The sequence below is a fragment of the Mus musculus genome, chromosome 12 (assembly GCF_000001635.26).
Source record: "Mus musculus strain C57BL/6J chromosome 12, GRCm38.p6 C57BL/6J".
Lineage (NCBI taxonomy): Eukaryota > Metazoa > Chordata > Mammalia > Rodentia > Muridae > Mus > Mus musculus.
The window spans coordinates 11779624-11907500 of record NC_000078.6 but is presented as its reverse complement, the minus strand read 5'-3'; the positions used below and the strand labels follow the sequence as shown (position 1 = coordinate 11907500).

Here is a 127877-nt window from a genome sequence, read left to right as displayed (position 1 = left end):
GTGTATCATTTTTCAGGCTCTGATTCAAGTTATACCATCTGACACCTCAGGTTGAGCCAGGTCTTCTAATAAATCCCTCAGATCAATAGATGATAGTTTGGGTTAGATAAATAGATAGATAATAAGTACATAGGAAATTCTATTTATAACACTGAACATTCTATTTGTTTGAATGAAAATTCTATTTGAATGAAATTCTATTTGTTCTGGCTCTTGGGAAAACGTAACTAGTACATCACACACACACACACACACACATACACACACACACACACACACACACACACACACACACACGCACACGGCTCAGACATACCTTACCTAATTGTAAGGGATACTCAAGAGTTTTATTAGAAGAGACACAGCATGATAAACAATGCTCTAGTATAATCTCAAGGCTAAATAAAATCATCTATGTAAAAGCTGACATAATATCCAAGTATTGACTCTTTCGCTGAGATAAGGAAATTTTGATTTTTCTTGCTGATGGCTTACTTCATGCTGTTAAAATAATTTTTAAAGGATACACAATAACACATGAGTGTGTATGTGTGATGCAAAGAAACAAACTTGTATACATTAAACAGACGAGCAAATGTGGCATTTTATCTGCGGGCTAGCCATGATTGTGCTGAAGGGCATCCTATAGCACAGGCAGATGCTCACTCAGAGAAGTCTTAGACTTACATCATCGGCGTTTGCTCATAAGCATGGACTGCATACAAATGACTTCACCTCTGCAGCACAGAATTTAAATGAAGCAAGCATAACACCAGCTTGTCACCCAAATGCATGTTAATCTGCCTGGAGAACAAGCCCAGAGGCTGACTCAATATTTTGGTTACATCAGATTTCTACCATATCAAGCATAACTTCAAATAATGGACCTGCTAAAAGTCACTGGTTTTTATTGAGCTCCTCCTGCATTTTTGATAAGGACTTATGCTGATTATCTCCTATTTATGCTTTCACTAAAGATTAATTAATACTAAAATGTGTATATTTAAAGTGTTCAATAGGATAAATTTTCACATAAATGAAACCCTTGCCTCAACAAAAGCAAATGAATGTAGTTATCATTTCCAAGTGCTTGTTCACATTCCTGTGCTCTGGTCCTCCCATCTCCTATTCCCAAGTCAGATAGGTTGGTATTCGCCAGAATAGATTATTTTGCATTTTGTAGAGCATCTTATAATAATATTCATCTGTACTATTTATGTCTGACCTCTTATACTTAGCAGTCATGTCATTACACACACTATCATAGTCATATTACATGTATCAACAATTCACTCACTTATATTTGGAAGTATGCCACACTCTATGGGTACAGCACATTATACATTTTATTATATATTTTCTTTATTTACATTTCAAATGTTATTCCCTTTCCTGGTTTCCCCTCTGAAAAGCTCCTATCCCCTGCCCCTGCTCACCAACCTACCAACTCCTGCTTCCTGACCCTGGCATTCCCCTATACTGGAGCATAGAACCTTCACAGGACCTAGGGCCTCTCCTCCCATTGATGACTGACTAGGCCGTCCTCTGCTACATATGCAGCTAGAGCCATGAGTCCCACCATGTGTTTTTTTTGATTGGTGGTTTAGTCCCAGGGAGCTCTGGGGGTACTGGTTAGTTCATATTGTTGTTCCTCCTATGGGGCTGCAGACCCCTTCAGCCTCAGCACATTATTCATAAAGGCTTTTGTAATTGAATATTTCTTCTTGAGGTTGACTTCTCCAGAAAACTCCTATAAACATCTGTGTATGAATCCTTCTCTGGGCATATGTTGACTTTTCCTTTTGGCAAATTAGGGGAAGACGGGTGGTGGATTGAATGCTACATGCTGTGCAACTTTGAAATGAAATGGCTGTCAAATTGCTTCCCACAGGACTCCTAACATTTTGTATTCCCTGTAGCAATGTGGCTACATACCCTCGCAAACACTTTTCAGAGCTTCTACATTTTTGCCTCTTCTACTAGGAGCATAGGGAATATAATTCTTTTAGCTATGTTCCTCCAGTAACTAATGATGTCAATGCATTTTATATGCTTATTTTTGCATTCTTATTTCATCTTAGTAAACTGGCTATTCAAGCTTTGCATGTACGTGCATGTACATGGCCCTCAGTATGTTGGTTATATATTTTTCCTCTTAAAATTAATTTTCTTTTATGAACAGATGTTTTGGTTTCAATGAATAACAATTTGTCTATTTATTCTTTTATAGATCTGACTTGTGGTAGAAGTCTTTGTGTAACCCAAGAGAGAAACTGATTTTCTACTGGGTTGTGTTAGACCTTAATCAAAACTCAGTTGTTCATGTGTAGGTGAGTCTGAATCTGGAATTTCTTTTTCTGTGGCACTAAACTACTTATGTTGAAACTAAATGATTTGAATAAAAAGGTCATCCATAGACTCACATTTTTGTAACACTTTGATTCCAGTTGCTATTTCAGGACATTTAGAAGGTATGGACTTGCTGAACAAAGTGTGTCACTGGGGTTGGGCTTTGAGAATTTAAAGACTCAAGCCATTTCCAGTGTATTCTCTCTGCTTCTTGCTTGAGATTGAAGATGTGAGTCTTCAGTTTGTTTTCCCAGTCACATGCCTTTTGCCATGTCTGCTGTGGTTACAGGTTCCACCTCTCCTTTTGGGGTATCCAGATGCCTCTGGTACATCTACTTGGGGAGGGCTGGGCAAAGTCCAGAACAGATGGGACCTGCAGTCTGTATCTTCCATTCAGATTGTCAGACAATGCTACCTGCCAGTCCAGGAGGGGTGAAAGGGACTCCAGGATGAGTGTTGTGGTTCTGCATCCTCTTCTTTTTCCCCCTCAGGGCGTCCAGACACTGCTGCAAACTGGGCTCGAAGAATGAATCATAATCCAAATGGGAAAGATCCTGGTCTGGTTGGTAGCAAGTGCTAGACAGGTGGGGAGTGGGAAGCCATTCTCCAAGGATCTCAGGGTTGTGGCTTTTAGACGAAGGGCTTCCCCAATGATCATTACTGAGACAATCATAGCACGAGTATATATATTCATGGTGTGTTTGAACACACACATTTCATTTGGAGTAAACCCAGGGTTATATAGTCTGGGGAATGGTGTGGGGATATCCAGGGAGGGAAAAGATCTCTGCCTGAAAGCTAAGGTGCTGAGACACCTCATTAGCATGGAATGGTGTTCCATTTGCTGGGCTATATGAATGACTATCTGTGACCATGGCGTTCCATGTGCCGGGCTATATGAATGACTATCTGTGACCATGGTTTTCCATGTGCCGGGCTATATGAATGACTATCTGTGACCATGGTGTTCCATGTGCCGGGCTATATGAATGATTATCTGTGACCACCTGGTTGGGGGTTACACTGCTCTGAGGCAGGCACAGAAACAGAGCTAGATCCACTTCTGCTGGTCTCAGGATGAGATCTGAAATCTCACATTTTGAGATTTCTAGGGTTTGAACATGCTCCATCTCTGCAGTTATCCTTGTGGCACAGTCCCTGTGCCCTTCAACCTGCTACTTCCCCACAATGTGAGGAACTCGTATGGCTCTGTAACTGTAAACCAAAATAAATTTTTCCTCCTATAAATTCCCTTGGCTGTGGTATTTTTATGATAGCAATAGAAAAGTAATTACAACGGCCACCCATTGCATGACTGTCTTATATATGCCTGGTACCCAGCTTCCAAAACCCAGTGATTCAGCACAATTCAGGAGTGCCCCAACTATCTATACCTGACCCAAGATTCCTGCTCCAAATGTTCTTAAATGGTCTTGTTTCTCCTTGTGTCACCATGGACTGATGCTTACAGACCAGCACCACCCAGTCTGCAATCATGCTGGAGGCCACACAGCTTCAGAGGCTATGCATCAAGTGTTATCTATGACTATCCCTGTGAACTCAGTTCCTGGTATTCATCAGTGCGGCAGCTTTCATGTCTAAATACTGATCATGCAGGGTCTATAATGTTTAGAGCTTGGTTTACTGATAACTCAGGGAGGAAGAATAATGCAAGACAGAATGAGACAAACCAAGAGAAAATAATACCCTTGAGGGCAAGTGACCCACTAGGTCAAATTCTGTTGCTAAACCAAGAGGAGTAAGACACAGGTAAAATGCAGCACAGGCATCAATAATCTAATAGGAAGTTGTATATGATGACTTGATATTTCAAAGGAAGAGACCACCTACCATATCAACCACTTGATAAGTATTTGCATGAACTAGAGCCCTTTCTTTCTTGACAATGATGGGATAAAAGCTTTTGGCAGAGACACAGATGTCTTACTTAGATTTACTTCTCTACTCTATATCTGACTCATTACTATGCTGAGGTTTTGCTGCCTGCAACTGCACTGGACACCTGGATGTGTTGTTGGTTGATGTCTATAATTGCATAGTGCATCTGGATTCTTTGCAGCCCAGCATCATAAACCCATTTTTATGTTACTTTATTGGCCTCAGTCTGAGCCTATACAAAGGTGGCCCTCCTTCTGTGGGTAGGATAGACTGTGCTACCGAGCACAAATCTAAGCTCCATCAAAAGAAAAATATGTATGCTTTATGAGTTTATCTATGTGAGGATGTGTATGTGAGCACATGTGTATAAGCATATGTGAAAGTGTATATATGAATATTTGTACATACATGTGTATATGTGAATATTTGTTTATGTATGTTTGTATGTGTATGAATGTGTGTGTGTATGTGTGTGTGTGTGCATACACACATGCACATTGCATTTGGCTTAGCTTTTAAAAAGTAGGAAGACAGAAACTCTGTTGAAAAGAAAATAATTAGAAAATTACTTCTGTGGAAGAGAAATGGCTGGGAGATTAATTTGTTCTTCAGGTAAAGAGGGTTAGAACCTCTCTCCAATGTGCAGGAAAGGGTCTGTGTTCCAATTCTTACTGTTGCTTTATGCCTTGCAAAATTTCAGTTGCTACTTCTGCTATGCTAAGAAGCAAATCAAAACATTATCTCATGGTGGAGTCAAGTCCCAGTCCTTTGGAAAGACAAGAAAAAAACTTTTTTGAGGAAGCTTCTTTTCTCTGTCATCTATTTCCTCCTGGGCTTTAGAAATCCATGTGATATTTGCCATCACCTAGAGAAAACAGAAGTAAGAATGGCTGGCTTTTCAGGATACAGTGAGCATGGGAATATTTCTTTGAGACTTAGGGTCCCTCTCCTTTTTTGTCCTATGAACAGGAGGAAATGAAAAGTAATTTCACTAGAAAGGTGAGCCATCTGATATAAAGGAGATATCAGGAGAGATGGAGGGAGCTGCTATGGGTGATGGTGATGGCCAGCTCTTTCTCTCCTCTGCTCTTTTTCTCAGATAGAGTGGGCTCGAATTATGGCCCTTAAGGATTCTGGTAGCCTGGAAACTGGAGCTGCCTCATGTCTGTCCTTTACATAAATTATTTATGGAGGTGTAGTCTCAGTCATCTTGACATTTAAACGCTGAGTAATTTGCAGCAAGCATTCCCACTCTCTGGGGATGAATGTCTCTGCACTGTGCCATAGAACAGTGGAAGTAAGGCAAAAGGGGCTTAGGATGGCTTAGGTTTTAAGAATTCAGATGATAAAGGTCAAAAGTTTCTCATTAAACTTGAACGTTTTGTAAAGCCTGAAGTACAGTTCAAAGCTGGAGACATACATTGGCTGAATCTGAAGGAAATTTTATTAGTTAATTTTATACTTTATTATTTTATTTATTATTTACATGTATAATGAATTATGATCAAATCAATGCCTCATTTCACTCCTTCAACTCTTCTTGCTGTTTCTGTAGTCCCTCGCCAATCCTCCTTCCTATTTCAACTCTTCTTTGTTGTTGTTGTTGTTGTTTTTGATAATCCACTAAGTCTACTTAGTGTTGTTTATAGATGTGTGGGTGTCACATCATTCACTGAAGCATGAGAAACCTACAAGTGGCCATACTGTGAAATAAAAATGAGTCTCCTTTCTTTAGCAGCTATCTGCTGCCAATAAATTCCCACTGAAAACTGGGAGCTGAAGAGTATCTCTTGGCAGGCTAGTCTTGTGTAGATACAAACAGCTATTGTGAGTGCATGGCGCAGCCGCCCTATCATAACAAGAAGAATCATAAACGCAGTGTTCTTATCCATCTTTGGGCTCTTATGCTATTTCTACCTCTTCTATGATATTTCTTGAGCCCTAGTAAGAGAGATAGTTGGTAAAGATGTCCCATTTGAGACCAAACACAGATGATTTCTTATTTTCAACACATTGATTGGTTGGTTACCTTCATTGACTTTTACCTACAAAAAGAAGCTTATCTGACCAAAGTTGATAATAGCCCAGGTCTCTGGGTATAAACATACACATTTAGATAGTGATTTGACAACATTTAGAGACAAGGGAGAGCCCTAGTAATTACCTACTATACCCTGAAATAGGGGGAAAGAAGAAATACACAGACTTTCTCAATGCTAGATACTGACATTTAAACACATATCTCGCCTACTTTTACATCTGATCTATGTATTCAAAAAACAGTGTTGCCTCTTGCATAGAAAATTGGAAGCAATTTTACTACTAAGAAAGAGGAGGAAATGAGTCTCTTCATCAGTACCAACTTGAACTCACCATCCTTTCAAAGTCAGTCCTGAGATGTGCTGCTAGAAGCTGACTCCTGAAAGAGCAGGTGTGCCAGAGGAAATTTAGACTACAGACAGGAAGTTGTTCTTGGAGTAGGGCTAGGCAAGACGATTTGATGCTAGGACTTGTTATCTCCACCATAACTACTATGACTCTTACCACCATCATTATTACTAGCACCACCACCTTCACCATCACAATCATCATCACTACTACCACTATCACCACCACCACAATCACCATTATCATCACCATTATCTCCAAGCTTGTGAGTGAAGAATTTCAGTGACATGTATGGTTGGAATAGTGTAGTGTCTGTGACCAGCTGACATCTGAAAAATTGGAAGACACTTAACAGAACCTGAGTTCCAGCAAATTGGCCTGGTGGGAATGGAGCAGACACAGAGGGCATTCTGCTGGCAATGGCCTGGAGAATTTCTTGTCTAAGTTTGAGAACACCCCTCATAGAGGACAGTGACCAGGTTCAGAGTTCATTATCAGATCTGTGCTTTAAAAATAAGACTGGACTCTAATAGAATCTTCTAGAAGTTCCTTCTAATTATCCATGCAAACTTGACTGAGAAATTTTTTTTCTGGGAGATTTTTACAACTACTCTCTGGTGATTTCAAAGATTGTTTCATATTCTAAAGCTTTGAGAGTCTATAAATGGCCTTATAAATAATGGAAACAATGGGACTAATAAGTTCTATTATTTTCCCTAAGGAGCTATAGCTGACTTATTTGATGAAGATTTAGTGAGCAATTACCTAACACAAGACTAAACTCTGAAATCACAGCAGTGACCAAGCTTCTGACAACCTGTATAGACTTTAGACAAGTGTAAGAGAATAAAACCACATAGCTCCAAGGTGCTATAGTTTTTCAAATAGTATCAGGAGGATATATACTATACTGTGTAAGCTGGAGAAGATGAAGTGAATTGTCTTTGAAAAGGATACATGGGAGGAGAAATTGATTGCACAGAGGAGAGAATCTGTAAGCCAGATCTGGATCTCAGAGATTTAATCAGGTACTGACTTGGAAGGAAAAAGTCTGGGACTCAGTAGAAATTCTACACATTGAGACTGAATAGACAAAATAAAATAAAATAAACTTAAACACTAATATTTATGTAAGCAAGTTGATAGGGAATGATCACCACAGATATGTACTGGCCAGGGAATGTGTGTGAAACCAGATGAGACAAAAGAACACATGCATTGGCACTTGCTGGGTTCTGAGTCTATAGCTCACTTGTTTAAGCTCTGCTAATTTTCCAGTCTCTGAATTACATTTTTGAGCAGCATCAAGAACAGCAGAGAAAAGAAAAGCACAAGCACATCATATGTAGAACCCGATTACATTTCAGATGATCACACTTGTTATTTTGCTTTTGCAAATGTGTTAGACGAAAATGGAACTCTTATGGACTAAAGAGTTGGGAATGAGATAAAACCAAATGAGATTTGTATTCTTTCAAGTCGCATAACTATGGCTGAAAGCAGAGGGTCTAGCAGGAAATGAAGTTGGAAATACAAGCAGAAGCCAGATTAAGGTTGTACAATCTATGCCAGGGAACCCAGAGTTAACTCTGCATGCCTGAACGCTTTTGATGGGATTTAAGCAGAAGACTGGCATCAGCGCTGCATTTGTGTTGTTGCCTTGGCTTCAGTGCAGGGAGGTGGATATGAGGGCAAAGAAGGCTGGAATCAGTGAAATGAGACTGCCAGCACTTTTCTACAGACCAGAGATAGTAGCTAAAAGTGAACCACAAGGACATTTGGAAGGTATTTTGAGGCTTGGTTGGCTATTTGTGGTGAGTATGAAGAGGTCATAGGGGATGAAATTTCAGAGCTGAGCTGTGTCAGTGACAGTAGGTGCCATTTTCTGAGTTAGGGGACACAGGAGGAATGCAGATCTGGGAAAGATGATGTGAGAACGGCTCAGAGATTGATGACAAGAGACGTCTGTGTGTTTTCCATGTCTAGTGAAGTGAATGGTGCTCAGAAGAGAAACAGGATCTGAAAGAATGAATCCAGAAAACACCAGACAAAAATGGTAGAAGGGAGGGACTTCATTTCAGTAAGAATGGAAACGATGAACTCATTGGAGGTGGTCCTGGAAACCGAATGAAAGGGTGGTTTGCAGTTGTGCATATGGTCCATTTACTGAGGACAGCAGCAAAGGAAACGATATCCATGTACACCCGTGAATGAGTTCAACAGAGTATAAGATAAAGACCTGATTCTTTCCACTTTCTAAACACATTAAAAAGCTCACCACAAAACCTAGGCCTCCCTGCTCATATGTAGTAGATGTTCAGCTTGACCTTCATGTGAGTTTTGAATGACTGGAGTGGGGGCTACCCTAAAAACTACCATATTATCCAAATACTATCTTAGAGGATGCTGTGAAAGTTGAAGGCCCTTATTGCATTGTAAAGACTCATCTTCAGTCAGAGGGCAGAAACTGCTAGAAATCAAGATAAATTAAACCACGAGGATGGCAGAAGAGAGGAACCCAGCATGGCTGTCCTCTGAGAGGCTCTACCAGAAGCTAACTTAGACAGATGAAGATACTTACAGCAAACCATTGGAATGAGATCAGGGACCCCTGTGGAAGAGTTATAGAAAGGATTGAAGGAGCTGAAGGGAATGGTATCTCCATAGGAAGACCAACAGCATTGACTAATATGGACCCTTCAGAGCTTCCAGAGACTAAGATACCAACCAAAGAGCAGATAGGAGCTTGTCTGTGACCTTTGGCACATATATAGCAGAGGACTGCCTTGTATAGCCTCAGTGGGCAAGGATGTACCTAATTCTGTAGAGACTTGATGTCTCAAGGTAGGGAGTTGTGGGCAGCATGAGGGTGATGGGGGTGAGTAGGTGAGCACCCTCTCAAAGACAAAGGGGATGGGGAAAGGGTGAATAACTCCTGGAGTGGAAAATAGGAAGGGAGCAAAATTTGGAATATAAATAAATAAAACATTTTTAAAAAATGCCTTCTATTTCCATGTTTTCTTTTAAACATTTAATAACAACTTATTTTAATTTAAAAATCATACTTTATTTTATATATGGCAATGTAATTTACATATGAGCAATGCTTTAATAGCATGTTCAATATATTTTTAAGCATAAGGGTAAAGGGACATTTATTTTGGGGTTACAAAACTCTTACCTCTAGAAAATATTTTATAAAATGCTAATTTGTTTGCTTTACTGTAGTAAGGAGACTTCAGGAATGCCAGGCAGATGAGGATAAATAAATACTTAAACAGGACATGGAAGAATCAAGATGGACCAGAGCTGGAAGCTTCGTCTCTACTACATAGCTTTCACGGTGCTAAAAAGATGCTTCGCGTGGCACCTGGGAAGAAAAATAATCATCTGGTGTGATTTCTGAAACTATAATGACAACTAGACTGGCAATACACTGCCACTTGTTAAATAGTGGCATGGACATTAGAGCAGTCAACGTCTACTTTATGGTTGGCTTTAATTAATAGTGCTCTCCAAGATGGAATTCATGGCTGGTATGGTTACCTAGTCTCAGAATCCATGGCCAGCTAGGTCACAAAGAAAGAACCTAATAATATCATTGTGAACAATAAACATAGTAAAAAACTATCACCTAAGTTCTTCTTATTATGTAGCCACAGATTAATTTATCTCAATCTTTGTTGAACAAGCCTTTTTTTTTTTTAACAGTAGAGGGCAACTAATACAAAGACCCACTAGTGGTCAGCAGGCAGAGAATAAGATGTACAGTATAAAACTCTAATTATTACAGATATGGTGTACCACCAATTCCCAAGGATTCTCTTAGAAAAGAGAGATGGAAAATTTGTAAGAGCTAAAAGAAATGGACATATGAAGTAAAACATTATTTGCTGGACCTACAGTGTCATAGCACATATGAATTCATCACAGCTATGGCTGCAAGCAGAAAACCTGCACAAGATCAAGCCAGCCAGGAGCCTCACATGAACTGGGGAGGGGCTACTTATGTTCTACCACCTGCTGAGGAGCTGTTGGTAAATGATGACTTCTGGGAAAAGAGAGTAAGTTTTCCTCAGGGATGCAGCCCTTGAGATGCTACCCATGCTGAGTAGATTAGCCTGCGCTCATGCAGAGTAAATGGACTCTGATTTGTTTGCTTGTTTTTAAACATATGAAGTGGGAAACAAAGAGTGGTAAAATAACAGGGGAGAAATTGGAAGGGAGAAAAAAAGGGATCTATTTGATCAAAATTTAGTATGTGCATGTATTATATTCTCAAATAACAAAGTAAGAAAAAAAGAAACATTTCAGATGTTAGGTGAAATAAAATAAGGAAAAAATAACTGTGAGAAAATAAAAAGAAACATTTCAAATATTAGGTAAAAGCAAATCTCTCCATATAACCTTGTATAAAACACCAATACAAATATTACAAACTAAGCATGTCCACTGTTCATACACACAGAACTTGTTCATAACTCCCAGACAATATGAGAAACTACTATAAAATCATACTGAAAATTTGAGAATAAATACCTTTATTGAAAAAATGGATAATAATATTGATTTTTGATAAAGCACTTGACTAGTATGCGTGAGGCCCAGAGAGAAAGAAAGGAACTAGAGGAAGAAAGGGAGGAATGACAGGAGAAGGAAGAAAGGGTGAGGAGGAAAAGAAGAAAGGGACACAAGAAAGAAAATTATTAAGTTGATTAAACCAAAACAGCACCTAACCTGGCTGAAACTTAGCTTATAAGTTTCTCCAAAACCTTTCTCTTGATAACCAAACAATGATAACTAAATGCCTTCACCAAACAACAGGGAAACAACAACACCAACAATGACACAATACTAGGGTTTCCCCCACCCAGGGAAATTGTGGCAAGCTCTGATAAGGTCTATATGAGTGTAAACATAGTTACAAATTTCAGAAGCCAGACCTGGGGCAAATTTACAGGAACTATTTATCTTACTGGCACAGGTCAGATGAGAAGGTGAGATTATCACAACTCATATAATTTCAGTCGGTATGCAATAGCTTTGTTCAATGTTGAGTGAATGGGCCCTTTGTGTGCCTAGACCATTCTAAGGGAGCTTTAGGGCCATGAATGTGCATGTAATATCAGATATGATCATTCAGGAGCTTAATTTAGTCATTTCTGCCAGAAAGTCTCATCAAAAGGTAATCTCAATGATATTGCTTGAAGATAACACAAGGCAGGCATTTCTTTCAAAGAATAAAAGAAGCTGCTTATTCTTAACATTGGGTTTAGTTTAAGTATACTTCAAACAGTTAAATAAAAGCCAGTTTTCATTATATTCTAGGTTAGTTACCCATGTTTCTGAACAAGATGTATTTGCATGCTTTACTTTTGGTTCCTGTTGCCGTGACTAAATAGCTCGACAAAAGTCACTAAGGAAGAAAGGATTTATTTGTCTTAGAATTCCAGATTGCATTCCATCATTGCAGAGAAGCCAGGATGGCAGGAACCTCATTTAGTCACATCCACAGAGAAGAATGAGAGAGAATGAAATACATGTATGTCTATACACACCTCACATTGTTCATCTGATATAGTCCAGGACATAAGTCCATGGAATGGTGCCACCCACTGTAGGCTGAGCATTAGATAAATTAGCATAAGCAAGGTAAACCTTTCTCCACAGATATGTCCACAGGCCAGCATGATCTAGACAATCTGTCACTGAGACTCTATAAATCTTTTCCCAGATGACACTAGATTGTGTCCAGTTGACAATCCAAACTTAAAACTAACCATCACACGATGAAATTATTTTTGTACTTAGAATGAAAAATTCTTTTTAACTATTCTTATTTATTTATGTATTATTTTAATCATTAAATAGGAATTTGTATATCCATGTATTATGTACATATATTATAAATAGTAATTAGTTTGTATGTATATACAATTATGCATACATGTCATGCACAGTGTTATACAAACACACATATATATGTATAGATATATTTATTTGTTTGTTTACATATCTACCTATAACTTATGTTTTAGTTTTCTGTGTCTTCCCATACAATTTCAAAGTCATGGAACAGAGACTCTGTTAGATGGACTGCACTCCTATCTGTCTTTTATTGAAGATTTATCAGATGTGAATCCATGAATGAATGAAATCATATTTTCCTCTTTGCCAGTGTGGGGTCTCCCACTTTCTTTCTATGTCCTTGCTGAAAATCAGATTGTATGATTTTACTACACAGTAACTCACATCCTTAACATTGTTATGTAGTGATTACACTTAAAATTCCACTCCTAGTTTAATACTTACAGTGATACAAAATTGAGAATGTGGACAGTTTTTATGATATTCTCTTTTAGGGTATGACCAAAGATCCTATTTCTCCTAGGACTTAAGTGGGCTCTGTACAGTCTGGTCACACAGAAAATCTCATCCCCATGACTAAGTTTGGTGTACCTGTGCCTAGATATTGAACCCAATCTGGACAGAGTTCAGTAATTTTCTAGATATGTAGAGTCATGTCCAGAGGTTCTGACTCTGGTGTGGTTTGGTTTCTGGAAGTAGATGCTGTGTAAGCTCAGAGAAATGAAGCTGCTGCCTCTATGGAAAACTGGTCATCAAAGTGAGAAAGTGCTGGTAGAAGCATGCATGGAAGCAAGGCATTCCCCAGCTTTCACTATAGCTTTCCTGGTTCTATCAGATTACATCCTGTTTATCTATTAGGCTTCTGTCAAGTACTGCAGCAACTCAAAATACACACAAAGTACCTTTAGCTTCACTTGGTGCTCCACATGTGACATCCCAGTGCCTGACACATACACTCCTTAGCCTTGGCAGACACTTCATTAAACTCATTCCTTCATGATAGATGCAATAGTAACCCAAATTAACCATATTACCCAAATAGTTTCACTTTGACAGAGAAAAAAAGCCCTAGAATTTCTAACAGAATGTATTTTGAAAATAAAATTTTCTGAGATATTTGACAGAATCCATTTGTGGAATGGATGTTTGGCAGAGTTTCAGTCATTTCCTTTTATTTTTGTATGGATTTTAGTATATGCAACAGGCTTCTCACTTACCTAAATGCTCACCTTTAATATGAGAAAGAAAAAAAAATAACTTAGTCAATAGACATAGTTGTAGAAAGAAGCCTGCCAACCTCCTGTTACTGCTCAGCATATCAGTAAAATTGATGCTTCTTTAGCTTGTAGGATAAATATTCCAGCTGGACAGAATCCAGCTTAGGATCTGCCATAGTCAATTCAGACTGCTATGACAGAAAACTGTTGGCTGGCTAAATGACTTGTAGATCCTAGAAATTTATTTCTTACTGTTCTAGAATCTGAAAGACTCCATGTCTAGTGAGGGTCCCTTCACAACCCAAAAAGACACCCTTTTCCTGTGACCTTACATGAAAGAAAGGCTTTAATACGGATACTAACCCCATTTATGTGGGTTCCACCTCCATAACTCAGTAAACTATCAAACTCTCCACCTATAGATACACTTTACTGGCATCCGGTGCCATATAATGTCATTCTGGGGAATGACTTTCAACATATAGCATCAGGGGTGATGTATCCATTTGGTATAAAGCATGATACCTGTTACACTCAAATGTATGTTTTGTACTGCTCACAAAACGTGAAGAAGTGGCCACCAGCACCAGGCCACCTTGGGTGCAAACTTGGTCAACAGTCCCATGGTCCACAGAGGACTGACTCTCCACTCCCCAGGCACTCCAGTATGCCCAAGATCTTAGGATGACTGGTGAGTAGAACACAACATCTGATCCAACACCACAGAGAGTGACTGGGATGAGCAGGATTCAGGGACGCAGGAACCCTGCCCAACCAGTGGTTTGAGGTCCTTCCAGTCAGCAGTGGTCTACCTTGGTTGCAGTCTCAGTGGAGAACCCCACGGCCCCCAGAGGAGGCACTTCTTCCAGGTGTTCTAACATGCCCAGGATCTTAAGATCCCAAGATCCCAGGAGCTTGGTCACACCAGGATCTCAGGGTCTCAGAGGAAGCTTGACTTCTGGGAACTCTGACATACCTGTGATTCACAGTATCCCGGAATCATAGGATCATAGAGAAAGCTGGACTGTGAAGAGTTCTGACTCAACTGGTATTCGAGGAAGGACAGGCTCCAATATGATATAGCAAGGGCATGGAACACTTGAGATAATCAGATAACAGGAGTCAAGCATAAGAACAGAAGTGGCAGAGCAGCTGGGAAGGATCCTACAGACCTATATCAGCACCCAGGAGGTGGGGCAGTTGCACAGCCCTCTGTGCACTAGTCTTGCCAGGAGAGAACTGGTCTCCCAGGAGTGCAGACACAGGCTTACAGACTCACAGGAGGAAAAAGTTCTGGCCAGAGACGGCAAGAACATCTAACCCCAGAGATTACCAATGCACTTTTCCCTTACTACTTTTAATATTATTCTTTATTTAGTGCATTTGTTGTTCTGATTATTGTGTGTCGGGAGGAATTTCTTTTCTGGTCCAGGCTATTTGGAGTTCTGTAGGCATCTTGTATGTTCATGGGCATCTCTTTCTTTAGGTTAGGGAAGTTTTCTTCTATAATTTTGTTGAAGATATTTGCTGGCCCTTTAAGTTGAAAATCTTCATTCTCATCTACTCCTATTATCCTGTATTTCCTGGATGTTTTGACTTAGGATCTTTTTGCATTTTGCATGTTCTTTGATTATTGTGTCCATATTCCCTATGGAATCTTCTGCACCTGAGATTCTCTCTTCTACCTGTTGTATTCTGTTGCTGATGTTTGCATCTATGGTTCCTGATTTCTTTCCTAGGATTTCTATCTCCAGAGTTTCTGTCTCCCTTTGGGTTTTCTTTATTGTTTCTACTCCCATTTTTAGATCTTGGATGGTTTTATTTAATTCCATCACCTGTTTGATTGTGTTTTCCTGTAATTCTTTAAGGGATTTTTGTGTTTCCTCTTTAAGGACTTCTACCTATTTAGCAGTGTTTTCCTGCAATTCTTTAAGGGATTTTTGTGCTTCCTCTTAAAGGACTTCTACCTGTTTAGCAGTGTTCTCCTATATTTCTTTAATTGAGTTACTAATGTCCATCTTGAAATTCTCTACCAGCATCATGAGATATGATTTTAAATCTGAATCTTGCTTTTCAGGTGTGTTGGGGTATCCAGAACTTGCTGTGGTGGGAGTACTGGGTTCTGATGATGCCGAGTGGTCTTGGTTTCTGTTAGTAAGATTCTTACATTTGCCAGAAAGAGCAATTTTCAAATTCATCTGGAATAACAGAAGAACCCAGGATACTGAAAGCTGTTCTCAACAATAAAAGAACTTCTGGTGGAATCACCATCCGTGACCTCAAGTTGTACTACAGAGCAATTATGATTAAAAAAAAAACTATATGGTAGTGGTACAGTGAAAAATGGGGAAATCAATAAAGTAGAATTGAAGACCCGGAAATGAACACACACACACACATATGGTAACTTGGTCTTTGACAAAGGAGTTAAAAAGATCTAGTGGAAAAAGGATAGCATTTTCAACAAATGGTGCCTGCTCAACTGGGAGTTACCATTTAGAATTTGAATCCATCCATTCTTATCTTCTTGGGAAAAGTTCAAGTCTAAGTGGATCAAGGACTTACACTTAAAACCAGAGACACTGAAATTTATACAGGAGGAAGTGGTGAAGAACCTCAAACATATGAACACAGGGGAAAAATTCCTGAACAGAACACCAATGTCTTGTGCTGTAAGATCAAGAATCGACAAATAGGACCTCATAAAATTGCAAAGCTTCTGTAGGGCAAAGGACACTGTCAAAAAGACAAAAAGGCAACCAATAGATTGGTAAAAGATCTTTACCAATCCTAAATCTGATAGAGGGATAATATCCAATATATACCAAGAACTCAAGAAGTTAGACTCTAGAGAGGCAAATAACCCTATTAAAATGGGTACCAAGTTAAACAAAGAACTCTCAACTGAGGAATACAGAATGGCTGAGAAGCACCAAAAGAAATGTTCAACATCGTTAATCATCAGGGAAATGCAAATCAGAACAACCCTGAGATTCTACCTCACACCAGTCACAATGGCTAAGATAAAAAACTCAGATGATAGCAGATGCTGGTATGGATGTTGAGTAAGAGGAACACTGCTTCCATTGCTGGTGGGATTGCTAGCTAGTACTACCACTCTGGAAATCAGTTGGGGAGTTCCTCAAGAAATTGGACCTAGTACTACTGGCATATCCAGCAATACCACTCCTGGTCATATACTCACAATATGCTCCAACATGTAATAAGGACACATGTTCTACTATGTTCATAGCAGCCTTATTTATAATAGCCAGAAGCTGGAAAGAACCCAGATATCCCTCAACAGAGGAATGGTTACAGAAAATGTGGTACATTTATACAATGGAGTACTACACACAGCTATTAAGAATAATGAATTTATGAAATTCTTAGGCAAATGGATAGATATGGAGGATATCATCCTGAATGAGATAACCCAATCACAAAAGAACAAACTTGATATGCACTCACTGATAAGTGGATATTAGCCCAGAAGCTTGGAATACCCAAGATTCAATTCACAAACCACATGAAACTCAAGAATAAGTAAGACCAAAGTGTGGATACTTTGATCCTTCTTAGAAGATGGAACAAAATATCCATGAAGGAGTTACAAAGTGCGGATCAGTGACTGAAGGAATGACCATCCAGAGACTGCCCTGCCTGGGAATCTATCCCATATACATTGATGGGACTGAAAACACATTAAGCTCCTTGGGTCCTTTCTCTAGCTCCTTCACTGGGGACCCTGTCCTCAGTCCAATGGTAGGCTGTAAGGATCAACCTCTGTATTTGTCAGTCACTGGTGGAGCCTCTCCAGAGACAGCTATAACAGGCTCCTGGCAGTAAGCACTTGTTGGCATCCACAAAAGTGTCCGCATTTAGTGATTGTATATGGTTAGCAGCCCCATAAGAGGAACAACAATATGAATTAACCAGTACCCCCAATGCTAATGAAAGACCCACAATGTGAGGACTCCCCCACGTTCTGACTCAGGAGAGGTGACACCCCAAAATCACCCATAAGAAATGGTCTTGCTGCGAACTGCAAGAGGATTTTTATTCAAGAGCGCTCTGGGGCCCACGGTCATACACCACGCAGGGGTAGAGGACCGCGGCGCCCCGATTAGCTGGATAAGGGGGTATTTAAAGGAAGAAACCACAACTCAAGGAAGTGGGGAGGGCGTTGTTGGAAAAAATACCAAAGATACCAGTTAAGAGTCACAAGGAAGTACAAAGTCACAAGTGTCACAAGGAATACCTGGTAATTGTTAACTCTCAAGACAGTTTCTAAGAGCCCCTAACAATAGTACATTTGCATTGCAGGTTCCGGTAATGGTCAGGGTGACTTTCTTTGAATGAACACTCTTTGAACCCAGGAAGCGGGTGGGTGGAGGAATGTCGCTATCTGTTTTATGATCACAAAGGCCACATTCCCAAGCCTGGCCTAAAGGCCTAGAATTTTGTTTTTACGTTTTACGCTTTCACTACCAGGGACTTAATCACCAATCTAAGAGTACACATGGTGAATCTCATGGCTCCAGCTGCATATGTAGCAGAGGATGGCCTATTCGGTCATCAATGGGAGAAGAGGCCCTTGGTCCTGTGAAGGCTGTATGCCCCAGTGTAGGGGAATACCAGGGCTAGGAAGCAGATATGGATGGGTTGGTGAGCAGGGGGAGGGAAGAGGTAATAGGGGGTTTTCAGAGTGGAAACCAAGAAAGGGGGCAACATTTGAAATGGAAATAAAGTAAATATCTAATAAAAACATTTAAAAAAATGTGAAGTGTTAATACCCATGGAATCAGCATGAACCATTTGGAAATGTAACTATGTTAACCTCATCATATAGCTCATTTCTTTATGGGAATCAACATTCTACTTTCCAATAACATCTTTTAATAAATGTATGTAGAAATACTATATGAAGATCATGGGTTGTTTCAAATTTATGATTGAATATACCACCAAAGATATTTCTTGAGTAAAGCAAAAGAAAACAACAATTCAAACTGCATAATTTGGGATTACTCTATGTGTTAATTTGTTGTACCTGCTCCATGAAATTGCATTCCAGATATGCACACTCCAGTGAAGTCTGCTTGGCAGGCCCAGAGGCCTGGAAGCACTCACGAGGCAGAGAATTTCAAGGAAACTCAACCTCCTGGAATCTTGGCATTCTCATAACCCATATACTCATATCCTATCTCCGAGTTAGTCTGGTGTATGGATCCACGTGCTCTCTTTCAGTATTGTTTTATTATAAGTGCCTTTAAAGATTGAATTCTGACATAGGTAAGCGTCCACCAGTGTTCCAAAGCCCTAGAAAATCCTTGAAACTGACGAGCTTAGAATTCAGTAGAAATTCAGTGAGGTTACCTATCCAGTAACATTCAAATTTACTTCTAGTAGAGACAGTGAAACTAATTAGGCATTACAAAGAATGGAGCTAGAATAGCTCAGGGCTGGTCTGCAGAGTGATTACTTAGTACAGTGGCCAGTCTCACCTAAACAAGGTAATACACAGTGGCCTAGTTAATAGGTGGGTTTACCATGTAAGAGTTAGGGAATCCCCCTGAGACAGGTTTCTTCACTAGGCCCAAAGAAACAGCATAATCAGGCATTTACTAAGAACCCCTCGTGCTAGCTTTCACAAGGCTCAAAGGAGTAGCACAAATTGTGACTAGGGTGTGAAATCCTTACCTGTCATTAGCTGACTCTAAGCAGAGCTGTTTTATCTTTACTGTAAATATTACCTGGTTCCTGTAAGTCCTTTTGAAGTCATTCCTCTGTTTTGTGCCAGGTAACTTCAATGTACTTTGCCTGCTGTGACATCCTACCCCTTTGTTTTCTGTATTATATAAGACTGGTGTTCACTTTGTGACAATACATTCAGATTCTACACAATCTCTTCTGTCGCTTCTGTTTGTCATTCATTCGCTGACTCCTTGTCCCCCTGCAACTAGAGACCCATTCCATGCAGACAGGGATCAAAAAGGGTCTGCAGCACATTCCCATGGAACAAAGGCTCTATGTGTTAGCTGGAGTGCGTTCATGTCTTTCATTGAGAATTTAGTTCATAGTAAATGCATGAATGAATGAAATCATATTTTTATCTTTACTAGTATGGGTTCTTCCCACTTTCTGTTTTCTAGCTGAAAATCAGACTACCTTGACATGCTTGTGACCAGCCATCTGCAAGCTATTTCCAGTAGGTTTGAACACAAGTTGGGACCTTGAACATTGTCAGCCACAGATAAAAATGTTTTATGTTGTTGCTCAAAACAGTGAATGAATTTGGCCTCTTCCCTGGCCCTGAGCCCACATTCCTTAGACTGTCTCTTCCCAGATCTCTGCCTACAGACAGAGCTACACAGAGCATCACTTTTGTCTTAATGCCCAACCAGAGACAACACTGACATGCCCTCCATGACAACCTCCTTAAGATATGCTTTGACCTGATCTTTCTGTTATTTAGAGCTTCCATTTTAGAATCCAATCCAGCTCCATCTCAGGATAGAAGTGAAGCACTGCCTAGTGGGAAACTCTTTGCCTCTACTTTTACGGTGATTTAAACTGAAACTGTAAGTTCAGTCAGTTTCTAAGTTTATACAAACGAATGGACTGGTTCCTTGTCTCAGAACTCCAGAAGAAATTAGAGTATCTGTCCAAAGACTTGAGTCTGGGACTCTATGCTGGGCAGGAGTATAGAGCTTGAAGCATTAGGTCAGTATGCTCAGGAGATGCACAGCAGAGTGTAAGCCCTTCTCTTGATAGGATATTTAGTTTCACTGAAATCAAAATTCCAGCTCCATAAGCACTACCTGAACCATCACCTCATTCAATTTTCAGCAATGTTAACAGGTGTTACTTTTTCCATGTTACAGATATAAAACAAAGGTTAGAAGTTAGATACTTCTCATATTAACTGATTTTAATGGTTATTTTATTTATTTACATTTATAATGTTGACCCCCTTCAAGATTTCCCCTCCACATAACCACATCCCTTCGCCCGTCCCCTTTCCATCTATGAGAGTGCTTCCCCATAACCCCCATTCCCACCTCACCACTCTAGCATCCCCTTACACTGGGATATCAAGCCTCCATAGGACCAAGGGCTCCCCTCCCATTGATGCAACCCTCTGCTACATATGTAGCTAGAGCCATGGTCTCTCCATGTGTACTCTTTGGTTGGTGGTTTAGTTCTTAGGAGCTCTGGGTGGTCATGTCAGTTGATATTGTTGTTCTGCCTATGGGGTTGCAAACCCCTTTCTCTCAGATCTTATAAGAATGGGATATTTTTTCTCTAAAAGCCATCATCTTTCAACATGTCCTAATAATGCTTTCCTTGTATTTAAATAATTTATAGGCTTAGAAATATCAGTCAATAGAAATTAAGTGATGTGCAGTGTAAGAAAAGAGAGATAGTGTTTAGGTAGACATTCAATTGATCTTTCATGAACTATATAAACCTGCCTAATCAGGCTTATAGGTGTTTTCCCAGCTAGAGTTTTCATTTCTGTTACCACCAGAGCTCATTAGTCTCCCCCACATAACTGGCCTCAACTGTTTTGTTCAAGTAGGATACAGAGTGTCTAATGGGCATTGGTTCCATGAGAGACTTGTGTTGGGGGAGCCAAGGTAGATAAAGTTGACTGTCTCTGAAAAGCAGGTAGAGAATATCTCCCAGAGGAATGGAAGGAGGAAGAAAGAAATATACCAAAGAATATTTATTTAATCTATGTTTTTACCACATCAAGAGGGAACCTCTCATATTGTTGTTCCTCCTATAAGGTTGAAGACCCCTTTAGCTCCTTGGGTGCTTTCTCTAGCTCCTTCATTGGGAGCCCTGTGTTCCATCCAATAGATGACTGTGAGCATCCACTTCTGAATTTTCCAGGCACTGGCATAGCCTCACAAGAGATAGCTATATCAGGGTTCTGTCAGCAAAATCTTGCTAGCATATTGCAATAGTGTCTGGGTTTGGTGGCTGTTTATGGGATGGATCCCCAGGTGGGGCAGTCTCTGGATGCCTCCCCAGAGCTTGGGTCTCTAGTTGCATATGTAGCAGAGGATGGCCTAGTTGCCCATCTATGGGAAGAAAGGCCCTTGGTCTTGCGAAGATTATATGCCCCAGGACAGGTGAATGTCAGGTCCAGGAGCTGGAAGTGGGTTGGGGAGCAGGCTTCGGGGAGGGTATAGTGGACTTTTGGGATAGCATTTGAAATGTAAATGAAGAAAATATCTAATAAAAGAAAGAGGGAACCTCTCTTTCACAGTCACTCTCCAGCAATGCATCAAATGAAGACTAAGGCTAGGTAACTTCATTGTATCATACATATCAAGCATCTTGGTTTAAGATTTGTTATTCAAAATAAGAATATAATTTTCATTAACATAACAGGATCATTTCTAATTTAGTCTAATACACATATTTCTCAATTGTAACTGATTTTTCTCCCAGGGGAAGAGCATAGTGTCTAGAGATAATTTTGAATGCCACAATTTGGGTTGATAAAAGGGGTTCAATAGCCACCTGGTAGCCAGAGATAATAAAAGTTTCTAAATATCCTAAAATATAAAACCATCTCCAGCCACAAAAGAGCATTCAGATAAAAATGAGGATAGCATCACTGTTGCAAAATGGGTCTTTCTCAGTTAAGAAATACAGGATAAGAATGAAAAAAAAAATTCAGATTTTTACTTAAATCCCAGCTACTAAAAATCCATGCAGCCCTAACTTTCTCCTAGACCCTGGGGTTAGAGAATGTTAGACATAGCTTGAGAAGGAACTGTCCCAGCAATTTGATAATGGCCTAAACCCTAAAGCATGTTGCAAGATAAAAATATGAAAATCCTCACCGTACAGTTGAAATTCTCTTATGAAGGATGAATGAGTCTATAAGGGAAAAAAGAAAAGAGGAGTTTATGATACAGGCAAGAAATCAAAACACTAAAACTAGAGAGACAGGCATACAATGAATCACCTCTCATCTTTGGAAGCAGTGGAATTCTGTAGACTGAAGCTTCAAAGTGGGGAAAATAGATAACAAAATTTGAGCAACAGATGAAAATCTAATGTGTAAAATTTCTGTGCTGTGTGCTAGTGTGTGTATATGTAAAGCTATAAGTGTATGTGTATGTGTGTGCATGCCTATGCATGTATGTATGTATGTGTGCATATGTATAAGAGACAGGCAGACAGACAGACTGGGGTATTTAAATAATAAAACAGACAATAGATAATTTTTCTCTTCCCTCCTGCATTTAGCTGTTTTGGGTCTTTCTGCTAACTGCATGAGTGCGTCTACTCTGAAGATTTCCTGTGAGTACTGCCTTGGGCTATAGCATGAATTTTTCAGTGGATCTTGTTTGTGAAGAAGCCTTAACAAAAACATTTAGCAAAACAACAGACTGATAATTTAAATGACAACATAAACAAATGTAATAATTTTCTGACTGTTCAGCTAAGCAGCTCTTTACAGCCATCTGCATTTCTTGTACCATATACATATAGATTAAAAATCCAATAATGATTATAAGGACTCTCTTCCACCACTAGCTATCACACAACCTTCATGTGGTCTCTACCTACCTTCTGTACTCTGTGCTTTAGAATTGATAGCTCACTAGCTTGCACACCTTTCCCACTCGGGGCTGTCTTGGAGCAGAACCAGGCTTGAGCAGTGTTTCTGCTTCTGCTTGTCTCCTGCATTGGGCATCGTATCCTTAATTATCTTGACATTAGATCTTGCCTTGCTTTGAAGATTTTCTGTAAGACTCTGCATTTCCTGGTGATTTAACCCTGACTATATATCTCAGGTGTTTAAGAATAAAGTTCTGGGGCCAGAGAGATGGCTAAATCATTCAGAGGACTGGCTGTTCTACTGGAGATGGAGGTTCAGATCCCAGAAACCACAGCGTAGTTGATAACAATCTGTAATTCCAGATCCAGGGGATTCCCCCCCTCTTTTCTGGCCCCTAAAGGTACCAGGCAAATATGTGATACCAAGACATACATACATATAGACAAAACACCCATACTCATAAAAATAAATAAACGAATACAAAAAGAACCAGAATAAAACTCACTGATTTCAAACTCATCAAGACATCTAACTAGCCTTTGTTCCTTTAACCAGTGGCGGCTCCTAATACCTTTGACTAGATCATATTTTAAAACTACTACATTAATGATACTTGTATCAAATGTGAGTAATATATTGATAGACTTCTTTGTGAAGTATTCTTATATACCAGTAGTAAAATCACTAAAGTTGGAATAAAATTGTGATAAATCCTTTATAGAGATCTTCCTATGGCAAAAACAATGCAATTTGTGGGTGCATTTTGAATATCTCTCTGATTAATATTACTGAGATATCCTTAGGTAATGGTTCAATAGAAAACAGAATAGATATTTTGAGGTTTTATCTGTATTCCAAATACTTTCTTGAAAGGTTTTACCCTATTTCAACAACAATAATTAAATACAACTTATCCAATTCTTATTAAACCGTCGACCTTTTCTTGTTTCTTCCCACTATTAAATAAAAATGGTATCATTTCATTAAATGCATCGGTAATAGTTAAAAATGCATTCATTAACAGTGCTTATTCTCTATAAATTATTTATCAAAATTTTATTTCAACTTTAGTGCTTTTACTATTGGTATATGAGAATACTTCCCAAAGAAATATTTCAATATATTATTCACGTTTGATACAAGTATCATTAATGTAGTAGTTTTAAAATATGATCTAGTCAAAGGTATTAGTGTTGGCTGGTCATCTTCTTATTTATATAGTTGGTCTCCTCACAAGATTCATTGTATAATATATGTTTTATAATTTATACTTTTCCTTTTCAAATATTTTAATATCAAAAATGCATTTTGATGCCTTAGAAGTTTATTTTTGGAGTATTTTCCTTTAAATATGATTGTATTAATATATTTTGAGAGTGATTTTCAGAAGACTCATAAGTTGATAATTTGTGACTCAAAATAGATCATACAAGAAAAGTTTAATGTACACTATTTCACTCTGTATATTAGAAAACATAGTTGGGCACTGACACAGACCCAAGGCAGCAAGAAGCTAACCAGGCACCATGCGAGAGATCGTGCACATTCAGGCAGACCAGTGCGGCAACCAGATCGGTGCCAAGTTTTGGGAGGTCATCAGTGATGAGCATGGTATAGACCCCACTGGAAGTTACCATGGAGACAGTGATTTGCAACTGGAAAGAATCAATGTATACTACAATGAAGCAATTGGTAATAAATATGTGCCTAGGGCCATCCTGGTGGACCTGGAGCCAGGCACAATGGACTCAGTCAGGTCTGGATCATTTGGGCAGATCTTCAGGCCAGACAACTTCGTGTTCGGCCAGAGTGGTGCAGGAAATAACTGGGCAAAGGGCCACTACACAGATGGTGCCAAGCTGGTGGACTCTGTCCTGGACGTGGTGAGGAACGAGTCAGAAAGCTGTGACTGTCTTCAGTGTTTCCAGCTGACCCACTCACTGGGGGGGAGGCACTGACTCAGGCATGGGGACCCTGCTCATCAGCAAGATCAGAGAGGAGTACCCAGACCACATCATGAACACCTTCAGCGTCATGCCCTCACCCAAGGTCTCTGATACTGTGGTGGAGCCCTATAATGCCACCCTCTCAGTGCACCAGCTGGTAGAGAACACAGATGAAACCTACTGCACCGACAATGAGGCTCTCTGTATGACACCTGCTTCCGCACCCTGAAGCTGACCACACCCACCTATGGCGATCTCAACCACCTGGTGTCAGCCACCATGAGTGGAGTGACCACCTGCCTACGCTTCCCAGGCCAGCTGAACGCAGACCTGCGCAAGCTGGCCGTGAACATGGTGCCATTCCCACGCCTGCACTTCTTCAGGCCAGGCTTTGCACCTCTGACCAGCCGGGGCAGCCAGCACTACCGAGCCCTGACAGTGCCCGAGCTGACCCAGCAGATGTTCGACTCCAAGAACATGATGGCTGCCTGCGACCCTCGCCATGGCCGCTACCTGACCGTGGCCGCCATTTTCCGTGGCCGCATGTCCATGAAGGAGGTGGATGAGCAGATGCTCAACGTGCAGAACAAGACCAGCAGCTACTTCGTGGAGTGGATCCCCAACAACGTCAAGACGGCTGTGTGACATCCCTCCTCGTGGCCTCAAGATGTCAGCCACCTTCACTGGCAACAGCACTGCCATCCAGGAGTGTTCAAGCGCATCTCGGAGCAGTTCACTGCCATGTTCCGTCGCAAGGCTTTCCTGCACTGGTACACGGGTGAGGGCATGGACGAGATGGAGTTCACCGAGGTGGAGAGCAACATGAATGACCTGGTGTCTGAGTACCAGCAGTACCAGGATGCCACGGCTGATGAGCAGGGCGAGTTCGAGGAGGAGGAGGGCGAAGATGAGGCTTGAGTTCCCCAGGCCAAGCAGGTTAGGGAAAGTTGAGATGAAAGGGGGGGGGGGGTGGGGGCTTAATTTGTGAAAATACCTTGGCAGTTGAAGGAAGGAGAATGGTCTTAGGTTTGTACTGGGTCTCTGGTGCTCTTCACTGTTGCCTGTCACTTTTTTTCTCTTTTTGTAATACCGATAACATCAATGTAACACTCGAGATCTTTCTGAACTCCTGTTGTAATGGCTAAAATCACATAAACCTTTGTGTCCTAACAGTGTCCTCTTTTCTTTCTCTTCCTTTCTCCCTATCAAGCTCTTTGTTATCAACTTAAATCCACCTTTCTGAACACAGAAAATTTTCTTCCTTTAGAAAAGACTGAAAGCTCAGGTGTTTGTTTCTTCTTTGGGTATGCTATCAATATAAGTTGAACCAAAAATGGCCTTACTCAATCCAACAATGAGTAAGAAACAATGGATTTTAAAATGTCCCTTGGTACAAAAAAAAAAGAAAGAAAGAAAGAAAGAAAGAAAGAAAGAAAGAAAGAAAGAAAGAAAACATAGTTGGATGCTGTATATATATATATATATATATATATATATATATATATATATATATATATATAGAGAGAGAGAGAGAGAGAGAGAGAGAGAGAGAGAGAGTATGGTCTCTCCTGAGGCTTACTTTCACTGTTATTTCTAAAGTTCTATACTCTAGAAACAAGAACTACTTGCTTCTAAAGCCCCGTTTTCCATTCTAATCAGAAAAAAAGAAATTTTAGAAGGCTGAGTCATCCTTCTAACTACCTAAAACTACCTTTAAAACTGAGAATGTGAACAATATTTCTTGAATTTTTCTTTCCCCTTTCTCCCCCTTAAGATATTGTGTATTACTTAAACTTTTATTATAAAAGACATTACAAATAAAATAAGATCTTTCCTTTTATAAACTTGGAATGTTAAATGCCTAAATGAGATTTCTTATAACTTTGTACTATCTCTAGAGGAACAAGATGCCCATGAATTCATTGGGATAGTATAACAACTTACATACATAGAAGCTAGATAGTCCTAGACTGTCTGTCTACATGTCTGAGCATTACTGAGGGTCGTTAACTATTTAGAGTAAGTGTATGCAAGCCTCAGAACAAGGAACTCTAAAGATGCTGTCTTTGTCTAAGGCTTGAAGGTCTCTGGAGAGAAGGTTGGTAAGTTTCCACAAGGTAGGCTCAGATATCTATGGCTGACAACAACAAAAATAAGTGGAATCATGTAGAAAAGACAGAACTTAAACACCCAGAATTGCTCTCTCCTTCTTCCACCTTTGTTCCATGCAAGCTCTCAGTATATTGGACGGTTCTGTCCATATCCCAGACTGATCTTCCCATTCAGTGGCTGTCCTATCTGCCAGTAACAATGGAAACACCATTACAAACACTAAGAAGTGTGCATTATCAAACTCCCAGGCATCTCTCAGTCCAGTCAAGACACTTGCTATTAAGAACCACAATGCATTTATGACTTTAGCTTCTCTACAATTTTATTCATATAAGCAGGTGGTGATTTCTCCCTTTGTAGTTGACAATTTGTAGTTCACAACAATGAACTTTGTATGTTTTTAGGATTTCTTCCCCCAAACCCTCCTCTGCTCTACCTTCTGGACAACAGCATATGTTACCAAAAGATCCAAACAATGATACAACCTAAACTACATGATAAACTCCAAATCTCTGATTTATTATCAGAAAACTTGACCATGATTTTTAAGTATATATTTTAAATAAAGTTTTACAGATATGAAATATTAAGTATATGTAGTAAAATTTTACAAATAATCTGAAGTAAACTATAAATGAATACTCATTCTAGATTAAATTCTCTACTTTCTTCTAATTGCTAAGATTGACAGAACATATTTAGACGAAGTCCATTTGCTACAAAAACATGATGAAGCTGGTTTATTTAAAAATATCTCTTACTGACTTATATAATAGTCAGAAATTATAGCTCTAAATCAAGCTTCATTTTACCAGCAAGTCTGCATATCTACATTATTCTTTCATGACATGGTAACACATGCACTTATGAACATTCACAGGCCTCTAGTTTTACATGAAAAATGTTGGAAGGGAAAATTTACACTCATAAGGACGTATATCCCACCATTTAATAATGACATCCTATGGGTTTTTGAGAGAACAAATATAATTATAGGCTTTAAGATAGTTACTTTTACATTTCACTTGCTTTCCTGCTGTCATGGTCAAAGCTTCACAGTAGACACTGCCACTGGCCTGTTATGTTTGTAGTCTGATGAATTGTTTAGTTGTTTGTTTCTTGTTTTCAAGTCTCAGAAAGCAGAAGGCATCTCTCACACACCACACTCCCTGACATGATGAAGCATCAGTGCTCACACCAACAAAATCATCGCTCCACTGTTGATAATTCTTTTCATCTTACAGAAAAGCCATACAGTAAAAATGTGTGTTATGTAAAACTAGAATAATTTCAAAGAACAGCTCAAAGCTCTGGATCCTAGAGATTAAGAACCCACTGATAGGGAGAATGTGTGGTCATAGGCTAGTCTTTCTCTCAGTGAATGCCAAAACAGAAGGAAGAAACTCGTGTTGGCCTGAGTTTTGTATAATTTACATCTCTCCACATATAGAATGAGTCTGTGTTCCCGGTCCTTCACTCAGCTCCTCTGTTTCATAACAGCCTGTGTCCTGATCTATAAATCTAAAGAGAACTGGTAACTTGCTTCACTTCTAGATCACAATCTTCACTGCAATCAGGGTTCCAACTTATCTACCCCTGCCCTGGACTCTCTTTGTACTATGTGACAAATCTTTGCAGGATAATTCAAAGGCATTGAATTCAAGTGGGAATTTTTTCTCCAACAGAATGTGTTATGAGCAATAAAACAGATGAAGAGATTGAGTTCACCCTGCTTCTTTGGCTTATACCTGAATGGAAAAAAGGTAGGTAACAGGGTGTAGAAAAGACATAGAAAATTTCTGTCATTTCTTCAACTTGTGTGTCCAAATCACAGAATTTAGAAGTATAAACCTAGAAGAGAAAGTTGACTTGACTCCAACATCATTCACAGATCATAATTGATCCTTTGCTCTCCCAACAAATTCCTTAGAAAATGAAGCCATTCCTTTATTTGGTCAACTATGTAAGACAAACTTCCCTTGTCAAGTCACTGGTCTGGGCACCAAAGAACTGTCTGTCACTTTAGAGCTTACTGTCAGTGTGACTTTGGGCAAAGGCATTTGATCCTGAGCTGCAAACACACAGGCTAACACTCATTTCTATCTCATAATTTTACTTGGAAACTGGATGGAAAATACACCTGGAATGTTTGACAGAGTACCTCATGTGTAAAAGTTTCAGATCATGTGCTTGAGATAATTAGGGAAATATATGGCTAAGAAAAAGTTGAGGACCAGGTTAGGCTGTCAATATCACTAGCAGAAAGGCATAATAAGGCTGTGTCATTGGAAGAGAGAATTAGAGAATGATTCAAGAGAAACTGTCTGTCACTAACCTACCCACAAAACGTTCCTCCTTAAATTTGTTCTGTCTACCAGAAGAAAGGGACAAATATGGAACAGTGACTGAGGGAATGATCATCCAATGAATGGCCCAAACTGAGACCCATCCCATGGGCAAGAACCAATCCTTGACAGAATAAATAATACTCTATTATGCTTACAAATAAGAGCCTAACATTTCTGTCCTCTGATAGGCTCCACCCAGCAGATGATCAATACAGACTCAGACACCCACAGCCAAACATTGGATAAAGCTTGGAGAGTCTTATAGAAGAGTTGGGGGAAGGATTGAGGGGCCCAGAGGGAAAATGGACTTCATGGGAAGACAGAGAAAGTTAGCTAAACTGGACCCTTTGGGGCTTCTAGAGAATGAACCACCAACCAAAGAACATACATAGGTTAGACCTATTTGTGTAACAGATGGTCTTGATGTGGGTCCTCCAACAACTGAAAACTGTCCCTGACTCTGTTGCCTGCCTATGGCTCTTGTTCCACTAACGGCTACTTTGTCTGGCCTCAGTGGGAGAGAATATGCCTAGTCGAGCAGTGACTTGATGTGCTAGGATGGGTTGGTAGGGGTGAGTGGGGAAGCTCTGTGTTTTCAGAGGAAAAGAGGGGGCATGGAGGCAGGGAATATGTACAGGAGGACCGGGAAGAGAGGGGAGGATTGCATTTGGGATATAAAGTGAATAAATAAATTAATGGAAAAAAAAAGAGAGAAACTGTCCTCACAATCTAGAGGAAAAATATCAAATATAAAGAATGGACTTAATCCTAATAACAGAGGTTATGATTTCTGGATACTGTGAAACTCCAAGTGATGGGGGCAGGGAATCAACAAATCTGTGTTGTAGTGTAAGAAAAGGCTTCCTAGGGAAAGTGACACGTGGATAAGGGCTGTAACAATGAATGAGATCTGGACGTAGGGAACTTTGATAAAAACAGAAGTAAAACAATGGGTGGAAGAAAGATTTAGCAGAGTGTAAGTGGGTGTCTGAATATATTACATGGGTGTTGGAAAGGCACACATTACCCATAAGGCAAAAGAAAATGGGAACATTGTTCTGGGGAAGAACAGGTCTTCAGGGGAAATTATTAGCAGCCAGAATCCTGCAATAGCATGGGTGCACTGGGTGTTCTAAGTCCAGAGAATCCCACAATAAGAATCCCTCCATAGAAGAAAGTTAAATGATTAAGCCATGAGTATGGGCCACTCAAACAGCTGTTCTGAAAATAAAGGAAGGACAAGCTATAGTCCCTTGAGTTCATTAGGTCATATGCACACTCAAGAAGTTTCCAAATAAGAAGCCATGTATGGTAATACATTGCTGACTTCCTGATGCTATCTATGATTAAGACAAATTTCTAGGTCTAACATCCAACGCATATGAGTCATGTCCTCTGTGAGCTGGATAGGAAGATGGAAAGTGTTCCCGAAGTTTCTTCAGGGAAAAGATGCTGCATAGGTATGCCTTGGAAAGACTTCTAAGAAGTCAAGGATCAATAGTTAGATGCTAGAGCAGGTGGCACATAGAAAATGATTCTTCCGGGGCACAACAGTAGAACAAACTCTCCTTGCCAACATAAAACTGAGCATAATTTCCAAATTCATATCATAACAAAATATTTTAAATATATGATAAACTTGAATTTGAGCAAATATGCTGTATAGCTCTTGTGACAAAGAGATGTGAGACAGTCTTTCTCCATGTGCAAAATAGTGATAAGTGTGACTCACACTCAGTGCTAGCTCATTCCTCTTCTCCATGGCCACTGAACCAGAGACCACTTTACACCAAACTTATTTGTCTTGGTAGCTTTCTTCCTTTTCCCTGCAATGACAGTAAGTATTGGAGAAGCTGTTGAGACATCCAGCAAAGATAACTACTAATCTTGCTCTGGTTTTCAACCCCACAATGTGTATTATGTTCTACATAATAAGCCTCATGTCATAATGAATTGTTAATCCCAATGCTCTGATTAAGAGGAGCTGATAGAAAGGACTCCTGGGTCTTCCAAAGCCAAGTTTTTCATTAACTCCTATGGGATCTTTGTTTATTGTTATTCTCTATACCATTGGAAGAGAAGGTGGAAGCTACTATAGTGCAAGCATTTTCTGAAAATAATTTCCTTCCATGGGGCTCATTTTTGTATTGCTTTAAAGGACCAAGAACACAGTATAGATTTAAAAATAACACATTGAATAGTTTATTCAAAAAATGAAGGCACTTGGTTACTACTGTCTTTGTCTGCTATGTTCTTGAAGGCAGGTTCAAACAAGTGCATAAATTAATTTGTTTTAGTCAACTGGAATTAGGAAATTAAAGCATTACTCAAAATTCATTGGAAAACTAAAATTCACTGTTATCTTTTCTGAGCTCCAAATGATATTAGTAATAAAAGATGACTAATTCTCTACCCTCCTCTATATCTTGATTTTTTTTCATCAGCTTACTAGTGCTGGATGATAAAAAATTCTGAGCATCTGAATATTGAAAGTTTATATTATACTCTAAAACACAGACTTAAAACTTCATGAAGAACTGTAAATTTTTAAAACTAAGTGCTACTCATGGCTTGATCTGCTCACAGAATATATAAAAGAGAGCTTTCTTCATTACTAAGAGTACTAAAATTAGACAGTATGAGCTAGTTAAGGTTTAAGTGAATCTGTATTAGCTTCTCTGAGATCTCAAGCAGGTCACCTTATCTTGTTTTGTCTCAGTTGAGCCAAATATATATATATATATATATATATATATATATATATATATATATATATATATATATATATATGGTATGGTATTCTTTCTGGCCTGGAAAATACAGTTTTTTTTTATGTTAACTGAAAAGCAGAATACATAATTTGAAAGTCTACTGAAATGCTGGCATTGGGGAAAGTATGGCCTGTGCTGCATTTTAAGCTCTCAGATCATGAAAGACTAGTGTTTCAGCACTTGCGTCATTAATTCCTGAATTTTTCTAAAAATAATCACCAATTTCAGTAAAATGTACAAGATCATTTTCTCAGCTTCCTTTCAGTAATGACCATGAATGAGCTTAAAAGAAATACCATTTAGATATGTCTAACATAAACCAGGAGATTCTCTATAATAAGCCTTGCATATCAAAGAGAAAATCTCCATAGAAACGCACTATGTTGATGTGATCTCCCTGGGACATGAAAGGCCTTTGTTCTAACAGGTGAATTTATTTGAAAAAAAAATGTATAAATCTTTCTGTAATTTTAAAACTTTCTAAAATGCAAGTTATTAGCTCTTTATAGTTTATAACAAATGCTGTAGTAATGATTACTCAAACCATTCCCCGAGTCCTGATAACTGTTCTGAAATTAAGTAACATCATTTGGCTAACATGAATCTATGCCTAAAGTTATCAGCATCTATGCCCAAACTGGTCCTCTTATAAAAGCCCAAAATCTCCTCCATAAATGATGCAAGCACATATTATGAAAGGTCTGAAAGTCTTTGAACAGGAAACATTTATTTGCTGTCTTCCTTGTGAACCTCCTGACCTTGTTCCTGTTAAGCTTGAGCCAAATCCAAGCCATCACTTCCACACTTCACTAACTACAGAGAAAGGACAGTTGATTGAATTTGATCCTACTCCTAAGAATTTATGTCAGACATGAACAGAAGTCATGAATTTGGTTTTGGTGGGGTTGAAGGAGAGATTCAACAGTCTAAGAGCTGGAGAAAATAATTTGGTATATCTGGCCTCGTTTTCTTCATTTGTGATATAAATGTAATAATAACTACTAGTCCTCCTTACATAGTTGTGAAGGGGCTAAAAAGAAAAGAAGATGAAAGATATACAAATACACATACACACATATGCACACACACACATACACACACACACACACACACACACACATACACACACACACACACACACACACACACAAGATAGAATGAATGCCACAAGCCTTCCATCAAAATTCCATTTTGCCATTCATGTTTATACCTATATCCATCTGTTCTATGTGTATCAGACATACACATGGTATACAGTTATACAAGCAGGCAAAACACCCATATTAATAATATAAATCTGAAAAATAATGTACTGTTCTACAGATTTAACAAATGCACAGGGTCTTACCACTATCAATATGACCAAACCAACATGATACAATTTCATCTCTGTAAAGAACTTTTGTGTCCACTGCTGGCATATCCTCCCTCGTCCCTAACTCTGAGGAACCACTGCTCTACTTTTTATATCTGGAGTTTTTCCTTTCCTATAATGCCAAATAGGTGTAGCAGTGTTACATTTAGTGTATTAGTGACTTTCTTTGTTACTGTTGTCAAATACTTGACAAGCAGTAACTTAGGGGAAGAAAGGTTTATTTTGGTTCACAGTTCAAACGAACAGAGTTCATCATGGCAGAAAAGGCTTGGAGACAAGAACTTGAAGTAGCTTGTCACACTGTATCTCATTAGGAAGCAGTCAAGAAGCATGAAGTGGGGCCAATCTATAAAACCTCATGCCCAAGTTCAACATCCTACTCCCCCCCCCCCGAGTCTCTGCCTTCAGATAGTTCCAGTATTACAAAACAGCACCACAGTCTGGGGGAAAGTTTTCAGAAATATAAACAATATGACACACACAGAGAGATGGAGAGACAGAGAGGGAGGGAGGGAAGGAGAGAGGGAGAGGGAGAGTGAAAGAAGAAGAAGAAGAAGAAGAAGAAGAAGAAGAAGAAGAAGAAGAAGAAGAAGAAGAAGAAGAAGAAGAAGAAGAAGAAGAAGAAGAAGAAGAAGAAGAAGGAGCCAGAAATCAACTGTAGCCTCCACAAACATTTTCTCTAGGAAGGCCCCCATCTCAAGAAATATCTAGGATCTCATGAGAATGGTGTCAAATAAATCTTTTGAAAGACTAATGTATTGATAAAGGTGGCATCTTCATGGTTCAGTTACCTTCTCTTTCTCAGTGATTGGTCCCACCAACTATGTATGGCATTCTAACGTATGAGTCTGTGAGTAACATTTTATTCACAAATCATAAGCCACTAGTACATGTAGAGGTCACATTTTATTGTGAATTTTTTTCCATTTTTTTATTAGGTATTTAGCTCATTTACATTTCCAATGCTATACCAAAAGTCCCCCATACCCACCCACCCCCACTCCCCTACCCACCCACTCCCCCTTTTTGGCCCTGGCGTTCCCCTGTACTGGGGCATATAAAGTTTGCGTGTCCAATGGGCCTCTCTTTCCAGTGTCCCTTAACTGAAAGTGCTGGAGGAGTGTTTATGTATACATTGAATTAATATGAAATTACAAAAAGGAAAATTTTCCTAAAGTGAATGACCTCATGGTTTTGTATTTTCACATACATAAGAATCCCAATTGTCGTAAGTCTTCATAAGCACTTGGTAGTGACAGGGAATTTTTCAGTCATTGACTTTATTCTAAGGATAACTTGGTTTAAATGAAGGGTAAAGTATCTATTCTTCAACGTCATTGTTGTTCTCCCCTTCCTCCTCCTCCTCTTCTTTTTTTTTATATTTAGCAAATTTGAATTAAGTCATTTATTTCATTAGTATTAAATTTAAAATGTGTATTTATTTGGGACTTTTACTCCCTACTGTTGTGACTATTAACACTAATGTCATGACTTGCAGCAATTTCCATTTATTATCACAGTTTGTGTGTCAGAAGTCTGGCCTCAACATCCCTGAATTCCCCTCACAGGGTTCTAGAAGATTAATCTGCTATGTCACCAAGTCACACTCTCATCTGGCCTCACCTGGAGCTCAGTGATCACTTCTAAACTTCTGCAGGTTGTTGGCCGAACTCAGCTTCTTGTTGTCACAGAAAAAATGAGGCCAATTTTTCTAGTGGTCTCTTGAACAGAGATTGGTCTTCATTCCTAGGGGCCACACTCAGGTTCCAAATAGATGCCTCTCTCACAATAGCGCCACGTCCCCCTGCAAAGGAGAAGGATCAGTCTCTAGTCTAAGATGGATTGTTAACAAACCAGTGACTTACAGCCATATTTTTTATGGAATGAATCCTCATCAACGAAGTTATTGTCCTATAAATGCCAGAAAGCTCTTTTCAGCATTCAGTGAGAAAAGATTATATATGGTTTATGTGCCAACACTTTTTTAAAACAATTTTTATTAGATATTTTCTTCATTTACATTTCTAATGCTATCCTGAAAATCTCCTATACCCTCCCCGACCCCGCTTCCCAACCCACCCACTCCTGCTTCCTGGCCCTGGCATTCCTTGGTACTGGGACATATAATCTGTACAAGACCAAGGGCCTCTCCTCCCAATGATGGCCAGCTAGGCCATCTTCTGCTACATAGTGCTAACACTTAAAAACTCTAAGTACCACCTTAGAATTCTGCACCACATGCAAGTTCAATGCCCAAAAGAAGTTTTATGAAAGCTTTCCTGTAGTCTCTTATTTTTCAAACTCTTAGGTGGTCAATTCAAAGAATATAAATATTTGAAGTATGTTTTCTCCTTCAGGTCATGTTTTGGGTATTATATCTAAAAACTTTTAGAAAAACCAAAGAGTACAAAGATTTTTCTTTCACGTTCATAGTTTTAGGTTAATGAGTGATAATCTATTTTAAATTAAGTTGAGCCTATGATGCATGAGTGGTGGAGGTTTTGTGTTTGCTCGTTGGTTATAAGAACATTCTCATTATTGCATTTGTTTATTGTTTTTTCCTTTGTACTTACTTCTAACTTTGTCAAATATTCATATATATGGAGAGAGGGAGAGAGAGAGAGAGAGAGAGAGAGAGAGAGAGAGAGAGAGAGAGAGAGATTTCTGAGTGTTGAATTCTGCTCATTTGAGCTGTGTGTTCATTCTATTGGTACTACTCTAATGCCCACAATCTTATATGATAATTTTATGTTATATTTTCATTTCAAAAACATTCAAAAATATATGTTTATATGAGGTTGTCAACTTCAACAATAATTTTTCCTAAGCTGTGGACCTGGCTTGTATTGAATCTAAAGACAAATTTTAGGAGACTTGATATATTAACAACAATAAACTCTCTGATCTATAAAGATGATAGAGCAGGCCACATAGTTTCAATTTTTGGGGGGTGACTTAGTTAACAAGTTACACTTCATGCACATACCATAACGTTTTACCCATATATATAATATTTTTCATGCCATTGTAAATGATCCTTTCAGCTCAATATCCACTTGTTCATTGCTAGCATATAGAAGTACTATTAATGTTTATATATTTTGTTGAGTTTATAAATTTTTCATCATGCAAAAATCCTATAGACTTTAAAGATTCTTTAGAATTTTCCTACATAAATAATCATGGTATTTGAAAACAAGAATAGCTTTATCACTAGATTGTGTTCTGTGTGCTTTGCAATTCTTTTTTCTTTTTAACCCCTCTTTTAACTGTCCAAAGCTTTCTATTAGTTAGGTCTCTTTGCTCTAACAAAATACTCAACAGCATCAATTTATGGAGAGAAGAGCTCATTTCCCTTTACAGTTTCAGGGTACAGAAAATTATGGGAGAGAGAAGACATACAGGCAGGAGACAGAACAGCTGGTCACATTACATCCATGGCCAGGAAGCATGGGGGGATGCATTCTCCTATGGTAGACCTTCTCACCACATAATCTAATATAGAAGAAATTCCATTTCAGATGTGCCCAGGTGTTTCTAAGATGATTGTCAAGGTGATCAGTATTTGAAACCATCACAGACCTCTACTAAATTGTTTAACACAATAAGAGTTTTTAACATTTTATCCTAATTACAGTAATGCATTCATACCATCAGCTCTGGTACCATATTAGCTTTGGTACTGTACAGATGGTTTACTAGACTAAGTTCTCTTCAATTTTTAGATTGCTTAGTAGATTTTATAATGAAAGGATATTGGTTAGTGACCAATAGTCTTTGTGCCTATGCTAAGAGGATTGCAAGGCTTCTCATTATTGTTCTGGTGTTGTGATGAATTAAAATTGATTGTTTTTGAATAGTTAATCACCTAATATTTTTGGGATAAACTCAAGAAAGCTTATTGTAATTAATACATTATTTTCATTGACAGGCTGAAATCTTAAGAAATTTGCCTCTTCTGGAAGCTTGTTTAGCTTGTTTAACAAGGGTTTTCTCATGATGCTTTATTTGTTTTGCATTTAAGTTAATCTTGATACTATGAGTAGAGAAGTGTTCTGTCTAATGTTTTTATGAGAAGAAAATAAAAGAATTAATGTTTTTTTCTGCTTCAAATTCTAGCCCAGTTGACCAGTGATACCACCCAGCTCAGGAATGTCCCTCTAGGCTGTGATCTACTTCTCATCACAAATGGGGAATCCTAGTCACTCAAAAGTTCTACAGCAATCTCTCTCTCCTGTTAGTGACCTTTAAAACGTACTTTTCATGGAATTTCCTGGTATCTACATTTCATGGACACGTAACTATTTAAAGCACACTACCTACCACGACCTACCTCGTCTCTCATCCCTGATGATGGTCATATGTCCTTTTCTCCGTTTTCTGATCTAGTGAATTTACTAAGTTTTTCTTAATAGTTTCCAACATCATTGTTTTGAGATTTTTTTGTTTGTTTGTTTGTTTGGTTGGAATTTTTGTTTTGTTTTGTTTTGTTTTTTGGTAATTTTCCTGTTTTCAATTTCATTAAAGTTTGTGTAAAATGTCATATGTTCCCTTTTAATTGGTATGACTGTATTTTTTTTCTGATTCTTTAGAAAAATCTTAAAGGAGATATTTCTTCTCTTCTAGTATAACATATGTTTGCATTTTTCCTAGGCATTGTTTTAATCTAATAACAGAAATTTTGATGTTTTATTTCTATTTAAATCCAAATATTTTAATTTTTCTTACTTCCTTTTACTTTATAGGATGTTTAGAAATTTTTAAAAAATTTACAATATTTAAAGATTTCCCCATATAACTGGTATTAATGGTTTGTACATAAATCTACATATGTGGTCAAATTTTAAAAACACATTGTTTCAATTCTATTAAATGTGTTATCATTTAGTTTACAATTCATTTGGTGAATATTACTTTTTCAGATGAGAAAATGAGTCTCCTGATGATGTTTGAATACTGAATTTTTCATATGTCTTTTAGACCATGTTGATTGATAGTGTCATACAAGTGTACTGAACTGTAAGTAATTTTCTTTCCACTTGGTTTGCAGAGAAATGACAACTGACATCTTTAATTTATATGGCGGGCTTTTCTGTCAGTTTTTATTTTTTGCACTCTCTACTTCAGGCTCTAAGTCTGGATAAGTCTACACTCAGAGTATGCCTTCCAGATCAACTGACTTCTTTATCATGACGTGACTTTCTAGCCCAGGTGTCATGCAAGTGTGTGTATATGTGTAAATGTGTGTATGTTTGTGTGCATGTATGTGAGTGTGTGTGTGTGAGTGTGCATGGGAGGATGTGAGTATGCATGTCGTGTGTGTTTATGTGTATAAGTGTGTGTGTGTGTGTGTGTGTGTGTGTGAGTGTGTGTGTGTGTGTGAGTGTGCATGGGAGGATGTGAGTATGCACGTGTGTGTTTATGTGTATGAGTGTGTGTGTGTGTGTGTGTGTGTGTGAGTGTGCATGGGAGGATGTGAGTATGCACGTGTGTGTTTATGTGTATAAGTGTGTGTGTGTGTGTGTGTGTGTGTGTGTGAGTGTGTGTGTGTGTGTGAGTGTGCATGGGAGGATGTGAGTATGCACGTGTGTGTTTATGTGTATAAGTGTGTGTGTGTGTGTGTGTGTGTGTGTGCGTGTGTGTGTGTGCGTGTGTGTGTGTGTAAGAGGGGGCAGGGAGAACACTCTGAACCCAGGGCCTTTAAGCACACTAGAGAAGTGCTCTACCATTGAGTGATATCTCTAACCTAAACTATCTTCCTTCTTTATTTGATATGAGTTAAGTTATTTCTTCTTTATATTTTTGAATTTTATCCTACCTCTGTATTTATATTTAAAATAAGATTTTTTTTAAAAAAATCTTATTTTAAATATAAATACACACATGAAACTCAAGAAGAACAAAGACCAAAGTGTGGACACTTTGCCTCTTCTTAGAATTGGGAACAAAACACCTATGGAAGGAGTTACAGAGACAAAGTTTGGAGCTGAGATGAAAGGATGGACCATCTAGAGACTGCCATACCCGGGGATCCATCCCATAATCTGCATCCAAATACTGACACCATTGCATACACTAGCAAGATTTTGCTGAAAGGACCCTGATACAGCTGTCTCTTGTGAGACTATGCTGGGGCCTAGCAAACACATAAGTGGATGCTCACAGTCAGCTATTGGATGGATCACAGGGCCCCCAATGGAGGAGCTAGAGAAAGTACCCAAGGAGCTAAAGGGAACTGCAACCCTATAGGTGGAACAACAATATGAACTAACCAGTAGCCCCAGAACTTGTGTCTCTAGCTGCATATGTATCAGAAGATGGCCTAGTTGGCCTTCAGTGGAAAGAGAGACCCATTGGTCGTGCAAACTTTATATGCCTCAGTACAGGGGAACGCCAGGGGCAAGAAGTGGGAGTGGGTGGATAGGGGAGTGGGGGGGGGAGATGGGGGACTTTTGGGATAGCGCTGGAAATGTAAATGAAGAAAATACCTAATAAAAATAAAAAAAAATGATTTTTTTAAACAAACATCAAAAGTTGTTCTTATTTTTGTTATTCTACCGTCCAGTTTCTGTATTTTAGTTGTAAGTTTTGGCCATTTCTACAAAAAGGGGAAACTGCCATATTTTAATAAACATCGCCAACTTGCCTTTGCATCTGCTCTTTTTTCCCATTAGTTTCCTGACTTCTCTCAGATTAGGCATCCATTTTTGATAAGTCTGTATAATCTCTACTACTCTTCACATCTCATCTGTGCTATTCATCTTTGCATTCCTGCAATAAGACAGTTAAAGCATCTAACATCCTAGAGGAGACCCTTGTTCTGTGCACAATTTGAGACTTAAAGTTCAAGATGTAAAGAAGTGAAAGAGTTGAGGGACATTCGACTTTGGCCTCTGGTGACAACCACAAATGGAGACACATCATGACAGAGAAATCTGTGTTGAAACCATGCATCACCACAGGAAGTCAGAAAGGAAGCAGGTTGACCATGGTCTCTGCATATGTGTACATGCATGTCTATGCATATGTACATGTGTTGAATATTTTTATCTTCTAGCAGTCTCTGATTTGTTTCTATGTGTGGGTTTATACCACTTGTCATTTTGGAAAATTAGCAGTCCTTATCTCTCTGAATACTCTAAGGATCCATTATTATTTTTTTTCTTTCTGAGAGCAATCACACAAAGCACAGAAAGGATAGACCTTTAGGTATTATTATTCACTGTTGTGATGCTTTATTTGTTTTGATTTTCAATATCTTTCTGGACTATATTTCAGTTTAAGTAATTAAAATTGGGCTATTTATAAATTGTTCTAGGCCTTATGTTGAGAGCCTACTGATGAATTATTTAATGCCATGCTTTTATTCCCATTGCTGTATTTTAATCCATCCCTTCCATTTGACATTTTCTTACAGTTTCCATCTCCTTGCTTAGATTCCCCAGGTATTTATGCATGTGTTCTATTTTTTTTCCACAGGTTCATTTAATGTTCTAATTATAATAATCTTAGCTCCACTGCCTTATAGTTATCATAATTACCCAGAGTCTGTTTATCAATGGCCCTTTTGCCTTTTGGAAATTGGTGCATTTATTTTTCTACTGGGGATCCAGAGATAAGCCACATGACAATGAACATGGAGAGAAAGGGCCTTTATGTACAAAGGAATAAGCATCCTTTACTCGGCTATTGGTGAAACACACACACACACACACACACACCACACACACACACACACACACACACACACACCACACACACAAACACATATACATACATATATCTTTCTCTGCATTTCAAGCCATTTGCTAGTTTTGCAGCTTCATCTCTCTAAACTGGACAGAGATTAATTTCAGGGGGAGGGGGAAGGGGATGGAAATTTTCGAAAAGAAACTAGGAAGGGGGAATAGCATTTGAAATGTAAATAAAGAAAATATCTAATAAAATTTTAAGCTAAAAAAGTAACTTTTCCTTCTAGTTATGAAGGTTCTATAATTTTTCAAACGTTTAACCATACAATGAAAACGTGAAGTCCACAACTTCTTAAAGATGATGGAAGTATCTCTTTCTGTACATATACTAATCAAGCCAAACTCAAAATCAATTAGATCCTTAGGTGTATAAAGTAAACTCAATATTAATTCTTCCAAAAGTTGTACTATGCACAAAATAATTAAAAGGATTATAAGGAAGAGTTAGAGTCCAATTATGTTCTTAAAGAATTCTTAGCCCTCTGTGAAAGGACAGAACTAAAAGCAAAACACTCAGAGCCATTGCCCAATTCTCCTTGCTACTACCTGCTATCAGGGGCACTTTCCAAAATTTCACTGCCAATGTGCAGGAATCTTATTTTAACAAAACCCTATATAGTTAACTTGCTATAAAATAACTTAAACAATAGATCAGTAAATACAGTTTAAAATGGTTCTGAGGGCTGGCTAATTCATCTACTGTGGTTAACTGTCAAATTGCTGGAAGGTATTTTGCAAAATGCTGTGGTAGCAAAGGCATCAATGGTATAAACCAATTGCAAACCCTCCAAACTATAAACCCAATGTACTGGCTGGTTTTATTTGTCAACTTGACACAGGCTGGGATTATCACAGAGAAAGGAGCTTCAGTTGGGGAAATGCCTCCATGAGATCCAGCTGTGGGTCATTTTCTCAATTAGTGATCAAGGGGGAAAGGCCCCTTGTGGGTGAGACCATCTCTGACTGGTGGTCTTGGGTTCTATAAGAGAGCAGGCTGAGCAAGCCAGGGGAGGCAAGCCGGTAAAGAACATCCATCCATGGCCTCTGCATCAGCTTCTGCTTCCTGACCTGCTTGAGTTCCAGTCCTGATTTCCTTGGTGATGAACAGCAGTATGGAAGTGTAAGCTGAATAAACCCTTTCCTCCCCAACTTGCTTCTTGGTCATGGTGTTGGTGCAGGAATAGAAACCCTGACTAAGACACCCAACTTTCTTTGAGATAATATGTGCCTACCTGCCCATTAGTGGCACTACTATTTTGAGGTAACCACCTACACTCTGATTGAATTTGTGGGCTGCTTCATAGGAAGTCACTCAAGTGCTTGGTATCAGCAACCTAGTTTTGTGAGAACATTTGTACTACTCTCTCCAGGGCTCAGGAAACATTTCAGAAATGGAGGCAAAAAGTAGGTAAGACCCAGAAGACAGGAAGAAAGCTTACAAAATACCATGTTCAAGTCATGACACAATCATTGCAATCATGAACTTTCAGTGTTTATGGTTACTTGTATAAGAATGTCCCTGGAAATAACAATTCATGGAAGGGAAACCCTACCTCTTCCTGTCAAACTAACAATTTATTATAGATTCTGTGTGTGTGTGTGTGTGTGTGTGAGAGAGAGAGAGAGAGAGAGAGAGAGAGGGAGAGGGAGAGAGAGAGAGAGTAGGGGAAGGGAGAGGGAGTGGAGAGAGGGAGGGAGAGGGGGAGGGGGAGAGAGAGGGAGAGGAAGAGCGGAAGGGGAGGGAGAGAGAGAGAGAGAGAGAGAGAGAGAGAGAGAGAGAGAGAGAGAGAGAATCATTGTCTTTAGTTATGTACCCACTCAACTCTGAAGAATAGCTCCAAACTTGAGTCTCACAGACAGCCCTGTAAAACTCAATGGTTCATGAAGTTAAACAAATAAACATTAATATGGAAAAAATGGCTTGTAGAAAAGAGTGAGATTAGATAGTTCTGGTAGGGAGATGAGAAATTTTGGGATGAAAGTATAAATAAATATTGTATACATGTAATATATGTAATATATGTCAAATTTGAATAATAAAATGATTCTCATTGTTCTTTGATAAATATTGGAATATGTTTTCAGCAGTTAAATTCTGCTCTTCACAGATCATACTGAGGTTGGAGAAATGATCAAGGGAGAGGGCAAAGCCTGGGAATATGATAGCCCAAGAGATACTTATCATTATGATACATAGGGAGATACAGGGCTCTAGTATTCTCTACAAACCTAACCTTAATATAATGTTCCAGTATAATAAGAACTAAGCTCAAACTTGGCTCTTAAGGCAGGAACCTAAGAGAATAGCACCAAGCAGATGTTCAGATAAGTGGTTGAGGCCCCTAGGCAGTCTTGCTTAATGGTACTCTCTCATTGCTTTCAGTAAAATCAAGATGGAAAGCACAGCCAGACTGACAAATACATTTGTTCAAGACCTCCTTCATTATAATTGCATTAATATCGTTGGGCTCAGAGCCAGACAGAAACATCTGGGACAGATTATGTTTTTGAAGAGATAAACATGCAGATGTTCCCGAAATTATTTTTAAGAAAACTTATCTTTAAAATGTTGTGATGACCAAAAAGAATTAAATGACAACTATGTAGTGGGCAATGATAAGTGCTATGAAAAACAGACTTTTAAATATGTAAGTGCAATAAAGCAATATTCTCATGGTTATTAATTAATCCATATAGAATTATAAAAATTGAAAGTATATCTCCCAAATTTATTACATGTTCATTTCCTTTGTCATTTAATTTATTTTAAACATGTTTGCGATTTTCTAACAGTCCTGGGAGTTCAACCCAGGACCTCATTCATGAGACACAAAGATTGTCATCAGAGGACTGGCTTTAAAAACTTGATAGTTCCCCACATTTTCAAAGTATAAACTCATTGTTCAAGTTGTTGTTTGGTTGTTATTTGATTTTTTAATTTTTATTTTTTTCAAGACAGAGATTCTCTGTGTATTCCTGGCTGTCCTAGAACTCACTGTGTAGACCAGGCTGGCCTCAAACTCAGAGATCCGCCTGCCTCTGCCTCCCAAGTGCTGGGGATTAAAGATGTGCACCACCACACCTGGCTTCTTATGGCTCAACTTTTAAGCTATAACTAATTTTTTTTTAATATTAGCTGTTTATTTTCATTTTAAATATTTGCTAATATAATATCATTTTTCTCATACAATTTACTCTTTATGCTAATTTATTTTTCTGTTATTTCTTCATAGTTTAAAATAACATGCTTAATCCAATGATTCATCTATTTGATGATTTATTATACTTATCTCACTACTGTAGGGAATGAGAAGTAGCCTGGCAGTGGTGGTTGATGCCTTTAATCCCAGCACTTGGGAGGCAGAGGCAGGTGGATTTCTGAGTTTGAGGCCAGCCTGGTCTATTGAGGGAGTTCCAGGACAGCCAGGGCTATAAACCTGTCTTGAAGCCCTGCCTTGAAAAAAAAGAAAAAGAAAAAGAAAGAAAGAAAAGAAAATGAGAAGTAGGAATCTCATGATCTTTATTTTCCTTAGAGACTGTTGTCGCTACTAGCCCTGTTTTCTTATTCTTCAAGTTGTACAATGTAAATTTGTATTCAGAATTCTGCTTAAGATATTCACAGAACTATAAACAGGAAAATAATAAAACTAAAAACCAAGTAAGATAATATCCCATGATCAAGCAGGATTTATCCCAGGAACAAGAAAGGGTTGGTTAACATTTAGAAAGGGCAGTGAATGCAAATTATATTATTTTCAGAAAAAAATCATATTCTGATAGCTGTAGAGCTGTCATTTGGCAATATTTCCCATTCAAACATAGTTAAATAAAAATAAAAGTATCAGTCTGATATGAATAGGATGTCATGATGATGATGGATACAGACATACATGAAAACCTACAGTTGTAGACATGTGTCATGGTGTACAACTAAACATGTTTTACCATACCCAGGAGCAAGGAACTCCTTCCTCTCAGACTTCAACACACTTCCTGTCTTTATCACAATAAATACTGTACCTAGGAAAGGGTGCGGTAGTTCTTCAAATAGCGACACTCAACAAATATGCTGGAAAATATGCTTGAGTCTTCACCTATCTCCTATGTCTGGAATTCACATTCTTTTCAACATTTCCCAGAGCCACTTATTGGTTCCCTCCCAATATCCTGCCACTGACCCCTTCTAGCTACAAATCAATTCATTTGACTCAGTGTTAGTTTTCTTCTCTGCTACAAACACACCATGTCCTTTCACACATCACTGACCATCTTCTGCACAAATATAAACAAACCAGACAGGTCCCTATCTTCCCATTGGCTTCAGGGTACAATCAAGCCTCTGTAAATATAACTGCAACTGGAACCAATAAGGTTATTGCAAAGATCACCAAAGAAGATAAGGAAATGACTCCAAATAATGTCTTGAGTGAGACTTTGACTTGATTATGGGGAGGACACTTCTAGGGCATCGGAAAGAACATTATAAGTTGAAGAATAGTAGGTACAAATCCAGAGAGTGCCTGAGAGAGGAGTGATGGACACCAAATGACACAAACCTAGACTCGTTTATTGCCCTAAACTTGTAATGGTGTATCCATTTCTCAGCAGATGAATGCACAAATAGCTAGATGTTTACAAACATATTCATGAAATGTGTCTGGATTTAACCAGCAGGTTCTGTGACAACATACATATGAAATGGTACTGTCATTAAATCTGATGTGGAAAAAAGTCACTGAAAGTTTACATTGTGGTGGTGACAGTTTCCACAATTTGTTCTCTACCTCCAGAACCTGTCTACAATCTGCAAACTGATGAAGAGGTGACTTTAAAATGAATAAAGACGTTTGCAGCAGGAAACGAAATAATAAAAGAGCTGCTGGAGAAGAGAGACAGAGTTGGCCCATAATTAATATGAACATCAATCTTTTTGAAATGTTAGGGTGAAAGCTTGTTCTTGCTGAAATAATGTGATTCGCTGCATCTCAAAATAGCTCAGGAGGGAAAACAGAGAGAGCACTGACAAGAAGGAGGATTGTGAAAACACTGGGGCTGGCTTCTCCCCGATTTTCTCTCTGTGCTAATGTCCTACAAGGGAAGGGGAGAGAGGATGTTTTTGTTACACACTGGGTTAATGTATATCTGGTACCCACCCACTGGGAGAAGAAGCCACTGATTCTGTAGTAGTAGGAGAGATGTTTCAGGAAATCAGAAAGTTTCTTGATCAATACATATGACAGATTCAGTCCTATTCCAGGGCCATTTTAACACAAAGTACCACCTTCATTCATCATATAACCCTGAAACACTCTGACATAAAATGTTGCCCATAACACCAATATGACACTGCATGAAATAATGTTCAGAATATGCATTGCTGGGGATGAGGGGTGCCATGAGGCAGACATGTATCTTCAATATACTATTTCCATCAGTCTTTACATCGGCCCAACAAGGCAGAGGCAATACCCAGATTAGAGAGAGCAAAATGGAGACACGGAAAGACTTATTGCTGTCTCTTTCCTTGGAAAAAGTCTAGAAAAAGGAGTGAGAATTTGTTGTAGCTCACAGCAACATGATGCTCTTTTCAGTTCAGCCGTTTGGGGATCGGGGATTAGATACGAGATCCCAGGCTGGAACAATGGATTAGTGCTGTTTTTTACTCCCACATACAGACTTAAATATGTCTCAGAATGAACCCCAGAAGAAAAATACTATTTCCTCAAGGCCCAAGAGAGGGACAATGTGTCCTGTCGATGGCCATAATCTATGTATTCATTCACCCCACATGAACTTGTAAGGGTCCATGATTAGCCAAAGAATGACATGCCAGAGTCAAATACTATGTAAACGCAAAGAATGTTTTATTCTGCAGAAGTCTAGCATGTTGGGGTCTCCCATTACAAAGATAGAAAAAGCAACCAAATGAACTTATAGGCTAGATTTAAAGCACATTAGGGGATTCGAGGGTAGATAACCTCTATTTTACTCTACCTCTGAGGGTATTCCATTACTCGGGCATGGGGGCTAGAAATTGTTACTGAGAAAGTCCAGGGTAGGTAGCCTTTATCTTATTCCATCTCTAGGGGCGTTCCTTTACTGGGCTTGGGAGCTGAAACCTATTATGAGGAAGGTCTAGAAACTTGCTAACCCATTGTCCTTGCTTTAGGCTAGGCAGCTGGGCACCTTCTAGTTTCTGACTAGCTGCCTTTTAAAACTGACTTGCCTGGACTTGCCCAGTTCATAGGACTAGTCTCCTAGACTGTCGCTTGAAACCTGTCATGGAGTCAGCCTAGCCTTCCCACACTGAGTGAACATCACTTATGAGCAGTGGCATCCACCACATACAAACCCATTCAGCAGTGCCTCTGTCCTCAGTGAGCTAACAGATCTGCAAGGACAAACCTATGAGGATAAACCTTTATAAGATAGGGTAGAAAGAACAAAGATAGTATCATGTAAACTCTAAGGAAATGGTCAACACAGAGGTACCAAGAAAAGTAAATAACTCATACTATACCTGATGGGTGCTGTAAACAGGGCTCACTCTGTCTCTCTGTCTCTCTGTCTCTCTGTCTCTCTCTCTGTCTCTCTCTCTCTCTCTCTCTCTCTATCTATCATCTATCTATCTATCTATCTATCTATCTATCTATCTATCTATCTATCTATCTATCTATCTCTGTCTCTGTCTCCTCCTCTCTTACTCTATGTGTATGTGTGTATGTGTGTGTTTAAAGAAATGTAAAAATGGAAAGAGGCTGTTATAATTTTTCTGGTTTGATACATTGATTATTAAGTAGAAAGATGTCAACAGCAAGAAGCCAAAATGCACGTTTTGAGGATCATATTTTTGGCCTAGCAATCTCAGCTGGCAAAGCAAAATAATGACTCAAACCTGCACTTTTCCTAAAGGAGACCGTGTGTGTGTTTAGGTATCTAAACATTATATTTCTGTGTGTACATATTTATAACATATACATATGTTGTGTGTATGTATATTTACATCTTGTGTTTTTACACCTTCAGTTCATCAGGTTTTGCTAAAATAGGGACTTCTATAGATTCTATCTGTTTGTTGTTGTAAAAGAACAAAATCATTCCTTCAGAAAAATCCTTCCTTTGAATGCTCACTGTTTCATTTAGGGGACATCTCAAAATGCTTCTCATTGCAATGGGTAAATAAGTGGATTGCTTTCCTCCGTTTGAGAATAATCTGAGAATGCATGTAGTCCCATATAATGCTTTCCATATCTTAATAGTTCAATAATTGAATTCAATAATCTCTTAATAGTTACTATATTGGGAGAATATTACACAACTATGAAAATGTGTTTTTAACTAAATATTTTCAGTTGATAACTTTTATCTCTGATACCTATTTTATGAAACTGTAAATAAACAGTGGGACATTCATTAGCCTGTATTGTCAACCAGGTCTTCTGTTGTAACTTGAAGCTCTAGCTGGGAACACATACATGTGAACTTTGTAGTAGACAATTACATTACCATAAACCCATAAACTAAGTTCTGTGTAGTAGACAATTACATTACCATAAACTAAGTTCTGTGAAACAAGTATATAGTCTCAAAAGTGGTTTTTTGAGTATGAATAGGGAAGGCTGAGAAGAAAATTTAACCACAACCCAAATCAGTTGTTTTATAGTGGTAAGAAATAAGATGATATCATAAGATTATATCATAGTGCAGTATCCTGTGGCTAGGAACTAGTATTTGTCCTAACAGACATTCCTGTATGTCTTAGTGGAACGTACACAAATTACACTCATATCCCTTATTTGAGGGTGGGGCAGCACACTTTTCTTAATTCTTTAAACAATTGTTTTGAAGAAGCATTTTGAGAAACTAAGAGCATTGGTTTTTATAACTTAACAGTTTTGCTGGCTTTAGAAATCTGGGAGCTCTTTTGTGATTGGGTTACCTCACAAGTGGATATTAGTCCAGAAACTTAGAACACCCAAGATGAAAGTTGCAAAACACATGAAACTCAAGAAGAACGAAGACCAAAGTGTGGTCACTTTGCCCCTTCTTAGAATTGGGAACAAAAAAACCCATGGAAGGAGTTACAGAGACAAAGTTTGGAGCTCAGACGAAAGGATGGACCATCTAGAGACTGCCGCACCCTGGGATCCATTCCATAATCAGCCTCCAAACACAGACAATGGTTTGCATACATCAGCAAGATTTTGCTAAAAGGACCCTGATGTAGCTGTCTCTTGTGAGGCTATGCCGGGGCTTGGCAAACACAGAAGTGGATGCTCACAGTCAGCTATTGGATGGATCACAGAGCCCCCAATGGAGGAGCTAGAGAAAGCACCGAAGGAGCTAAAGGGATCTGCAACCCTATAGGTGGAACAACAATATGAACTAATCAGTACCCCGGAGCTCTTGACTCTAGCTGCATATGTATCAAAAGATGGCCTAGTCGGCCATCATTGGGAAGAGAGGCCCCTTGGTCTTGTAAACTTTATATGCCTCAGTACAGGGGAACACCAGGGCCAAGAAGTGGGAGTGGATGGGTAGGGGAGGGTATGGGGGACTTTTGGGATAGCATTTGAAATGTAAATGAAGAAAATACCTAATTAAAAATAATTAACATGCAAAAAAATCTGAGAGCTAAAGTGCACTTAATTTTAAATAAAGTGAACATAGTTTATTCTTCTGACTTTGAAAAAGCAATCAGATTCTTTATAATAGTAATATACTGTGTGTATTTCCACATGTCTGTGGTGTGTGTGTGTGTGTGTGTGTGTGTGTATCTTAGAGATTCTATTGGTGAGAGGGTAAGGGATATAGGAGAGATTTATATTTTCTCATTTTTTTTAAAATTAGTTTTCAAATGCAGTATAAGTAAGGTACATAAGCTATCGATGCTCTTTGCCCTTCTTATCTAGAAAGAACTATTGGTTCTTCCCGTGCATGTAAGAACTGGATCCTGGCAATACCTGCTAATGACCTCATGCTTCAGCCTCTCCTGACCCTTCACTGGCTCTCTATTTTAGGGAGGCAATGTGTTCGGGGGATACCTGCACAGGCTGTGTGAATCCTGTGCTCTTATGTAAAAATGAATGAGGCCTTGCCATTTAATTCAGGTTCTCTAAGAATTGATAGACTTTCTGTGACATGCTAATCCCTCTATGCAGAGTGTCAGTGATTGGCTGCTATCATTTAGTATCTAGCCAGTTAAAAACACCTTATCAGTTACTCTCCTTCCATTAACTGGGGTTGTTTAAAACCAGCTGAGGCATAAGGAGAAATAACCATTCAGCCATTCAGTCATTCAGCCATGTAGCAACGAAGACTCCTAGTCCATTTTTACACTATTAGTTACCAATATATCTTAAATGTCATTCACAGAATTCTATTCAACAAATAATAAGTGCATAATAGAAGGACTGCCAAAATATTAACAAATGGTTTAAGACAAAATTAGTTGGGTAAATATTTTCAAACTATTCCAAGAATTCCTTGAGAAAAGAAATATTTTGAGTTTATCTAATTGAAATGTCTGAAAATTATGTTTTCTGTCAAGCTGTCTAAAAAAGCATATTTTTCCTTTCTGCTATCTCTTTGAAGTAAAGAGCCAGAGAAAGAGATAGAATATTCATGAATAAAATTAATGAGAATCAAATAGGACTCAAGTAAAGTGCACATTCTAATTGGAAGTAATAAATCAGATAAATGTACATGTGTGTGTATGAAAAAAATATCAAACATCTAAAACAAAGTTTAATACCACAAAATTAATTCTGAATAGTCAATATATTTAAGTTCAATCAAAATTCTACCACTTTTACTAATTACCTAAAACTTGTATAAGTTCATTTAAAATAAGTAATTTTAAAAAAAGAAAGAAAAAAAATCTCCTGATTTCCATTCTTTATTTGGGGAAAGTTGAAATGCACCATTAGAGAACAAATCCATAGATTTCCCCCAGACACCCACCCCTTAGGGAGAGGGTCTCATGTAGCCAGGCTGGCCTCCAACTTCCTTCGTAACTGAGGATAGTTTAGGAGTCACCTCCTGTGCTCATATTACATGTATACTTTTTACCTGGAAAGTTAACTGGTGTTATTGAGCTAACTCAAGAGATAGAAGATTAATGCTAAGGACACTAAATATATTACAAGGACCAAAAGTGCAAAACCATTTCTGGTCTGCCCTGAGTTGTAGACTGTACACAATTGTTGTGTGTGCTAGTCAAGCACTCTACCTAATGAGCTACACCCCTTGCATCTAACTCACAGATTTTCTTAGAGAACAGATACAGTCCTCTAGTAGAACCTGACTTTCTCCACCCAAACACTGTATAAATTTAGTATACCCTACACATCTGCAAGGTACAAAAGATTTATCAAATTACTACATCTGAGAAGCAATTTACTAGTATAAATTCTTAAAGAGTGAAAATTTATAAAATCTTGTGGACACAGAAGAAAACAACAAAAGAAAATAGTATACATTACATCAGAAGGAAGAGAAAATGGGTTAAAAATCTGACATTGAATTCAGGTTCTTCAATCTTTTCCAGGATTTCACGTACACACTTGTTACCAACAGTTTGTTAGTCCCTGTTGACCCTCTGTTGGCCCCTGTTGGCCCCTCTTAACCCCTTCTGAGGTCTTAAGAAAGATTCCTCAAATCTCAGCTGTCCTTGAGCCAACTGAAAAAAATTGAGGCTAAAAGTCAACAAATTCAGTTTACTCACTGGCTTAACAATGGAGAATGATGGCCTAGTCTTCCAACCAATTTTTCAACTCATTAGAAGTGAAGAAATCCTGAGGCATTAAGTAAATGGCCACAGGGTAGAGTTAGGCAGAGACAAAGGAAGAATTTTGTTTATTTCTTTCTAGACTGGGTGAAGATTTTTCAGAATTCAATTATCACCTACTGTTCTTGTTTTTGGTTGCAGGTTTTATAGTCTAGTGCTTCATGTCCTGACAGCTGATGTGCATCTCATTTCATATTCAAATTGGATTATAATGGAGTGTGAGGTCTTCTAGAGGTCATTTAGATAGCTACTTAGATCTTGCTGATTTTAGCCAATTATCTTCAGGAGGAACTTCTAAGTACAAGATAAATATGGTGGAGCAGGAAGTCGAAAGCCAGATTGTGGAAAAGTTGTGCTGGGCCACATTCCCACAGCATCACTTAGATGATAGATATTTCCCTTTTGTTTCTATTCCTTGTAAATTCTCTATTGTCCATAGATGTTCTCTAAGAAAAATTCAGAAGGAGGACAACCAGAGGAGGGATAATTTTCACTTCAGGGAGTTTGCCGTCTTAGTGAGGGTTACTATTGCTGTAATGAAACAATATGACCAAAGCAACTTATAGAGGAAAGGGTTTATTTGGTTTAAACTTCCATATTACTGTTCAGCATCAAAGGAAATCAGTTCATAAACTCCAACTGGGAAGTACCCTGGAAGCAAGAGCTGATGCAGAGGCGATGGAGAGATGCTGCTTACCGGCTTGCTCCACATGGCTTGCTTAGTCTGTTTTCTTATAGAACCCAGGACCATTAACACAGTAATGACATCACTCACAGTAATGACATCACTCCCCCATCAATCACTGATTAAGAATCTTAATGCCTTACACCTAAATCTTATGGAGGCATTTTCTTAATAGAGGCTCCCTACTTTCAGCTTGTGTCATGTTGACATAAAACCATGTTGCAGCACATATGCTATTTTGTTCATAATCACTTCCTAGAATGGAGTAAGGAGCTTGTAGTTGATAGGCACTCAGTGGGACACATGAATAATGAGATAAGAACAAGAGCTGAGCTGGAGATTCGAAAGAGTCATAATCTGAGGGAAGAACAGCTGGAAAAAAATGTAAAACATACAGGATGCTATTATCCAGACTTCACACTTTACGAAGACCAGAATCATCAGCCGACTAGCATGAGCCCATAGAACTTGGAGATGGTGGGTACTGAATAAGTGAAAGATAATTCTTCTGTTTCATTCTTTTCTAAATCTACTTAAATTCTAAATGCAATGGGATTTGTAGCTACAGTTCTGATCATTCAAGGGGAAAAAAAAACAAGCCTTCACTTTAAAAAATGATGTGGACTCTATAAACCTAGGAAAGAGAAGAGCTAAGCAAAATGCATTCTGTTTGTAGAGAGAATTTGGACATTTCCACGAACAGTTGCTTGTGGAACACTAGAATATAAATTTTTCCCACCAGGGGTTTATCTCTCCTGAGTTCATATCTAATGTTCTTTCTTTCATACCCTTAAAATGGGCTGAATATCCTATTTACATGGAAGAAAAAGCAGAACACAAGAGCACTGATGGCTTTTTTTGTTTGTTTGTTTGTTTGTTTGTTTGTTTTTGGTTTTTCGAGACAGGGTTTCTCTGTATAGTCCTGTATAGTCCTGGGTGTCCTGGAGCTCACTTTGTAGACCAGGCTGGCCTTGAACTTCAGAAATCCACCTGCCTCTGCCTCCCGAGTGCTGGGATTAAAGGCTCCTACACCACGCCCAGCAAGAGCACTGAATTTTAAAAAGAAAAAGAAAAACATAAGAAACATAATATTAATTTAACCAACATTTATCCTGCTGGGACTGTACTTACTAATCAGCTCCTATGTAAAGGTTTAAATAAGGTTCAAGATGAATAAGTCAGAAGTTACCCCTCCCCTCATATAGCTTACTATTTAGGGAATAAAAAGTAGTAATGATATGGGAATTGGACTGAAGGGAAATTTTGACCTTCTTAAGAGTCATTCATATTAGGGTAAGATGGTGACCACTCATCTGAGCTCTTCTGGTTAACTAAAACCAGCTTAAAAAAATGAGATGTTGTTTGTGCAAAAATCTGTAAGAAATCATGTTTACATAAATAGGCCAAGAACACTTCACAAGTTTTATCTTAAAAAATTTCACTAGGTGTGGTAGCGCATGCCTTTAATCCCAGCACTCAGGAGGCAGAGGCAGGTGGATTTCTAAGTTCGAGGCCAGAGTGGTCTACAAAGTGAGTTCCAGGACAGCCAGGGCTACACAGAGAAACCTTGTCTCAGAAAAAAAAATCACTTTATCAATTACAAATACAAAGCAGTTTTAATCTATCTATCTGTCTGTCTGTCTATCTTCTGTCTGTCTGCCTGTCTGCCTGCCTGCCTACCTACCTGCCTACCTGCCTACCTGCCTACCTACCTACCTACCTACCTACCTACCTACCTACCTACCTATCTTTCTATTTATCTATCTACACACATATACACAGCTAACCTTTTCAGAGAGTTTTATATCTGTTATCTCCTTGGGGCTCCAGGATCTGACACATGAAAAGATGTATATCACTGTAGGGTAGTAATGGGGAAATGATTTTCTTAACATCTCCTACTGAATGGGAAATTATTTTGCACAGTGAGAACAGTTGACCCTAGGATCTGCAGCCTTTCCTGGAAACCATAAATAGTAGATGGAAAGAAGAAACATGAATACCATCTCCTGTTGTCATTTCATTAATAAGAGTCCTAGGAGTACTGGAAATTTCCAGACTAGCAATATTGTCTTCTTGGAACTTTTTTCTTTAAAAATGAATGTTATTTTATTTTTCTGTCTAAGTGATTTACTTGCATGTATGTAGGCAAACCACATGAATGAAGTGGCTATGGAGGCCAAATGATGGTGCTGGACCCCTGAAGTTAGAGTTAAAGGTTGCTGTGAGCTATATAGGTGCTGAAAACTGAATCCAGGTTCTCTACAAGAGCAGCCAGTGCTCTTAACCATTGATCTATCTCTTCATCCCTGAACTCTGTGCTTTCTCAAACTGTAGGATCAGAAGGGAGTTTTAAGAATCCATGTTATACTAGGCCAGTCTTTACAGACCAGGCATGTATAATGAAGAAAAGCTTACAAGCCAGAGAGAAGAGAAAGAAAGTAGCCTGGAAGTCAGAGGCCAACCAAGACTTATACACAATAACATGCAAAAATCCTGTTGTGCTGTATAAGAATTGCTTGAGTTTTTCCAATTGTGTTAGTTTACAAATAATATTTATTGGTAGTTTTAAAGTTTAGTAAACCCCAGACACCATGATTACTGCTCTTATCGCTTCTTCATCACAAGGTCAGGATCAACTTCTCACCTATCCTACCCTTGACAATTGGACAAATTTACCCTAAGTGAGGTGTCCTCATAGTACTTTTTTTTTTTTTAGACAGAGTTCCTCATAATGGCCTAGAACCCCCTATCTTTCTGCCTAAGCCTCCCAAATACTGGGATTAAGACCTCTATCATTACAACCATGGCAGACACAATTCTTAGCTCCTAGATGTTTCTCCATGGTTTGGCTTTTCTTTTGGAACTCTTTGTTTCCATATTTAATTAAAATGATTCCTTGCTTTGTAAATCCATCTTTCTTATTTGGGAATTTTTTTTAGAAGTACAAATGAAATACCAGTTCCTTTCTTCTAAATGGGAAGAGAGATGTAATAGTCACTCAAATGGATGCTTTGCAAAAGGATTTATGTTCTCACTGGTGAATAAAAACTTGAAATAACCTTGGAAGAAAGTCAAGGTCTTAACCTCTCCTTTGATAGTCATCAAAGATCTTGTGACTTGTCTGCACAGAGCAGCCAACAAAGAAAGCTCAGAAGCAGGAGCTGCGGTCTTTGAAGAGGGATAAATCAATGACTCTTGGCCTTGTCGCTTTGTTTTTACAGTTTCCACAGACATATAAGGCAGCTCTACTCATCAATCAATCCAGACATGGAGAGCAACTGCTAACTGCAGCCACTGAGATCAAGAAAGACATAGAAAACTCAGCTACTCGAAAAGGTGAATATTGACTGTGACATTACAACAGAGTTAAGCATCACAGCAGACATGAGGTGCTAAAAGAGAGTTCCACAGAGTCACCAAATAACAGTAAAAGGAGAAGGGGAGTAGTGGAATCCCAGTCATCGTCGTCGTCGTGGTCCTCCTTCCTTCATCCTTCCTTCCTTCCTTCCTTCCTTCCTTCCTTCCTTCCTTCCTCCCTCCCTCCCTCCCTCCCTCCTTCCTTCCTTCCTTCCTTCCTTCCTTCCTTCCTTCCTCCCTCCCTCCCTCCCTCCCTCCTTCCTTCCTTCCTTCCTTCCTTCCTTCCTTCCTTCCTTCCTTCCTTCCTTCCTTCCTTCCTTCCTTCCTTCCTTCCTTCCTCCCTTCCTCCCTCCCTCCCTCCTTCATTCCTTCCTTTCTTCCTTCCTTCCTTCCTTCTTCCCTCCCTCCCTCCCTCCCTCCCTTCCTCCCTCCCTCCCTCCTTCATTCCTTCCTTTCTTCCTTCTTCTCTTTCTCTTACTCCGTCCTTCTCCTTCTTCTTCCTCCTCTCTTTCTCCTGTCATCCTCATCATCATTTTCATCACAATCATCATGTGTATATATGTACATGTACACAAGCACATGTGAACACATGTGTAGGCATGCATAACCCACGCCATGCCAAACCAACTAAGGTTGTCAGAAGCCATTTTGGAATCAGTTCTGTTCTTCCACAGTGAGTTCTGCAGGTGGAACTCGGGTAACTAGGCTTGTATTTTTATCTGCAAAGCCATCTCCTGACCCAGTTACAGTTCTTCTAACTGGTTGTTTTAACCTTAGTCCTGATTACAAATGGAAAAGAAGCTAGGTGCCTGTTGTTTATAACTACAGCACCTTACTCCAAGTTATATGCCAGGTGCATATCTTTGCATGCATTCATCTGTGTCTCTGTGAATGTACTAAGTGTATAATTGTGCATATGAACAAACTGCTCTAAACAAACCCCATGCTTTGTTGCCCTAACAGGTGGACCAACAGGAGTACCTCAAACACATGCACCTGCTTGCTTCATGGTTAAGCTTGAGGCCATTGGCGGCATACCTCTTTTAATGATTTCTTGTTTCCTTACCCTCCTGATTTGGGTATCAGGAACAGTCTTCCTCCAGAATCCCTTGCTTGTTCCCTTTGTGCTTTCAGTCTTCTAACCAACATTTGGTTAGAAGCTCCAGAGGAGCTGGACCACCTAGAGGAGTTGTTGAATAATGATGAAATGTTTTGTGCAAACTGAAGAGAGTTGAGGTAAGCAGATAAGGATTCCTGAAACTGCTGAACACCTGGATTTACACAGCACAGCACAGAGATTGTTGGTCTTCGTGCATTAAAAACCCAATTCCCTGCTTTACTGGATCACTCATCTATTTCCAAGCATCTGCGTGCACACACCTCTATTTGATACAAAGTCTGCCCTGAAGATATCAATGGGCCCTGGCATTTTAATTAGGAATTTCAGTGCTAACGGGAGACTCCAGAATCAGGAGCACCTGCAAAGCGAAACTGAAAAAGAATGACTACAAACTGCTGCAGGCTGATGGCAGAGATAAAATTATTATTAATGAAAAATCATTGAGTTTCAGCTTTGCTGAAGCTTGAAACATTAAGAATTTCCAGTGTTTTTTTCTGTGGTATTATGCTGACTACAAATTGTGATTTTTAATGGGAAGTGTGATGAAGCACTCAGCTGGAGCTCAGTTACTCAGCTCAAATATCCTTCTCCATTGTTTACTTGCCGTTTTCATAGACCCGCTTTAGAAATTACAAAACTCTCCTTAAACAAACTACTGTAAAATTTCTTAAGAATCTGAATCAAGAAAAAAAAAAAAGCAATCACCATTTGGTGTTATGGCCTTAAGGTTTCCATCAGATTTTATACTCCTTCTGACGGTGATATTGATTGTACTGGTGTTTCACAGATGGTTGGCTTTCTTTTGTTATTTATTTAATTCTCCATCCCACTGTGCTGTGAGAATCCAATTTCCTGATAGTTAGCCTCTCCCCTGAGAGCATCCCAGTCTGATTTCTTTACTTTTTAACCACTATAAGCTAGTAGAGGTCTCATATTCTCCTCTGTACTCTTGAACTTCCAACTGCTGGGGTTCCCTGTACAATATTGGGCCAATCATCATTTCAAAATCATGGAGAGGAGAGTGTGTCATGGAGCCACAGCCCTGTGTGGGGATTTATAGGTAGTTAGTGGTTCATAAAGGAATAAACATTGTCTTAGCAATGGAGCTGTTGCTAAGGAGTCCGTGCTTTTGTAAATAACTCAATACCCATGCTCCATATGCAACCCTAATGTAACAAGAAAGTGGAGACTGGGCCTAGTTGAAAAAACAAGATTTGCAGAAGAGAGATGGAGTTCATGGTCCATCACCCCTACTATGACCCACTTCTCTTTGTTCCTCTCTCTCTCCTAAGCCTAAGTTTTACAGATGCTTAAGAAATACCATAGTGCAAGCTGCTCAACAGCTATGTATGTGCAGGGGCCTAGGTCTACCTTACCCTTTGGTTGGTGATTCAGTCTCTGGGAGGCTCCAAGAGTCCAGGTTAGGTGACTCTGTTGGTCTTCCTGTGGAGTCCCTGTCCTCTTTGGACCCCTCCATCTTTCCCTAATGTTTCTATAAGACTTCCTGAACTCCATCTAACATTTGGCTGTGGGTCTCTGCTTCTCTTGGATGCTGGGTGGGCCCTCTCAGAGGACAGTTATGCTAGGTACTTGTCTGCAAGTATCAGGTGTCAGTATTATTATTAATAATGTCAGGGATTGGTGCTTGTCCATGGGATGGGTCTCAACTGGGGGCAGTAATTGATTAGCCATTTCCTGCAACTCTGTTCTTTGTTCCTATACATCTTATAGCCAGGATACATTTTATGTGAAGGTTTTGTGGACGTGTTGCTGTCCTTATCTCTCTCCTGGTAGTCCTACTTCAGCATCTTCAAGTGGGACCCACAACAACAGGAGTGAGGGTTCTCCCTATATCTATTGCCTGCCTGTGGATTCTATTCCCTTATACAGGCCATCTTGCCTGGCCTCAGTGGGAGAGGATTTACATAGTCCTGCAGTGACCTGGTGTGTGTGTGTGTGTATGTGTATGTGTATGTGTATGTGTATGTGTGTGTGGGGGCGGGGGCAGGGGGCATGATACCTAGAGGAGAGCTCCCTCTTCTCAAAGGAGAAGGGGACAGAGGAATGGGGGGATTCTGCATGATGAGGGTACTGGGAGGGAAGGGGACTAGTATTGGGATAAAAGGTGAATAAATAAAAACAACATTGTAGAGATTGGTCATAAGCAAGCAGTTTTCTCTTTCTTGCCCAGACAGGTGCTAACACTTTCTCCTTCACATGCTACAGCTTTTCTTGCATTCTCGATGGCCAGTTGGAAAATTGGAAAATTGGGAAATTGGAGCAGTCAGGTGAACTTATATGAGGCCTCCTCTGTGAACTGTTACAGAATATTGTATTCTTGTTTATCTTTTCCTCTCACCTCAGTTTCATAAGAGAAGACCTATCAGAACATTCTATGTCATCATTTGATCATCTTACATGGATATACTTACTCCTGGATTCTACTTCAAACCCAATTATTCCCCAAAGATGAATAACTATTGGTGAGCTGATATGGTCTTAAAAAGAACAAGGGTGACAAGGGTAGAGAATGTTAGTTGTGTTGCTTTGGTCCCCTTGTAAGCAAAACAGTGTCTTTTCTGGTTCTTCTTTGGCTGCATATGCTACACAGGCAATGATGACCAAGGTCTCCAGTGGGGAAAAAAACCCACACAACTAAGGACATAGAACAGCAGTGTCTGTCCTACAGGCTGTCCACATCAGTTGAGTGGTTCCTTGGCTCTTGATTCCTATATTTATTTGCAGAAGGACATATCATTCATCTAAAGGCAATTTCTTTGTTCCTGTTTAGCCCTATGTTGGTTCAAAAGTGAGCAATTTGCTGGGATTCTGGCATCTGTCATTTATCTTCTAGAAATATGGATGGCTTAGATAATGATGGTTAGGTGACTAGAGAAGGCAATTAGCACTTACCATTCTCATTTGGACACCCACTGTATGTGAGACAAGACAGGAAAGAACTTTAATTAGCATGATCATGTGGTTAAGTCACAACCTTATAGTATTGTCTCCCTAATGCTGAGAAGAGCCCTGGCTAGGTATGGAAAACATCCATATATCCCAGAGTGTGGTTCCTAATGCTGAGAAGAGCCCTGCTTAGGGATGGGAAGCATGAATGTATCCCATAGAGGGTAGTTTCAAGGTAATTTCTCACTCTATTTTTAAAGATTTACTTCTATTATTTTTAAGTGTGTCTGTGTGTGTTTATACACATGAATACATGAGTGGGCATGCCTGCAGAGGTTAGAACACCTCATTTCCTGGACCCAGAGTTACAGGACGTTGTAAGCCACCCAACATGGGTGCTGGAAACCAGACTTGGCTCCTCTAAAAGAGCAGTACATGTTCTTAACCACTAATGCAGCTCGTCCCCTTTCACTCCACACTTAAGAAGAGACTCTGTGTGTTTTCAATTTAGACTCATTTTTTTTCTTGGATATTAGTTTTTTTTGGCTAGAGCAACCTTCTTTATTTTCTTGCTCCTAAAAGTTATTGGCCATCACTCAGGTTCAGGGAACCACCTGGCAGCCATCCTTTGCCTTTGTCTTATTTATATGCACAAGCTCTCCCTTTAAACTAGCTCTTCATTTTCTGCATTGGGAGGGAATTACTTAGGCACTGGTAAATGCACATGATTTATTTTTGGTGTGTTCAAACCTGTCCTCACACACCCCCAAGTGCTGTTCTTCCTAGAATCTTTTCTCATCAAGAAAGCTGATGATTAATCTCCCTTTTGTGCACAAATGGAAAAGAGCTCCGACCTTATTGCTGGTTACCCTGCATGGTTCTTGATCTCCTTGTCCATCTTCTTCCTTCCAATGCACGGTGCTGAATAATACAGAGAATTACCTATGATATCGCAGAGGTATAGATTCTCTAAACTGTTCAAGATAGTATTGTTGCAATGTGTCCCCTTTTAAGGGATCCTGGACCCTGGCATTCATCCTCAAATGTCTGCTCCTTAGAACTTATAGGGTTAGAGTGAAAAAGAATTAGTCATCAGAAATTCCTATGCTATGTTACATTCCCATCATCTCGGGACTTATATAAACATGATAGATGGATTAACTCTAACCTAAGTGTTCACTTCTATTGAGCTAGATTATGCTGTTTTGGTGTTATGCAGTTAGAGTATATAATTTCATTTTGTTTAAAAGTCAAAATAATAAACAATACTTGACTCTGAAATCTCACTACCAATGAGCATATGCAAGCATCTGTATCCTTCGAAGCAGAAGGAGTTGTAGAGATAAAGGTTTGAGAAAGAAGTGTTGGTTCTAACAGGAACATCTAGTTATACTAAGGGAAGAAGCTGTTATCAGCTTGGCTCTTATATAATTGCCATGTCAGACAGGCCAGAAGAAAAGGAGCCCTGAAAGGGGGACAGAAGCAGGAGATTCAGAGCTACAGATATGTTTCCAGAGAAGTAGTGATCCCAGTAGGTCTGAGGCTTGGACTTAATCACATATGAGCAAAGAAATGAATTGATTAAGGCTCCTAGAGAGGAAAGGATGGTAAGACACAGTTACATTAAGTGTATTCATATAATCACATTTGATTAGGGCATCAGCCTGATGAAGCAGGTACTGCCTCATCCCTGTCATACTGGTGAAGAATTTAAGATCCTGTGGAATTAAATCACTTGTCAAGAATCACATGGCTACAAACATTCAAAGAATAACACGTATCACATGCAAATTTTACGTTGTTTAATTATTATTCTCAAAGCTTTGGGCTCAGGAAGTATGTCCAGATTTCCAGGAAGGGTTCAGCTTAACACAGATTTCTGGGAGAGGGCAATCAATGACCAAGTAACATGGAACCTCCCTGGAAATAGAGAAGTTCCAATGTGTCACAGTGAGAGGAGGAAAAAGTCCCTTTTGTTATAAAAATTAGTCTTCATGAACTGAACACAATTGCACTGGATTGTTTATCCACTTATCCCTTGATCCCTATAAAGAACAAAGTGTTCAGCATGCAGCATATGTACAGTACTTGAGTGAATAAAGTTGCAAATGAAGAAATAAATGGATGGATGATCAACCTGAGAGAGTTAAACTGGGACATAATATGATGATATTTGTCCTGGGTAGATACTTCTCCACTCTCCCACATGATAACAGCTGGGCTCTTAGAAAAGTCCATTTATCTTCCTCACCTCATCCACTAGTAAGGACCTGAGCCAGCATTAGTGTCCATAGCTCCTTGATATGAAAGCTGCTTCACTTTCATAGCTGTGGCAGAACAGGATGTATTCTTTCCAGATGGCAGCCATGGAGATCTGTAATGAGTAAGTGAAGCTGCCCAGACCTTCTGCCCCTTGTGAATTCTGCCTTCATCCTTATCTATTTACTCACTATGGTTGCCTCTCTGTTGCTATAGGATTCTTTATTTTAGACTTACCCGTGGAACCACTATACTTGTCAGTTGTACTTGTAGTACTCTTTCTCACGTACTCCCTGGAGTTAGAACAGATCTCAGCTTAAGAAAAATTCTTTTATGTTCACACGAATGAGGAATGAGCTTGGAGACATGGGCTGCCCTACTTTCCCCTGTAACTAACAAATGTTTGAGTTTTATAATAATAATCTGTGACATTCTGGAGTAATCTGATTTTATTTGGAGGATCTCAGAAAAGGTTCCCCATAATGTAAAAATACTTAGTCTAGCTAAAAGTTTGTCATTTCTGTTGTTTGTTCAAATAAATTACATTTGTCTGATATTTCAGTCTTTTTCTGATTTTTTTTTTCTTGCCTGGTTACTTCTGGTTACTTCTTTTGTGGTTTCTTCCTTTGATCTGAGTTGCTCTGAATTTTTTCAGTGTCCTGTGGTGTGAGATTAGGTTATTATTTAGGGATATTTTTTTTCTATCATAGGCATTTATAGCTACAGATTTCCCTCTGAGGAATCTACTACTGAATCCCATTTGTTTTGGTTTGTTGAGTTTTGTGTCTTATTCATATCAAAATGTTTCTAATTTCCTCATGATTTCTTTGAGTTCTGTGTGTTTAATATCCATATGTGTAAGATACTCAAATCTTATTTACATGTGCATGAATGTGAACATGTGAATGCCCATGGGTTGGCAGGCACACACTATGTATATGTAGGTATGCCCATGTATACTAGCATGTGGAGGATAGATAACAATTTAGGGTTTCATTCTTTAGGTTCCATCTATCTCATTTGCAGAGACAAAATTTCTCACTGGCTGTTACATACTGGTTAGGCTAGGATGGCTGGCCAAGGAACCTCAAGGGTCCATCTATTTCTACCTTCCCAGCACTAGGATTACAACCAAATGTCTATAGCCATCTTGCCTAGATTCTTAACATAGCTTCTGGTGATTGACCTCAGGGCCTAGTGCTTACATCACAAACACTTTACCAATTCATTTAATCCCCAAGTTTCTTTCTTGTTGTTGATTTCTATTCCTTTTCTACATTCATATACATACAATATAAACATTCATTTTAAATAATGAGCCTTATTTTATAGCCAACAATATTTATTTCATATATTTATTTCCTCTTTAAGATTGTAAAAGTTGATGTTTTGGATGAATAATTCTGTAGAAGGCTGCTAAAGTTCTAGTTTGTGTATGTTTTCCAAGCTGTTTATTTAATTGTTGATCTTCTGTTTAGTTCTATCAATATTGATCTCCTCAGATATTTTATTGATATCTAATTCACCTACCATAAAAAGTATACACTTCTGAAAATTTTAGTACAATCATCATTAGGCTGTATAGCTATCATTGATATTTTATTTCAAAGTATTTTTCAGATTCCCCAATAGAATCTTCACACCTACAGAGGTAGAGGCCAAACTAGCATTCAGCCTGCTGGCTAAGAGATCAGAGTTAGACCACCTTAGACGAACTAGACAGTTGTCCTTTAGTTCTAGGCTCACACATTTTAAATACCTAAGATGTTGACAAGCAAAGAATAAAACATGTTCTATTTCTTAGAACTCAGAAGTTCATTTGAATGGGAGGTGAAGTCATGGGCTCACATTTAAAGCTATCATCAAATACTCATGTAGAGAAGGTACCTCTCTCTTTTAGTTTTCTTACAACTAGAAGAGAATAATAATCTCTAATGAAAATCAGAGAAAACAAAGCATTTGGATTAATGATCAAAGATCTATAAAAGTTTAGATGGTCTCTACTAACTCTCTCCTGAGATCTTTAAATATATCAAAGTGGGAGGAGCGTAATGCTGATCTTTATCATAAGTCTTTCAGAAGATCTCAACATTACTTTAAGGTGATTTCACTTTTTGGGTGTGAAAATTCTCAGCCCCTTCCTTCACTCTCACAGCCTCTAGCCCTTGGGCCATCAAACATGTCTCCCTGTCAAAATGTCTATTGTCAGAAGAGTGGTCCTCATCAAGCTGTGTTATCCTACCCAAGCTCTCTCAAGTATGACTGGCTCTGTAAACATAAGGATACAGTTTCTGCTGCCATGTCAATGTTTCTCTCACTGTCTCAGCACCCCTATTCCTCTGATAGCTAGAGAGTTGTGCGGCTCAACATCTATTAAATCACATTTCAGGGCAGCAAAACTGTGTGGCAGAGCACAAACCATCACTTTGGTGGTAACTCATAATTCATCTTCTAGGTCCAGCCTTCATTCAATATTATAATAGCTTAATTAATAATTATATTTCCATAAAGCAATCAAGGCTGAGAAATGCACTAATTGCTTACTATTCGTTGGTCTACTGTGCCAGAATCACCTTTGTTTCCTAAGAGAGGAAACTATGGAAGAAAATAAGTAGCTTGCTCAAGGCCACTAGCTTAATTAAAGAGATTTAAGAGAGAGAATGCTGGTTCTAATTGTTCTCCAAATGCAACCCCTCCCCAGAGTGTCCTTAACTTTTCTGATGCCTACATAGATTTTATAGAGCACTTATATCAGCATCTCTTGGAGAGAACTAGAAATCAGTACATTTTAAGGTCCCCAGTAAAAGTATAGAATGTAGCCAAAACATAATATCAGTGATTTAGACAAATGCTTCACAAACTAAAATATTAAATGACATTACTTAAAGCTTATGTTTAAATGTAGATTTTCATCCAATATGGCAGAATATGAAAAAAAGCTCAATTTCTCTTCTTGATTAAAAAAAAAAAATCTAGGTGCTGCAGATGCTACTAGATTATGGACCGGAATTTAAATACCAAGGTGCTCATCACCATTGATCATCGAAAGGTTTTGTATGTTCCAGTCTACTGAGTTGCTCAGTGAGCTGTTCCTCAAAGCAGGCTTGTTTAGAATGGAGTTTAGATAGCTGTACATGTAAGACTTCACCAGGTGAATCCAATGGGATGTACATTTGTGAGGCAGAAACTGAGAAATTCACCTCTCCCCCTTCCCCGCTTTATGTGTGTGGTCATAGATAGCATGCATATGTTCAGATGTGTGAACACACATTTGGTTTGTTTGTTTGTTTGTTTGTTTGTTTTTATTAGATATTTTCTTCATTTACAATTCAAATGCTATCCCAAAAATCCCTTATACCCCCAAACCCTGCTTCCCAACCTACCCACTCCTGCTTCCTGGCCCTGGCATTCCTCTATACTGGGGCATATAATCTTCACAAGACCAAGGGCCTCTCCTCCCAATGATGGCCAACTGGGCCATCTTCTGCTACATATGCAGCTAGAGACATGAGCTTTGGGGGTACTGGTTAGTTTATATTGTTGTTCCTCCTATAGGGTTGCAGACACCTTCAGCTCCTTGGGTACTTTCTTTAGCTTCTCCATTGAGGGTCCTGTGTTCCATCCAATAGATGACCGTGAGCATTCACTTCTGTGTTTGTCAGGCACTGGCATAGCCTCACAAGAGACAGCTATATCAGGGTTCTTTCAGCAAAACCTTTTTGGCATATGCAATAGTGTCTGGGTTTGGTGACTGTTTATGGGATGGATCCCTAGGTAGGGTAGTGTCTGGATTTGTACATGTGCTTGTACATGTAGAGGCCAGACTGAATGTTCCTTACATATTTTTCCATCTTAAATATTGAGGCAATGACTCTTACTTTAATGTAGAGCTTGCCAGTTCAGATAGCCTAGCTAGCCTATAGGGTTGCCTTACATTCATATTCCTTGTGCTGTGATAATATGTGGGCCACCATGCTCTCTTAGCATTTACTTTGGTGCTAGGGATATCAACCTAGATCTTCAAGCTTGCATGAAAACTGTTTTACCCACTAAGCCACCTCCCCCAGCCCTGAGATTTCAGCTCTTTAGATTTCCAGATTTGCTACCATCCAATAAACAGGAGACATGGACCTTAAAGAGATTATATCTCATGTGGCAAGATTGTTTCAGAAGTCAAGTCGTACCTGACACAAAAGGGTCACATGAGTATCCATTGTTTCTTAGAGGAAGGCAAATTTGTACAAAGAAGGGAATTTATCATCTCTATCTGGTAACATTTGGAAAGCCATTGGAAGAAAGGGGCAATAGACTTAATGTGTGTTAGTTATTTTCTACTATGCTATGATAAGGCACTATAAAAGAAATCAGCATTTATTTTGGGACTCATAGTTCCAGAAGTAGTAGAGTCTTTGACCACAATGATGGGGAGCATGGCACTAGATAGGCAGGCAGGCAGAGCCCAGAGACAGTAACTGAGAGCTTACATCTGATTCACATATGAGATAGAGTGGGAGAGAGGAAGATAGGGAGAGGGTAAAAGGGAAAGAGGGAGGGAGGAGAGAGAGAGAGAGAGAGAGAGAGAGAGAGAGAGAGAGAGAGAGAGAGAGAGAGAGAAATACATAGGCTTCTGAAACCTCCAAACTAGCTCTCAATGACACATCCACAACAACAAGACCACACCTCCTAACCCATCCCACCAACTGGGAACAAAGAATTCAAACATATGAGCCTATTGGTGCCATTCTCATTCAAACCACCACATCTGTGTAGTTATAACAGCCAAGCCAATCTTTAGATTAGTTTTTAAAAAATGCAAGAAGAGGTTTCAACATAACATATGGAAATTGACTTTATAAATGAATTGTTAAACAAAGATTAACTATTGTAGTCACACAAATTTATTGATCATAAAGCATTGGGCAAGGAGGGGTTCTTGATTATTTTTTTTTCTCCATGCCACCCTGCTTCCAGTTTGGTAACAGTCAAGTGTGTAAGATCTACTTTTAAAATACTACTTTGTTTTGTCTGTCCTACAAAACTATCACCATTTCTTCCACTGAGAATAGGAATAAGCCTCCAACTGGAATAATAAGGTATATTGCAATAGCTAATGTAATGAGAATGGCCTCATGAGGGGAATATTCTTCCAGACAGAAAAATCTCCCTTAATAGGAATAATATCCCAGTTGGAATAACTGAAGGATGTTTTCTTCAATTCTTCTATCCGGATAACTTCCTACAGAACGATTAGCCATTTTGTAACATTAAGTCATGTTTATCTTTCACTGAGCAGCCTCTCTGATCTTCCATTGCATTGAAACACATCTCTGACCATGATGAACAAGACATTTCCCAAATCTGTCCAACCTACCTCTATCTAATTTTCTTTTCACTGACCTTCTAGGCAATCCTCATCGGTCTCTAAAGTCACAGGTCTCCTTGTTGAGGCTTGAATTGTCAGACAACCAACCACCTTAAGGCCTTTGTTCTCGCCACTGTCTGTCTGAAAAGCTAATATACACATGGTCAGCTCTTTTGGTCATAGAATCCTCAGTTGAGTTACTATCATTTCACAGCACTCTTTGCTTACTATCCTGAAACGCTCACACTACTTTTCCATACTCCTTGAGTTTCACTGCCTAATTTTACAATGGGTTTAAATAACACCTAACAGAAGTGATTTCTTCTAATATTTAACACTTACCATGTTGCAGATGCTCTTTCAGGATACAGAAACTGAGGCTAAGACCCTTTTAGAAATCATATTCCAGAAAATATATCCCTAACTGGCATTAATTTATTTGTGTATATATGTTGCCTATCTCCCTCCACTAGGCTCCTAAGCCAGCAGGGATCTTTACAACCAACTTCTACACTATATGCAGAGTGCCTAGAAGATTATCAATGACATAGTCATAATCCAATAAATATTTGAAAAACTAATAAATGAATTAAAAATGTTAAAACATTAAAATGTCTGGGAATTTATCAATTCTATCTATTGGGAGATCCCAATATACTTTTAATCTCATTTCATTTGCTTCTGAGGTTATTCCTCTCAAAGAACTTTGTGTCAACATAATTCATGAGGGTCATCTGGAAACTATTGACAAAGGCAAATCCTTGAGTCTTATCCAGAGATGCTGAAATTTACAGGTGATACCTGAGCAGAATAGACTTTGAGGGCAACACAAATGTCTGTGCCCCTTTCCTTAGACACAGGAATCTGAGGCCAAAAAGAAGATATGGGAGTCTGGGATTAAGACCAGTTCTGCTAACTTAAATTTTCTTTGTCTTATAGCATGGTGCTTCATGGCTATTTTGTTTGAATTCTCAAAGGACAGTGATACAAATTTGGCAGCCTGAGAAATGACTCCGACAGTGAATATTCACAAAGCATCAGCCCTCAGATACCTCTAAAATTCATCACATGTGTCTCCCACCCTAGCATCTTACTCTGTCCAACATCTACTACTGCAGCATGAGCAGATTCTCTGTAAGGGCATTCCTTGTTGTATGTTCAGCCAGCTTCTTGATTTTTTTACACAAGTCTAATTTTACTTTATTTATAGCCACAAGACTATTTCTATCTGAAATCTTTCTGATAAAAGGGCTGTTTCTTGTCTACCCTATTAGATCCTTCAGATTTCTGCTGGCAGCAGAGAATGCTGCTTCCTGTCTCCATGTAGCTCAGTACTGTAGCTGAGCTTCTCCACTCGGCCAGCAGAGCCTGGCAAGCATTTTCCTGTTGTTTTCCACGCAGTAGCAGTCTCTGCAATGCAGTAGATTTTCCCTGTTGGCTGAGATTTGCCAGCTGCTGGGTTGTCACATTCTCACCCAACTCTCAGCTTATCCTCTGTAGAAAAGCTAATGGTGAGGTTGTTTCCTCTTTAAAGCACTGTGCTATATGTTCAGCAGATTTAATTTCTTTGACTTAAAACAAAACAAAACAAAAACAACCAAACAAACATACAAACAAAAAAACAGAAGAAAGAGCATTTCAAAAACTTGATTTTTACCTTTTATATTCAAGTATCTGGATTTGGAATCCTGGCTTGCACTCTGTCTAAAGATACTTGCACCTCCTGACATGGGATGACATTGGCTCCTTTTATGTCACATCAAATTTCAGACCACTAAAAGGATATGAAGACTCTAAAGTAATAAATGTAACAATCTTTTAAACTTTTATCTACACAAAATAAATTTTAATTTTCTCCCAGAAAGGCATTTGAAAAATACTATATACTTATCCCCTTGTTTTATTGGAAGGAACAATGATTTTGGAAACCCACAGATTTAGGGTTGAATCATACAGCTTTGGTGTTTACTAATTCCATTACCACCCCTTAACCTTTCAGAGCCAAGAATTCTATGTTGTTGCAAAAGACTAAGCTAATGCAAAGGGAAACTTTTGAGCCTGCTGTAGAGCTCCTAGAATGTGGCAGGCATTGATGGACATAACGTAACTACAGTTGGCATCACCAGAATCCCTTGCCAGTAGTAATAAGATCACCATACACATTATCTGCCATATACATATGCATGGTAGATGATCAGTCAGCAGTGACTACTACATTTCTTATGCATGGCTCTACTTGCAACCTCAATTGATGCCAAAGGCCATGCAACAACTTCAATGGTTAGTGTTAACTGTAACTTGATAGACTCTAAAACCATCTAGGCAATAGGTATCTAGCTATGCCCGTAAGAAATCATCTTGAATGTACCTTAAGAAAGAAGACCCATCACTATGGTGATGTCATTTTCCTGGCTAGAATCCTTATGAATCCTTATGAATAGATAAGATGAACTGACTCACAGGGTGCATTCCTCCACCTCTGCTTCCTGATTGTGGATACAGTGTGATCCTGCTGCCTTGACTTCTCTGTCATGATGGACTGTATCTTGAACTGTAAAATTAAATAAACCCTTACTTCCTTATGTTGCTTTTGTCACAGTATTTTGTTACAGCAGAAGGGAAACTAAGAGATCTACTGACAATAACGATATTCAGAGAACAATATAGGCTAAGATGGCCTCCTGTCAGCACAGATATGTCAATGGCCCAGTTAGAGGTAGGCATTACTAGGACAGAATCTGCGAGATGAAGCTGTGACAAGAACAAAATCTCATATCTATCAACAGACACGAATAATACCAGAGTTCTGAATCAGAAACATATCACCCATTAAAAGTCTAAACATGGTAAAATTGGCTAATATTGGTTAAGAGTGTGCCTCCCACCAATCTTCCAGGAAGAAAATCTTAATCAAAACAGTATTACAGTTAAGTGATTAAAAATGATGCAAGGGGCCTTCAATATTTTGTCCCCTTTTATAAACATAACACACGATCATTTTTTGGCAATTCATGCAAGATTAAATGTTTTCTGAAGTGTCCTGAGACTGTACATTTTTTATGACTGTACCTCGCCTGTGTCCTCATCTTATAAAGTTACAGTAAAACATACATGGTTCATAAAATATTTTATAAATTTTTTTTATACCAGAGTGCTAAATCAGACTTTTCTCCCTTCACTCCTTATTTTCTTGTTTGTTGGTTTTGTTTTTGTTTGTTGATTTGAGATCAGTCTCACTGTGTACACTAGATGACCTAGAACCTCCTTTGAAACCAGGATAGATTCAAAGTCACAGAGATCCATCTGCCTCTGGCTATTGGTTGCTGAGATTAAAGACATCTGCCACCACAACAAACCCTAGTCCACATTTTCATGAGTTTTCTGTTGGTGAATGACCAAGAATTTATCAGTTCTTACCAGGCACTTGGAAGGGTAAGGACCAAAGTCCCTCCCATAGTTTACAAATAGAATAGAAAGAATGGTTATACAGGAAGAATGAGTAAGATAATACTGATTTATAACCAGTAACTAATTCCATACCCTCAGTACCTCCTAGTGATGACAGAACACATTAGGGATTTCTATAAATGATACCTAATCAAGCAAGAAAGTAGTCACCTTTTTATTTTCTTTTATATACTAAGAAAGACCCAGAGGAGTGAGGAACCTTGTTCAAGGTCATATGGAACACAAAGTAAAGGCTGGAATACAAATGCTTTATTTTTCAAATTGTAAGTTGCTCCTTTTCTAAACAAAAAGAACAGAGTAAAACAGCATGGATTCTTGTAAGTTTTCAATACAACACATCCATGCTGATGAGAAAAATAATGACAATTTGGTCAAGTCTATGGAGCAGATGGCTCACACCTAAACTTTAACACATGAACCTATTGAGTCCCCCTTAATGTCACTGACAAGTATTGAACACCTCTCTGTCAGAGGAAGCAACTGATTCAGCATCTTTATACCTATGCTTCATTCCTTTCTTCCCCCCCTCCTTTGTGTTTCTTTCTCCATCCATCCTCCTTTACTCTTCTCCTCTACCTCCTATTCCCTCCACCTATCTCTCAAAGCATCTACAAATTAATTCCATTTAACTAAATGAGTTTGGACTGTTTAGTTAACTCTATATGACAAACAGGTGTTTTCGATTTTCTGTGTATTTCATTGGAAGTTCACTCCTTAATATGTCTACCATCTCCACTTCATTTTTTGCCTATTACTATTCCCCCTATTCAATTTGCCCACAGCAGGTTAGTTTTCCTGTTGTCTATGATGTTTAAGCTCCTAATACATGGCTACAACAAAATACAAGACTGAATGCATTGCAGGATAAAGGTATCTCTGCTTCTCTCTTCATTCAAAACTTCTACCACAAAATGAAGAATTATTATCTGCTTAAAAAAATTCTAGCCCAATAAGAAATTGTAAGTGGAGTCTAGCTTAACCACTAACTAAGGAGCCTTCATGGAACTGGTCTAGGCCCTCTGCACATATGTTACAGTTGGGTATCTTGGTCTTCTTATGAGACTCCTAACAGTGGAGGATGACTCTTGCTGCTTTTTGGACCAATTTGGGTTGCCTCATCTAGCCTTAATAGGAAAGGAGGTACCTAGTCTTATTGCATCTTAACATGCCTAGTCTTATTGCTTATCTTAATATGGATGTTTGATATTCATGGGGTGCCTGTGCTTTGCTAAAAAGAAATGGAAGAAAATTAAATGGGGTAAGGGTTTGGGGTGAGGGTGGATAGGAGGGAGGGCCTGGGAAGAGAGGAGGGGAAACTTCAGTAGGGATGCAGAGCAAACAAGTAAATGCACTTAGCAGTGAAAAAAAAAAGAAGAGGAAGAAGAAAAGGAAGAGAGGTGGGGGAGGGAGGAAGAAAGAAAGAAAGAAAAAGAAAGGAAGGAAAGAAGGAAGGAAGAAACTGGAGTCTGATTTCCTTTCGGGTTTTTAAATAAAAGGTCCCAGAAGTCTACACTCTACAGAAATAATCTTCTGGGGGTGGTCTTCATGTCCAGTGGTCTCTAAGCCCAGCAACCCAGTCAATGCTGTCTCCCATAAGCAGTTAGAAACCTCTAAGGATCCAGGAAGAACTGCAGACAACATATTAGCTGAGAGCTATTAATAGAATGGGAAAATAGCAAAAATCACCTTTGTCTTTGGAAGCTAGATATCTTATAGGCTTCCTGGATAGAATTCCTCAGGAAGAAGGCATGTTTTCAAACATTCTAACCTCTCTCTATTACCTTCAATGAAAGGCTCTCAGCTTCTCTATTTGACATTCTCTGTCCCCCACATACTCCCACACTCTGAGATGTTTCTACCATTCTTGGAGACCATTCTTTTGTTGGCTCCTTTTAATAAAAGATGATCTCAGCATGGAATGCTATATCAATTTTCATCAATTTAGCATGATTTGGATTAACTCATGTCTATGAGATTATAAGAAAATTCACAGTGACATCAGAGCATCACATAATCTCTGAATAACTCGTAATAAATCTTGGAAGAATTTTGTCATATAGGCCTGGAAAACAGGGTATTTTGTCACAGGAGAGGGATTCAGGCTGGAGAAGGGAAGGAAAAAGAGGAATCCTTTGAAATATCTCAGTGTCTCAAGGGATACCAGTCTAGTATTAGTGTTCTCTGGTGATCCACTGGTGATCTGTAGCAGTAATTGAATCTATTATCTTTATAAAATCCCATAAGACAACTCTCATCTAGCCAGACTTTTCTGCCTTAATTGACTTCTCAAACTACTCTGGAACCTTCTTCAAATGCCTTGTGGCATTGCTCCTTGTTTCTCAGTCATCATCAGATTTAACAATTAAACAGTTGTATAAGGTTCTTTCATCTTCAAACCTCAAGCCCTTAAAAATGATGACTGTGTCTATTTTATGTTTATCCTTGGATCTTTTACCAGCAGCCACAACAATGCCTACCTTCTAATCATCAAAGATTGATATGGCAATTATCATATAACATCAAAACATCTACTATACAAATCAAGAAATTGAAGATTGGAAGGTGAGGTCAGCTCAAGGTCAATATCAAGTCTGAGGAGCTGGAGAATAGCTGACCCAATTTCTGTGTCTGCATGAGCTCACACATTTCCTAGAGTATATCTCTCTCAGCTTTAGGAAACCCAAACATCTGTTTATTTTATTTTCCCTAATTCTTCTTCAGAACTATATAAATACTTCTGACCTTCTCATCAGAATCTTCCTCATAGATTTTGGAAGGACCTCAACTGTTATCACTTCAAGAGTCAAACACTGATACACAGACATGCACACACACACACACAAACACACAAAGACACAAACACATACCACACCCAATGAGTCAATTCAAGAGAGATGTTCATTTGTTGACTAGAATAAGAAACTATAAGTAGACTTTTAATTCAAACAGATAAGGTGCCAGCAATTTTGTCAAACATATCAAAGAGACCTAATAAAAATCTAAGATAAAGAAAAATTAAGATGATTCTATGGCTAGAAGATAAAACATTGTACCCACAATTAGTAATTTGGGGGAGAGTTCCAGAGGGCTCAGAAGAAAATTCTGACCTTATGGATGTTGTACAGCTATGATATGGAATCCCTATCCTAGAAGTCAAAATATGAAGGAGGACAAGTGAAAACCTATAAATGCTCATCTTATTTCCATGAGCTTTCTGATATCTCACAAAACCTGCAGAATGTTTGGATAAAGTGAAAGATAAATATCACCTGAGTTCTGAGTTCCTAGGGCCAGTGAAGCCCTACATTTTTATCTAGAAACCATTTGGACTTCCTGCAAACTACACGCTTCATCCATTCTAGAAAAGAATCCTCTCAGAATATATCAGCCATACATTCAGCTCAAAGTGCAGCATCTAAAGCTGTTGGCATCCTTTTGCAGCCCAAACTTCATTTAAGTAATTTATAGGTAAAAGAGAATGTCCAATTTGCATCTAACGGATGGCAGGGAAATGAAACACTGACTTGGCAATCCTGTAGCTCAGAGGCTTTTAAAAATTTCTCCCATTATTCCAGCAAAAGATATCCAAGTATAATACTTTCACAGCCTCAGGATTACAGTTTGCCCTATGCTTAAAGCCCCTGTGTTGTCATTCCAGCATATCCATGGCTACCAATTGAATCCCTGCTTCAGGATGCTCTAAGACCACTGATCCTTCCCAGCTCACAGCATTCTTTCTTAAAAGCCCATTAGTGTATTTTAATTGTTCTATAAATTAACCTTTCTTTGGTAGTGAGTGTGGGTGCATGTAGTTGAGTGTGACAATACCCCATATATAATAACTCCTATAAAGACAGATCAAATGCCTTTATTCACAGTCATGTTTTATTAAATGTTCCTTCTTATTTTTGAGTATTTTTTGAACCTTCTAGGGACCTTTCCTCCTTGTGTTGTACCTTACTCTGACATTTTGTAGATGTCATGTATTAGATACAGTGTGGCAACTGTCAGAGTCAATCTTGTGGACAGGTCATCCCGCTTAAGGTTCAAAATAATACCACGATGTACAACACCACTATGCTCTTTCTTACAGACAAGAGAGTGTGCCCAAGCTCAAAGCAGCAAACTCAGCCTTCCAGACCACGCAGCCATAGCACTATTTGCTGTCCACAAACTTTGCCATGGTCACTTCTCCCTCAACACCCTCTGTCCTTTCCTGGGAATTTCCTGAAAGTGGGATTTGTGTCCTGTTTATCTCCTATTTTAACTTATCCATCAGACGCTCGCTTCCTGTCAGTGTGTTCCCATAGATCTAGACAGTGAGTCAATATTTGCTGGATTTAATTGAATTCCATGGGTATCCAATTTAAATTCTGTGAGCTCTCCTTGGACCATCTAGATATGACCTTTTGAGCTCTTATAACAGGCCGGCTTACTTTGTACTTCAATATTTTTGTGGCTTAATTTGCATAACCTCCTTGGCATCGCTGTCTGCAGCTATTTACTGTGCAGGAGAGCTAGCTGGCCTGGCTTTTATTCATTTGGCTGCTGTTGTAGTGGGGAGGGAATGTGATTTGTCCAGAAGACTAAGAAGCATTTTCGAGGATGGATGGGTCTACACAGAAAGCTGCTAGGGTTTTCAGGAGGGCATGACTCAGGAAATGCCTGGAACAGAGATCCCTGCAGACACATTATTCTTGTGTCAGTCCCACCTGGCATAGTCGCTACTGTTACCACTCCCAAGCAGCAGGAGTCAACCTAAATACACAGCCAGTTTCTCCCAGCAAACTCAGCAGGCATTATCTGTGGGGAGGTGTAAATCTGAATTCAGGAGGGAAAGTTGAACATTGGTTTAGTATAATAACTCTGGATATCTTATCAAGCCTTCACTGTGACAGAAGAGATGTTCCTTCCAATAACTAGGGAGTAAAGAGGAGGGGTGGTTCAGGAGACTGTGTGATATCTATGTCTTTAGGATTTCCTCAGAATTATGAAAAGATTGTTATTTCATTTATAAATTTGAGGTTATAGTTTGCATATTCAATGTAGCCTAAAACGACAATATGTCAAAAGACTTGCCCCCAAGTGACAATTTGGAAGGAAGGAAAGAAGGAAGGAAGGAAGGAAGGAAGGAAGGAAGGAAGGAAGGAAGGTAGGAAGGAAGGAAGGAAGGAAGGAAGGAAGGTAGGAAGGAAGGAAGGAAGGAAGGAAGGAAGGGTCTTTAAGAGGTGGTGCCTAATATGCTGACTTGCTGCAAAACCACAAGCAACAGAATCTCCATGACTGCAAGCAAAAATATACTTTTACTCTTTTTAAGTTGATTAGCTCAGGTGTTTGTTATGATAATGGCCAGCTAACACATTTATTCTACACACACACACACACACACACACACACACACACACACACAGAGAGAGAGAGAGAGAGAGAGAGAGAGACAGAGAGAGAGAGAGAGACAGAGAGACAGAGAGAAAGATAGACAGACAGACAGAGACACAGACAGACCAACTGACGCTGGATTTCCTAGATTATTGGAATGAAATTCTTAAAGATACAAAATTTATTTGGTTGTTGTTGATATTCATAAGTAGGCAACACTACCATAAAATGCATAATAATTATCATAGATCATATCTCCTATGCCACAATAGCTGATAGGGTCAAACAAAGGAAAGTGAAATTTGCATATGGTTTTCCAAATTACTAATATCTTACACTCTCTGGCAAGAAATAACTTCTCAGGAGATGTGCAAGATCTGGGAGAGAAATAAACATGAGCTAGTTAATTTAGGTATGTGAAGTGGAAGTTCTAATATATACACTAGTACCAGAAAAATAGGAAATGAATTTTAATATGCACAATAATATTGAAATATGAGCTACTAAACATGACTGCAAAATCTCAGAGACACAATGTGAAATAAACAGAAAGATCAAAGAGCATAGACTAATATCAACTTCATCTATGTAAGAGCTGTGCAAAAGAAAGATAATTTTCCCAGTAGAACAAAGACTGAAGCTCTAGGGGTGCTAAGTATGTAACTATGGCAACTGTACTGCAGTATTTGACATGCTTTTCCTACCCCATTCTCTCTCTCATTGGCCTGGTCAGCACCTACTCACCTTATAGGCCAGGTTTCAGGGCAAGTATTCATCAAAACTTCCCTTATCCTTTATAGAATTTTCTCTGGGAACCAGTTACCAGAAACCAAGACCCATGAGCAAAGTGGGTTATAAAGAGATGTTGTGTGCATATCTTTGACTTATGGGAGATCTATTTTCAACAGAACTTACAGTTCAAATACACACAAAAAGGGAGGGAGGTAAAAGTTAAGCTTGCAGTTTCTCATTAGCCTGGAATAAAGAGGCATGTGCCCCATTCCTTCCAGGAAGTTCCCTTCCTCTTAGTTACCATGTCAGGGAAGTGTAGATTTTTGTGTTCCAGCAAGCATTGAGCAAGGCTATGTTAGCCTATGCAATACCAAATCAAAGGGGGATTCTTCTGAAACTTTTATAGACTGCTCATTAGAAAGTCCTCATTTTAAATTCTTATGTAACAGAATCTTACTGAATGTTTAAAAGTTACAAAGAACAGAGTATACCCAGAATACTTTGGGCACAGGTCCCCAGACTAAAATCTCCATGCCTGTATCCTGGACTCTGAAGCATGGCTCATGTAACATTTCTCTATAGTAATTTGAAAAGAATGGCATGCTTCTCACTTTGAAATTAAAGGGCATGACTTTGGAAAGATTACACAGTTTTATAAAATAGGATCCATAATTGATCAAGGGTAGTATACATTTGATGTTATTATAAACTGCAAACCACAGCTAAACTGATCTCTTCTGGAGTTCTAAATCTCTCCACTGTAATCGTAAACTTCTCTGATAATAAGAGAAACAAACTTCAGCCAAAGTTTTGATTGATCTCTAATAAATATTCACTTGCTGCAAAGTGTAAAATAATGTGTAATCTAAGTTTCATGAAATTATGTTCTAATGAGTAGGGTAAAACTACAATTCAGTTCATTTTGGGAGAACTTCATTCATGGATATGTTGCATGCTGATAGCTCCCATTGCATTCTTTCTTCTCCAGAGCTCTTCTGTCTGCCTGCTGCTTCTTCCCTACTAATCTCTGTCCAAAATTCATGTCTTTTCTTTGTGTCTCTTTGAGTTTGACCACAGTTGCCCGCATATCCATGGGATTGGAATTACTCATTGAGGCATGTTGGGTACACAATGAAAGATAATGGCTCCCTCTCTCCCAGAGTCCATCAGAAGCCTGTATAGCTCACCAATAACTGTGAGTGTTCCATGGGCCTCTTCACCATCCATGAATTTCTGTTGATAGGGCCAGGCATAGTGCAAGCAATCACAGCAACTTATAAGTTGTGATTGCTCTGGCTATATCATGTCTAGAGGATGGATTCCATTGCTCTTCTCCCTCACTGTTGACTCACCCCCCTCCTTCTGCAATGTTCCCTGACCCTTAGAAGGTGTAGTGTAAATGTCTTGTTTAGGACCCATTATCTGTCTCTTATTCCTATCATCATGGGCTGAATCTCTTGCCATTCACTGGAAGGAGAAGCTTCTTTGATTAGAGTTGAGAGTAGGTTTTGTCTGAAGAAAATTTAAAAGAGAGTTTGATATTTTATCTGTTTAACTAATCACCAGTAGTGATTTCCCACCCAGGGCCTGGGGCCTTGCAAGGCAGTTATTTTTCATTTTTATTACATTTATTATTTGTGTGTGCATGTGTCATCAGGTATGTGTACATGTGGAGGTCAGGAGGTTACATGCAGGACTCAATTTTTTCCATTTACCATGTGAGTCCTCTAAGACTTAAACTCAGATTGCAGAATTGTCAGTAAGCACTTTTACCCATTGACCCACCTTGTTGGCTCATGGAGGCATGGCGTTTTGGCCATGTTTAGAGCATTAGAGCCTGGAGCTATTGATGTGGAAGGCCCCAAATCCAATCGGTGAACAGATGGTTAGCTCTGTAATAGTGGTACCAGTATTGTACATGCAAACACACTTTGCCTTACATGTTGGTTTGATAGCTCCTATAGTTCACTGCTGTTTAAGACAACTGATTCCTTTCCTTTTTATAAAACCTTCCTAACAACTTCAAGTATTTCCAAAGCTATATACCACAGAAGTTTCCAGTTCAATTCCATCTTGAAGAATAGTAGTAAAAGAAGGAAGTAGAAAGGCCACAATTTCAATTACACACAAGAATGTGTTTGTTTGTGTGTGTGTGTATGTGTGTGTGTGTGTGTGTGTGTGAGAGAGAGAGAGAGAGAGAGAGAGAGAGAGAGAGAGAGAGAGAGAGGTGGGGGGATAGATATGGAGAGGGAGAAAGGGGGAGGGGAGAGAGGGAGTGGGGGAGAGGGAGAGGGAGATGGGGAGGGGGAGGGAAGAGGGAGAGGGAGAGAGGGGGAGATGGGGGGAGGGAGTGGGAGAGGGGGAGAAAGGACAAAGAGGACATTGAAAGAGGCTATAAATTCTCAAAGCCTGTCCCTAATGATGTCCTTAATCTGGCAAGGTTGTACCTCCTAAAGGTTCCATAACCTTCTAAACAAAACCACTAATTAGAGACCAAATATCCAAGTACATAATTCTATGGAGAAGATTTCTCACTAACAGTTTACTCTGAGTGGGTAAAGACACCAGCCACCAAGTCTGATGACTGGAGTGTCATAGAAAGAGATCCCAACCCTGAAAATTGTTTCATAACAATGCTAGAAAGGGTGAGGAGAATAATCCTTATACACCCCAAGGGAATATAAATTGAATATAGTATACATCGGATAGAAATTCCTAAAAAAAATAAATAATTGAATTTCTGTACATTTCAGTTACCTATTGATGCATATCTATGCATATATGGATTAAAATTGGCATTTAGAAATGTCTGTATCTCATGTTTATGGTACATTCAAAATTGTTAAGATATGAAATCAATTGTATTAGTCAGGGTTCTCTAGAGTCACAGAACTTCTATAGATAGTCTCTATATAGTAAAGGAATTTATTGATGACTTACAGTCTGCAGTCCAGTTCCCAACAGCGGTTTAGTAGTAGCAGTGAATAGAAGTCCAAGGATCTAGCAGTTGCTCAGTCCCACACAACAAACAGGCGAAAGAGTGAGAGTGAGACTCCCTTCTTCCAATGTCCTCATATAGTCTCCAGCAGAAAGTGTAGCCCAGATTAAAGGTGTGTGCCACCACACCTTTAATCCCAGATGACCTTGAATTCGGAGATCTCCTTGTCTTAATCTTCTGGAATCCATAGCCACTATACCTCAAGATCTCCATACCAAGATCTAGATCAGAAACTTCTATCTCCCAGCCTCCAGATTAGGGTCACTGGTGAGCCTTCCAATTCTGGATTGTAGTTCATTCCAAATATAGTCAAGTTGACAATCAGGAATAGCCACTACATCAACCTATATGTATAACAACAAAGAAGAAACAAAGAAAATATAATATTTAACCACAACAGGGCATTTTTGCCATAACAAAAAAATGAAATCTTCTAAATTTGATCTGTAAGTATTAAAAGACCTACTAGCGAATGAGAATGGTATCAGTATGTCAGAAGTAAGCCATGAAGAAAGATGGCTGGATATGATTACTGCATATATATCTGTTAAAGCACAATATACCCATAGATCAACAAAATTGATGTGTTAAAAATATCTTTAAAGAATTACTATAAAAACAAATACACTTATCACTTTTAAAATAAGATGTGTAATTTATTGCTATAGCCTGAGTAGCCATCAAACAAAGGAAGACAAAATAATAAAAAGCTAGAGTATGAGTTCCTTTTTTAGTATTTTTTTTTCTAAAGCAAAACTTCACCAACAAGGCCACACTGAAAAGACTCCCCAGTGACTCTTTGGTGGCTAGCCAATTGCCAAATGTTACATTATCAATTATTCTAGCCCTCAATACTATATGATCTTCCATTTAAGGCATGGTTTTCCACTACTCTTTCCTCTAGTAAATTTCAATGATGACAAAGCAGTACTCCACCATCCCCGTGGAGATTAGCTGCCATCTTTTAGGGAATAAACACAGACCTGTCCCTGGATTCATGTTTTTAATTCATCTGGGCATCAGGCAAGCTGGATGTGTTTTCTGCATCATACATAACTAACCCAGAAACTCATGCTTTCATAGCTACTGAAGGGAAATCTTCAGTTATGTATTCTAAGAAATGTATTTGAGAAGGTTCATAGATATAAATAAACTCTGTCTCCTCAAAAATTTAATTATACATTGAAGTCCTGAAGCCCATAACCCTATATTGGGCAGAGTATGGCACTATTGCTGAATATAGCTGTTATACATAGGAATGGTTAAAATGAGATCACACTGAAGTAAGATATATTTCATTTTAGGTCAACTTTCTCCATCCAATTATCATAAACTTGAATACAACACTTATTTCTTACAGCTCTAGAGGTTAGGAAGGCCATCAATGTGGTGGCAAATCTGGTATCTGGGAGGTGTTGCCTAGAATATATATGAATGGTCTTAGTTTATATACTCATACAGTGGAGCAGAAGTGTACTCCACTGTTGCTTCTTAAAAGAGCACTGTTTCCAATCCTAAGGGTTCTACCATTATGCCCCAATCACTTTCCAAGGTCTTCACTTCCTCATAATATCACATTGGGTATAAGAATTTCAATGCACAAATTTTGGAAGTCATAAGGAACACTTAATGTAAGAACATGAATATTGTTATAAGCCATGCGATGAGAGAGACACACTAATGAGAGCACCAGCCAGTCAGAGTGATATTTCACCTAGCCAATGAGCTATCAGAAATTAAGAATCTAAGGGAAACAGACCTGATAATACATGGACTCTTGAGTGTTAGCTTCCATAACAGTGAGATGTATACTTCCATCCAATTATCATAAACTTGAATACAACACTTATTTCTTACAGCTCTAGAGGTTAGGAAGGCCATCAATGTGGTGGCAAATCTGGTATCTGGGAGGTGTTAAAACAGCCAGTTTTAAGAAAGGGTAAAGTGTCCACACTTTGGTCTTCGTTCTTCTTGAATTTCATGCGTTTGGCAAGTTGTATCTTATATCTTGGGTATCCTAAGTTTCTGGGCTATTATTCACTTATCATTGAGTACATATTGTGCGAGTTCCTTTGTGATTGGGTTACTTCACACAGGATGATACCCTCCAGGTCCATCCATTTGCCTAGGAATTTCGTAAATTCATTTTTTTAATAGCTGAGTAGTATTCCATTGTGTAAATGTACCACATTTTCTGTATCCATTCCTCTGTTGAGGGGCATCTGGGTTCTTTCCAGCTTCTGGCTATTATTAACAAGGCTGCTATGAACATAGTGGAGCATGTGTCCTTCTTACCGGTTGGGACATCTTCTGGATATATGCCCAGGAGAGGTATTGCGGGATCCTCCAGTAGTACTATGTCCAATTTTCTGAGGAACCGCCAGACTGATTTCCAGAGTGGTTGTACAAGTTTGCAATCCCACCAACAATGGAGGAGTGTTCCCCTTTCTCCACATCCTCGCCAGCATCTGCTGTCACCTGAGTTTTTGATCTTAGCCATTCTGACTGGAGTGAAGTGGAATCTCAGTGTTGTTTTGATTTGCATTTCCCTGATGATTAAGTATGTTGAACATTTTTTTACCCTTTCTTAGAAATGGGGCCAAAACACCCATAGAAGGAGTTACAGAGACAAAATTTGGAGCTGTGACGAAAGGATGGACCATCTAGTGACTGCCATATGCAGGGATCCATCCCATAATCAGCTTCCAAATGCTGACACCATTGCATACACTAGCAAGATTTTGCTGAAAGGACCCAGTTATAGCTCTCTCTTGTGAGACTATGCCGAGGCCTAGCAAACACAGAAGTGGATGATCACAGTCAGCTATTGGATGGGTCACACGGCCCCTAATGGAGGAGCTAGAGAAATTACCCAAGGAGCTAAAGGGAACTGCAACCCTATAGGTGGAACAACAATATGAACTAACCAGTACCCAGGAGCTCTTGTCTTTAGCTGCATATGTATCAAAAGATGGCCTAGTCGGCCATCACTGCAAAGAGAGGCCCATTGGACTTGCAAATTTTATATGCCCCAGTACAGGGGAACCCCAGGGCCAAAAAGGGGGAGTGGGTGGGTAGGGGATTGGGGGGGTGGGTATGGGGGACCTTTGGGATAGCATTGAAAATGTAAATGAGGAAAATACCTAATAAAAAAAAAACTGAAAAAAAAAGAAGGCAGCACAGACCAAAAAAAAAAACAAACAAACAAACAAAAAACCCAGCCAGTTTTACTGAGTCATTATGGAAGCAATAGCCAACCAAAACTCACTGATACTCAGCTTATATGAATTGATTTAGGCAGCAGTTGTCCACATATTGGCATTATTGCTTTCAGTGGGTACATAGGTTCTGTATCACTCTTCTGAAATTTTCAAAATACCTTATCTCCTTGTCCAATTGAATATCTCTCTTTAAATCCATAGGTAGTATTCTAATGTGAAAACTAAAAATCTACAGCCTTGTAGACTTAGCAGTCAGTGTCTATAATTTCAGCTACCTAATGAGGCTATATCACCTTCCTCCTTTAAGGAAGTGGGGAGAATATGCTCATCTGCGCAGCTCCCCACTTTGTTACTACATCCTAAGGCCACATCACCTTCACACTGTAGAGTCTTTATCACTAAGCTCTCTGGAGCAGAAAATAGTTACCTTTGGATACTGGTAGGGTCAAGATCTAAGGGTCAACAGATCTTGGTTTCTGCCAAGGGCCTTCTTCCTGCTTTAAAAATGGGTGGTTGATAGAATCAGACACCACACTAGTCTGTACTAATAATATCCTCCCAAGAAGAAACAGATGTCAACTACATATTTAATATGAACTCTTACTTTCTAGGGAAATTAAGTTTCTGAGCCTAGATCCCTCTACTGCATTTGCCATGATAAAAGCAGCCATGTGATTATAAAGTCAGCTTTTACAGCAAGCAGTAAAAGAAGATCTGGGATTAGAATAGACCTCAGTAGGTGTCTAAAGAAAAAAAAATAGATCCTGTACTGATACCTCAGTTACTTCAAGGAAATATCTATGTAGTCTCTCTTTATTGAGTAACATTCTTTAATTTTGATTTACTGCACACAGGAATAAATGAATAGTTTCTTGAGTAGATATTTAGTTAGAGCTTGTATGTGAGTTTCTATTACTCTAACAGGCAGAGATGCCAAAACAAAAACAAAAACAGAAAATAAACTCAAACAAACAAACAAGCAAAAATCTCCCCTGAAACATGGATTCACTTGGTAATCTTAGCAGAGCAGACATTTTACCAGGCATGGTTGTGACTAACTTCCTGGCACTGGAAGCATTGAGATAGACTGACTTTTAGAGCTTGCTGGCCAGCTAGCCTAGATAATCAGGAGTTTGAGTTCTGAATTCAGTAAAAGGCCAAATCTTAAAAGATATGAGGTCACTCCTTGGGGACTGTCATGAAATATTCCTAGATGCTACTAACACAAAGGTTAAGAATTCTAGGGATAGAACTCAGTCCTCAAGTTTGCACAACAGACATATAGCTGAGTGTGCAATCTCCCTAGCCCATTAGATTTTCCTTGTGTTTTCCATGGAGATAATGGATATAAGAATTAGCTTAAAACAGCAGCTATTAATGAAATTCCTAGGCAAATAGATGGACCTGGAGGGCATCATCCTGAGTGAGGTAACCCAATCACAAAAGAACTCACATGATATGTACTCATTGATAAGTGGATATTAGCCCAGAAACTTAGAATACCCAAGATACAAGATACAATTTGCAAAACACATGAAACTCAAGAATAACGAAGATCAAAGTGTGGACACTTTTCCCCTTCTTAGAATTGGGGACAAAACACCCATGGAAGGAGTTACAGAGACAAAGTTTGGAGCTGAGACAAAAGGATGGACCATTTAGAGACTGCCATAGCATCCCATAATCAGCCTCCAAACGCTGACACCATTACATACACCAGCAAGGTTTTGCTGAAAGGACCCTGATATAGCTGTCTCTTGTGAGGCTATGCCGGGGGCCTGGCAAACACAGAAGTGGATGCTCACAGTCAGCTATTGGATGGAACACAGGGCCCCCATTGGAGGAGCTAGAGAAAGTACCCAAGGATCTAAAGGGGTCTGCAACCCTATAGGTGTAACAACAATATGAAGTAACCAGTACCCCCAGAGCTTGTGTCTCTAGCTGCATATGTATCAGAAGATGACCTAGTCAGCCACCATTGGGAAGAGAAGCCCCTTGGTCTTGCAAACTTTATATGCCTCAATACGGGGGGAACGCCAGGGCCAAGAAGTGGGAGTGGGTAGGTAGGGAAGTCGGGGGGGGAGGGTCTGGGAGACTTTTTTGGGATAGCATTTGAAATGTAAATGAAGAAAATACCTCATTAAAAATAAATTTAAAAAACATTATACAACAAATATCGATATTAAAATACCATGCTGTATACCTCAGCTATATATGACGAGGTCCAAAGTATATATGTAACGCTGAATAAAAGTTTTTCTTAGAAGAAAGAGGGCTAAGAGCCACAAATGAAAGATTTCGTATTCCTTTCAGATTTCTGTAAAGATACCAAAAAGCACAAACATATGCAATATTAATCTCACAGACAACAAAGTCATTGCAACCAGTATCTGGGTCACCTTCAAAGAAAAACAGCACTGTATTTGAACTCCATTTCCTATTACATTTTAAGATATCTGAGAGCTTGTCTTACCCTAAATCAATGTTCTCTAGAAACTGATTTATCTATTCCAGCTTTCAGAGCCCAACTTACCATTGAAATTCAAATGAAGCACTGCATAAATGCAGCATCTACTTCCATGAATCTCAGGCAGGAGTCTGAGAGAGTAAGGGTGACACCTTGGAGGCCCTGTTCCTGTTTTGCTTTCCTCATTTCATGAGGCTGTGTATTATTATTATTTTTTGACTTCAGAAATTCAAATAACCCCATTAAATATGGGGTACACAGCTAAACAAAGAATTCTCAACTGAGGAATACTGAAGGGCTGAGAAGCACCTGAAAAAATGTTCAACATCCTTAATCATCAGGGAAGTGCAAATCAAAACAATCCTGAGATTCCACCTCATACTAGCAGAATGTCTAAGATCAAAAATTCAGGTGACAGCAGATGCTGGCGAAGATGTGGAGAAAGAGGAACACTCCTCTATTGCTGGTGGGATTGCAAGCTTGTACAACCACTCTGGAAGTCAGTCTGGAAGTTCCTCAGAAAATTAAAAGGACCCTGATATAGCTGTCTCTTGTGAGACTAGGCTGGGGCCTAGCAAACACATAAGTGGATGCTCACAGTCAGCTATTGGATGGATCACAGGGTCCCAAATGGAGGAGCTAGAGAAAGTATCCAAGAAGCTAAAGAGATCTGCAACCCTGTAGGTGGAACAACATTATGAACTAACCAGTACCCCGGAGCTCTTGACTCTAGCTGCATATGTATCAAAAGATGGCCTAGTCGGCCATCACTGGAAAGAGGGGCCCATTGGACTTGTAAACTTTATATGCCCCAGTACAGGGGAATGCCAGGGCCAAAAAGTGGGAGTGGGTGGCTAGGGGAGTGGGGGGGGGAGTATATTGGGGACTTTTTGGATAGCATTGGAAATGTAATGAGAAAAATACCTAATAAAAAATTAATTCAAAAAAAAACCCAATGAATTTATGAAATTCTTGGTGCTTTGTGTTATTAAAAATCACTTGTGCTAAACACTGCTACAGCTAAGCCAATCAATCATAGTGACTACTCTTGTTATCTTAGAAACTTAAAGCTCCTCCTTCAATTATGTCTGTGCAACAGTAGGTCATTTGAGAACATTCTTGATTTAAAAGTAAACACGTATCTTCTATTTCAGTTAAAATTCTGACAGATTTTTCAAGTTACAATGATGCCCTGAAAGAGTTTTGGTTTCTGCAATGATAATATCATTAAAAAGAGTTTTGCTGTGGGGTTAACTTTTCTGAACTCTCATTTGCCTGGGACCTTTAAGGCTCTGAAGAAGAGAAATAATATATTCAAGGGGTTATATGATTTCATAAAACTTGTTGAAGGGATGTGCTTAGGCAAGAGACAGTTAGGATGACTGGCTTTCCTCTTCATCTTGTCACTGCTTTGTGAGGTGGAAACTGAAATGAAATTTGAGAAACAATTTGGGCTTAAAGAAGTGAATTGATCTAATTCTCTGTTGATCCTATGCACACTCAAAGTAGACAATGACTTTATGAGAACATACCCTGGGGATAGTGAGAAGCTGACCTCATGGCTAAGCAGGAAGGTCTAGTGTGGTCTGTGTGTCAAAAGGACGAAGTCCTAGAGCACCTGGTACTATAACTAAAGGAGGAACAGTAAGTGTGAACTACACAGAGCTGTTAGACTGAAGAAAGCCTCAGATACTGTTACTTAGAAGGAAAAGAGATGCTAAACATTGCTTAAACCTGAAGATTGTCTTAAAAATTTACTTCTTATCAATTTAAATATTTAAGCATGCATTGAAAAACATTTAATAATCATTATAAAAGTTATTTTGCTAAGCTCCTTAATATGCATGAAACTTCAGGATGCTATTCATTATATTTCCCTTTTTTGTTGTTCTTTGATTTTCCAACCATCTTGGGATAAATACATAAAATTAAAGCCAAAATGAGTATTTCATAATATTATCACTCTAGGGAAAATTAAAATCAGTAACAATTCTTTCTGTAGTTTAAAATTAATAAATATAGGAAGGACCTGGAAAGAACTGGAGGAGGATAAAATAATTAAAATATTGTATGCAAAAAATGTTTTTAAATTAAAAAATAATAAGCAGTTAGAACTTTCTATCGTGTATATGCTTCCATACTAGCTTGTCATAAATATTGAATGTAATATTTATTCTTATACATGAAATATAAAATAATATCCTGGACAAAATGGTCAAATAGTACTTAATCAAATAAAGAAAATGTTATACTAGAGATATGACAGTTAATAATAAACATAACAGATTACAAATCTTTTATATTTTTAAATGAAATTTATCTGAATTCTTTGAGAATGACATGTGTGTTAGTTTGAATAGGAATGATCCCATAAACTCATGTGTTTGAATTTTTAGTCTATACGGAGTGTGACTTTTTTTGGAGTAGGTAGCGATTTGTTGGAGGAAGTGTATCACTAGGGTGTAGGTTTTGAGATTTCAGAAGCTCACAGTTCACTTCCTGCTGCCTGCCAATGCAGATGTAGAAATATCAAGTCCTTCTGTAGTATCATACCTGATGACACACCACTGTGCTTCCTGCTAGGATAGAAACGGATTAAACCTCTAATACTATAAGCCAGCCCCAATTAACTGTTTTCCTTTATAAGATTTGCAATGCTCATGGTGTCTCTTCAGAGCAGTAGAAACCCTAAGACAATGTACAATTTATTTTTGTTATATTCACCCCTTCCTCATTCCTCTCAGATAGAACCCCTCTTTCCACATCCTACCAAATTTGTATGGCTTTTCCTCCCAATATTCCACCAATTCTAATTTATGCTGCCCATGGACTTGTGTGAGTCATTGTCAGGCAACTTTAGTTGCTGGGAGTTCTTGACATCTGCCTCTTAATAATCTTTCTGCTTTCCCTTCTGCTACCAAAGGCAGGTAGTGTAGGTACTTCATTTGTGGCAGAACATTCCCCTGATATTTACTCTCTGATAACCATAATTCACTACATAAAGAAATTTCTCTCTTGAGATCTCAGAGCTTTCTTAATCTATAGGTTTAGACATATGAATTTATGAAGTAGTTTGATGCTATGCCCATGTAGAATAATGGTAGAGCATCACCACTAAAACTTAAGTGTGGAATCTTGGCCATATTCAGTATCAGACACTGATTTCTCCCGATGGAATGGGCCTTAAGCCCAATCAGAAAATGATATATTATCTCTGTAACATCTGAGATAACACGGGCCACTATTGAACCCGTGAATATATCTTACCACACTAGTGATCATTGTAGTTTATAGGTAAGACTCTTATGACCCACACATCCTAATAGCCTATGTAGCATATTGTGAAATCATGCAGATGATACACAGGGATATTCCTTGTTAGTACCAACTTTATTTCTCCATGCATTATGATCAAGTATCTGTTATCTTCAGAAACATATCTTTTCATCAAAAATAATGGCACTATATTGCAAAATTTAAAATCTGTATTTTATTTTTATTTTCCTAATAAATTGATTTTATGTCCTTGACTTATTTTAAATGATTTTGTGAAGAAAGATCACCACAGAGGTAAGTTTTGAGCCTCACAAAATTGTCATCAGCAAGTCCCCTCCCCTGAGTCTCTTAGATATGGAAGGAATGTGAACATGACTCATTCAAAATTAGAGATGGCAGACAATGATCAGTGCCTTTCAAAGCTAGAAATTACCATGGGCTCACTTCATAGAAATTACAAGTGCATTATTATGTTGAGTGCCCACAAGACTTCGTGTTTTCAAATTGAACCATCCATAATATGTATTAACTTGATGAAAAACCCTTTAGAAGGATTAGGATTAGATAGGATCTTTAGTGTGGATGTGTCATTGCATGCCATTGATGCAGAGGGAGATAAAAGTCAGACATAACTCCCTGTCTGTGTATGTGGGAGTCCCTGAGAGTCCCTGCATATTCAGGACTCTGACAACAAGGACAATATTATCAGAGGCAAACCCTTAAACTTCTATTTCCTTACCTGAAAAAAAAACCACATTTCTCATTATTAAGTTACCAAGTCAGAAGTACTTAGTACCATTTGAAAATAAGCTAACATTTTCACAAATCAATGTCATATGGCCACAGGGAGCTCAAAGTCAACAACTATGCTACAATAGTAACATTGGATCTCCTGGAGCTGAAGTCATAGGAGGTTGACAGCTACCTAATATGGGTGCTAGGAACTGAACTCAAGTCTTTAGCAAGAGTAATAAATATTCCTAACTGCTGAGGTACCTCTTTAACATGGAAATATCTATCTGTGATTGACAAAGAAGGCATGTTAGAAAGACAAGGATGTCTTAAGAGATGTAATAATCCAGACAAGACATGATGAATCCTTAGAGAAATTGGTGTAAGTAGAAATGAAAAAAAAATTTAAATCAATTAGCTGTATATTGACTGCAAAGAGAAAAGGCTAGGTAGAAATGTCTTTGTGGATCTAAGGTTTATGGATTCCAGAAGATGATGGAATCATTTCCTGGGGCAAAGAACAATACAGCATGGATCTGGGAATATAGCTTAGTTGGATGACCTCATAAGACAAACCTGAGCGTAACTCCTGTAATTCTAGCACTCAGGATGTGGATGAAGGAACATCAGGAGTTAATGATTATCCTTGGCTATATAACAAATTAGAAGCCATCCTGGACTACATGATATCCTGTCTTGCAATTTGTTAAATATTTTATGAAGCAAGAATGATTAGAAAAGAGAGGATACAACCCCTAATCTAATACCATAGCTGTTAAAATCAGGAGAAACAATGACTATTAATGTTATAATCAAATTTATGCTACTAACTATGCTAAAAGTTTCATGTGAGTTCTCTTGTCCAAGTTGCATACAAAACCTATAAGTGAAGAATATTGATATTAAACAGCAGAAAAATGTAATGACGAACATATGAAACTGATCTACTTGTAGTCCAATCTTGGCTCAGTTGTTTACTCTCTGTTTTTAGCATTTAAACATCTCTGTGTTTAAGCATTCTGATAATAATTTCTTAAGGTTTTGACAGGACGAATTGTTTGTAACTGTGCCTGGGACATGATAAATGTTGGATAAATATGAACAATTATTTTTACTTCACTTAAAAATAGCTGAATTTGGGGCTGCTGAGATGGCTCAGTGGGTAAGAGCACCCGACTGCTCTTCCGAAGGTCCGGAGTTCAAATCCCAGCAACCACATGGTGGCTCACAACCATCTGTAATGAGATCTGACTCCTTCTTCTGGAGTGTCTGAAGACAGCTACAGTGTACTTATATATAATAAATAAATAAATAAATAAATAAATAAATAAATAAATAAATAAAATAGCTGAATTTTAGAAGCAATAACTACTTAAGAAATCTCATTCAATAAACGGCTATTTTCATTCACCTCCTAGATCACATGTAACCTTTGAGACAGGCAAATGCCTGGGTAAGGCAATATGGTCAATGTCACAACCTTGGAAGACACCTTCTTAATCAGTGGATAGAAACTAGAGTACAATTTACGTAGACTAGTTCAAGGCTCAACATCATCAAATGACAAGAAATATTACAAGCTTTTGTAGGATATATGTGTGGGGGTGATTGTCAATAATTTTCAGAGCTTCAGAAAGTACAAAATGAATAACTTAATAAACTCAAAATAAGTTATAATGAAAAGACATTGCTACATTCAGCCAACATAAACTTTCAGGGGATAACTAGGGACACCTAAGGTCAAACATCAAATGGAAATGTTTAAGAAATGACTGCACTGGAGAGAAATGGGGTGGAAATTGTAGATCTATTAATAGAGTGGGGAGCAGTGATTTTCTGGTGTAACTTAAGTGAAAAGTTAGGGGTGATTTTCATGGAATGGGGAAATCTTAAGAATTTTTATTTCTGTGTACAGACAAAACCACCAATAAGAGGGGGTAAAGATCATGGGGAATGGCCAATTAATGAATCAAGGATCAAAGAGGATGTAGGGGTCCATAGTTAAAGTGACAACAGTGGCACCTGCTCACCTTGGAAATGAAAGACAGAGGCTCCTTTGAGTCAAGAGAATTGGGAGATATTTTAATATTTAAGTGTGAAGGAAGTGGGTGGAACTGATTCCCTAGAGACTTCTGTTTGTGTGAAGAAAGCAGTATTTTTGAAACTGTCAGGATAGAGACCTTGAAGAAGAATGAAAATTTATCTGGATGGATAAGAGTGAGATTGCAGAATAGAAGTTCTGCCATCCCAGTGTAAAACAGCTAATTACGCAGCTTGTCCAAGGAAACATTTGATATTATGAATACCCCATCCACAGAATAAGTTAGAGGGGGTAAAACACATAAACAACCCTTTTGGATAGAGATGGTCCTGCTAGCTAATTCTCATTTAATAGGGCATGGTATAATGTATTTCAATAAGCACAATGCATGAATGTGTGTAACTAGGCATGCAGCATGTGTCAAGAAAATGTTTGCACGGGCAGACCACAATGTGGCATTCATATATTGTGTTCATGTGTGTGTGTGTTGAACAAAGATTCAAATTCTGATTCTGTGATCAATGTTTTAGTCAACTGGCCTCACTAAAAATGCTTACCTCTCAATTACTTGAACTTCAATTACTCCCCACCCCAAAACAAAAAGAGGCTGAAGGAGAAATCTTCTAAGGATGCTTAAGACAGCATGAGTCTGTTTTACAAATAATAATGACCACTGATTATCCTCTCCACTGCCTATACTTATAGGGATGCTTAAAAAAAATAGGATATAATTTTAAGCTGCTTTTAAAGAGATGTATTAGTGAAAGCACTTGGATTCAGGCTGGCCTTGCTGTCCCAAGGCAGATGTGCAGCTAGGGTGCAGAGACGGGATGCTTCCTTCTTATCTCCCTCTGCAGCTTCATGTGCTGCTTAATCTCCAGCGTGGGAGAGGAAGGCAGCACTGTTCCAGGGGCTTAAGTGCTCATATCTGGTGATACAGCGGGATCACTAAGACCCTATTCACACATTCAGATACATTTGAGAAGTCTTTTCTACTTCGGCATCCTCTTCACAAAATGGACAACTTCATTGTGCCTTTATGGGTAGCTCTGCAAGCCAAAGTTAAGGTATTAGGTATTCAGCTTCAAGCTATTGCAACCGACAACAGACAACAATGTACATACATACATACATACATACATACATACATATATATATATATACACACACACATATATGATGCTCATTATAAATCCCAATGGTGAAAACATAAACCACATTAGAAGATGACCAACTAGGATTCCTGATTCTTTCTTCTTAGTGGCACTCAGATATTTTCACCCAAATTATATGGTAATTATTTTATTACAACAGAAAATAAAACACCTAAAGATTTATTCACGGTCTCCCTGTAGTCAGTGGTGAGAGCTATAAACTCTGATAATCTTCTCTAGCAGTTATGATGACATATTCTTTCAATTGCTGTGATTTGTTGTTTTATTTCTTCTCTTGCTTCTCTCAAGATATACAGGTAATTCATGAGAATGGAGGGTCTAGCATATGATAGTCATTTATTAAGATGTGTTGGAAAATATCCTTAGACCAATCTTGGCACCTTAGTACACAAGGCATTCTTGCATGCTTAGAGCGTCTCCTCAAGAGGCAGCACAAGAACCCTCTCTGCAGTTGGAATATGCTGCCACCCTACAGTGACACACTGCACCCAAATCACCCCGTTTCATACACTTTCATACATATACATCTACAGCACTCTATCTACAGTTCCAACAAGGAATTGTGGAGCAAACCCACCCAATAGTAGATCGAGACTTAGACAAGGAAGATGCAGTTGAGATCATGTCATAACTTCATCACAATGCCTTCTACCAGTCTCACTAATCCTGTTTATAGAAAAAATAAACAAATTTGTAAGTCTTACAATTCCATTTGCATTCAAAAATATAATTCACAGTGTTGTTGATTAATAATCTTGCCATTTAAAAACCCCATCTAACCAAAGCATATGCCCAGACACAAATGCATTTATAGACATTTTCCTCATCTGTGACTGAATTTCAGTCATCAACGTAACCTTTGAGTAAATGGGCATTTACTCTTAATGTGAAACAGCAATGGGAAATTACATTTACTCTGAGAGATAAATGAATTGGTGTCAGAAAATGAACTCTTATCAACACAAATAAATCAGAAATGTTCATTCAAAAATGCTAGTCTGTTTATTTATTTTTTAATTATTTTATTAGATATTTTCTTCATTAACATTTCAGATGCTATCCCAAAAAGTCCCCTATACCCTTCCCCCACCCTGATTCCCTACCTACTCACTCCCACTTCTTGGCTCTGGCGTTCCCCTGTACTGGGGCATATAAAGTTTGCAAGACCAAGGGGCCTCTCTTCCTATTGATGGCCAACTAGGCCATTTTCTGCTACGTATGCAGCTAGAGACACGAGCTTTGGGGGTACTGATTAGTTCATATTGTTGTTCCACCTATAGGGTCACACACCCCTTCATCTCCTTGGGTACTTTCTCTAGCTCCTCCATTGGGGGCCCTTTGTTAGTAGGGTTGCTAAAGAGAGTAACACTAGGGCAGAACATTTGAAATTTTGGATGAAATAGTCAAGTTTCTAGAAAAATATGATTGGTCCAGCTTCCACAGATGTAAAAGATTATATGAATAATTTACTAATGATTAGGAAACTCAAGCTGCTTTCCAGCAGATACGTTATAAGGCCCAGACAAGTTTACTGGTTGAACCTGCCATGCAGGGGAGAATGAAGAATGATCCTTAAACTCTGCCAGAGCAGGAATGAGAAGGAAAGAAAAATTCTATGAGTTATCCTGAAACCAAACCAACCAAGAGAAATACAGAAAGAAATGTACATCCTAATGGTACTTGGAAAAGACGAAGCGCTAAGTGATGCCAGATAAATGGGGGACAGACACACATGGGCTATGTGTTCATACAGTTATCAAGAGGGATATATTAGTGATCAGTATGAATTCTGCATTGTGGTACAGTATTAAATAATGCCTTCCCTCAGAGTAGTCAAAGAGAAAATGAGAGGAGCTCAGAAGATGTGGATTAAACTGTAGATCAACATATCATCTACATAAATATTGAAGCTTGGTACAACTGTAAGGGAGTTTGTAAGTAATGGTGAAAGGTTGTCAATCCTGGTTTGACAATGATATAAGAATGATCATTGTTGACATTTGTACTATGAAATGTACTCATGGTGCCAGCACACAATAAATGAGAGGGAATGAGAGGAGAAAAAAAAAAGAAATGCTAGTCTGGAAAATGATGCAATGTTTGTAAAAATAAAGTCAGTTAAATATGGAAAAGAGATATATTGAAGACCACTTCAGCTTCACAGTAGAATTACTCTAATCAGAAAAAAGAAATGATTTTTACAAGTGAGTATTGTCTTAAGATAGAGTAATAATTTTGATGCTGAACACTAAAGAATTTACACAGATGATTAGCTTCCATGGTACAAAAGTGGCTACACTCATTATCAGTATGATAGTCTGTAAAAGCAAGCCATTTTCTAAATGCAGCATGAAAACACATCACTAATACTTCATTATAATCCTACTTAAGTATAAATTCATCCACTAAATCATCTTTTTATGAGTCTAGATTTCAAGCAATATGACACCATTTGAGAATGATGAAGTTATATAGCAATTTCCTCAGAGATGAAACATTGCATCCTGGATTAAAGCTCAGGAGACTAGGAAACTAAACAGACTTCACAAGGCTAAGGAAAGCTGAAGCTTACAAGAATCACAAGGTGGGGCCAGAATTACAAGACCTGGCCACAAGGCCACAGAAGCATAAACAAACCCTCAAGGAGGAGGATATGACTAGCAGTGCTGCCTAAAGGAGATTGTATAAATGTAGACCTATCCATAAGTAGTGAAGGGAACTCCAGGGATACACCTTCCATGAGTTACCTGTGTCAGGGTGGTCTTTTCCATGTCATAGCTGAATTTTAGCCACCTGTGTTCCAGTAAGCTTGTGCAGTTTCTTATCTTGAATCTGTCTTTCTTTATGTATTAAACCACAGAAATTTTATGCAGTCTATACAGTTCTTCTATGTGTGCAGTAGGGGCATTCTGATTTCATGGATGTCACAATGTATCATATTTCTGTGACTGGTTTATTCTTACTAACTGGCCACCTTTTAGCCTCTAAGGGTTTTGTCCTATAGGACCAACACCACTGTAGTGAAAACTGAGTTATTTGAGTCCTTGCCTCTTATTCTACTAAAACCTTTTTGAAGTGGGTACCAATTTTCTTCTATTATTTGAGTATCTTCAGTCTAATTTATTTTAGACATGAGACAAGTATTCAGATTAGTGAATTAAAAATCATGCTTAAGGAAACAAACCACATAGTGATGGATTCAGAGATAATTCTTTAATCTTACCTGAGTTTCCAGGATATCTCATAAAGTCTGTACAAGTGTTAATCAGATCTGGCTAGGTTTATAATTCTCATCACATCTCTAAGTAACTCTGCTAATCATATAAAAATACTCTACTGCAAATAGACATGTTAAGCAAATGATACAAACCCATGTGTAGCCATCCAAATATTTTATTCAATCACCAGAAAAAAAACTACTTTCAGAACCTGTGGAACTTTAGGATTTTTTTTATCCTATTATGATAAAAATCAGATCATATAAAATGAGAAATCAAACGCAAAAAATACAATATAAGTTTAATGCCCTAGACATACAATGTTAACTTGAAATATCTTTGGTAGTGGGTCCTTCTTCCCTATATGTTCTAAGTATTAGTGATAGAGTCTAGGTAAAAGGATTAGGTAACATTTATTTGCTCTAAGTAGTTACATTTCTCTCTATATCTACAGCAATCCATGTGTACTGATATTTGCAGGAAATCCCTTAGCCTATAAGAGGATATCACTAATACAAGAATGACAGTAAAACTGGGCATCTTTTAGAGTGAGGCTGCATTTAGTCACATAGGCATGTATTGCATTTCATGTCAAACTTTTTATTGCTGGGAGCCTAATAGGCATGCTTAACTTTAAAAGTCAAATACAGAGGCTTAAACAGTTTGGGGCTCACATAAAAATATCTGTGCTCTCCCATGTATGTTTTCTAAGGTATATTTAATACTTTTAATATTTGAATACAATTCATAGGTTATGAAGCCAAACAACATATCTTGGATTCTGGACATTCTATGGTGCAAAATCATCCTCCAAGGTACCACATGTGAAGTGACAACTACATCTCATCATTAATCCTGGGACGGTGTGAAGATGTAGCATCCTGGTCCTTTTGCAGGTGCTGAGTCTCAATCTCCTTCCTTGGCTATAATCTGTATGTTTTGGTTCTGGTGTAGAAAACAGCTCTCTTTCTGGCTAAGAAAACTGACCTCTGTCATGGTTCAGAATGAAGAAAGTCGGACTTCATTTTGGCAGCAACTTGACAATTACTGAGAACACTACTGCCCAGAGGGTTTCAGGAAGCATCCTGATGTCATGTGATCTTCAGGATCACTGAAGAGAAACGCCAGCGCTTTAAAAAGAACAGGACACCTAGCTCTCAGTAACTAGCCCTCAAATGCTCACCTCATTCATATTCAGCAGTATCCAAGACAGATTGCTGACAAATGAGCTTAGTGGTCAGTGTTCTCCAACTCCTTCCTGATTACCAGGTTTAGATAAATGAACATAATTTATGAGGAGAACAAAATATATGCAAATAAAAATATTTATTTAAGTATTCAAGAATATTCAGAGACTCTTTGAGAAAGGATTATTTTGGATGAAGAAATGGGTTGATATCATGCCCATGCCTCTTGGACCTGTTTTATTGGGTTTTCCAGCTGGAGATATAGTTATAAGCATCTGAACTCGCCTTCATGGTCCTAGTTTTTAATGAACAGCTCCTTATAGTCAGAACTACTTTCTTTGTACAACAAAGCAGATTAAAAACCATCACTATCAGCCACCATCACCACCAGCTACAGGAGAACTAATGGCCAAAACTCTGAGATCAAACCTTGTCTGATTTATTTAATCAGTTACGGTTGTTAATTCATATCTCATGTCTGGTTTTAAGGTGGTATGAGGTGCAGAGAATGCATATTAGTTACTTCTACACATTGCTGGGAAAAATATCTGACAAAGGCAACTTAATGAATACTTTGATTTGGATTTCAAATCCAAGGTACAGTTCATTGTGGTGATGAAGGAGAACTAGGCAGCTGCTAATGAGATCTGTAGTAAGGAAGTCAGGATGAGCAGAGAGAGGTGAGAGGGAAATGCTCTTGTACAGTTTTCTTTCTCCTTTCTGCTTTTTATTCTGTCTAAGACCCTATCTGTAGAATAATGCCATTCACATTTAGGGTGGATCTTCCCATCTTAATTAACCTAATCTAGAAACTCCCTCAGAGAGATGACCAGAGGTTTATTTCCATGGTAACTATAATTCTGATTGTGATGACAAGAGTAGTCATTAGCCTGTTACCTTTTTTACTCACTATAAAAAGTTTAGTATTAGAAAATATTTTATATAGGAGGAAAATAAAATTCTCAAATATGTGCAACCCTACTGAGTATGGTGTATGTATTTCTCATCACCAGTGTGTTGTATTTATTTAGTAAGTCTCCTGAAGCAGCATTTTCTGATTTCTTTTGAGACTCAGTTTGTGTCATGTGATATTTTTCTGGAAGCTGTCTTATTAGCTGTTTTGCAGACACATGGCGTTTTCCTAGAAGTTGTGTTGTGAAAGGGCATGTGATATCTTACTGGAGCAGATGTTTGAGAGGTTGAGTGATGTTTAGAAAGAATATGAATATAGCCCCACAGACAGTAAGATGATGCCCTTGCATTGGTGTGCCTTGCAATGCGTTGCTGGTCTTCACTGATGATGCTCTTGCGCTGATATGCCTTGCAATGCTTTGTTGGTCTTCACTGATCTTTGCTTGTCTTGACTTTATAGAGACAAATGTGTCAAAGAACTTCTCATGGTATTCTGGCTGCTCTGTGCTACTTCTACAGACTCATGCCGATTCTGGGGAGCCTAACAGTGTCTCCTGAATGGAGCCGCTGCTACTGATTCATGTTAAATGTTTTATACTGGACTGCTGATATCCTGACAAAGAAGATTGGAATTGCCCCCCAAAACTACTTTTGTACAGGTCCACATCCCCCTTTACCTATTAACCATCTTCCTCCCTTACCTTTGGTTGGTGGGATATCAGGGAGGTTGAAACATTTAAAACCCCTTTTAAAAGTAGAGGGTTTTTTTATTTTTAGTGTTTTTAAAAAAATTTTAATGGTTATTTTATTTATATTTCAAATGTTATCCCCCTTCCTGGTCTCCCCTCTGCAAACCTCCTATCTTATCCCAATCCCCCTGCTTCTATGAGGGTGCTGCCCTCCCCTCCAACTCCCACCTCACTGCCTTATAACATTATTCTACGTTGGGGCATTGATCAAGGACCAAGAGCATCCCCTCCTATGGATGCCAGATAAGGCCATCCTCTGCTACATATGCAGCTGGATCCATGGGTCCCTATGTGTACTCTTTGGTTAGTGTTTTAGTCCTTGGGAGCTCTGGGGGGGGTAGTTTTTAAAAATCTAAATCTACAGTCCCCTGTGAAGATGGATTGGCTAAATAAAATCATGGCTTGCAATGATATCAGGGCATGTTTTAAAATATTCAAAACTGGATGAGAACTGAAAAAAGGCTACAAATGATTATTTTACAAATCTGAATCAATAAATATATTTTCTTTCTAAATGTGTTTGTGTAGTACAGCAATTGTACTTAATGAATAGAAGGTAAGTTAGTATCAGGTTGGCAGGGAGTGCGCCCTCAGACTGTGTCTGGCCCTGAGGGATGAGCATGATCATCTAAGCATAACCAATGTCCTTGAAATCAACTTCTGTATCCTATAGAACACACGCCACACGGCATAGGGAGGCTCAGACAAGTCTTGACTTAATGCAGTTCTTAAATGAGCAAGGCAGAAGTATACATTTTCCTTTAAGTTAAACCATGAAATTGTTGCTGTCATTTATAATCTATACTTTCTGCTCTTCTTGTTTTCCTAAGCAATCATTTCTTACTTGCTGTTTGCCCTGTGTGATTTGCCTCACCTGTCTTTTACATGTCCCATGAAAGTTTCCCAGCTCTCACTCCAGAAAAATCTATGGTGCCTTAAACACTCTAAAATGTGGCATTTGTTTTGCCTGCTACCGTAATTAGAAGCTGAAGTTGAAATCGATGAAACAGCCACTGGAGCAATCTGTAGCCATAGGACTGCAGTTTCTTACAGCCATTGATTTTCCTTGTCTTTGAGTTTGGGTTCACCTCCCTCCTACCACCACAGTCCCACTGTGCCTCTAAAGTATCATGTCAGGGTCATTGCTGCCTTGACAATTACTCCAGGGTCATCTTTTGGCTTTAAATCTGCAAGGACATGAGAGGGGGAAAGTTACAGAAAGGCTTCCCAACAACTATTAACCATTCCTTGATTGTTGTGAAACAGAATTCAATTTCTCTAGAGCAATACACTTGGTTTTTGCTTCCCAAGAGTAAACCTTTGCATTGATTTATCTCTTAGTATATGATCTTATTCCTCATACTTCTTCCCACAAATTTCCAAAGAAGTCTATTTTACTAAATATTCTCCAAAGTCACTAGACTATGGAATTCCACTCAAGTTTTTCTTTCTGTATACATAGGTTAGGGTTAGGTTTAGGTTTAGGGTTAGGGATAGAGTAAAAGATTTTATATATATATATATATCACCTATATGTATGTGTGTGAATCTTGCTCATGAGCTACTTGCCTGTGTCATCATCCCGTTATTTTCCTCTTCTTCTCTGCTTAGTCATTCACATCTTCACCAAGGAATAAGAGTTATTTTCCTAGTTCTGTCTCTCCTACTTATTAGTTTCAAGAAAGTCATTCACATTTTATCCAGTATCATGCCTTGTGTGATTCATTGTCTAATTAGCTGGAAATAAATTGATCAGAAATAGCAATGTAAAGAAAGAGATTAACTGTCTGAATTGTAGAGCTATAGCCCTAATAGTAAGGTCAGCTTAGTTATTTCTAATAATTCCTAGAAGGAATTTCTTAGATTAGGTTTAATATTATGAAAAGATTGACTGAAGAAATGACAAGTTATCTAGAATTAGACTGTGAAGAACATGCTGCATTCTTCCTAACAATAGACAACACTATGGTACTGAGGTCAGTCTCTGATGCTTTGCCAAGAGGGAAGTTGATATGGACTAGAATACCTATTGCTCTACATCACTATGCATCTATTACTAAGCACCCCAGTAATCTCAACTCAGTGATGGGATACAGGGCTGCAAACAAGTCTCCAGATTGTGTTTACATGTGTGATCTATAGTGTTTTAATAAAATCTCATTGAAGAGGTTGAATAGCCTCTGCAGACTAATGGAGAATTAACAGATGATGTGTAGCACTTGTACATGGCTTACTCCCTCAGAGCTGAGATAACAGTAACCATCTGCAAAGACAGAGCACTGCAGCTTCTGCAGAGGCTGAAAGGAGAAGATACGGCTCTTGCACATGTGGCATGTGCCATGCAGAACTTTAGAAACCCCCTATGAGATCATTAAAGGGTTTAGAAGCATAACAATTCTACTTTGACCTTGAGATATCATTTGATTTGCAAAAACAACAACAACAACAACAACAACAACAACAACAACACAAATAAAAGTTCAGAGTAGATAAGCAGCTTGCCAAATAGAATATAATATCTAATTCCTTCACTTCAGAAGGATATGCATTTTAAAAAATTATTCTGCCCAGACATTATGTTTAACAAATACTGATGATTTTAGATCTTAGGTCTAGTAACTCCTCACAAATCAAGGAGCCTGTAGACTGTGTCAAGATGGCTTTAAATCCAAATAATGAAAAACATTAAATTTGACCTCCAAGGCCCCTTTCCACTCTTTGTTCCAAAGATGTGTTGCAATTTTCCCTGAACAAGGCTGAGCTGGTGCTGGGAAGGAGAATAGTGAAGTCTAAGCAGATCCAGTTAATTGGAATAAGTGAGGATTACAAGGAGACAGCATTTGGTCTGAGCTAGGAAAGAAATTGCCTGTGAACACTTTGGTTCTGACCAAAATGGATGATTTTCTATTCTGATTCAACATTTTCTTAAGAAGTCTACATCTAACATGGGTTTAATAAAGATGCCCTTTATATCCAAGGACATCTGCCTGTCATTCAAATAGAGGGAAGCATAAACAAGAAATTCTATGTGAGATAAAATAATGAGACATGGGCCATAGAGAAAGCTCACTGGGAAAAAAAAATCACTTGTTGCCAAGGCTGAAGCCCCTAGTTGGATTGCTACAATCTGCACAGTGGATACATAGAACTGTCTTCTGTAAGTTGTTCTCTGACATCACCACCAATGTTGTGACATGGTCCTGTATGCATACACATAATTACACAACCACATACATGTGCAAACAAATGTAATAATTTTAAAAATATTGCAGTAATATAAGTATAGAAAATGGATAAGTCTTAGAAAAGCATACTTACTACTATCTATGTGATCAGCAACTTTTGTAGAGGAGGGAAACTAGATTGTATTTTACACTGATTTTAACTAGAAGTCCAGTAAAAGAAAGGGAAATCTAAGATGTCACTGAACAAACAAATCCTAGCTAAAAGAGACAACATAATGTGTGTCTGTCTATAAGAATTCACACCATTCTCTAGTTCTGCCAAGTGTACTGTCAATGGAGTTGGAGATGTAGATCCTACTTTCATCATGTTACTGATAAGAAGAGAATCAATGGGGGAAAAGTACACTAGACAGATTAGGGGCCTCTAACTAATTCAGAATTTAGTCACAGGACAACATCCTTGGGCTCAACAAAGGACTTATTACCCATAGACACTCACAGATATTTATACAAATACATTAGTAAACTTTATAAAATGACCACATTTTTAAAAGAATAGAAAGAAAACAACATTTTCCTAAGTAGACACTGTAGCTACACAATTTTTACACTTCCTTTATGAGACTCTGAAAAAGATGGGTACTATCTTGGATTTTTGCTAAAACCCAATTTCTAGACTTCCATTCCCAGTCTAAGTGTCTAAGACCATGATCATCTTGTCTAGCCAGTCTGATGGGTTATAAGATCAAAAGATCTGTAGAGCAACCAGCAGTTTTTGCAAACCATACATGCCTTCCACCCTACCAAAAATATCTCAAAGTTCTAATGTCATTGCTAAGCTACTGGCAACTAATCAGTTAGTTAATCAGTTAAAAGTGACATAATTTGAATATTAATCATTCTTTTTGTAAAGATAAAAATCTATACAAAAGCAAAACAGATGACAGGTAGCATGTCTTGCAACTGTTTAATATATATCAAATATTTATCTCTGGGTAAATCCAAGTCTTGGACTAGATTAAGCAAGATGAATTTCCTCTGGCTTAGTCATTTGAAATTAACATGGTGATGTGACAGTGGTATATGCCAACATACTGAATTCGCTATTTTTCAATGTATACTGTGACCCCTGGCACTTTGAATTACAAATTTTCTCATCACTTTAACCAGAGTTTTGTTTTCCACTGACTGGGAAACTCTAAGGGAAATGAATGTCTCTATACTCTTGCAAGCTTTGCAGAATTCTCCCAGATACCAAGAACCCCAAAACTTGCACAGTTTCTAATATGCTCAGAGAGGCAGATGCACAGATGGGGTGTCTGGCTGCCATGTGTTGTTTTGAACAAGAAAGAAGATAATGGGAAAAGAGATTCGAAAATGGGTAAGATTGAGTGAAAGAGGAAAATGAATGGCAAACCAAAGCAATGGGTATTTGAAGGAGGCTCACAAGAAAACCATTCAATCACCATAAATTTGTGGCTATTTTTATAAATTCATCTCACTGTAGTTTTCTATACATTCCCTTCTTCCGTTAGATAATAAGGCAATAGAGATTCAGAAATACTTTTTTCTATAAATTTATGCCCTTTCAATTTATAAAAGTAATCTGGGTATAAAGTATGGTGGGATTGGCAAATGCTAGTATTTCCTTCTCAGTTACAAACCATATACAAAGCACATACTCATAAAACCTTCACTTCTAGTAGTCACACCACTGTATTTCCCAGGCAAACAAACATTCAGAGGAATTAAACTGACAGGTGATGATTGCCTAGTGATGACGATTGTCTGTAAGAAATTGAGAGTGTGGGTGGGTAAGGGAGCAGGGTGGAGGGAGGGTACAGGGAAATTTCGGGATAGCATTTGAAATGTATATAAAGAAAATATCTAATAAAAAATTGAGAGTGTATGATCTCTCAGGGTCTAGCAGGAATTGGCAAATGTGATTAAATAATCAACTACATTTGAGCCAGAGAACTGATCCCATGAGGGTGTCACAGTTCTCTGAAATCTTTCTTTTCCACACAGTTCTGTCTTTTCCACATTAAGTCCCATCATGAGCTCATCCAAATTCTAGCTCTTATTTCAAAGAGTCTGGTGTTTATGCTCTGTGTTACACCCACTTTTGCACATTTAAAGTCCAGCAGAAGGGGGTCTTACTAAATTTGTCATACTACAGCTTAATTGGACATCTTACTTTGGAACTCAAGATTCAATTCAACTTAATTATGTGGTTGTCATTTGTAAGCCGGGCAATTTCTGGAAATGGTTGAAATCATTTGGGAATAAAATCCCATGCATTATTCTTCCAGTTCTGTTAGAATACCCCGTCATAACCCTAATGAAATAACTTCTCATCTAGAAAATCTGTGTTTTAGCTATTTATTCCTGATGTCTATGACTTACACACCCCATTCCCCAAAAGAAAGCTTGATGTCATTGTCCAGTGAGTACATAGAGTGGCAGTATGAGTTTACTGGCTCATTGTTGACTTCCATTTTTCTCCCTCTTCTATGGAGCCAAGCCTGTTTGCTCTCTGCCAGCTGCCTTATTGCATACAATCCAGAACATCCTACTTCTTTTTGAAGTACCATCTTTGCTTCACTTATAAAACATCACATATTAAATTTATAAAGATTAAAATATCACTATTTAAAGATACAGAATGCCTGTTTCATGAATATAAGTATACTAGGCCTTCAAGAAAAATGCTGTATCCCAAATACCAGGGAATTCAAAGATAATAAGAAGAGCAGAGTCTCATCATCTATGTGCATGCCATTGACTACTTATTTAATCTTTCTGTGCCTTGGAATTATAACTGCTAAAAATGAATGTGTGTGTGTGTGTGTGTGTGTGTGTGTGTGTGTGTGTGTATTAAAAAGAGGCTGGATGCATTGAATTTGAGAGACAGTGGTGGTGGAAAATGAGTGGGAGGGATTAGAGGAAGGAAAGAGAATAGGTAAATGATATTTTTATATTTTAATTTCAACAAATAAAACAATTCCTAGATAAAACTTCTTGGCCCACATCAGCTTTGAGTTCTACTTTCATTCTCCTCCCATGGTTACACAACATTAACAACAGAGGGATCTGCAGAGATAACTAATGTTCCCAATCAGTTGGCCTTAAAATTACAGCACTACCTGTATCAACCAATTGAGCTCAGAGTAACACCATGACCAATAGAGTCAGACTAATAAAGGAAAGAAGACATCAGAGATGGGATGCACAGGGAGGACTAGATCTGCCATCAATGGCTCAGGGTTAAAGGAGAGAAAAAGAAATGAATTCCTCCAGTGACCAGTGTAGAAGGGACCATAAATCCCAAATGAGAACTGCACCAGGAGAGTCCGTCCTATTATACCAAAAACCCTGCTCAGAGAATCTGCAACATCATTTGCCCTTATGACCTACAGAACCACCAGATAAATAGGAACTCTTTTTGAGCTGCTAAGTTTCTGAAAATTTCTTTAATTTGTTGCAGTGCATGACATAATGAAAACTGGAGGATTACAATAACAAGTTCTCACACCATCCTCCTGAACATGAGACAGTTTGGCAAATATCTTTCATTGTGCCTATCTCACTGTTTCCTTCAACACTAAATTCCTGGGTGCCCCTGCTTTCCAGTTTTTGTTTTTATTTCATTTTTTTAAACCACTACAATAACCTTTAAGAAAGTGACCTTTTTAGATGGCTCTCTATCTGAGGAAAGTCTATTAAATATCCTCTTAGAGAAAGCTGGCAATAGATGCTCAGGCCTCATACTGGGCCCATTCTTCCAAAGTCCGTATCCTACATTCAGGCACTTTTGAGACTCTTTTGCAGGCCTCTTATAGCATCAATCCCTTTAGGATTCTGTATCCTACTAGCTGTAATTACTCAGCAGATGAGATACATCTACCAGAGGACTGTAACACCAGTGTGGTTCTGGGTCTGGCTAAGCCCCAATGACTCTTTTCCAGCCCAGCAGGGTAGTAATACCAGGTCACTCCATTACCCTTCCTCTCTGAGGGCTCCCGAGGGCTTCTCATTGTCTGTGCTTATATTAGTCAGCAGGTCCCACTGCAAACATTCATTCAGCCAACTGAAACAGAAATTAAAATTCTTAGTCTAATTCTAAGCCATAAAAACAAGAGATCTGTTTCTCAATCTTGTATCATTTAATGCACACCTCTATCCTTAGGAGAGTATATGCCATTTCAAAAGCACACTGCTTTATGAAGTGGGGCAAGGTGACATCTCTTCTTCTTCACCACCATCCATACTGCATCTTGTAGAAAACTAAGTCTTATTCCTGTATCATTTGCATCTCAAGCTTCATTCAAAAATAAACAGGCTGTCCCCTTTAGGGCTGAGCTCTCCACCACATCCACTCTCAGCCTTTTGGACAGCTTCTGTATTAACCACTGTCCACTGCAGTAGCGACTCCTGTGATGTAGGATGGCACAGCACTAATCTATGGAAATAAACATGAGCACTTAGAAAGCAGTTTGAGAACATATCCATGTAGCAAAACAATACCAATAGCTTCTCCCATAGAACCTTTGATCTCCCCAGCCATGGAGACCAGGTTTATATAACCAGTTCTTTCCTGGGGATAAATTGTCTTTACTCTAGTGAGTCCCCCCCCCACCCCCCCAGCCATTCTCAGACAAGAAATTCTAATTAAACTCAGTGACTCATACACAACAGAAGACATGAAGGCACAAGATTCAGGGCTCCTTGAGTTAAAGGAATCCAGCAAGAGAGGGAACAACTAAAATTCATTCTGTAGGGTATGAAACTGTCAAAGAAAAAAGCTTTAAATTTCAAAATTAAGAAGTAAAAAAAAAAAAAAAACAAAAAACCAAATAAACTAAAAATGGCTTCTTTCATCTCTCTGAGTTTTAAGTGCTTAAACATGACAATTCTTGCTTAGTGAAATATGGCATAAATACTAATTTAAAACTAAAAGTTTCCCAACTACCATTGGGAGTATTCTTGAATATCATCTTTGTAAGCAAAGTATATAGAGCACATAGGGGCTGGGAGCACATACACTTACAATGTCCTCAATTTGGATCTAACTCTGGTTTTTCCTGTTGATGATTCTTTGCCAGTTGTTTTCAGTCAATAAATCTGAGACTTATCTTACACATAGTTATTTAGCACCTATTGTTCCTAACCAGGAATAAAGCAAGAATAATTTCTTTTGTTATATCTTAATTATACTAGAGATCCATTTAAGTTCATTTAGGCAAGAGAAAGAGAGAAGTAAAAGAAAAAATCAAAATCAAAATTAAATTAATTCACATTACATAAAATGAAATGAAACTATCCATACTTAAAGATAGCATGATCTCACAGAAAATCCTAAAGAACTGTTCTAGTCCTAATATAACGTATAAAACTCTCTTCATTTCTATATATTTGAACTTATCGAGTCAAAATATAATTAAGAAAATAATTTCACTTATAATAACATAAAAAAGAATGCAGTATTAAGAAGAATTATAAAAAGCCTAGTGTTAGTCCTCTTTAATGAAAACTGGAAGAACATAAAGAACAAATCATTAAGTGATAACCTACAATTAGCTGATAGTTTGAAAGACAAGATTATTAAGCTGGTAAAATACAATATTCAGTATGTACAGCTGTATCTACTGATATTTTATCATGTCTATCAGACACGTATAAGTAACATTATACTGTACTGACTGAACAGATTATATTTGTGCATTTAATATAATAGGAGAAGAGAGAGAGAGGGAGAGAGAGAGAGAGAGAGAGAGAGAGAATTATAATTAAAGAAAAAAGATACCATAAATTTGAAAGAGAACAATAAGGATAGGGGGAGGCATGAAAAACTTTGGAGGAAGGAAAGGTAGAAACAATGGAATTATAAGATGAAATATATGATTGTGGGCCTGGGTACCAGCGCAGAGGTTTTCCACAGAGATCTCTGCTCAGGCCTGGTGCAAGGGTACCAGTGAAGGGAAGGGAGTGCAGGCAGGGAGATGAAGTCTCTGCTGTGCCTTCCAGGTCCTCCTAGCTCTGAGCCACTCTGCAGTGAGTAGGGTCGGGCTGGGCCAATGAGAAGCCGGTTATCAAGTGAGGATTGTGGAGGGACCTCAGGTGGCTCTTCCGGAGAGAAGATCTCTTCCCAAGTGTTACAGCTCTTGGAACAAAAGACTCAGACGATGAAGTAGTTCTCGTGCACCTTTAATTCCCTAGATAGGATTTATATACAGTTTTGGGGGTGATTCAGGGTTCTACAACAGGTACCTCTCAGTGGCTTGGACTGAGAGTTTGGGGGAAACCTCATTTGCATGTCGGAAGGCTTGGTGCTGCTCCTACAAGACTGATAGCCACGTCCTTTTCCTGTAGGGGCTGTGGGGGCTGTGGGGGTGGTAACTTCAACAGGAGCCAGGGGTCCAGGAGACATGATTGAATGCCTTCTGTCCCATGTAGGTGGAAATCACCACCCACTGGGTTCCCCCGGGTTTCAAGACCTATGCTCGACTGGAAACCAGGCTGCCTGTGTGCAGCCCATTGTCCCACATATGATCACTTCCAAAAGATAAAAATGTATTGTTTTTAAAGAGAAAGAAAAGGGACCAGCATTACTAATTAACAGAGAAACACTACTCAGAACCAAGAGATATCATTTATTTCACATCTGTTGGAAATAAACAAATAGAAGATTAGAAAAAAATACCAGGTGACTTTTTGAGAAATTGACAAATCATATGGAATGCAGAAGACCAGAAATAAGATTCCTGAAATGTTGAAAAAGAATAATAGTACAAACCCCCTCAAAATTGTAAATGTACCACAAAAACTACAGAGTTATCAAGGCAGCTTGTCAGTTGCCTCCTGATAGACAAATGGATTAGTGAATACTACTTAAAGCCTAGAACTAAGGTTTATTGAGGTATGAATTTAAAGTAAAAAAAAAGAATATATATTCAAAGTGTATGACATGATGACTTGATATGTCTGCATTGTGAAATGATTACTGTAATCAAAATAATTAGCATTTCTATCCTCTGACAGTATTTTAAGTGTGACTGTGACAGGAATACTCAAGATAATTTCCCTTGGAGAATATCAAGTATAGAGATTTCTGTTGTACTTTGGTCACCCAGGATTCACTCATCTTCTAAATGCATATTTATTGACTTTCACCAATATGTAAATATTTCTACCACTCTCACCTCTAATCACCACCCAACTACTCTCTGAATCTATAATTTTAACTTTTATTGATTCTACAATGAAACCATGTAGAATGTATCTGCTCCTTATATATTCCAGTCCTATTTATGTTGACAGAAACTATGGGTTTTCTTTGAATTTTCAGGCTGAATTATATTTGCATGTGCATTCATACATCTTATTCCATAATATATTTAGCCATCAAGATAGTTAAATTTTTCCATAGCTCAGTAAGTTTAAGTCTACTGCAATGGAAATGGAGTTCAAATACTCACCGGAGGAGTATGGCTTCATTTCCCCTAGGCATGTGTGTGCTATTATGGATTGGATATGATTTGGTTGTATTGCTCCAGGGCTCAGACAGTGAAAGCTTTGTTTCCTGTGTGGGGTTTTTGAGCTATTGGGGACTTATAAAGAGAAATCTAATGAAGGATCCTTGGATTATTAATGGTTCTGATCTCAGAAGATGGCTAAGGTCATTTTCATGGGGTCCAGACTTAACTCCAGAGCATGTGTCCCTGTAAAAGGCTGAGCACGGCCTCTGAGTCACACTGTGGCTATGTGTCTGGCTATGTGACTCCTCCCTCTCACACAGGCATCCACGACTGTGATACCATCATATTATGCTCACCAGGACCAAGTTGCCAAACACTCAAACTTTCAGAATCTTGAGCCAAGCAAATATTTTTCTTTATGAAGTTACTTAGTTTTAGGTATTTTTATAGTAAAAAGAAATTGAATAAATATATACACTCAAAACTGAGATTTCTGTATCATATAGTAGTCCTATTTGTTTTCTTTTAAAAAAATAATTTTTTCTGTAAGATCTATACCTACTTGCATTCTCCCAATAGTATGTGAGGCTTGCTTTCTTTCAATCCTTGAAGGGCACTTAGACCTTCTTCACATTTTTATAATTCTTACTCTTATAGCTGTCAGCTGATATCTGATGTGATTATAATTCGAACTTCCTTGAAGAATGATGACATTCATTACTCTTTCATATATTGTTTGGCCGCCTTCTCTTGCTAGGGAAATATCTATTTAGGTCTTTAACCCTGAACATTTTATTGTATTGAATTGTGTGATATATTCTCTAGGTCTATATTTCTATTATATGCATTTGCCATCATAATATGAAGAATTTCTTCCTTTAGTTTGATATAGACATTTACTTTCTCTTTTGCTGCCAGTTATATTGATGTCATATGGAAAAAATAATTGTCCTTTGTCATGACCAAGATAATGAAAGTTTTCTATTTCTTTTAGGGGTTTTACTTTTGGGTTTTTATTAGATTTGGTATCTAACACATTTTAAGCTAAACTTTGTGTATTTGCATGAGCTAAATATTCACTATCAAATCTATGGAAATACATGTTGGCCCAACACCATTTGCTCCAAGATTACTCTCTGCTCAGTGTATGTTCTTTGGACTTTGATCATATTAGTTTACCATTTCTGCACAGCTTATTTCTACTGTCTGTTCTGTTCCATTAGTCTCTGTGTCATTCTCTTCTGTCACACAGTTTTGGTAACTATAAGGTATTAATATAGTTTAAACCAAAAGGTAATATAATACCTTCATCTTTTGCTTGCACAAGATTGTTCTAACCATTATTTATGATTTTTTGTAGCTTCACAGGACCTTTTAATATATTTCCTTAATTTGAAAGTGCCACAGGAACTTTGATAAGGCATTGTGTCTATACACTGTGGTGGGCACTTTGATACTATCACATCCTCTGTGAAATACACAATAATACCATGACCAGATTTATATATGCTAATACTGTTTTGTTCTATTATCATTTTCTACACTCAAGTGCTTTAGTCTTACTAGCATTTTATCTTTGGAAAACTATAGGTTTTTTTTTCATGGTAATTGCTTGTTTTCTAACCACACCTGCTTTTAAAACAACTTGATCCACAAAGATTCTCCAGTTCTGCTCCAGAACACCCAGAAATACCTCAAAGAATGTCCAGACCATCAGATTTATCTGACTTTATTGATACCATTTATTGACCTGTGAGCCTTTGAAAGTCAAGGAGATTAAAACTCTTCATGAAGGGAAGCAATCTGCAGGAAGAGAACTCTTGATGTGGATGCCTTTTTGGTGTTACTGTAAGAATATGATAGCACTGCCACAGTCCTTTTCCAGCACTCTCCAATCCCCATTCTTCTTCTGGTCTAATTTAAGGATGGGAAATATATTGCCAATTATGTATCATATTATCAAATTTTGGTTAATCCCATGGGGATACCTATCACAGATAAGTAACCTATAGCAGATATCACACTTTTTATATTTTAGATCAAGTATTCATTAATAAGAGATGTGTGTACATGTTCATGTGCACAGATGGGCATATATATATATGCCTGTGGAGACCAAAGGTGAACATAAGGGGTTTTCCTCAGTGGCTCTCAACTTTATTTATTTATCATCCATTCATTTGTTTGTTTGTTTGTTTTTGACACAAAATCAATCAGTGGAATGCATCAGTCAGCCAGCCCCAGGGATACTCTTCTCTTTCTTTCCCAGTACTTGGATTGTAAGCATAAAACAGCACCCAGCTTTCGTGGATGCTGGGAATATGAACTCAAGGACTCATCCTTACATGACTCACTCATTTCTCCAGATGTTTTAATCACTGTAATAGTAGTTTTAGTAATTTTTTAACTTTTGCACACAGATATATGTGGGAAGCCGTGAGCAATTGCCATCATGAACCTCTGCTGTGCCTAACTGGTAAACAAGTAATGTGCACAGGTGCAAGAGTAAATTCGTGCCAAGTCACTGCCCATCCCGGGGCGTAGTAGTGGGGTAATGAGTGAGCAGCTAATCAGGAGCTGACACATCACATGGAGGGGTATATAAGCAGCATCATTTTCCTTGTTCGTTCTTCTTCTTTTGCCTATGCAATCAATGCTCTCCCAATAAACGTGTGCAGAAGGATCCTGTTGCAGCGTCGTTCTTCCTGGCCAGTTAAGCGCGTGCAAGAGATATATGTTAATTAAATAATCAGTACTCTAAATTTGAATATATCCTGAGTTTTGAATAGTGAGTTTTGTACTTTCTTTTTTAATATATGAGCTCTTATCCTCAGTTCAAGTAGAAAATTCTTTAGAATTTTCTTACAAAGCTGATGGTGTTGTGGAGGACTTCATTGGCTTCTGTTTGAGAAAGTTTCTATCTCTTCTTTGTTTTTAAGGAATATTTTACCAGGTATGATATTCTTTGCTGGAACTTTAAAAAAGCCCACCCTTCTATCACCAGCCCTACAAAATTCTGTGCTGAGAAAGCTACTCAGAGTCCCCATAAAAGGAACATTGATTATATTCCTCTATTCAATATTCTTTGCCTTTAATCTTAAACTTCTTTTTACAATAAGCTTTAAGAAACTCACAAAATTGAACTTTGTTAGAAAGTTTTGAGTGTTACATGTAGCTGATTCTTCAATTTACTCTTGAGTTACATCCCAACTAGCTGTAGAGTGGGATTTCAGGACGTGAAAATACATTCAAGTAACCAACCCTAGTGCACACTCTAGCTTACCAACATAAAGTACTGTGGAGTGCCAATAATTTACTCTTAGTAAAATCAGTGTTGCTGCTTATCATAAGACACTGTTGCCCTAGAAAAATATCAAACATCCAAGCTTGATGTCTATCTAAATGTCTATCATATTAGCACCATGATAAAATAAAAAAAAATTCTAAGTTGATCTACAACAAGCCCATGACTTCCTGTAACTTAATAATAATACTTTTTTCAAATTTGGGGGAACTTTCACCCATGGTTTACTTAAGTAAACTTTATTGTTTTTCCACAGTCTTCTTTTAAAAATACTTAAATACAAATGTTATCTATATCAGTGATGTCTGATGAGTCTGCATTCCTTTTTCTCCTCTGACAGAAAATTTGCCAACAACTTGGTTTGAATTTACAGGTTCTTCTGCCCCATTGCTTCTGTTGTCAATTCTCTCATTTGTAAGTTTCATTTCACTAATCAGTCAGTTTTTCTGTTTGATTCTCTTAGCTTTCACAAACACCCAGCATGATCAGGGCTGAATGTACACATATGGAGATTTGTTTGGTTTGTTTTTCCTTTATGGTGCTGGTAATCTATCTCTCAGTCTTGTGCATGCTAAGCAAGTGTTTTATCCCTGCATGTATGGATGGATGGATGGATGGTTCTCTCTCTGTCTCTGTCTCTGTCTCTGTCTCTGTCTCTGTCTCTGTCTCTCTCTCTCTCTCTCTCTCTCTCTCTCTCTCTCTCTTTCACACACACATACATACAAACAGGCACACACATCTTGTGAACTTTTGCTTTCTTTGTGTATTGTTTTCCTGGTTTACTTGTTATCTGCCCTTATTGTCTTGTAGCTTGCTTCTGTAGAGGAATTCTTTTGAATTCTTTGTCAGGCAATCATTAATCACTACTTTATGGGGGTCACTTACTCAAAAACTATTGGATCCCTTTGGTAGTTTCCTGTTCTGTTGCTGAATTTTTGTTGTTATTTTGTTTGCTTTGTTTTGATTGTATCTTTCTTTTGTCCTCAGGATCCTTGTTGCCTTGTATTGATTGTCTCTATTTTGATGAAACTACAAATTCTTTAAAAAAATTCAGACTGAACTCTGTAGAAAAGAAACAGTATGGTTGTAGTGAAAGCACGCAGCTGCATAATGTCTATGTAGTTCTTTTAGCTGACCTTAGCATGGTCCAAAACCCACAGTGCTCCTCAGCTTCAAAATTTATGGTATTCACAGTGCCTACAGAGCTTTGGGGAGATCTCAACATAAAATATGTTAGGATGCTCTAAATTTCTTTGTCTTTCCATGGGGACCTCATTATGAAAGTCATCCTTCACTCTGGTTTAAGCTAAAAGGTAGCACTGATGTTGGCTCTGACAGGGTATCTTATTCAGACCACCCTTAGTGCATCACAGCCCATGAGTTTAGATCTTAGAGCCTTGGATAACCAAGGCTCTCAATAGGTTATTTTGTTTTGACATGACCCTGATATCTGACTCATACTTGCTCATGGAACATAGAGAAAGTTGGTTCCAGAGCACAGGCAGACACAGGAAAACAGCTGTTCTGGACTCAGGATGATGTTACCCTAAACTATCGATGACTCTTACATCTGAGGTGCAAGTTGGTATCGACAGTGCAGGTATGAATAGAGAATCACAGTTCTGTCCCAGTGAGTATGCAAGAATAGATATCTTAATGGTTGTAGTTCTAGGGTCATGTGACAATGACCTTTTGCCTCGGAGGGTAAGGGATAGAGCACAACTGTGTATGTCACCAAAGAATAGGTAATGTTTGGATAGCCATTTTACTTAACAAGATATTACTGTATTCCCCAATTTTAATTGCTAATATTTTTATTACAGTTTGAGAAATTCATACACACATGTAGTGCACTGCAATCAAATCTACATCCCATGCCCTCTAGTCCAATCCATTCCTGATTCTTATACCACTTTTCATTCCCATGTTCATGTGCTCTTTTTAAACATTCTAATTTTATGCATATGTGTGTGAATACATATCTGCAGCAAATGCATGCAGATGCACTAGAAGTAGAGAAGAAGGAATTGGATCCTCTCAAACTTGAATTATAAGTGGCTGTAGACACCTAATATGGATGCTGTATGCCACTGATTCTACTAAGTACAGTCTATCTGTGCATGGGGTTAGGACCATCTACTAGAACACATCCTCCCAAGGACTGTAACTCTGAAGAGAACCAACTCTCCCTCTCCCAGCAGTTATCAATTATTAATAGTTCCTCAGCCAGGCATGGGACTTCATTGTTGTGGTAAACCTCCAACCCCAATAAGCCTGTGCAAAGAATACACACTCAGTTATGTTTATAAGCTGCACACCTAGATTGCATAGAGATACCACTCACTGCACTACTCTATTCCACAGGAATGATATTCCTTGCTATTTGCAGCTCCACCAGGCCATGTGGTTTTGCTCCAGCTTGCTCCGTCTCCTCCATCCATCCACTCATCCCTCTCTTCCTTCCTCTATCCACTCTCTAGAACCTCCAGCCTCACCTTTCCCTTCCACTGCCCAATCACAGGTTCTAGCCTTTATTTGACCAGTTAAGATAGGAAAAAAGTTCCCATTAAATCACCTGAGTATGTGATCCACTCTTCCTCCTCGGGGCAGCCCCTCTTGAGGAAGCAGATTTAGCATCAAAATACAAACAGCACTAGGGGAGTACATATTTTCCTCTTTTGTCTAATTAAAAGGCTCTTTTTTCTTCTACATAAATTGAACACAACTATTACCATTATGCAGTTTATAATGTATAAGATATACATAACACCCAGTCCATCTACTCCCTGAGATTTTGCTTGTATTGATGTTGTCCAAGACTTATGCCTATGGTTATAGCTACTGTGAATTCATATGTCTAAGAGCAATGTCATAGTCATCAGATGCTGGGACATTGCAAATCACTTCATCTAGCTCTTATATACTTGGAGATCCTATCTTCCACATGATCCAGTTAAACAAGATATCTTTCAAGATCAAAATAAAATGAATATTGTTCTTCCCAATACTTGAGTAATACATTATAGTGCTTATGTTAGATGATTGTCTTGATTTCATCTTAGAATGGTTGTTCCTTAGTGACCTACTGTACATCTACTCCATTGTATAAAGCCAAAGTCAATACCATCCATAGGTAAGGAAGTTTATAAATATGAGCTGGTAGAGTAATTTTCCAAAGCCATTTAGGATTGTCTAATAAATTTAAAAAAATGATACTCCATGATATAACAATTCTATATCTAAATGGCATATACTTAATAGAAAAGTATATTTATGTTAACCAAATATTTGTATTTAGACAGGAAAAATATTATCAAAAACTTTAAACTATTCATACAAGCCTTATTATATATTGTGCCTTCCATAAAAATCAGAATTCTAATTATTTTAATCATGTTAGTGAAAGTGACTGAAGGATGTATTGCTGATAAGATTCTTTCCCATAATTAACCAGCTGTATTATCCACTGTGACACTAAGAAATACTTTTTAGCTTTGTCCTACATTGATTTTACATTAGAGATTACCCATTCTGACCTATAGATCTTTATCAAAAATAATAAAAATTATGACCTGAAGTTTTACAGCCAATTATTTAACAGGGCTTTCCTATTATAAATGAAAGACTTTATGAGATGAGAAATTGTTGGGGAAATTGATCCATTTATTCATTCCTTGCACACAAACTTTGAGCAGCATGTGGAACATACTTTCCATCAAAGATCAGAACACTTAAGATGAACCAAAGCCAAACTGCAGGAGCAAGATTCACATCACTGGCAGACCTATATTGCACTTAACTTTTTCAAGCCAGAATTTTAAGCCTTTTGAGGAGTGTGCTGGCTAAAGTTAATTGCCAACTTGATAGACGCACACACCATCTAGAAGATAGGACTCTGGGCATGCCTATGGGGGATCATCTTGATGATGCTAACAGAGGCCATAAGACTCATGTTATAAGTGAGGCAAAACTGAACAGCAGTGTATTTCTTGCTTCTAACTGTAATAGTGATGTGGTGAACAGATCCAGGCTCTTCCTGCCAAGACTTTTCCAGCCACAACTGGATGGTGCCTTGAACTATGAGCCTCTATAAATCCTTTTCAGAATGTGCTTTTGTCAAAGTATTTTATGGCCACCAGACAGTGGTGGCACACACCTTTAATACCAGCACTTGGGAGGCAGAGGCAGGTGGATCTCTGAGTTTGAGGCCAGCCTGGCCTACAAAGTGAGTTCCAGGATAGCTAGGGCTACATGGAGAAACACTATCTTGAAACACACACACACACACACACACACACACACACACACACACACACACACACACGTCAGAAAAGAAAACTAAAACAAAGACAAAGACACAGTATGATTTACTTCTCAGTTCTTATGACCCAGTGAAGTACTGATCACATAAAATAATCTTCATAAATACTTGTTTAAAATGTCATCTTAGTCACTCAGAATATATTTTCCTTCTCTGTGGAAATTCAGAAGCCTTTTTTTGTACCACACAACTTTCTAAATTTAGCTACACATAAAGGAAGATTAATGTGAAGCATAATTAGATTCTAATTCTCACAGGGAGAGAGGTACTGGGGCATTTCTGCGTTTTAGAGATATCAGAGGTACCTAACCTGAAGCCTTGAAGACTTAAATACAGCCTCCAATTCCTACAAGAAAAATAACTGTGATATTGTTTACAAGTTTAAATAAAACATACATTAACAAAGTAAACAATAATTATTGTATAGTTACTAAGTTATAAATATGGTCTAGTTTCTACATCTTTCATCCACTTAATTCTAACAATAACCTGTGAGGGGGGACTTACTACTATTTTTCTCATGTTACTGAAGAATACAAACACAGGAAGAAATTTATTAACACATCCTAGTAAGGATCTAGAAGCAAAGCAAAAATGTTTGTGGTAACATTATTAGTGAAGCTACTGTCAGGAACATGTCTTGTGGTGGTGGTGGTGGTGGTAGTGGTGGTGATGATGAGGATGAGGAGGAGGAGGAGGAGAAGGATGGTGATGATGATATCATGATGATGATGGGGCAGTGGTGGTGGTGATGATTAGGATGATAGTGATGATGATATCATGATCATGATCATGGTGGTGGTGGTAGTGGTGGTGGTGGTGGTAGTGGTGGTGGTGGTGGTAGTACAATGTATAAAATAGTTCTGTTGGTGGCTCCAAGTATTTATAAGAAGTTCTTTATAAAAGTGATCTGCAATTTTCACAGCCATCCATGAATTCAGTATTGCCATGTTTATTTTACAAACAGAAGAAATTGAGGGGTTGTAGATGTAGCTCAATGGTTAAGAGTATGTATTGCTCTTGGAGTGAGCCAGAGCTTAGTTCCCAGCACCCATTTTGAGATGCTCATAACTGCCTATAACTCTAGTTCCAATACCTCTCATCTCTATGAACACCCACATACATGTGTATACCCACATATATACACAGTAGAAGACACTAAAAGATAGCCACATCCTGAGCCAAAGTGCTTCAAACTCAGTACACTATCATAATGCATTTCTTCAGAGCCAGCACGCAATACATCCTTTCAACACCATGGTTCTATTTAAACTGTTTAAGATACAGAAGACATGAAGGTGCAAAGAGGGTTGGGATGCTAGTATCAAAATGTGATAATGGCCCAGGAATGAGTTACTGAACTGCTAAGCCTTGGAGAACAGAGAATTTTCTTAGCTCTCTGTAAATGTTTTCAGGTCTCATAACATAAAATTCAGTAGGAAGAGTCACATTTTTCCCAGCCCTTTAACATTGCTATAGCACCCAGTTGTTCTTGCTCCTTGTCAGAGAAAACACTGATTTCTTGTTGAGTTGGGTCATTACATATGAGTGTTTGAGATGAGACTATACTTTTCAGAGTTTTTGACAAAACATTATAATCAACTTCTATGTAACATCAAGATAGTGTCCTCAAGGATATTAACCTAACATATCACAAAGACACCTATGGAGTTGTGCAAAAATGTGAAAAATATTCAACTAACAATGAGTGAGATGTATCCCAGGTTGAAGTGGTATAAATAGAAATAGGTTGTAACTATCCAATTTATACATTTAGTCACTAGAATAAAATGGAATATACTATTCATTAAAATAAAATGGCTGTCACTCTCTCTCTTTCCAAGCCTTATATTTCAATCAAATAATCAATATTTAAAAAAGAAAAACCATGCTCTTCCCCTCCATAGCATATTCACCGTGAGGAGAAAGTAAACGGCAAAGTGGATGTAAGTTGTCACCAAATCTCGCTCTCAGCTGAAACAGAAAGGGAAGCATAGAAAACCTTCTCAACTCTAGGATGAGGGCTGGAAGTTAGAGTTGATACACAGGGACCCATTTCTCTTCTTCCTCCTCCCCTTCCTCCTACTCCTCCTCCACCACCAACTTCTCTCCTTTTTGTTCTTCATAGGCAATGCCATCCATCCACTTAGATGCACAAGAACATTTTTCAGTGTTAGGAGACAACAATACAATCATTTCTCATACAAAAGAAACAAAAGATTCCTAAGTACCCACACATAATTCAACACACAGCAAGATTTTTCAACCCTCTTCTGCAATGTCATTTTAGGTATAAACACTTCAAAGAAAAAATATTTCTGGTTCTATGACCTCTCCCACTGGCCTTAAAAGAAATTGAATTTCCAATGAAATCTATTTACAAGGGAAAAGTTATCCATTCTAATAAAAGTACATGGTAAGTACATTAAGCATGTGAGGAGATGTCTTCTGATGAAGAGAGATATTGTACCTACCAGAATAGTAGCAGCTTTAGTGAAAGTTAAGGTTGGCTGCCTCTGGTTTCATTTTAAAATTACCCAGCTGTCAAAGCATGACAAGAGTACAAAAAGGTTGCTTTACAGTTACATATGTTCATTTAGCCAATGGGCCCAATTTCAGTTTTATATTAAAGTTTTGAAGCAATGCATGAAGAAGAAAAATGGCCCAGATAATTTACAACACTCTTCAACTTCCAGTTTACTTATGTATGGCCTTAGCACCAAAATTAACATCAAGGGTATACCAAAAGTCAGTAATATATTTATCTTTAAGAGGTCTTTCTCTATTTTGAGAGAAAGACCATTTTATGCAGTGTAGGATATTATGAAACATGTGTAATGAGAACTTAAAAATAAATTGTCACCTTTAGGAATACACTTGCAAAGTTCATATGGGATTCCAAATGGCATTAGAGCAAAGAGAAATATGAATTCTAATTTTTTGGAAGAAGTAAAGAATGGATGATCTTGTAAGTTGAAAAGGGGAAAGGAGCAGTAAGGCACTAATAACTATCTTTGTTCTTGACTTGAAAGAGTAAGGGGATCATGGTGACAGGCACAAAGATGTAGAATAGAATGAGAATGAGGAGAAAGTATGACAACTTGAAGTGGAGAATAACTGTCCCATATAACCTTCAAAAAGGAAGAGCACAAAACCCTGCCCACAGACATGGAGCCCAGCCCAAGTCTGCACTGAACACAAAGAACACACACTGACTGTAGAACTATGATTAGCCTGGGCATCTTTTTTCTCTGCTTTCCTTCTGGAGTATGCCAGCTAGTGACTCTTATGATGATCCCAAACTAACCCTTGCTTTGAAGGAAAGATATGTTGTATTATTAAGCAAATAAAGTAAATATATCAACAGTTCAAATATACACTCAGTTTGGGAAATGTAGCCTTAACTTACAGTTAATTGTTAGATCAATTGCAATCAATTCTCAAACTTGCTTTTAGTTGTCATAGTTGTCAACTCTGAGATACAGATCATAAAAAGAATTAAAATTGAAAGGCTCTCTATTGGTTACTTAACATCCAAACTTAAGTTTTCATAGATAGATGATAGACAGACAGACAGATACATGATAGATATATCCATGTATACATACATACTTAAATAGATACCCTTTTCTATGTATGTGTGTATAAATATACACTTTTTACAAAGTTTCTGTTTATTATGCTTTTGAGTTGAATGGTATATGAACGGTATATATAGAGTCTCTTCATTAGTACAAAATCTAGTTAGTGACAGTGTTGCTGGAAAAGTCACAGACCACCGAAAAACAGAGAAATTCAGGTTTCATGACTAATAGTGTCGACTAAAATTGTAAATAAAAGGAGACACATGGAACACACATGTATGGATATACCAGCACCCAATGCCTAAGTTATGAGCAGATGTGGCATGTTCTAACTAAACAACTAACCTTACAGAGGACAATCAAAGAGTTTACATGTCATGCAGAAGATAAGACTGAGAGAATTCAGCAATTAGTTCCTTCTTTTTTTTTTTTTCATTTTTTATTGGCTATTTTACTTATTTACATTTCAAATGTTATCCCCTTTCCTGGTTTCCCCTCTGCAAACCCCTTATCCTATCTCACCTCCCCCTGCTTCTGTGAGGGTGTTCCCCTACACATTCACTCCTACCTCCCCTCCCTAGCATTCCCCTACACTGGGGCAATAAACCTTCACAGGACGGAGGGGCTCCCCTCTCATTGATGCTGGTTAAGGTCACCCTCTGCTCCATATGCAGCTGGAGTCATGGGTCGCTCCATGTGTACTCTGTGGTTGGTAGTTTAGTCTGTGGGGGCTCTGGAGGTTCTGTTTCGTTGAAATTGTTGTTCTTCCTATGCTTCATTGTCTGACATATATGTGTTCAGGTTTCTCTGAGTGCTAGAATTCAATATGCTTCCTTATCAGTGACATTAAAAAGTATGTCTAAATGTATCCTGGTAACAAGTAAAGATAAAAGATAAAAATTCATTTTTCCCCAACAAGCATAAGCAGGTAACAAATTGGAGTACACAGAATTAGTCCAAAAAAATATGCATAAGTAGAAACCCAAGCCAACAAGAAATAAAAAGAACAAGATGCCTGTAAGAAAATTCTAGAAGAAGGCAACATTTTAATTAAACTGTTGTCATAAACTGCTGCATGGTAAGAATCCTAGGGAAACCTGTTACTAATGGATAGATACGAATGCCATGTGATTAAATAATTATTTGTATATAATAATGCAATACTGCTGCAATGCAGAGCATAATGGAGAAGATAAGCTTGTGAAATTTAGAATGCTGAGAAGAGCCCAGTGAAGATAAAACATATCTTGCTGATCTCATGGCCAAAAGTTACAGGAGGAAAAATAGAGATAAGAATTTGCCTACCTCTGCATGTATCAGAGAACATCTTTATTTTTTAACTTGGGTGTTTAAATATAAGTAAATTTTAAATTACTAATATTTATTATGACTCTTGCAATTCATAAATATGCTTTTATTCCAGTGTCTTGAAGATAATTTGTGTCAAGAAAGACTGGAAATGTTAGAACAAGGAAGGAACAAGTGACCATGAGTAAGACTTAGGAAATGAAGCCTTTCCAGCATTAAAGGTGGAGCTGTACTCCCTTCCTAACAAGCAGATGAAAGGGACACTTAGGAAAAGTAGAATGTTTATGCATGGGTCAATTTGTAACCTCTTCAGACTAAGTGTACTAACATAACCCTGACTTCTGAAAAGGTGATAGAGTCATTAAATTTGGATATCCATTTTGATCCCCCACTCAGTACTATCACATGGACTAGAGGAGATAAAAGGAGCTTGTGGACAAGGATAGTGTGCAAAACTTTCATAGCTAATCATTCATGAACCTCTATCGACTTAAAAGAAAACTAAGCCATAAATGTTGTATCCTTGCAAGTTAATATCAGAAGTTCTACCCTGGGTTAAATTTTCTCTCCAAATCATCGTTAGCCATAATGTTCAGATAACCGTGTAGATCGTTTCTAAGGAACCCATTTCCATATCATCTATTGTACTGATATTCCTCATAAACCTATGTTAATTAGATGATGCAAAATTAAAGTTACTCCCGACTCAAAGACAATAAAGATGTGTCCAAGTGTTGTCAAATATACTTGTGAACACAGAAAACGTATAATAGTACATGTGCTCACTAACCTCAAAATATGAATAGAGTTGGATGTCACCTTAGAGCACCCAGTCTCTCATTAATGCTTACATCCTCACTAATTTCTCATTTCTCCTTAGCATTGCAACAACTCATGACCTTCCCCAATAACCATGAATATTCCAGGGTTATGTGACATGTAATAGCAGCACCAAGACAAAGTATTTGTTATAGATCCATTTCTACCATTTATATTTTATCCAAACTTTCATTTCTATGAAATCATATCTTAATACTGTTATAACTGATGTCTAATATCAGGAGATTACAGCCAATACATTTTAAGACTTTTTTTTTTTTAAAGATTTATTTATTTATTTATTATATGTAAGTACATTGTAGCTGTCTTCAGACACTCCAGAAGAGGGAGTCAGATCTTGTTACGGATGGTTATGAGCCACCATGTGGTTGCTGGGATTTGAACTCTGGACCTTCGGAAGAGCAGTCGGGTGCTCTAACCCATTGAGCCATCTCACCAGCCCCCCATTTTAAGACTTTTTGACTGCAAAAAATTTTTAATGTTCATTCTCTTTCTGTTTATACCCTATTTTGTCTTTAATCTCTGTGATGACATATGCCACACTCATCAAATACTAAGTCTACAACTCATAGCACAGTGCCCTGCAAACAATAAGCTTACAACAATGCCTATGGGTGAATTATGAGAGAGAGCATGAATAAATTAACACAATTATTAAGCAATGCATCAAGGACCATAAATCATATGAATATGAAACTGTAATTTTATCCTCTGTCTCAGATTCTAGTTCCTATGGCCCTTATGAACTTTCCATCCACTACAGTCATGAACAATGTTTCTTTGACTATGCCAAGATATAAACAGAGGTAGGGTAAATAGCACCAATGATTTTAAGGACAAGGTAAAATAGCCAGGATTTCAAACACCTCTCTTAAATTTCTCCCAATTTGAAATTTTACTGAGACAGCCAACAGTAGCCTGACACTTGCTACTGGCTCCCTCAAAGTAGAATTTATTCTTGAACATATTTTGTTTATATATGTAAAACTGCAGGCCACGCAGATTCTGAAAATCTGAAGGTTCCAGGGGCTGCAATTTAGATTGATGCTTCAAAGTCATAAACTTTGCCAACAAATTGAATCTTCCTTGTCTGCAATGATGGATGACATGCTGTTTCTGTCTGATAAATAACTCCTGCTCTTTAGTGTTTACAAATTCTAGAGCAATTATGCTCGCATAGCCATGTCAAGTACTCCATTTCAAAAACCCCAAGTCAATCTTTATGGATGCACAGGTTGATTGTCTTCTAGTTGCTGTTGGCAGAGACTGAAAATGCACCTTATTTTTCCCTGACAGCACATGTCTTAGAACTAGGTAGCCTGTTATAGAAGTTTCGGTCCAATTGCTTATTGACTGTGTGAACTGGAGCAAGGCATATACGTTTCAGATTTGTGATCTCTAAAGTAAGGGTTGGGAGTAAGCATGAGTGTGGGACTAGAGAGATAGTTCTCAGGAAGGTGTTTGCTGACAGCAAGCCTAAGGATGTGAGTCTGGGTTCCAAGCATCCACATAAAAAGCCAGGTGAGGCAATGTACATTTGCAGTCCCAGAATGGTGGAGGGCAAAAGAGATGGAGAGTAATAGAGATTCTGAACATGGACACTTAGCTGCTCTGTAAATGTCCATATGCACTCCTACACATATATGAGCATGTATCCATATGCCCATCTATACATATATGTGTACACAAACAAACATGTGCACATTCAAATAAAACAAGTATGAGTAACAAGTGGTCATGGAATGAAATGATGAGAATAGCCTTCCAACTCTATTTTATGGATCCTCTGAGGTGGGGGAAGGGCAAGCAGTAGAAGCCCCATCCCTTTTCTGTTTAAACCACAGAAAGTCAGCCTTTATAATTGCAGATTTTAGAATTAGGATCAGAACTCTTGGCTCAATTATCCATCCTTCAGCAACATGGACTTTGGAATCCCTTTCATAATTATACTGTGCTTTAGCATTGAAACAATATCTTAGAGCTAATCTCTTCTATCCCATGAGAAAATTATCTTTCGTGCTCAAGAGTGGGAGTCTGAGGCCCTAAAAGATGAAGCAGACCATGGTAGTTCACAAGATGAATAAGCGCCACCCCCATTCCAGAGTCACTACCTCCCCTGCCTGCCACACAAGGCAGCATTCACATTCTTGTTTTCTCCAATATATGAGATACCATCTTTAATTTAAAAACTGTTTCCTTTTCAGATTACCTATGTTCTCGCAATAAACAAGCCACATTCTCATTCTTCTTTAAAGACTGAAACGTCTGGCTTACCTTAAGATGAAAGGGCAGATTCAAAGTCTGATAGGATTTTCCGCAAAGCCGTGTTCCTGTTTCTAAGACCACAGAAGAGCACATTGTCCTCAGATCTCAGACACCGTCATCCTGACCCCAGGAGAGCACAGCACATGGAACAATTGACCTTACGTGAAAGCAATGAATATATTAACAAATATTGCTTACTTTCTCTACAAATATTACTAAATTTCCTCCCATTTGAAAGAAACAGGTATCTGAAGTTCTGGTTATTGGTAACAAGACTCTTCACCTCTTAACTCTTAGGTTAGTGCAGGCCACAGAAGGCATTGAGACATTCTCTACATTTAGTGAATTCACTAATTTACTCACTTGGTAAGTGGGCAGTAAGCACCTATAGTTACAGGCATTCAAAAAGGATTGTCTTACCAAGATAGAGACTCTTACTTTGGTACAGAAGATGCATCAACAATGTAAGACTAACTGTTGGTATTGTTCATCAAAAGCCTAGGCTAGTTTAGTAGCCAAGCTTTGAGCTTAAAATAGGTGGGAGAACTGACTCACACTTTCCTCCCTCCCTCCCTCCCTCCTTCCCTCCCTCCCTCCTTTCTCCTTTCCTTCCTGCCTTCCTTCCTCTCTTCCTTCCTTCCTTCCTTTTTCTCTCTCTTTTGTCATTTCTTATTTCCTTTCCACAAAATAAGAAAAATATCAAAATGCTCATTTTCCCCAGTATCAGTAATTTCTAGATGGCCTCCAGGCTCTCCCAAGCCCTCAGTCAGTATACTTTATGGTCACTTTTGGTCCTCAGATAAATTTGAACAGGAGGGAAGGTTCACTTTGAAATGCTTTGTCATTCTCAAGACTTTCACCCAGGAAATGGGGTTTAATGATACAGACAATATCTTTAAGCACCCTGGGAACCAAGTAAGACAGACTTTTAAAAAGAAACCAAAAATGGTCTTCCAATAATTTGGAGAGGAAAATGACCATGTTATTTTTCCTTAAGAGGACCAGGGACGGAAAGGAGACTTTCTCCTCAGGGTGAATTTACTCCACTGCAGTGTTTCCTTTCTTCTCAAAAATACAAAAACAAGCTTCTGCTGAAGAGACAAGGAGGAAGACAAGAGTTGAGGAATAAACCAGGGCTGTGCCACATTCGTGGAAAATGGCCACAAAGGTGCTAAGTGGGCATAGGAAATCCTTTATAAGCAAGAAGAAAATAAAATTTCTCAAAGTCTCTTTTCAAAGATAAAATACTATATAATACGTGCTTGCTATTTCATTTTCCATACCTTAGTCAGTCAGTCACAGATACCCCCCTAGCCACTAAGACTGGCCACATGTGTTCCAGTTCCTTAGAGATCAGGTTCCTCTTGAGTCTCAAACCTCTGACGCTCCTCCAGGCATAGACATGAGCTAAATGTCCATGCAACATCTACATTTTTATTGCAACTTTCTTCTTTTTTTTTTTTTTTTTTAATGTAGGGATCCTTTTCCAGTGAATTGGAGCTCAGATGATAGCCTTTTGATTCCCTTCATTGTCTACTAATTAGTCTCAATACAAATGAAGACAAGTATATTTCCCCATGTGTTCTTAATTCAGAAAACATTTTTATGTGTTTGTGAGGTAGTGTATTGTATATGTATGTGTGTGTGTATATATATATATATATATATATATATATCATAAGCAATTATTATTTCGATGACTTCTTGTTTACTTTATATTAGAATTTATCTTACACTGATTTTATAAATTGGACCTAATCTTCACATTAGAATATAAAAGTAAATTCTAATTAAAACTACATTGAGATCTCATCATGCTTCAGGTACATTGGCTTGTCCTCCATGCATTGCTCAGTTTGTTTTCTTATATAGCCCAAGACCACCTGCTTCAGCCATCATCACACATAGTGGGCTGTCCCTCTCATGTCAGTCATTAATAAAA

The 127877-nt window shown here is 38.3% G+C and overlaps 1 long non-coding RNA gene and 1 pseudogene across 3 annotated transcripts; one reads left to right on the top strand and one right to left on the bottom strand.

Moving 5' to 3' along the window:
• Window positions 1-9777: 9777 nt before the first annotated feature.
• On the bottom strand, window positions 9778-81016 carry Gm34237. Of its 2 annotated transcripts, XR_872477.2 has the most exons (6): window positions 60481-60843; window positions 57514-57627; window positions 35486-35666; window positions 31449-31542; window positions 22586-22622; window positions 9778-10006 (listed from the first exon to the last, which is right to left on the bottom strand). It is a non-coding gene; the product is annotated as a predicted gene, 34237 (long non-coding RNA). The 2 variants fall into 2 exon arrangements; XR_381251.3 differs by lacking the exons at window positions 57514-57627; window positions 60481-60843 and adding an exon at window positions 80615-81016.
• Window positions 24602-25305, top strand: Tubb2a-ps2 (tubulin, beta 2a, pseudogene 2; annotated as a pseudogene). The gene has a single exon (NR_003964.2). The product of NR_003964.2 is annotated as a tubulin, beta 2a, pseudogene 2 (transcript).
• Window positions 81017-127877: the final 46861 nt, after the last annotated feature.